Source organism: Petromyzon marinus, chromosome 12, assembly GCF_048934315.1.
Source record: "Petromyzon marinus isolate PM22_M1 ecotype Great Lakes invasive population chromosome 12, UKy_Petmar_22M1.pri1.0, whole genome shotgun sequence".
Lineage (NCBI taxonomy): Eukaryota > Metazoa > Chordata > Hyperoartia > Petromyzontiformes > Petromyzontidae > Petromyzon > Petromyzon marinus.
The window spans coordinates 14,047,810-14,151,336 of record NC_133678.1 but is presented as its reverse complement, the minus strand read 5'-3'; the positions used below and the strand labels follow the sequence as shown (position 1 = coordinate 14,151,336).

Sequence of the window (103,527 nt, the reverse complement as noted above, 5' to 3'; positions counted from 1 at the left end):
GGAATGTACACCTCTTGTTTGGGGCTGCCTATCCTTGTTTTAGGCAGTTAGACGCTTTGACGGATTTTACTGTGAATCTACATTTGGGCCACGGACATCGGAAATTATTGGTAAATAGTAAGCAGTCCAAGAACTGGTTGCACATTCATGCAAGTTGGAATCATTGGACGCATCTCAAAGTAGGCACGTTCATTGTTGCATTAATTTGCTCATGAACGTACCCCTCGAAGCTGTGTCATGACTGCGAGCGGGTCGACAGAAGGTAACCCTCACTATTATACGCTCTTACTCAGCAACGCCGATGCCTCTGCTATTGTAACGTTGTGAGACATGGTTCACGTGTACAGTACATTATATACAGCACTCGGCTGGGCCCAAGAATGATTTCTCTCTGTCCACCCCTCTTGCCTAGATTCCCAAGCACAAACGAAGAAACTCAACACATTTGTCAATAACCCTGCTCTTAAAAACAGAAATAATAATAGGCTACGTTTCAGGCAAATGACCCTTCTCATTGTATAGAGAGGCCAGAGAGGTAGTGGATAAGAGTTGGAGACAGCCCAAGCGGCTTGCTCAGGGAAAGTCGACAAGGAACTCGGGCCTACTTGAGCATATTTGTTCTTAAAATAAATATGCTGCTTTTACATAAATTAAAGCATTTCAATTAATATATACATTTTGTTATGTTGATGAAAATCAAATAGTAATTCCTGACATTTCCCGCATATAATTTCCACTTGAAACAAAATCTATTGTATTTTTTCACATGATGTGCTGTCCATAATACAATCAAACACATGGCACTCATGTCCAATCAGTGATACAGACGTTGCATATTTTAATTGAGGCCATTTATAAAACACCAAGCACGAAAACTTTTTTTCACAAATCGATGGAGGTCTCGTCTATATGAACGTTTTTGCAGACATTGTTTCTTAAAAATGCACATTTTAAAATGTCACCATAACTTGACAACCAACTGCGGCAACACATCGAACCATTTGGGGAAATGCTTGAGCATGTTGCTAATTATATTGTGCTATTATGATGAAGGCAGCAGGCCCAGATATAGGTTACTAAGCCATAAAACCGCCAACCCTCATGGAAGCGAGGCTTGCACAGTTGCACCCACCGCTCATGATTAAACATTGTGCAAGGCCAATTTATTATTTACAGGAAAAAAATCAGGTTGATTTACAGCCTTGAGAGGCGTTAACGTAGGGCGTTTAAGTTCAGATAGATTTTTTTTGCACAAGTATGAACGTGCCAGTTTTGTGGTGTTTTTCTCCCTAATAAAATTAAACCGTTTGCAGACGCGTTAACGTTACAAAACATTTCACATTAATGGGATTCTTTCTATCAGAATGGTCCATCTGCAGCTGTATCCCATTAGCTCCTTCATGATTGCTGCTCTTTGTGACTCAATTTTCTCAAAGCTACAAAAATTGTGGCCATGGATTTTCGTGTTTGCATGTTGGGCTCTGTAACTGGTTCACCCTAATTCACTCCTTGTGGCTGTCGGCAGCACACTTTGTTAATCAAATAAACCTCGAGTGACCAAAAGTCGTATGTCTTTATATTTCACTGTTTCCACTTTGTCTTTTGTATCTCACTCTCTGCTGCCATCGTTGTGCTGCACAAACTCAATAGTCCTTCCACCACGAACCGGACTAACCATCCCTGTTATCAGATAACCAAAGTCGGGTACATGTAATTACATATCCGTTACTTCGTTTGCACAGTGTTATCAGACTACTGTTGTAGTGTTTATAATGACGAATAAACTTCTTATGAGGCACACTCTGTTTATTGTAATGCTTATCTTTACACAGTCCTTAACACACAGAGGGGTATACGGTCCCCTCACCTGATACCCTAAGGAGGTACAGCCTCCGGACTTAGCGGGACCTACACACAGGTCTCTTCCTAACCTAAGGAGGTACAGCCTCCTATCTTGGCGGAACTTACTCACACGTCTACCGCTATCCTAGAGTCCTCCGGCTGGGACCTAGGGGAGGCTATCTGACCCACCGCTGGCCCGGTGGGTTTTGACCACTGGATACGCCGAGCCTTAGCCCTCAGAAGGGCTGGAAGGCCGGGTCCAGGGTCCTTTCTATCTTAATCCCGGGCTTCGGTCTTCGTGTAGGGAGAGAACTCCCTGCGCTCTGCGCGGTCACCCTTCTTATACCCGTTTGTGGCCAGGTGTAACCAATCCCACATTCCCACGTGGAACTGTCTGATTAGTTCTTACCAAACTGGCTACGATCCACTTCACCTCGTCTGATCCAAACCGTTATGTACACAGAGGTAACGCTGCACTGCCCCTTTGATACCTAGTGGCAATGCAGGTTACCGAACAGTGAGTAGTTAACACCTCTACACTGTTATTGTTCATTTTTCAACTAATTGCTTTCCAATATTCAACTTCAGCCATGTTGTATCCACTGGTGAATGAAGACCTCCCCACAGAGTCTTTTCAGCCTTCTTTATATCCTGTCGTTCATTATCATTGATTGTATAAATATCCGCGATTTTGAGATGGTTAATACTTTCACCACTTATTTTCATTCCTTCATATAAAATTTCAGAATGTCTTATAATTTTGTGAATACGCTTGATGAGAGCCTCTCTTTGCCCAATCTCTAATTTGTAGGTTGTTTATTTATGCAATCTAAGTGTAGCTGTTAATATTTAAAAACGTGTATTATCTTTTAAAATATGTATTTAAATTAAGACATTCGTTTGTGGTAGCATGGATGGCAGCACATTTTTCAAGAATCTGATTTCTTTTCACTGCTTCACAATCAACAATTGCATTTGGTAGGTATTTTATATCACTTTCATATATTTTAGTTTTTACTGAAAGAGCAATGTTTATAAGGAAGGAATTATGCAGTCTGCCACTTCGATTAAAGTGAAAACAGCAATGCATATAGATCATGGCACAGAGTCGATACAGTGCTGTTATATTATTTACGAGGTGAACTCGGCCTAATATATTAAACTAAACTCTTTCCACAGTTTTTTTTATTTTACTAGATAAGGCCTACTTCAGCTATATAGCTCTTTTTCAGAAGCGACCTGACCACAAATGACAGCTCATGTGGAAATGTATAGCAGCCAATTACTTTAAACTTGAAGGACATCTAACAAGTTGTCTTGTAAACATATTTTAAATGACCAAGTATGGGATACTTTGCATAACTTCCAATTTCTCGAGTAATTGGCATCAAAGGCTGATTACTCCCTCCCACCCATGTCCACAGCAGGTCCTGGCCACACCAACCCCTCGTGTGCAGCAGACAGCAGCTTCTTATTTTGTTCAGGCCCTCATGTAATCCCTGCTTCTACCTGCCGGAGACAAGGGAAATAGTGCACACCTGCCACGGTTGACCTGAGGGATGGTATGGACAAATATGAAGGTGCAGAACTGCAATTGATTGTGCACACCTCAATCGGAATAGCCTCCACTGGAGGGAGATGTAGAGAGCCCCTCCAGACAGTATTTTAGCCTACTCTCCATACTCTTCCACGCCGGCCCAACGTCTAAGTGGTGTGATTACCCACACTTTACCCCACCAGACACGACCTGCTGATCGACTGTGGTGCTGTATACCTATTTTGCTGGGTGGACAGAGTCGTGGGAGTTTACGAAAAGTTACACCCAAAGTACCCAGGTGAGAATTGAAATCGATGAATAAACATTCACTCATTAACGGTGAGAAATGGGATGAAAAATGAACATGCTTTGGCTGAGAAGAGAGGACATCCACCGTGGAGAGGATGATGACAGCTTCAAGATGAACGTTTACATTACGGGACCACGAGGGACGGTGGCGGCTTGGGGAGGCCTTCATCCCAGCAGTGGATGAATCATGGCTGATGATGATGATCATGTACTGTAACACTGACACTCCAACATGGGGGCACTGTATATAAGTGTGCTTAACCATCCTCTGTGGCAGAATGTGCTCTGTCAGGTCCACTTGACATTTGTTACGCGCGATATGACCTTCCCATGTTTCCCAAGGTTTGAACTGTCCCTTTGTTTGCACAATACAATGCAACTCTATTCTTATCATATGATGGCCATGGGAGTTGGCGCGCAACAGGGCTTTCATCAGATTCGAAGTAACGCATTCAAATCACCCGAGATGTTTCCGCTCTCCTGGAAGCCATGCAGGTGTGGGCTTGGATGACCAAGCAAAGACAAAGATCACCCAGTAAAGCCTTAACAGACTTTAATAATAGGGTTTTCCCCCTTTTTTCTGGCAACAAAACTGAAACCTTTTTACAAGGATTCATATCTGCATTAACCACAATACCTGCAGTCAAAATGCAAACAAAAAACAATATGATAATATATGCATTGTCCTTGAAACTGATTGGTCCACACCAAGGGACGGCTTTCTTTAACAGACTGTTGAGGCAAGTGCTGTTAGCGAGCACCTATGAAGTTCGGCACAGCACACGAGGAGATGGGTGGCCAGCACCACGCCCGGCCGTCTTTGTCTCCCCAGTGGCAAAGTTTACACACCGCACCAATTAGTAATTTGAGGCCGAGTCGACCTAGGGGAGGGCCCAGGACCGGTCCAGATAATCGTCACCGGCGTTGGCCGTGAGCGGGAATGGAACTCGGGTACCCGGGCTTGTAGTGCAGCGCGCTAACCGTTCCACCACAGTCCCCTCAACCGCTACACCACAGCTTGCTTGAATGACCAAGCGAGCACAACAACACAGGTGCAGTAGGCCTTGTGGGTGGGCAAGATGGCAGTCCAGCAGAGTGCAATGGTGATATTGGCACTTTCCATAATAATATGGAATTTCCATCACTGGCTCAGAGTCGCCAACAGAGATAAGCACAGCCTCATTTGAATTGGGAGAGACGTTCAGTTTGTTTAATTAGGAAGAGGGTCCACTTAGATCAATTGAAGAACTACAATGATGTTGATAATGATGATGTGATTATTTTCTGCAGGCATGTCTGCAATCCGTTGCTCCAGAGGCAGGGTTGGTGGATCACGCAGATTTCCTTTTTTGCTGCGAAACTGCTTCGATTGGGTGGGTTGGGTGGGTGGGTGCCCGAGGGGAATGCAGTACAGCAAGTGGATTCCTGACTTATCTGTGTAGATCTTTGGATTGATATTCTTCCTGTAAGTTGTGTCCATGTACTCCACTTTCTTCCTACAAGTGAACTACCCATTAAAAAATGATTTCCTTTACATCACAATGTATTTTGAGACGACTTCACTGGGTTCCCATTGAGAAGCTGGAGAAATAACTCGGCTCATTTGATTAAGAATCTGTTCATGTACGCTTAATAACTTTCAATTAAATCACAGATTCTACTTCACAGCCGCTACCAGTGGAATTTACCGATACATCTGTGCTGGTTTAATGTCAACACAGATAGGATATCTAACGTGATTGAAAACATGTTCCCGATTTACCTCTCTTACTCACTTGCCCTCTTGCTTTATCCGAGCTTTCAAATACGTATCATTTCCAATATTCCAATATACATCATCAACCATGTTAGATCCACTGCTGTGTTATTATTGTATTCTAATATTATGCTAGTTTATTCAGGCAAGCGTCGCTGAATCTCAAGACATTTTTTTTCAGGCGAGTCCTGCCAAGTTTTGTTTTCAGCAGGGGGCGATGTTGCTATGTATAATTCCAATTGAGTAATTTGGAGGTCAATGTGTGGCATTGGCATGTTTGTCCAACACCAGTTACATATTTTGTTTTAGCTATAGGAGAATACCGAGGAAACCCATTCAGAACAGGGGGTGACCATACAAACTCCACACAGAGAGGCGCAAGAGTTGGGAATTTAACCCAGGGACTTCTTGCACTGAGGCACGAGCGTTACCACTCCACTGCACCAGTGAAGGTCTTCCCAAGCTGCCATCATCTTAGACATGATAGTGCAAGGGTAGATGTAGGTGAAAGTGATTGTTCGGAACCATTGTGTAAGAGCAGACGCCTTCTTGATTTGACCGTTAAGAGATTTATATTACCGGTTGTGAATCACTAATTATAATTTTCAAATCAAGGCTATGGTGCACAACCAAAATGTGCACTTACCGATTCAGCAATGGGGAGACAAAGGTGGTTGGGTATGCACGGTCCTGGCCACACCAACACTTCGTGTGCAATCTCCAACATAATAATAAATGCGCATTAACAGCAACTTACCGTCCATGTTGTCTACTCGGGGTATGGAGCAGTGGCGCAATGGTTAGCAATGGTTAGCGTAATGCACTGTGAACCTGATTGCCCTGAGATGAATTCCCGGCCAAGGCTCACATCAGTGACCGGTTCACATCGCATTGATGCACTCTGCTACTCCTGACGCGGTTATCTGGCTTGACCACGTGAATGTGAAATTGTAGTTGTTGCTCTGCATTCACATCAGCCATACGACAGAAGAAGAATAAGTGACGGGTGACATCTGCACCGGTCTCGGGCACCCTCTTCACCAACCCGTACTGACCAGCATGGCGAAGTATGGTCCAACAAATCCCCATGTCTTACACAGGCGTGGGGAGGCCTTCAAGATGATTGTGACCCGAATAGACCCAGCCACTGGCTTTATGGTCACTGGGCGGGTGTGGCACCAATGGGCAACTACTGTGGAATCTATCGATCTCCATTCAGCATCTATTCATAGGTATGGCAGCTGCGGAATTTCACAATCAGACAGCACCTACGTGGTAAGAGGCACATAATGGCTGGAACGCAAACTTTATGTTCTATCGAAGAGCACCTGTAACCGATATGTGAGGCTCTGGGTTCGTGTGTCCGGCCTTCAGCTGTCGCGTTCTCACGGTGAAGTGGCCGGGCATGTAGACTCGCTAGTTCCGTTCAATTCCCTCACTTTTACCGGGCGGGCGTCATGGCAGGCGTTTGTATATCTGATGATTTGGAGGTGGAGTTGGTGGATCACACAGAGATCAGCACATGCTGCGAGATTCCCATTGTGCTAGGCTGCGAGGTGCCCGGTAAGTGGCAGTATGGCGAGTAGGTTGCGGATCTGTTTGGATTTTTCACATCAGCGTAACGATCGTGGCGAGCAATATCTGAACTGGTCTTGGTAACCACCCTGGTCCAACCACCAAACAACCCCACAACTTCATGCAACAGCGGATTTACAAAGGGCTGATTATTAGTAATAGTGTGTATCCAAACAATCATATTTCCAAATCTGCAATGTGCAAGTTCATAAATGTGTAGTGAGTCCAACTGAGTCGCAGACGTTAACTTGGGAGCAACACTTCATTTAACACAACAGCACCAACATAACATAACCTACGCTCGGGTCTCGAATGCCCATCTAGCCATGCTATAGCAGAACTAGACACGGTTCGCTATCCCAGTCCGGACCACAAGCTGGGTCCCTGACCGCGTGGCTAGAGGCTTCTTCTCCCCGACGTGGATCTTCGAACACCAACACTTGGAGAACCCTGAGCTCCTTACGGAGCTCTCGTTATATGCTCTCGGGCTGGCTCCGCCCTTAGCCCCGCCCACCTTCCAGGCTCCTCGGGCCCTTTCTCGAATGTTCCCAAGAGCTCTCCGGGACCACGTGACCGCCCCTCGTCCCCCGTCCACCGGTGGCCCCCCTCCAGTATCGTCCGGTCACGTGACAACAGGTCAGCCAGAGTATCATGTCCCAGCGTAACCCTGGCTGGCTGACACTCGCTCTCGCTCCCTCACTGGCAGCCGGCACCCCACACTGCTTGCTAACCAGCGCTCACCCAACCACCGCTAGTGTTGGTACTGCAGCCCGCAACCCGGGCTGCCCGCAATGACAACATCATCGGCCGTGACTTCGCAAGTCCCGGCACCATACAGTGACAAGTACAGTCACTACAAATGTGAATCCAAATTTCAAGTGACTGCACAAATGAGCACTGAGCAGTGCTCATCTCTGTTGGTTCTCCTGGCCTAGTGGTGGACATTCCACATTCTTATAGTGGAGACCAGTCTCTCCGTAAGATGACCACCGTTGACTTTCCACAAATCATGGTGAAGAGGTTATAACGGCCAAGGCCGTTTATGCAATTTCACCTTCACATCTCTTCCTTCTGCCAGGATTCCACAGATGTTGCAGAGTCAACAACGGGCACCAAGGTCACCTCTTACATCACCACATTCACTCATTACACAGTCGACACGGCCATCAAGGACCACTCGTACAGTCTCATATCCACCAATGTCAAGATTTAGGGCAACCCCATTAGTCACCAAACTCTCAGTGCCACTCCAATGCGTACCTCCACAACCTTTCCTTCTCCACTCTGCACACGTGCCCCACCCATCACAACCTCCTCTTCATGAGTACATTTCCAGATTTTTCCTGTTGCATTTATTTCAAACTTCCAGATTATTTACCCTGCCAACCATGAAGATTCCTAGCATCCTCCGCACATACATAAACTCGAAGGGAAAACGCTTCTTTTCTAATTGCTTGTCTTCCCATCAAGTAGTACAATTGCATCGACTCCAGTGGGATGATGGTGTTGGGCTGAGACAACAACGAGCCACGAGACACATCCCCCACCCAAACAGATATCATAACACTCCTTTGTGATTTACCCAGAATAGCCTCGCTGACTCTCGTTATTTTTCTAAAAGTAAATATTTTGGAATGTCTGTTGGTGCTGGCATGTGCCCAATGCATATGTTGCACAACTAGCACAGGAGGTGGTGTGTGGACATGCTGAAATTTGTGCTAAACATTTAATCAACGTTTAATTTGAGGTGTAATACTAGCCACAACACTAATGCTAAGCATCCATCCCGAAATGCACGCATGTACAGTGAGGGAAAAAGTATTTGATCCCCTGCTGATTTTGTACGTTTGCCCACTGACAAAGAAATGATCAGTCTATAATTTTAATGGTAGGTTTATTTGAACAGTGAGAGACAGAATAACAACAACAAAAATCCAGAAAAACGCATGTCAAAAATGTTATAAATTGATTTGCATTTTAATAAGGGAAATAAGTATTTGACCCCCTCTCAATCAGAAAGATTTCTGGCTCCCAGGTATCTTTTATACAGGTAACGAGCTGAGATTAGGAGCACACTCTTAAAGGGAGTGCTCCTAATCTCAGCTTGTTACCTATATAAAAGACACCTGTCCACAGAAGCAATCAATCAATCAGATTCCAAACTCTCCACCATGGCTAAGACCAAAGAGCTCTCCAAGGATGTCAGGGACAAGATTGTAGACCTACACAAGGCTGGAATGGGCTACAAGACCATTGTCAAGCAGCTTTGTGAGAAGCTGACAACAGTTGGTGCGATTATTCGCAAATGGAAGAAACACAAAAGAACTGTCAATCTCCCTTGGCCTGGGGCTCCATGCAAGATCTCACCTCGTGGAGTTGTAATGATCATGAGAACGGTGAGGAATCAGCCCAGAACTAAACGGGAGGATCTTGTCAATGATCTCAAGGCAGCTGGGACCACATTCACCAAGAAAACAATTGGTAACACGCTACACCGTGAAGGACTGAAATTCTGCAGCGCCTGCAAGGTCCCCCTCCTCAAGAAAGCACGTATACATGCCCGTCTGAAGTTTGCCAATGAGCATCTGAATGATTCAGAGGACAACTGGGTGAAAGTGTTGTGGTCAGATGAGACCAAAATGGAGCTCTGTGGCATCAACTCAGCTCGCCGTGTTTGGAAGAGGAGGAATGCTGCCTATGACCCCAAGAACACCATCCACACCGTCAAACATGGAGGTGGAAACATTATGCTTTGGGGGTGTTTTTCTGCTAAGGGGACAGGACAACTTCACCGCATCAAAGGGACGATGGACGAGGCCATGTACCGTCAAATCTTGGGTGAGAACCTCCTTCCCTCAGCCAGGGCATTGAAAATGGGTCGTGGATGGGTAGTCCAGCATGACAATGACCCAAAACACACGGCCAAGGCAACAAAGGAGTGGCTCAAGAAGAAGCACATTAAGGTCCTGGAGTGGCCTAGCCAGTCTCCAGACCTTAATCCCATAGAAAATCTTTGGAGGGAGCTGAAGGTTCGAGTTGCCAAACGTCAGCCTCGAAACCTTAATGACTTGGAGAAGATCTGCAAAGAGGAGTGGGACAAAATCCCTCTTGAGATACAGTGAGGGAAAAAAGTATTTGATCCCCTGCTGATTTTGTACGTTTTCCCACTGACAAAGAAATGATCAGTCTATAATTTTAATGGTAGGTTTATTTGAACAGTGAGAGACAGAATAACAACAAAAAAATCCAGAAAAACGCATGTCAAAAATGTTATGAAGTGATTTGCATTTCAATGAGGGAAATAAGTATTTGACCCTTCTTCAAAACATGACTTAGTACTTGGTGGCAAAACCCTTGTTGGCAATCACAGAGGTCAGACGTTTCTTGTAGTTGGCCACCAGGTTTGCACACATCACAGAAGGGATTTTGTCCCACTCCTCTTTGCAGATCTTCTCCAAGTCATTAAGGTTTCGACGCTGACGTTTGGCAACTCGAACCTTCAGCTCCCTCCACAGATTTTCTATGGAATTAAGGTCTGGAGACTGGCTAGGCCACTCCAGGACCTTAATGTGCTTCTTCTTGAGCCACTCCTTTGTTGCCTTGGCCATGTCTTTTGGGTCATTGTCATGCTGGAATACCCATCCAAGACCCATTTTCAATGCCCTGGCTGAGGGAAGGAGGTTCTCACCCAAGATTTGACGGTAATGGCCCGGTCCATCGTCCCTTTGATGCGGTGAAGTTGTCCTGTCCCCTTAGCAGAAAAACACCCCCAAAGCATAATGTTTCCACCTCCATGTTTTACGGTGGGGATGGTGTTCTTGGGGTCATAGGCAGCATTCCTCCTCCTCCAAACACGGCGAGATGAGTTGATGCCAAAGAGCTCCATTTTGGTCTCATCTGACCACAACACTTTCACCCAGTTGTCCTCTGAATCATTCAGATGTTCATTGGCAAACTTCAGACAGGCATGTTTATATGCTTTCTTGAGCAGGGGGACCTTGCGAGCGCTGCAGGATTTCAGTCCTTCACAGCGTAGTGTGTTACCAATTGTTTTCTTGGTGACTATGGTCCCAGCTGCCTTGAGATCACTGACAAGATCCTCCCGTGTAGTTCTGGGCTGATTCCTCACCGTTATCATGATCATTGCAACTCCACGAGGTGAGATCTTACATGGAGCCCAAGGCCGAGGGAGATTGACAGTTCTCTTGTATTTCTTCCATTTGCGAATAATAGCACCAACTGTTGTCAGCTTCTCACAAAGCTGCTTGACAATGGTCTTGTAGCCCATTCCAGCCTTGTGTAGGTCTACAATCTTGTCCCTGACATCCTTGGAGAGCTCTTTGGTCTTAGCCATGGTGGAGAGTTTGGAATCTGATTGATTGATTGCTTCTGTGGACAGGTGTCTTTTATACAGGTAACAAGCTGAGATTAGGAGCACTCCCTTTAAGAGTGTGCTCCTAATCTCAGCTCGTTACCTGTATAAAGACACCTGGGAGCCAGAAATCTTTCTGATTGAGAGGGGGTCAAATACTTATTTCCCTCATTAAAATGCAAATCAATTTATAACATTTTTGACATGCGTTTTTCTGTATTTTGTTGTTATTCTGTCTCTCACTGCTCAAATAAACATACCATCAAAATTATAGACTGATCATTTATTTGTCAGTGGGCAAACGTACAAAATCAACAGGGGATCAAATACTTTTTTCCATAACTGTATGTGTAAACCTGGTGGCCAACTACAAGAAACGTCTGACCTCTGTGATTACCAACAAGGGTTTTGCCACCAAGTACTAAGTCATGTTTTGCAGAGGGGTCAAATACTTATTTCCCTCATTAAAATGCAAATCAATTCATAACATTTTTGACATGCGTTTTTCTGGATTTTTTTGTTGTTATTCTGTCTCTCACTCTTCAAATAAACCTACCATTAAAATTATAGACTGATCATTTCTTTGTCAGTGGGCAAACGTACAAAATCAGCAGGGGATCAAATACGTTTTCCCCACTGTATGTGTGTGTGGGTCTCTGCTCGGTAGCATACGCCCTACGTATATAATGTTCACATTCACTTGATCTGAGTAATGATTAGAAGAGCCTGTGTCCTCACAAAGAAAGTCGTTAATTGCCTGAATTAAACTGTTATTTCTCTACACGGACCAACTGGAGTGGAGGGAATTTGGTCCATTGCCACCATCCTCTAATTTAAAAAATATGTGTGCTAAGGTGTGCTGCTCACAAACAGCAGGAAGACACAACTCCCATCATCGTTTACGTACATGTGATGCGATGACCACATTGCACATACAATGCTGTCAGCCTTGAACGTGTGTCAGTATTATTCTTAAGAACACTTGTTGGGATTACCACATTTTCCAACTTAAGTTGGTGGTCAAAACAACAATACTATACTATGTGTTCATAAAGAGCACATATGCAGTAACGTGTACATATAATGGATCAATTTGTATCATCAGATCTGGAAGAACGCTGGGGTACTAAGTGGAACAATGCGGACGTCCGGAATAAACACTTGATCCGACATCCAAAAATTGCTTTGACATTCTTCAAATATTCTTCTGAATCCTTGCAGTCACGAAAGCTTTAAATCGAAATTCTTCAAATACACTGGAAAAATCCTCAACCGCATCAAGACATCGACACGCCGATACACGCATCTCTTTCATTAATGACAATATAAAAAAAAACAAGCGACAGTAGTGCAACTGCTGCCATGAAACTCAAAATATGGACTACATTGTAAAACCCTTCCACGGAGGAAGAGGAACAGCAAAATACACAAACTCTCTCTCCTGAAGCCGTCTCGTCGTGGCTCGACATTGTTATCTCGCACCTGAACGTATTGCCATACGCAAGAATAGAATACGTATCTTATCAGAAGTCATTGTATTTCTGCTCAATTGAGCAATGGGGCATCAATCACCTTCATTGGTGGCTCTGAACCAGTGGTGGAAACTCCACATTCCCTTGGTAGGGGAGGACCACTCTATTTATAGCATGACCACTTTATTTCTATAAAGAAGTCAATACTAATTTTATTGACCCTGAAGGGGACATAGGTTGTCGATCTATAGAGTGTGACCTAATTGAGCCACTTTACTGTAAATGTGGATTTTTTACGTGAAGGTAGAGTTAAATTATTTAAGTTAGACGTGGCTGCATATTTGTTTAGGCTTTCGTCGAATAGCACTGATGCATGAATGTGCTCCTTTTACCAAACACACAACACACAAGTGCATGCATGCCTGCTAGAAAAAAAAGGTTGGTTTAAGTTTCAATACCGCTTTTATAAATAGGTGGCTAGACGTTATAATTAGTCTGAAAATGATATTTTGTTGCTGTACAGGAACAGGTATATTAAATGTTGAAGCAGTGGCGCCGTGGTGGTTAGCGCACTGCACGATGAACCGAGCGAGTTATGTTCCTAGCCACGAATAAGATCAGTAGCGAGTGATGTCTAAATTGGTCCTGGGCCCCCACTTCACGGGCCCACACAAGCCATGGTGAAGTATGGTGAAAAAAATCAACAAAGCATGGGAGGCCTTCATCTAGCAGTGGATTGACCCAGGTCTGATGATTATTACTACTATAGTAGAATGGAAATAAAATCATAGAAATGAAACATTATGTTTTATTTCACTGTGCTCATACCGGGTTAAAGACATGCCTCAACCAACGTGCAGCCCATCATCACTCCGGGGTCACTAAATTACTTCCACTTTCATATTCTTAGCTCTTTCGGTAAAGTCACGTTGAAGGGAAACAATAAAATAATAAAATATATATAAAACAATAAATACTTACACTTTGTGTAATTTCAGCAGTGGTTCTCTCGTGAAAAAACTGGGCACCCCGTTATAGAAATGTGGAATTTCCGATTGGTCATTTGGACCACCGATGGAGATGAGCAGCAACCAACCACCTATTTGGGTATATGGAGACATTTGACACTTACAATTGTACAAATATGCCATGCAGTATGCCTCTTGGCGTCCTCTGGTCTAACACCGCCATGCAGTACGCCTTTTGGCGTCCTCTGGTCTAACACCGTTTGAGACGAGGCTCAAAAGAAAGCTGTCTCTGGTGTGGACCAATCAGTTTCAAAGACAATCCATATATTATCAGAGTATGTTTTTGTTTGCATTCTGACCACAAGCATTGTGGTTAATGCAGACATGATTATTTGTAAAGATTTCAGTTTGGTGTTTTAACACCTGTTTTGTAGCCAGAAAAAAGGGTAAAAACCTATTATCATATTCATATGCCATGCATTATTATGTTCTAGTGAGTCAACGTGCATACTCGAATAAATGTGGGCTGTAAATAACATCGGTGTTATGAGCTTAAACGTTTACATTTTCCGCTGAGGTTCAGGGAGACATTGATGGCCATTTAAGGGACGGGAGTGAGGGGATAGGAGGCGGGGTGGGGCTGAAAAGGGATGTTTGTGCAAGAGATTGCAAATATTTGGCAGTGAAAAGGCACTCCCCTCAAATCTAACGAACCACTCTCTCGGCAGCAGCTTTGCCTCCGCCACAATCGCAGCTCGGACTTGCTGATGCACTTGAGCCGAGAGTGACTGCCATCTGCGCTGGTAAGCTCCTCGTGCGATTCATGATCCATTCATGATCCGTGATTCAGCAGCTGACAGACAATGCACTTTATTGGCCGTCAATGCATTATGGGCTGACACATGATGCATTTGTTTTGAAGTAAGGAGACGCATCTTATCGGGTCAGTTGGACGTTTATAATCAACATTTAGGCATCGAGGGCTGTTAAAGTATGTTGCATGGAAGCATAGCCTCATTTTCCTACTAGAATATTTCTGGAACGCTGCTCGGCTGACGTAGGATTATTATCAGCGTAAGGCACTACCACTAGACTATAATATTAATAATCATATATTATTGTGCCTAGTATTCCTATTATCCTATGAAGATAAAATAGGTTTAATGAGGACAAAATGAGGCGAGATGTATGTGGCGAATTAACAATTACCATGCAAACAGCGTTCTTGGACTGTTAAGGCTGAAAAAAAATAACGTTTGGTCATCATACGAAAAGGTCATTATACGAACACATAATTTGTCAGTGCAGGTTGTTACATTCACATATATTCATCATCTCGAGTCACACTGATGTGTTCAGTTTTATCCAGGTCAGGTACTTCACAGTAGATATGTTAACTACCTCGCCTGGTATACAGGAGGCCGTGGGTTTGATCCCGACCCTGACGCCTGTATATTTGGAGTTTGCATGTTCTCCCCGTGGTCGTGTGGATTTTTCTCCAGGTCCTCCGGTTTTTCGTCCACAGTTAGACTCAACATGCGTTAAGAGTATTTGGCTGCTATAAATGTCCGCATGATAAGCCACTTCGTTGAGCTATCATTTTGTAGCCCGGTTGCTTCTGAAAATAGCTCTATTGTCCAGTGGGTCTTTTTTTGTTTACGTGTGTGTATATCTCGTATTCACGGCATGTATCACACACGTGTGTATCTAATATTCACGGCATGTATCACACACGTATGTGTGTATCTAATATTCACGGAATGTATCACACACGTATGTGTGTATCTAATATTCACGGAATGTATCACACACGCATGTGTGTATCTAATATTCACGGCATGTATCACACACGTGTGTATCTAATATTCACGGCATGTATCACACACGTGTGTGTGTGTATCTAATATTCACGGCATGTATCACACACGTATGTGTGCATCTATATTCACGGCATGTATCACACACGCGTGTGTGTGTATCTAATATTCACGGCATGTATCACACACGTGTGTGTGTATCTAGTATTCACGACATGTATTACACACGTGTGTGTGTATCTAGTATTCACGGCATGTATCACACATGTGTGTATGTAATATCCACGGCATGTATCACACACGTATGTGTATCTAACATTCACGGCATGTATCAGAGATGTGTGTGTGTATCTAGCATTCACGGCATGTATCACACACGTGTGTATCTAATATTCACGGCATGTATCACACACGTGTGTGTATCTCGTATTCACAGCATTATAACACACGTGTGTATCTAACATTCACCGCATGAATCACACGTGTGTGTAACTAGTATTCACGGCATGTGTCACACACGTGTGTGTGTATCTAGTATTCACGACATGTATCACACACGTATGTGTGTATCTAGTATTCACGACATGTATCACACACGTATGTGTGTATCTAGTATTCACGGCATGTATCACACACGTGTGTGTGTGTGTATCTCGCATTCACGGCATGTATCACACACGTGTGTGTATCTAGTATTCACGACATGTATCACACACGTATGTGTGTATCTCGTATTCACGGCATGTATCACACACGTGTGTATCTAATATTCACGGCATGTATCACACACGTGTGTGTATCTCGTATTCACAGCATTATAACACACGTGTGTATCTAACATTCACCGCATGAATCACACGTGTGTGTAACTAGTATTCACGGCATGTGTCACACACGTGTGTGTGTATCTAGTATTCACGGCATGTATCACACATGTGTGTATGTAATATCCACGGCATGTATCACACACGTATGTGTATCTAACATTCACGGCATGTATCACAGATGTGTGTGTGTGTATCTAGCATTCACGGCATGTATCACACACGTGTGTGTATCTAATATTCACGGCATGTATCACACACGTGTGTGTATCTCGTATTCACGGCATTATAACACACGTGTGTGTGTATCTAACATTCACCGCATGTATCACACGTGTGTGTATCTAGCATTCACGGCATATATCACACACGTGTGTGTGTGTATCTAGTATTCACGACATGTATCACACACGTATGTGTGTATCTAGTATTCACGGCATGTATCACACACGTATGTGTGTATCTAGTATTCACGGCATGTATCACACACGTGTGTGTGTGTATCTCGTATTCACGGCATGTATCACACGTGTGTAGGCACCGAGGAAGTGGCTCCATGTACTTATTTTTGTACTGGCTGGTTCGTTGTATCTTAAATGTTACCCTTGGACATCCTTGCAAACGCGATGTGTCATCGCAAGTGATAATCCAGGTGATAAATAAGATTAACGTATGTTTGTGTTATCATGTATGTTTTTATTTTACAGTTTCATACGTGATTGGAATTTGATTTGTTACATCATAGCGAGACACAAGTACATAACTTACTGATCCTATGCATTATCAGTTTTTTAGTTTTTCTTTCAGACGGTTTCAATACAGAATAGGATCCAATTAGGATGGAATGCGCCTTGAAAATGTAAATTTTTACTACATAACTGCGTGCTGTACCTTATTCGGGAGATATGTGCAACTAAGTATTAATGAAGGGTAAATGTTCAGCCTTTGCAACCTACTTGCTCACACCACTGCTCCACAACGGGGAGCTCAAGAGAAAACAATAGACGGAAAATCTGTCTCCGCATGTCATACAAAGATTATTGTGGACCAATGTTTTTTTACGCATTATATGTTAAGCAGGCAAATGTTAGACGTACCCGTTGAACTCTTTGAGCTTCATCAGCTGTGAGGCATACTCAACTAAAACAAGTTTCTGTGCTGGGTTGCCAAAGATTCTGGGTGATGGCAAATATGCGTTATCCATGAGACATACTAAACTTTGACTTACAACTTTCGTGACTGCAGGAATTCATAGTCTTGGTTCTTTCGGCAAAGAAATGTAGATAGAATCTACGTGACTATCTACGTGACTTTACCGCAAGAACCAACAATATACATACTAAACCGTAAACCATATTTATTTAGAATTAAATATCGCCTCAACTCAAGGGCGTATCAAAACATTGTACCCTAAAATCAACTTCAAAGACAAAATAATGGTCAAGTAAAAGCCATGAGAAAATAATGAGCCTTGCACTCCCTTCTAAACACACTTAGGCTCGTCGCGTGCTGGATCACCGCGGACAAGGCATTTGAGATATTTGGGGCAACACTTGAGAAGCCCTCCCCCTACCCCCAGCATTGAGCGCAAGAGCCCAGGCTGGAAGAGTAGTAGTAATGTCCTGCTCTGAAGAGCCTAGCGTATAAACCCCAGTCGGTAAAGTCACGTAGGTAAAAAAAATAAAACAACTAATTTTTCATTTATTTTATTTTAATTATTATTTTACCCCACGTGACTTTTTACCGAAAAAACCAAAGAGTATGAATCCTTGCAGTCACGAAAGCTTCAAATCTAGAAGTATGGCAGATCAGTCGGGCCGGCACGTGCATGGGTCCAAGGCCATGCAGAGCTTTCTGGGGCCACAATGGCCAGCTTACACTGGATGCGAAAGCTTGCTGGACGCCAGTTGCAAATGAAGTGACATTCTATACCGCTGAAGCAAGTTGTTTGTGATATGCCAGTGTCGAGACCTTTAAGCAGTCACAACGGAAAGTTTGTCTTCCTATTGTCAACTATTTTTGGACGTTCCCCAAAGTACGTGAGCGTGCAGTCAAAAATGTCGAGCATTTCCTTTCGAGATTGAGATGAAGCCGCATGTATGTTGAATGTAAACGCATGCTTTATTGTACAGTATTGTATATCTCCAAGTGTCGCCGATCCAGAACAGCTGTATTTAAACTCCACATTTGTATGACGGGGACCATGACATTCTGAAGCAAAATTACGAGTTCAAATCCCTGTCCGAGACTGATTCATATCATCATGCCATATAGGTAGTTAAAGCGAGTACAACTTTGTGGAATGTAAACATTGGTAATTCTATGGATAGACTAGCCCCCGTCATGGGAATGTGGAATATATGTCATTGTCTCGGAAAACGAGTCCCTTACAATGCTTTGCCTTAAAAGGGTATCTGGGTGCGCGTCACAGACTGAACACTTTCCAGGAGGGTGCTGCTTCGGGATTTGAGTCCAATCTGTGGAATATTTCAAATGTGGGAGGAAACCGTGATATCCGGATAAAACAAACAACCCCACGCATACGAGGGGACAACCACTCAACATCCACTCGCTGTACACACGTGCCATACTGCCATCTCCCGGCCACCTCCAAGAATTTGACAGCACGCAATCTCTGCGTGTTCCGCCAACCCCGCCTCCAAAGCGCTTTCAAGAGCAAGACTTACCGTGTTCTCCGGATGATATGGCACGAAATACAGCAAAAGTTGCGTCCTGTGTCAGTACAATAAGATAAAGCTGCACACACATTTATTGGACGCACCCTCAACTTTCCATTTAAACATACGGTGGGGGGGGGGGGTAAATAATGAGTGTTATCGGGAGAATACGGTAATAACTCACACCAGTTCAGTGTTCACAAAGTGGGGTTCATTTCCCAATACGCGGATTATGTGGTGGCTGCTAATTCGGTACATAAGGTACATATATATACATGTATGGCTCTTTGTTAATCGACTGCTGGAGGAGGGCCTCCCTACTGCGTGCGGGGTCGTCTGTTCGTGGGTGATATTTTTCACCGCAATGGTCAGGACGGGTGGCTGAAGTTGGGGGTTTAATACAGAATCGTTTTTTTGTTCCACTGCCCTCTACTGCACCAACACGCATACAACACCCGTGTCCTAGCGCACTGTTCTATCCTTCCCAAGGGCACATTTCCCTTCCACGTCGCCTTAACAAACTGGTGGGGGCAACTATAGTGAACGAGCACCGGATGAAAGCCGGGAGGGCACACGAGGGGTGGGTGGCCAGCACCACGTCCGGCCGCTTTTGTGCGGTGTGTATTTTCACACCGCACCAGATATTCACTTATTTGAGGCTGAGTCGACCTAGGGGAGGCTCGGTACCGGTTCAGATGATTGTCGCTGATGTTGGCCATGAGAGGGAATCGAACCCGGGTCGCTGGGTTCATGGCGCATCGCGCTAACGGCTACACTCACGCACTAATAATTTGTTTTAAACAAAATAGTAGCTTTAAATAAAAAAATAGTATTGTTTATTTTTTAAGTTCATATTTGATCTATTATTGATATGTATACATTTTATTCAATCGCTTACAAAACTCGACCAAGATCCCTGCACTAATTGAGACGAAACATAACTGTTGAATGTTCAAAGATTACACCTGTAATCTTAAAAAAAAACATCCTAAATTTATTTTAAAAAAATTCATGTACGCTTTAATGTTAATGAAAAGACAGTTTGAACATTTCTTAAAATAAATTTAATAACCCTGTGATTTGTTAAAATAAATATAACCTTATGTGTCCTGACTGTTGGGGCCACCCTGCATATGCAAAATGTTTGCGATGTAGAAAATGTAGATTCTTCTATATCCACCGCAACACACTTCGTACATGAAGACAGCAGCAGTGCCACCTCTCCATTCCACGTGCACCCAGCGCTAGGACCCATGGGGGCGGGGGGGTCCACATTAATTTGTCCCCCCATCCACCCCACCCTCACCCCCCACCCACCATCCCCCCCACCCCTCACAACCTCCCCACACCTCTCACTCCTGCGCCGTAATTAGAATCGTGTCGTCGGCCTCGTCGTCGTCGTCGTGGGCGACGTCCCGGGCAGCGCGTGCGAGTCGGCATTAAAAGAACAAAAACGATCCCGAGAGAGCAGCAGCAGCGGCGTCCGTCCGCCCGCCTGCCGCGACTTTGCTCCTGCCGGCCGGGTAAGCGGTGGCAGGCGGAGGAGGGGGAGGAGGAGGGAGAAACGAATCGCCCAAGAATGGCCGAAAATGCGATGTCTCTCTTGCGCTAATTAATGGAATGGGATGAGTTTCGTCCGCTGTGCCGCGTGGTTTCTTGGTGACATTGCGGCTGTGTTGAACGCCCTTCGTTAGCAGGCTGCTGCGCCCTCTGTGAAGCCGAGCAGGCCTCGCCGGTGCGTGCGTGTGGTGATGGTGGTGGTGGTGATGGTGGCGGCGTGCATTGTGTGCGAGGCGACCTCGCTAATGTGCTCGCTAACAGCACGAGGTGTGTTCGTGGTTTTGCGATTCGGTGTGCGGCCCTATATCTTTCCTTAATCGACTGCCGACGAGGCCTGTTGCGCCCCCCTGCCACCCCCACGTGTTCCTCGTGGGGATGATTGACCTTGCTATACTGTACTACACGCGGTTTAGTGAAAGGTGGGGGTGTGGGTAGGGGAAGTGCCAGGAACCAATTAATATCACTCGCCACTGACGTTAGCCGTGAACTGCACTCGAACTTGGACGCCGCAGTGCGCTTATTGCTCAACGCCATTGCCCCTAGCCACGCGTTTCGCTGTTTTCGAGTTCACCTGTGCCGCAACAAGGGGCACTTGCCCCTCTTGTCTGCCCCGGCTCTCGCCTTGCCTGGGTTCGACTGGGGCCTCGATCATTTGCTGGTACGGTGGTGCACTGGGGGAGACAAAGGCGGCCGGGGCTTGGCTCCAGCCACGGTAAGCCCCGCGGCCCACTTCGTAAAGCGCTTTGCTCCGACAGTCCACGCACGGCACGAGGGTCCGCGTGTTAACCGCTGTCGCCCGGCCTTAATGGGTGCTCGCAAACAACCGCCACGCGTTTCCCTGCAGTCCGTGAGCGGCAGTCCACCCAACCTGCGTGCGTGGTTTATCGTCAAACTTTTGCAGACCGATGTCAATCCGCCGCTGTATGAACGGGTCGACTACTGTGAGTTTAGGCCCTGACGCGAATGCTTTGCTCTCCGTGCTCGTTAATTGCACAATTGTTGCGAGTCCTTTTGTCATTGCGCTGCTGCGGCTATACTTCACCACGCCCGTCGTTGCCTTTTGCTGAGGTTAGGGGCAGGGTTTAGGAACGGTTCCGATGCATCGTCCATCGCCCACTGACGTTAGCCGTGGTCCGGAATCGAACTCGGGAGATTTTTTTTTTTGGTGGAGGTTGTCGTGCGCTAACCACTACGCCACCGGTCCAGTTCCGTGAATGCGGCATGTTGCAGTGCTGTATTAAATCCTTGGGAAAGCGCATTAATGTTTAAGTGTATAATCATTCCTTCTGTTACATTCTGCCACGGTTGAATTTCTCGGTGCGTGCGACACGAAACACATCGTCATGTTCTGCGTGTGAATAGGAATTAAACCCATGGGCAACAACGACCCCCCCCCCCTTCCAATTTCGTTGGGAATTATGATTTTTTTGTATTAATTAAAAACCGATTCCGAACCTTTTAGTCCATCGGTTGCGCTGACAAATCACAACCCGACCGCTCTGTCCACATCTGAGCGAATAGTTGCGGTGGCCTAAGTCACTCCAGTGCCAATTTCTCGTGATGCACAATCATCCCCAGTGCACTCCCCCCTTGTCATTAACATCGCGGGGGACGACACAAAACTACACAAACTCTCTCCTGGAGTCCTCTCGTCGTGGCCAGCAGACCTCTCGGCATTGGTGCAGCCTGTTTTCCTATAACGCGGCGGTAGTTGCGTCCTTGAATTAACACCGCGTTATGGAAAAATCGCGTTGTAATAAACGACATGGGGATGAAGCGCAGTCCGCGATAAGGCGTGAGATGCGTACGCAGGCCGAACACACTGATGCGCGTGGGTAGCATCTAGAAGCATCCAGCAGCATCCCCAATGCCTTGTGCGATGCCAAGCCGAGGCAGCCGCACGACCGATTATTCCTACTCGCACGACGTAGTTCCGTTCACTCGATCGCGTTATATATAAAAAAATGTGTTTCCAAATACATTCGTCGCGTTATTTATCCAATTCGCGTTATGAAAACAACACGCAGCGTTACATGAGAACCGACTGGTATATAGCTCCTGAACATATTGTGCACACGCAAGAAAAGAATGTTCTTGCAGAGATTCTTGTGAATGCGCCACCTCTTTTACAACTAGGAAATTATACACTCTTTTCAGTAATTAATGGGTGTAACAACCAACAAAATGTGAACACGTTTGAATAAATACGTCGCCACAAATGTCTGAGCAGGTCGCTTGAAAGTCAAATAACAAAGCCATGTCAGACGCTGGTGACACTACACAGAATGGCCGCTTGCTACCTGTCCTGATTTGACCCAGGCAGTCCGCGAATTAGCGTCTTTTGTGTATATTGGGTGGCAGCAATTGTTTTGTACCGAGGCCTGATGTGTTGAACTTTATTGTAGTGTGTTGCATAGTTTTATGGTAGACTGACTGAGAAATGGTCCCGGTTTGATCCGTGGAAAAGGTGGCAACTCTAACTAAAGACCAAATGGTGGTGGCAGTGCAAAATATTGAATAGTCAAGGTCATTGGGAATACCTCAATACATTGGGGAGTGAAATATATTTATAAAGAATTAAGAATATTGGAATAGAATAGAACCAGATGCTGCTATTTAGAAACACTATCCAACAAAACCCAGACTCTGGATTTACAGTGTTTGAAAAAAACGCAAGTAAACTTAAGCACTGCAACACAGCGTAGTGATACTATGTGTGCTTAATAGTGATCAACGTTATAATGATCGTGCTGTCGAGAGCTCAAATTGATGCGTGTATCGTGAGGATAAACATTAACCTTGGTCGATATTTTGGTGCCTCATTATTTGCACCAATCCTACTATCTGCATGTCCACCTACATTCCACACTGTTTAAGAACAGAAGTGGGGGGAGGGGAGTGGTGGCTCAGGGGTTAGCACATTGCACTGTAAACCCAGACACAGATCGATTGCGGCTATGGTTAACGTCAGTGGCACGTGATATTTAAAGTCACCTTCACTTACTAGTTTCTGCTCCCACGACCCCTTAATCTCTCCGTCATAACCACCACCGTTACTGTTCCCCCATTCTCACTCATTCCCCAATCATCAATCCATTCATCATCATTTACTGTTATCAATTTCCCTTGCGCCGAATTCACGCATCACAGATTCGCCTATTGCTTCCTCTCTATTTCATTCACCTCATCTCCACCATTACATTAATATGTTTTACCATTGTTAATTCTTTGTAAAGCGCCTTTGTTTAAGGCGCGACATAAATTTCCTATAAGATAAGACCAATGAACAGTACAATTGGAAATGACCTTGGTAAGGTGACCCAGTGGCAGCCTTGTCTACAGCAGAGTAACAGGGGAACCTTAGCTTTTACTACAGTGCGGGATGATAGTTGTGTTGGTGTCCTGAGGTCACACTCTTGCGGACATGCCAAGGGCTGCGTTGTTTCCACTGTACGCCCGTCCTGCACGTCCACAGCCGCAGCGGGGCGATATTTAAGTCCAGCGCTTCCATACACACACAACAAATCCAGGATGTGGAGGGGGATGGGGGGCTTTCTGGTTAATTATCGTTAACGTTTCACCCATCGCAGCTGTTAAAGGAGCAATCTGGCCACGTGGTTGTACAGTGGGAAAATTGCAAGTTTATCCTAGTCGGGAGTCGACTCGACGAATCATCATCCATATGTAGGGGTTGATCAAATCAGTACCACTTTGTGGGATATCAACGGTGGTTGACTTGTGACAGACTGATCATGTCATATGAATGTGGCATTCAGAATGTTGTTCTAATGCTAGGCCACAATTTGGGTCCTGCCATAGAAATGTGGAATTTGCTCTGCGAGTTTAATGCAAGACTAGCATTAGGAAGGAGTGCCACCCAGTTGCTGTGAGAATCCCGAATATAAATGTCTTTATCTCATGATATGACAATGGCATGAACATTGCTCTCTCGTCTCTTTCGAAAGTCCACGTGGTTTCTTGCACAATTGAGCATGGGGTGGTGATAACATCCTGTTCATAGCGCCAGATCCAGTGGTTGAAATTGCTCTTTCCAATGGCCGGGGGCAAGTTTATCCCACAGGACTTTGCTGCACCACATGGGTTAATCAAAACATATTTGGGAGAGTAAATCTCTAACAAAAAACCCCAGCCACACACGTGCTCGCCTGTGAGGAAATGTGCAGTTCCTACTCGACCCCAGTTTTTTTTTAGTTCTACCCAGAATAACCCAGACCAGATCTGGATGGAATAGTTCACAATGTCTCTTAAATTTACAATAACTTCAACACAGGTCAAGTACACGTCACCCCGGCTTAAAAGAGTATTGGGGATGGTGCTCACCTCCATTGGCAGCCCCGAGCCAGCAGTGAAAATTTTACATTTCTGTGGTGGGGGACAGACCAGCCATAAGACACCCACGGTTGACTTTCAACCTCGGTGGCACTCGTTTTATTTACTCTGCAAGGGATGATGGGCTGAGTTGAGCCCCGAGCGAACTTTGAAGTTGACAGCTTGTAATTTAGAGTCTGCTACTGTAAGTACAGTGCTCCCCGCTTGGGTAACATCATTATTGGTGTCCTATGAAGTGTTGACAGCGCTTTGTAACGTCTTGCGAGTTGAGGTAAATTGAGGACTGTTTACTTAAAACGCTGTTCGCGAAATGTTGTACCCTAAACACAGTGGGGGGTCCTATATTAGAGCTCACTAACCGAGTGTGTCCGTCCTTCCAGAAGCTTCTACACTAATCCTCGTGCAAAGCTGTCGTGTGATTAGTATATGATCAATGGTGTTTGATTCGTTAAATTATATAGAGGTTTATTGTGTGTATGTATGTTGAACTTCTTTCGCACTGTACGCAGCCAACAGTGCTAATCGGAGGCTCATAATGTTTATCTGACACAAGCCAGCTCCGCTTAGACCTTGTGTTTGAATCTGGTTTTCCGTCACCAACCAGGTTCTCAAGTGCAGAGCGGATTATTTTTTCAGCCTGATAACCAATGACTGCAAGTGTGCTCAAAAATTGGTTTTAATTGCATGTCCGCATGAGGTAAAGCTTCGGAAGCAGACGCAGGCGTAAACCACTAGCTCAAATGCACAGTTGAAGGAGATGCAGTGGAGTTGTTGTGAGACAAACCTTTGAAGGACACTGGGCCAAGGCCAGGTATCCATTGCGAGTTGTTTCATGATAAGTGCTGCTCTGCACTCTCTACTGTATTAGGAACAGGAATGGATTGCAGTCATTTCCATGTTCGAGGCTTTAACAAAACATTTCATGGAAATAATCGCCATTTAGTTAAATAAAAGTAGTGCTTTGTGAATTGTATTCCAATCACAACTTGTATTGATAAGCTGGATCAAAAGTATATATCTTAATAAAAACATGTTCTATCTGTGTATTATGACCTTTATACAGTTAAACATGCATTTCAGATGCAACGTATCAGTAGTGATCATTACAGAGAAGCAAGCTTTTTGAAAGTGGAAATTAACTCAAGTTGTATGAATAGATTTTGATCGAAGCAAATTGAATTTTTCCTCCTTATGGGAGTACACAGTGACTGTGTGGATGCGATTGGTACGGTGGGAATCTACAGGGTGACTGCTTTTGTGAGCATCGGGGAGGCCCTCTGCTTACAGCCCTGAGCCAGTGGTGCAAATTGTACATCTCTATTGCCAGGGTGCCTTCTAGCAATAACCAGGGCTGAAAAGTACAATCATTAATGGAAATGAATTAATAGTAAATATTAATAAAAAATTTGATGCCCTTTATAAATCCTCTGCTTCTTGAAGGCCTATCCATTCTGTGCCGTTTTGCTTGACCAAAATGTATCACGCATCGGTCAGTGTGGTGTGGTGAAGTGAGTAGAATCCAGGATCCGTTCAGATATCACTCGCCACTCGTATTAGTGGCCAAGGCTGGAAATCCAACTCGACGCCGTGGGTTCATGCAGCAGTAGGGAATGCACCGTGCTCCTGCCGCACTCCCACTGATGGTGCCGGCATGGTGCATCATTTCATGCTTATGGTCATCTCAGCTTTGCAATAAATAGATCAGCAACAGTGTCCTATCGATCCAGTACAACTCCATACACGACTCGAGTTCTCACCGAACATCTCCTGGGTCCAGTGGGCTAACTATTACACACAGCAGCATCCCTTTTTCACCTTTACCCCTTTTTTTTGCCCGGTCACTTGAAGACTGGAGTGGGCAGCACGCGGCTAGTAGCCAGGAGAGGAAGACTGCCACCGTTGAGTCGCTAGGCGTACAGTGTATGTAGGTGGACACCTTGTGCCAATTGTAATCTCAATGTGATTCTCCAACTCTCGTGCTGAGTGACTCTGGTATCTCTCTCCCCTTGGCTGCGAAGGACTGACCGCGGCACGCAGGCACACACGCGCCGCCATGTGGGAACGATTCGCCTCTCAGCCCGGAGAGGACCATGACGACTCCTCTGACAAGTTCTCCGCTACTGAGTCCATAATCATGAATGGTACGTGCCGGGAGGGTTATTTTAGAGACAGAGTCCTCCTGTGATTGCTCATTGCGGATTACTCGGGCTTCTGTTAGCACGATAAAATAATGATGGAAAATTTTGATGTAAGTTGGGAGTGGGGGAGGGGGTGTAATCTAACCACGGGACAGCCACTGTTGATATCCCACAATTTGGTTCCTATTTTGTTGACACCTGAGAATGTGAGTTGAGCTCTCTAACCAGAGGTTTCAATCGTACTTATACAATATTAATGTGTTCTCTCTTTGCTCATTAATGAGTGCATATCAGCCGCTATGGCATGTGGATGAGAAACATCCACATTAACGAATGAATAAAAAATCAAAGAAGTATGGAGAGATTCATGTGATAGACAGAAATAGGAACATGTGGATTAGAAAACACAAGTAGATTAAAGACGTCTTGTTGTTAAGAAAAGTGAGTAGTCTTGGGTGCAGGACAGGTCACTGGGTGAGACTAACAGATCACTGGAAGCCAAGGAAGGAATCTCGCCTGAGAGGTCCATCCACTGCAGAGATGGAGCGAGGAAGTCGACTCGTGTGCAGTCGCTAGCATCACATTGTTACATCGCAGCACTGAGAGATGTTCTACGGTGTGGGGAAACCTTTATCCAGCAGTGGATTGATCATGGCTGATGATTGCAGGAGGATGTATTTGGTCTCCTCGTGAAGGCAGACGGAGCTCGTCTACATCCACAGAGGCGGCCGTCGCCGCTTTCCCAGTGACCTCGGGACACGTGGCTCTGTGTTTTGAGTGCACGAACAGGCGGTTCATTCACATTGCCCGTCCGCACTTTGTTTTAACTCTCCCAGGCGCATTTGATGTGCAGCCCAATTGCTCTACAACAAAAATAACTGGCACATGAAAACCCAGTATTATTGTTGAATTAATTAAATAAACGACCCAGCACGTACAAGGTTATTTTCCCACAAATCCGTGAGCGCTCTATTCGGTACTGGGTGCATCAAGCATACGTACGCGGGGGGGGGGGGGGGGTGTAAAAAGTACACGTGCATACAGGGAGGTGGGGAGGGGTCAAGTTTTGACAGGTTTTTGTGTACGTACTAAATGAATGGCCCCTTGGCACAGATGGCTACAAACAGTGTGAGAGAGGTTCCACATACATAGTGTGTGAACGTGTGTGTAATTGTATATGTAAAGCCTTATTCAAACTGAATAATATCTGGGTCGGTGGTAGACTGGAATAGGTGGCACGTGACTAGAAGCCACAGCCATAGCAAGAAGTATTCTTCACGTGAAAATATTTTCCGGGTGACCGGCTCGGACAGACCAAGTTCAAATTAAGGCCTATGCGTGCAGGGAGCATTGTATTGTTGTGATTAGTACAAACCCGGAAAGCCAAGTTCGATTCCCACTTGCAGCCAAAATATCTTAACCAGTCCAGGGCCAGCCCTAGGTTGACTCAGCCTCAAATTAGTACCTGGTGCAAATGTGTAAATATCGCCAATTTGGAAACTAAGGTGGCCGGGCGAAGCGCTGGCCACCCACTCCCTCGTGTGCCGTGTTGGCCTTGATAGGTGTCGGCTAACAGCACTTGCCCCAACAGTCTGTTAAGGCTATACAGGAGTTCCTTGTCCTATATCTGAATGTATGCCTGTGTGTGTGTGCATTGTGAAGGCTCCCAAGAGAGGTTGCAGCAGAAGCTGGTTGGAGGAAGCGAAAGATGCAGAAGACAGCGGTGCTGCTCGGGGATGGAGAGCCCACGCTGTCTCAAGTGGGCCGTGCTGCTGCTGTACCTCCTCTCCAGCGTGCAGTTCACACTCTGGTTCACCACCGGTATGACACACGTTCTCACACACACACACGGACAAATATCCCCCATATAGCCCTTAACAGGCTGTTGGGGCAAGTGCCGAGAACCTATGAAGGCTGGAACAGCACACCACGTGTGGCCGCCTTTGTCTCCCCAGTGCTGATGTTTACTACACACCGCACCAGGTACTGACTGAAGGCTGAGACAACTTCAGGGGAAGCCCAGGACCGGTTCCGATGTTCGCTATCAATGTTCGTCATGGCCGGGAATCGCACTCTGTTCGTTTGGTTCATAGAGCAGTGCATTGACCACCACGCCACCACTCCCCAATACTGTACATACTCCTACACACAGATCCCCCCTATAGCCTTAACAAGACTGTTGGGGTTCTGTTAGCAAGGACCTATGAAGGCCGGGCACACAGACATACACAGGCATGTGCAGTACATGCATACGTGCACTTGGACACACACATACACGCCCACACTAGGGGTATATATTAAACATTCACAGAAGATGAGTGTGTGCGTCTGTTGAGCGGCCAATTTCCACAAAGTTCTACCTGTGTCTCGACTCCAGAGGAAGAGTAAAATCTAGTTGTGAAAATTCCACATTACCAGTCTCTATAGGACGGCTTCTCTTGTGTTTTAAAAGAGTGGAAGATGATAATACTAATTTACAGCGCTTTTGCCAATCCACTACTGGATGAGGGTCTCTCTACATAGGGGATTATTTTACCATACTTGACCATGTTGGTCAATACAGGTTGGTGATAGTGAGGAGCATAGATGATAGATGACGGTTCAATGACTGATTTTGCTGATGACATAGTATGATGATTATTATTACCATCATATGATGACACTAAAAATAAGGATGTTGACAATAACACCAGTGGCAATAATTATAATATGATGATGATAAGTCAACCACCAACCCTGTTTTGAACTCTTGAACCAATCGGCTGCTCTGTAGGCGCTAGGTGGATTACTACACTGTAGGATCGCGAGGAATGGTGGCGCCTTGTGGAGGCCTTCATCCAGCAGTGTATTGATAATTGCCGATGATGGCACCATCACCTCCCCCCAACCCACTCGCTGTTATCTCCACCACCAGTCTCGCTGTCATCGCGTTACGCCATCGACGCTGGCAGTCGGGCACCGGCAGAGCAAGCGGCCGCCCTGGACGGCGGTGGCAGCGGCAGCGTGGTGCGCGCCGTCCATCTGCTCCGGCACGACGTGGCGCGCGTCTCTGAGCGCCTCGCCGGCGCCGAGAAGGCGGCGAGCACGCGTACGACGCGGCTGCAGCAGCTGGCGCTGCTCGCGCAGGCGACGGAGGAGCGGCTGGTGCGTGCTCGGGAGGAAGCCGCCGTCGCTGCCCGACGTTTCGACGCGGCGCTGGCGGAGCTGAGAGCCGAGGCACGAGACGGCGCGAGGGCCGCGCGGGACGGAGGCCGCGAGGAGGCGGCGGCGCTCGCGGCGCGCATCGCCAACCTCACAGCCGCCGTGTGGGACGTGCGACACGGGGTCGCGGAGCTGCGCGACGACGTGGAGGAGGTGCGCGCCGTCGACCGCTGGGGCGCCGCACTGGCTGGAGCGGTGAACTTGACCTTGGCGAGAGGTGAGGGAGATGTGCGTGCGTGCATCCGCGTGTAACGGCGTGCGTGCGTGCACACGCTTGCCTCTTTACATCTCCAGGTGATCCACAATGCCACTGCCAGACTTCTCACACGCACCTTTAAATGAAACTACATCAGCACAGAATACGGTCCCTCCTGGCTTCCTAATTTAATCCCTCACTCTCAACACTTGCACCCAGCACCCCCACAGCTTAACGAATGGATCTGTGCATCTTATGGTTTTGGCTGCAGGACCACCTGGGCCCAAAGGAGACAGAGGGGACCCTGGTCTCCCTGGCCAGAGGGGACTGCAGGGTTTCAAAGGGGATGCTGGAGAGAGAGGTACACTGCGTGTTTGTGCCTCGTATTTCACACCGCTTGGTTTGCCTGTCCGTATGTTCGAGGTAAATGACTGCTTTCGCGATAACGCGCGGCAGTGGGTGTAATGCACACTGCTGATCCAGCGCCGCCTCCACCGGATTTTTTATTTCCACGACTGGCTTCGGGTTGCTATTGGAGGTGAACACTGCCATTCACTTACTTGAACAGGGAGACGCTCCATCTGGGTACCGGCGTTTGCAAGATGTTATCTCCCTTGCCTAGAATGCAGGAGGTGGTGGGTTCGATCCCAACCCTGATGCGATAAGCCACTTTGATCAGCTATCATTTGTGGCCAGGTCGCCTTTGAAAAAGAGCTAATAGCTCAGTGGATTTTATCTGGTAAATAAACTGGTTTAGCTATTTTTTTTAGATTCTTGCGAAACCACTTTCAGCTGTGCTCTTTCGCAAGATAATTGTGGCCAGAATAGACTCACCCCACTGGCTTTGTGGTCACTGGGGGGCAGGTCTGGCAGCAATGAGCAACGACTGTGGAACTTGCTGACCTCCATCCCAGCACCGTGCATAGGTGTGGCAGCTGCAGTTTTTCACAATCAAACAGGGCGTACGTGTTAAGAAGCTCATAATGGCTGGCACCCGAACTTCATGTTCTATTGAAGAGCACCTGTAACCGATATGTGAGGTTCCGGGTTCGTGTGTCCGGCCTTCAGCTGTCGCATTCTCACGGTGAATTGGCTGCGTGTGTACATTTACCAGTTCCATTTAATATCAATGGCACAACTGATACAGCAGTGGATTGACGAGGGGCTGAGAATTATTATTTACTTGCATCGCTGTTTTATAAGATGTGCAATTCCACTGAATTCTTTAAACATCAAGATTTTTACATTATGCATGTAAGTCCACTGAATTCTTTAAACATCAAGATTTTAACATTATGCATGTCCTTGCTAAAGGCATAGTTATTGTTGAAGAGCAGGTGTGAAGTGTTTATTGTATTTATTTACTCTGTAAACAAACCAAGCACTTTGGTTTTGAACCAGTTTTGGTTGCATTCGTATCGTATCTTGTCTCCGATGACGACAATTGTTCTTTTGTATCTAACTATTCCAGGACCCCAGGGGTTCCCGGGCCCCCAGGGACAGATGGGACTCCGAGGCCCCATGGGTCCTCCAGGGATGGCGGGGCCGCCAGGTAAGGGAAAGGAATCGCTGATCCATATCTAACTGGGATCCTAGTCCATTGTAGCGACCACGAGAAGTGTAGCTCGGAGGCATGGGGAGTGGGGTTGGATTATATGTGGCTGGCGCTCTGCTAAGTGGGTGCAAGGCGACGTGGCATTGCGGTGAGAGTACCCGACTCGCAATTGGCAGATGGTCAGTTTATATCTCATTCAGAGACTGACTCATCCCAATCGTTGCCACCGCTCCAAGGGTGGTAAAATGAGTACCACTCTGTGGAAAGTAAATGGTGATCTTCCTGAAGATCTAGTGGATGCCACCTATGAGATGTAATATTTCCATCTCGAGCTGTGTGGTCAGTAAAATTATTACAAATTTGTGGAAAGCCAACAGTTGTCATCGTTTGGAATGGCTGATCCCCCCCCCCCCCCTCCATTATAGGAATGTGGAATTTCCACGACTGGCTCAGAATCATGAAGAGAAATGAACGCCATCCCACACTTAATTGAACAGGGAGACACTTTTAATGGGATTTGTCATCTGTGAAAGTAACATTTGCCGGATGTTGACTTTGTGTATTAATCTCCTTCAGATGATTCGATTCCCACTCACGCTCGCTCAGTAATGGCTTTGGATGCAGAGCACTAACACGACGAGAGCCGATGTGAGATTCGTTTTGGCGTTCGCGAAGTAACAAACGCAGAGCAGCGCTCTTACTAACAGGTTCAAGTAGTTGTGGAATATAACACACAGCTTATAAGTCGTCAGTTCCACACATCAATCGTACGTGGAAATATTTTAACTTAAGGAATTTAAACTCGATGTCCAACAGAATACGGTATATTCTAGATTTGAAGTTTTCGTGACTGCAAGGATCCATACTCTTTGGTTCTTTCGGTAAAGTCACGTAGGTAAAAAATAAAAATTATAATGAAAATAATGAAATAAAATAGAATTTTATTATTTTCATTTTATTATTTTCATTATTTTTATTTTTCATCTACGTGACTTTACCGAAAGAACCAAAAAGTGTCATACGGTATGTCATGCTTAAACTTTAGCATTTTTAGAGCTTTGTTCATAGACTACACTGCAGTATAGCCGTCAAGGTGTCTCTGCTTCAGCTGCAGATGCTCAATCAATCCTGTGCTGTGTTCAGTTGGCAAAGGCATGATTAGCTGAATATGCGATTACTCATGATGAATGAGTGGTGTTTATCACATTGTCGAAAGCCAATGTTTAGAAAATCAGGCAGGCCTCCACAAAGTCTAACTTTTAAGCGAATGCAAAAGGCCAAAAGCCCACAAAGGCTCTTGGGATTGTAGATAACAATCACATTTAAGTTTAACAAGCTGCCTTTGTAGGATCCCATAGTTTTCTCTTGCCAGGATAAATAACAACCACAATTCTCTTTCAGTAGGGTCCTGGGAAAGTGGGATTTTTGACCAATACCATTTGGATTTTTTTTGGGAGGAAACTGCAACGTACAAGAAACACTCGCATGTCACTCATGCATGGAAATAGGACTCAATCTCTTATTGCACACTTGCAGTTGGGTAATGCCCACGCTGTGGTGCTGATGATCACAATCAAAGATTAAAACTGTACACTACAGCTGTGACAGTTCTGTTGATGCCAATAGCAGCATAGAGTCACGATCCCGCTTGTAAAAAGGCGTTTGACTTTACAATGCCTCTCACTATATTCCTGGTTCTTTCGGTAGTCACGTCGATAGAAAATGAAAATAAAAGTAAAATTTTAAAATAAAAGCAAAAAACCACGATGTTTCGATCGCAACACAAGCGGTCTTTGTCATCGCTCCGCCTGACTTTGCCAAAAGAACCAAGAATATGAATTCCTGCAGTCACAAAAGTTTTAAGTCAAAATGCCTCTCACTGTTGGCATGCGCGGTTTGGATTGAAATATGCAATGATGCCTTATAGGCTTTCATATTCAGTGGGCAGCAGAGGGCAGTACAGCAAAATCCATTGTTTAACTGTACTATGCTCCCCCGCCTTTGCTAACCCCGCACTGAACAGCGGCGGAGTGTCACAGGGTCGTAAGTTCACATTATGTCATGGAGAATTAGGATCCAGCAGTGCCTTGCATAGTGCGCTGTTTAAATTTTTGGTACTGTTCTTTAAAAGAGAACCCACCATCTGTACTGCAGCAGCTTCCTGGAATGGATTGCCACCTGTCAGAATGGAGCCACCTAAGCAGGCGTCATGATAGCCCTTAAAAGTAATTGGGGTGAATTTACAGACCGACCCACGCACAGACAAACAAACATTAAACACGTGAATGCTCTGCCTGTTTACACAGCCCCGCTGTCAGAACAGGGGCTCGAACCGGTGACCGAAGAACATAGAGCCGAGTTTGTCGACATGCAAACCCAGATTGCGCCCATCCTCGCCAGCGTCACTCGTAAGGGGACCGAGCGTCGCACGTTGTACGCTTTGTCGAGGTGGCACTGCTACTTGCTTGATAGCTGCGGTGCAAATAAAACGATGGTTTGGGAGCTTGACGGTCGTTTTCCCCTGTGATTTAGAACGTATTCCACACACTTTCCCCCATCGTGTTCCATTAATCTCTGAAACGATTTAGGTTATATTTTGAAAGCGATGGGCAGAGTTTTAGGCAGATGAGCAACACCAAGACTGACTAATGAGAGAGAGCTTTACGTTGACTTCTGACCAATGGCGGCGTCCTATCATTTTTTTCCATTTGTGTTATTCATGGTTATAGTTAGCGTCAGGGTGAGAACTACAGTTTTAATGTTCATGCTGCAAATCCATGAATAAAGTATATTTAATTTAGCACTTTCAAAGCTGAACAGATGATACTAAGAACCTACATGAAGGATGTAAATGTTATTACATAATTACATCTTTGTAATTAAATCCACTAAATTATTATAATGGAAAACATTTTGGTGGGATACTTTCCGAAATACATGAAAACGGCTTTCAGTTCAAACCACAACTTTTTGCATCATTTGGCCCACTCATGGTGAGGATCAATGGGAGCTCCAGATCTTTGTGCTGCAAGTGGGTGGTTTTGTCAAATAAAAGTCAAAACAACCCCTACAATGCAGTGCAATGTCCCGTTACAAGAATGCCTACTTCAGTGTGTTTCCATTACCTTCTGGTTAAGCCCGTTGCTGTATAGGGGTATTTGTTAATTGATCTTATTTCCCTTCTCATCTTTGCCTCCCTCCACTCCCATATTCACATCGCGTAACTCAAGCTTCCCACTTTTGAGAGCATTTGAAGGCGTGGATGCAAATTGTCTTTGTGACGAGAAGCTATGGGTTTAAAAATAACAATGCATCCGAGTAGAGACATTGTTTGAGGATCTGACATTTATCGCAAGGTTTCAAATTTACAATTTTCCCCTGGTGGTCACGTGATCTGAATTCCATGGTTAGATGATGCCAATAGTACAGCCTTGGCCCTGGTGGTCAGAGTGCACTTGGAAGTTTATATGGAGTTGATGGTTCGATTCCCACTACCATTGTCTAGTAATTTATGCAAAGAATTACCAAAGCATGTTTGCCTTTTGATTTAAAGCTTTCGTGACTGCAGGGATTCATATTCTTGGTTATTTCGTTAAAGTCACGTTGAAGGGAAACAATAAAATAATAATTTTTATTGTTTTATATGTATTTTATTATTTTATTGTTTCCCTTCTGCGTGACTTTACCGAAAGAACCAAGAATATGATGTTTGCTGTGAGGTGAACTATTAAAGGCCACATAACCTCATCAGTCACAAGAGTAAGAAATTATGTTCAGAATCAGAAATGGATTTCCCCGAATGAAGCCCCATTGAGCTAAGAAGCTCTTTTAAAAGGGTGACTCAGCTAGAAAACAACATGAAAGCATTCCTGAGTCTCAACCCTAGTTACTTTACTCATAAAACAATGAAAATGGTCAACTTTGAAGATGCATTTAATCCATCCCTTGCGCAAGTGACACATCCCCTGATGTGTTTTCGACCACCGAAAGACAACATGTTTTGCTATACATAATTAAGGTTTCCCTGCTTCCAGCGCTGCCTGCTTTGTTTGCAGCACATTCCCCAACCGTGCCTCTCGCCAGATGCACCCCCTGACCCATTGGTTGCGCAGCAAAAAAACCCACTGCCTTCCTGTAAAACACAGTCCGTTTGCATCCGGGTGTTCATAGGCCTCAACTGCTGTTTCATGCACACGTTTGTTCGGCATGCTGGCTTCTTTCCCCGATCTTTACCGAATCCGTGCGAGCCCCTGGAGGGTACTAACCGTGTGAGTACAATTAATGCATGAAATGTGGACATTGATTTAAATTAAGCTTAATTGCTTTTGGCCTTCATTTCAGGGCCACCTGGGCTGAAGGGAGAAACAGGTGAGATGAAAAATGTGCTGATTCTGTATTGTGTGTGCGTGGTTTTATTTATGCCATCAGTGCCCTGAAGCCAGCAAGTGGTGAGATCTTAAAATTATCACAGCTTCGTGGGATGCCAACAGTAGTCTGACGGGAGTCACTTGTTACCTCAAAGGGAAAGTAGAATTTCCACCACTGGCCCAATAAACATGCTGCTTCTGTATCTCCATGTGTCCCTCATGTGTTCTATGTATCTCTTGTGTGTCCATCCCATGTATCCCACACAACCCAGCCGTGTCTCCCGTCACCAGATATCCCCAATGTTTCACTTTTTATCTCGTGTCTGAGGTGTGTCTGCTTCAGGTTTAACGTGTGTCCTATGTTTCCCCCACATCCTTCATGTCTCCGTGTATCCCCACATCGTTCGTATCCCAATGTCCCATGTACTCCCACATCACACACGCGTGTACATGCGTTCCCATCTCGACCATGTTCCATTCAACCTTGGTCCCCACGTGGCATCCTACTTGTCTCTCAAACGTTCTCTCTTCTCCCCCTTGTTCTCCACATCCCCCGTCACCCCGGCCTCCACTGTGTTCCTGTCACCCCCACACCTCGTTCGCCAGGCGGAGCGGAGTGCGGCGTTCGCCTGGTTGGGGGCGCAGGCCCCAACGAGGGCCGGCTGGAGGTGCTGCATAACGGGATCTGGGGCACCGTGTGCGACGACGAGTTCGACTTGGCCGACGCAGACGTAGCCTGCCGCTCGCTCGGCCACCGTGGTGCCATCAACTTCCATGACAGCGCTCGATACGGACAGGGTGAGCCGTGCGGCACGCGGGTTACGGGGGCGCAGGCACAGACGGTCAGGTGGGGTGGTCGCCTGGCCAGTTCGCTCGTGTTGGTTGCCTGTGAAGGTTTAATATAGAAATCTCTGCGAGTTTCCCGGGAGTTCTTGTAGCTGGCTGTCATTGAACTGTAGACTCAACTCGAAAAAAGTTCTGTAAAGCTTTGAATGCATAAGGCATCCCTTCTTCATGATGGTCTTCACGCTCTAGGGATGGTGTAAATACCGCATGTAGATATGCTGGCAACATGTAATCCTGCCACGGTTGCCAATCAGGTCATCAGTAACATCATGGCTGATGTACCTGCGCTGGTTAGGCACTGCCTCACCAACACTTACTTTACCTGGAATGGTACCTTCTATAAACAAAACGAGGGTACCCCTATGGGTTCCCCCTTGTCACCAGTGATAGCCAATGTTTTCATGGAGAAGTTTGAATCAGACGCCATCCAGACTTCCACCCTTCGTCCTTCCCTGTGGAAGAGATATGTGGATGACACTTTCGTCATTTGGCCACATGGCCTCCCAGCATTGAACCATTTCCTAGACCACATCAATTCCAGACACCCATCCATCAAATTCACCATGGAAATGGAGAAAGATGGCAATCTGCCATTCTTGGATGTTCTGTTTGAGAGGAGGCTTGATGGCTCTTTTGGGACATTCTGTTTACAGGAAGGCCACCCACACAGATTCCTACTTGAAACCTGATACCACCACCGCTCGGCTCAAAATAATTATCTCATCAAACACTATACCATTGGGCTCATTGCATTTCTGACCAACACCACCTGGCCAGTGAATTAAAACATGTACATCTGGCCCTCAAGATGAACGGATACTCTGACCGTACTATCCGCCAAGCTGTTTCTCCCACCGTACAGAAACAACCACCTGATACTCCGATCAAAATCATCACGTTGCCATACATAGAAGGCGTTACCAAAAAGATTTCCAAAATTCTAAACAAACACAAGATCCAGGTCCGGTTCAACACAGTACACAAAATTTGTGATCTGATCCCATCCGTAAAGGATGTCATTCTGGACTTGCAGTACCCCATTGTTTACAAATTGAGTTGTACCTGCGGTGACTGCTATATCGGGGAGATGAAACGACATATTTCTGACCGAATTCGCGAGCACAAATCAGATTAGAAACACGGCAGAATGAATTCTTCGGCCGTAGCTGATCACTGTTTCAACACAGCGGGTTCTCATGATATTGTTTTCTCCGATACCAAAGTACTCTGCAAACCTCCCGGATACTACCAAAGATTTGTCCATGAGCCATCCAGATAAACAAACATAGACACAACTTCAACCGAGAGGATGATTTTAAATTGAGCAATCATTGGAAAGATGTTATCAACCAAGTCAAATTTTAGCTGGCTTATAATTGTACAGCCATTGCCATTTCTTCCAGTTGGCTCCGCTTGCTTTCGATCACCGCACGCCATCGCCTCTCCGTCCTCCTCACCCCCCTGCAGAATAACAAAAGGCGGCTTAACTTAGCACCCCCCTCCCCTCCACGGCCCTTCCTGGCTCCTCCCCCCCCTTAACCTGTATATAATCTCGGGTATCTTAGAGCTCTCTTCACTTGATACAGCAATTTTGCTGTGACGGTTTCCACCTGAAGATGGAAGCTTGTGTTGCCTCCGAAACGTCGTGATTTAATTGAGTTGTTTTCATTTATTTGACCTACGTGACTTTACCGAAAAAAAACAAAGTGAATCCTTGCAGTCACGAAAGCTTCAAATCTAGAATCATGGCTGACGATCAGCGTTGCTGGCGATGTACACAGCTGCTGCAGCCACAGTTTCTCTGCATGACACTGCGTCATCTGCGCCGTGTGCCGCGTCGTAGGTGAGGGCCCCGTCTGGATGGACGCGCTGGAGTGTGACGGCTCAGAGCGCTCGCTGTCCGACTGCGCCTTCTCCGGCTGGGAGATCAGCGACTGCAATCACGACGAGGACGTGGGCGTCGTCTGCCAGGCCTAGGGGCAGCGGCAGTCGCCAGCTCGGTGGTGGTGGTAGCCCGGTGGTCATGGCTTTACCAATGCCGTGAGACCAACCATGACCCCTGACCCTGGCTTGTCTCCACGTTCCCTGACCTTTGTGCTGATGATTGTTCTCTAAATCCGACCCATCACCTTGAAAGTAAGTGACATCAGAGACCCAAACCTTGACGTTAACCACAGTTCTGTGGCCAGTTGCATAAATCAGAGTAAGTTAATCTCTTTTCTTGGCTTACTGCACTGGTTCACATTGCAAAATAAATTAAAATCACGACCTTAGGCTGTTTCATGCACCGTGACCAAACCTTATCTTCCAATTAGCCCTGAGCTTATTATGCATAATGTCATTGACTGTACCCTTGACTTAAACCTGCAGATGCAATTCCAATTAGCCCTGAGCTTATTATACATAATGTCATTGACCGTACCCTTGACTTAAAACTGCAGATGCAATTCCAATTAGCCCTGAGCTTATTATACATAATGTCATTGACCGTACCCTTGACTTAAAACTGCAGATGCAATTCCAATTAGCCCTGAGCTTATACATAATGTCCATTGACCATACCCTTGACTTAAAACTGCAGCTGCAATTACAATTAGCCCTGAGTTTATTATACATAATGTCATTGACCATACCCTTGACTGAAAACTGCAGCTGCAATTCCAATTAGGCCAGAGCCTTGACCTTAAACCTCAACATAAGACTGACATGGAGTTATACCATTGACACTCATACCTGTCAACTCATATGGTTTACCCCATATTCTTGTACAGGGAAATTTAGTTTTCAGGTCCATACAGCGTACAGCCGTTTCAATACGGGCAAAAAAAACATAATTTGTTTGGTTGTGTTTCTTCCTTGTGATGGGACTTTGTAGGATGAATGTTGAGATTTATTAGGGCACGGGGTGACCAATAAGGTTTGGAGTGGTCTACAATAAGGTTAGGCACTGATAAGGGGGGTTGACAGGTATGGACACTTGACCTGTACCTTAATCTGAACGTGATGAAACGAAGCAGCTGTTGCATTCAACATCCAGAAGCAACCACTCCTTAACTTAATATTCCTATTATGATTCTAATGGACCCTTGTAAGTTCAGTCAATTGTAGGCTCTCAAACCCACACTTCCTCCCCGAAAAGCCAACCGTATTCACAAGCAATCCCGCAGTCTCCACAATCGATGCAGAACGCCCAGCTCTGTAACCCCCCTGCTAGGCAAATCCCCTCTCCTAACCACCACCGGGAGACCTTGAGACACCAATGCACATATCCAAGGTGCAGATTTGGCGTCAGTATTATGGCAATGACAGATGACTAGAGAAAGCGAGGCAGTAGACTGGAGGAGGTGAGTGGTGCATGTTGTCATAAAGGCATCGGGGAACGTAGCACTTGTTAACTATTTGCTGGAGATAGGAGCTTACGATTTAAAGGTTTGTTAATTTATTGGTGCTAGCTTTTCCCTGCTGCAGCATAATGGTATAGGTTTAATCTCCTAAACCTTTGTTGTCATGGACTCTTACGAATTATTTAAGGCAGTCATTCCAATAGTTTCATATAAAAGCTTATTACTTCCCTCCCTCTCGGCTACCTGGCAATTAAAAATTATCATATCTAAAGGTGGCCAGGTGGCTTCGAGGTCAGAGCGCTGTGCTGGCAACGCTGAGGTCGTCGGTTAGAATCCTGGCGGCAACCTCTGACTGAGGCAGGTTCTCAAGTGTAATGAGTTGGTGGTCTCGGACTGGCCAACTTAATATGGAATTTCAGGTAAATTCTAACTTTTAAGAATTAAAAATATCGGTTGACTGCCAAGCACCGACAATTTTGCTCTGTAGTATTGTTTGCGCCCGAGTGTAGATTAGGGGTCACCTGAAGAGAGATTTCACCTGAAATAGTTCTGTGATATCTCCTTGCGCTGACCATTCTCTGAACACAGGGTAATGCAACTCTGTACAGCAGTTTCACACGGATTTGTTATCTCTTGACATGAAACGCAGTCCGGCAAAAATTCAGAGAAAAGACAACATTTCTATATTTTCAACAAATTATCCCATCTCTTCAACTATATATCTACCCTGGTGCTGATTGTGAAGCCGTAAGCAACCCCGGGTGCTCGCTGGGAGCCACAGCGCCAGCGAGCGTAAGTTTCTCGCTCTGCGCCGCTGCCTGCAACTTGAGTGGCAGCACCATGAGTTCGCTCGCGGTGGCCACGGTAAAAGTCGTGCGGGGGAATCGAGCCCCTGGGCTATGGTTTACTGTTGTCCCCCCCCCCCCCCCTTTCCCCGGTTGGGTCATCATGAGCAGGACGAGTGTATGCGGGTATTTGGGTGTACGCTGGTATTAATTGGCATCAGGCAATTGGACCCATGCTGTAGCAATTGTAAGAAGCGAAGAGCACAAGATAACTGGAGCTCTCCGGTGTGTTTTCGAGTCGTGCTGCATGCTGTCCGACACGGTGTCCAACATTTCGCTATATGTGCTGGGAGCTTTTTCAGTCTGTTCCTGAAGAAGCTGCCAGCCAGTGTAGCGAAACGTCGGACATCATAGGTTTACCATACACTGCAGCAAGAAGCTCCTCCGGCCACGCGGAGAGAAATGTCGTACGTGGTGCCGAACAGTGCACGGCACCACCCAAAAAACATGTTGGGAGAGCTCTATAACTGCGAACACCTGCGCGTTGTGAGTTGACTACGGGTTCCTTAGCTACCCTACCCCCGCCCCCGTTTGCCCACCCTAGCCATTATCACTCACGCAGTTGTTTTGATTGATTACCATTTATCCGGTGATGCTGTGTCGGTGCAGCAAGCGGTGGTTGGAACTCAGTGCCTTATTGATGGGGATGAGGTTCGGATGCTGTCTTGGCTTAGGCTGCCTCTTCAAATGGCTTAATTTCTTAGAAGTCAAATGCAGTGGCCCAGTAAAACCCCACTTGAGTTAAAATCCGGTGAAGTTTCTCCCACCCGGGTTGGTGCAGGTGTTTGTAGGAATTCAAAGTGTATCAGGTGGTAACCGTAGCATTTACGTACGGGGCACGGTGGTTCCCGGAGAATCGTAGCAGGATCTTTAAGCTATTGTTACATTAATTTACACCTCAAAATGTTGGGGGTGTTTGGGAGAATTCGGGGCGAGGGAAGAACACGTTGGGAAACGGGGATTATTGCGGATTAGCTGTGGGCGTTTAAAAAAAAAAGAATACATTACCACCCACGTTTAAACGAATCACACCCTGTCCACTGCATGAATCAGAGTGAACAAAGCGATGGACAACTTGCCCAAACGTGAAGTTGGGTAGCTTGCTTGGAAACCCCACGAGGTAGGGGTTAGTGGGGGTGTGATCCAACCTGTTTGATGAGATGATGGGGAATGAACGCAACTGACCGAGGGTTCCGCTGTGGAGGGATGGAGGCCACTGTCATCGTCCCAACAAGGAAGGGTGCCTTACTCGAGCTGGGTTAAGGAGAGAGGGTAGACGTGCTTGATGATTGGATGGCCCATGTTAACAAACGAAAAAAATCGATCTTAACACGTAGGCTTTCGCGACTAATATCCATAATAAATATAAATGTGTTATTGAACCCGCCACCACCCGACAGCCAATTAGTAAGGTTTCTCATGTAAACAAAACATGCCAATTCGTTACTAGTTCAGCCCACCTGTGGGGGCGTACTAACTAATTGGCATGTTTTGTTTATGTACCTTACTAATTGACCGTCGGGTGGTGGCGGGTTTAACAACACATTTACGCGATCTCACCCAAAAAACGTCAAACTAACAAAAAATCCTTGCTTTCTCTGCCAGTTGCGTGTTAAAAAAAATATCAATTGTGAGGTCCCCATGAGAGCAAGGTTCCCCCCCCCCACTAAAGTCTGTCATCACAGTGAATCACGTACTCTGCTGACATATCAGACAGGCACACAAGCCATACATACACACATGCACATACAACACACAGAGACATACAATACTCGCACATGTACAGTATACGTCAAATACAAACATTCTCAAACGTAAATGCACTTTCACACACAAAGATCTCTTGTTTAGCCTTGGGAGATCAAAGGGGCAAGTGCCGTTAGCGAGCACCTATAAACGCCAGCACAGCACTGACCCAGTGCTAGGTGGGGATGTTCAGCCACCACAAATCCATCCCCACATGTTTGGTCGTGTCCAATTGATGAGACCGTTACTTAGGGCCTGACCCAATCCTGTGTGCATCAGTGCTGCCCCGGAATCATCTGGGAAGCTTCACCACAGCTCGGACAAAGTGGCTCCTCCGCTCTGTGCGTCTGTGAGGGGGTTCGCTGGTTCGAACCCAGGCTCCCCGGCGATTGCCAAGGGCAGCTCTGGGTGCTGGCGGGCACCGTTACCTTCTCCTTGCGCATCCAGCCGTTATGAAACTCTCCGATGGAGGATGCACTGCTATACTTGGGGACGATCCTTTGCAGTGGCCCCCAATTCTCCGTGTGAACCCGCGAGATCGTTTGTTCCGTCCCGTTTATTAGCAACTGCCGGTATGCAGTGTGCGGCGGTCATTAATTTAGTTAGCTAAACACACCATTGCATATTTAGCGTGCTAGAATATAATAACCCGGTCTACACGTAGCGACTATATACAGAGCGATTTTTCATTTGACGGACTGCCTGTTCAAGCTAGCGATTGGCCCTGATTGTCGTTTGGTATTGGGCAACGAGGTAACGATGTGATGTCCCTTACTAGGGCAGTGTCGCTTCATGTGCCATCGTGTTCTGGTGTCATTGCCGCACGTCTGTGGCCAGGTAATCAAGCTGCGCACGCCTATTGCGTTGTAGCCCAGGACTGTAGCATTACATTGCCACCCAGATCGACGGCGACTCCCGTTTTTCGCCCTGTAACAGTGCCGCGTGTGGACCGGGCCCCCCGAATCTTCATTTAACCGTGAAACGTGTTTGTGTATCGACCTTGCCAATGGGCGTAAGTGCAATCGCGGTCGCGGCGTCAGTGTGCGAACGTCCCGACTTGCAACTGGTAGCCGTTGGCCGTCTGGAGTGCAGTGCCGGAAGCTCTTGTTTTTTTTTTTCCCCCAAGTGTTGAGGCTTGGACACTAAATATCTGTGATGGAGAGAAGCCCTCGGCAGCTGCCAGTTGGTGCCCTCGACGCAAAATGTTTGCATGCGGAGCGAAACAAAGCGAGGCATGGGTTGAGCCACCAGTAATGCACAATCGAGGGGTGCCACGTTGCGCGTGCCACTGACGAAGCCAATAGCACACGTGGGTGCTTTAAGTATTGGTAACGGTGGTAACGGCTATGGATTTAGCACAGTTGGCTTGAGTAATGGATTGACCTCACTTTGAATATCAACTTGAGATGGCTCGTTTTACGTTCCTATGTTACGTCTGGCAGTGAGCCACACGTTTCTTTTTAGGTTTAATTTTTAATGTGGCTGAGGTGGTCAGACGGCTCGTGATCAAACACCCCGTCTCAAGTGTAGAAAGTTTGGTGGTATTAACCAAGTCATCAATGAATACAAAAAACATCTTCCAGTGTATATGTTATTCCTTGTTTCGGCGTAGCCCTAATTTGTAGGCTGAAGTGGACCAATATCTTGGATGATTAGCATTCGACAGACCACTCTTTTGCAGAGCATTAACGAGTGCCATCTAGTGTTAGGTTTGAGGAGCTGTTGAAGTGACTAAAGTAGTTCTGCAGTGTCAACTTCCGGAGCCGTTCCATGACATGACATGAGGCTCTGCCGCCTGTAGGTGTTTTGGAAGATAAGATCTCCATCGGACAACATGACTAATACCACAGGTGCAAAATGTAGCCATATGTTTATAGATTCCCAAAATGACTGGGTGAAGTCCATGGAACGGCCTCGCATGCATAAAATTGCCAGAGGGCATCTTAGATACACTCTTGGACAGAACTGAATCCCTTAAACACACTTAGCCTGGGAGATGTTTTTTTAATAAGCTTCCCTTGGTGTTTGACGCAAGTTCATGGTACATTTTAAGACCATGTCGTTGAACACCTGTTGGTCAAAAGCAGACATTTTGTATCGTGAAAGTTGATGGCTGCCCCGGGGTATTTCTTGTGCCTTGTTTATGGTTCCTTTAAAATTAAAAATAAAAACTGAATGAGCCACGGTACTGCACATCCACAACTATTTATACAACATGTTCCGATATTTCTTAATTTAATTTTTTAAAATGTAGACTTTCAAAATAGGAGGCTGCTTACTGGAAGCCTCTAAACAGCCTTGGAATATTTTAAAGGCAAGAGTTGCAAAACACGACTAAAGTTTTGATGGCGAAGCTGTTTTGTGAATGGAAACATAATACTTCGACATATTTAGTATGAATCTTTTGGTAAATATAGCCAATGTCAAACATACACAATACATGTGTAAGTGGTATATTCAAGCCAGTATATCCTGGATGGCTGGGTGTCCCAGCAGTTAGAATGCTTACCAGAGCCAATTTGCATCGAAGGTTTGGTTCCTGATACAGCCCCACAGGATTTACCAAACGGCTCCATCTGCTTTGAAGTGGACACTAAAGGCCCAAATCTTATATTAACTGAGAGTAAATGTGCTCTGTTAACTTCAGTTCGGGTCGAATTGGGGTAAACTTAGCCGATCATTGGACTTCCAGGGTTGATTAAACCAGTGCCACTTCATTCAGGGACGTCAGCAGTGTGTCTGTCATTGAAATGACTCTACCCTGCCATAATAACATGGAATGTCATACCACTGGCTCATGAACAGCAGAGATGAGCACCGACTAATGCTCGGTTTTATCATGGAGACAATTTTACTCCATTATATGTACGTGTGTGATGCATACAATCTAGAATAAGAGGTGACAATGCATTAAATTTGAAACTTGATTGAACTAAAACTGCTTCGCTAATTTGTGATTAGCAGTGATTTCAACGAAAGATGATTCCGCCAAACAAAGCTGTTTTACAAAAATCGCGCTGCGTGAATTTGTTAAAGCTTTGCAACGCTTCCCTTGAAAATGTATTCCTTTTGCGTTGTTTTTGCAAGAATTGTGCGTTTTTTTTAATCTTTAGCATTGAGTGAGTAACAAGAAATGCACAAAGTGTGTGTGCGCACCAGGGAACGTCTGATAATCTCGTCGATCTGTACCGGTTGAAAGCGAAATGTGCTTTGTTGTGATAACGATGATGTTGGCGACGATGATGTTGGCGACCATTATGGTGATTCCGCTGATTTTAAAGGCAACGCTACTAATGTTTAGATCTGGTAGGTAAGATTGAGATTACGTGACGAATCGGCCAACTGAGCCTTACTTAAAACTCACTTGATTTTAATAACAGCAGCAAGTGTAACATCTGCACGGGAGCCTGAGGCGGTGTCCCGGATTCCGCTCTGCAGTCCTGTAGTTGTGGGCATCAGCTCACATCGTTTACATCTGATCAGTGAACTCTGCCAATTGAGCCAATGGCCAGCAACAGCTCTAACATCAGCTTTTGTAACTAAAACTATTTTATTCAGGCCTTTTTGACTCGCCCTCCCCCCAAGGACGTTGCGGTTTTCCCGTGATCTGTACGAACTGGGCTGTTTCTTAATCCCGGCTCTGCCGCCTGCCACCCTGGCTGAGGTTAATACTACTATGCCCTGGCTCCAGTAACAGTTCACTGTGGTTCTTACGTCTGCGAGTGCCACTGGCTGCCCACAAGGTTGTTTAAAGTGCGAGGGTTGCCGCGCAAGTTGCAAAAACGCGCGGCCTGCCCTCAGGAAGACGCAATGGCGCATGCGATGAATGGCTGAGCCTTGTTCTTTGACATCAGCGCCCCTCACTCATTGCTCGAGAAATAAAACTAAAAAAATATTGCACGACCACGGGCCACGTCTGTATTTATTTTGTGCGTCTTTGATTGTGAGTGGTGGCACACATCCCACTACATTCCAGAGCTTTGCGGGCAAGGGTGGGTTGATCGCATGACCTTGTGATATTTCCAAACCCACTGGACTGCGAGTTTCCCGGGAAATTGCAGTACAACAAGTGGACTTGTGAGCTTGTCTCTGCTGACCTTGTTTAGATCCTCGCATGTGTGGGTATTTCCTCGATAGATTACCATTTCACTGTACGATTACACATGGTTTGGCTATGACAGATGCGTGGGCCTTTAAACTTTATAAAGCCTCGGGTCAATTGACGTTCCCCAAGAAGCCCCAATTTCAGTTAAACTCCGGTAAAGATTCTCCCACCCAGATGTGTGCACGTTTCAGGCAACGGCCCTTTGTAGCAAATAAACGCATGTGGAATGAAGAAGGGACCTTTCCCGAAACGTCACATGTTTCCTTTTAAGGCCTGTGTTATTAACGTATGTGTTGAGTGTTTTTGGGTTTATGGTTGGGATGGATATCTGCAGGGGGACGAATTTTCTGCACGAGACTCGGCTTCTTTCCCCGGATCTGCAGGGAGAGCAGACGCCCCAAAGAATCAAAGCTGCTCAATTGCAGTCGCAGCCCTGACTGCGCCAGCCGTGTAAATTCCACGTTCCCGTGGCGGGGACTCATTTACACGTAGGACAACCGCAGTTGACTTCCGCAGAGTGGTGGTGCCGATTCTACCACTGATCGAGTTAAACTCGCAGCCTCCGATGGTGAGTCTCGCTTGGGGGCTTTGGGCACGGTGATGGTGGATGCTGCGGCGTCCTCGGGTTGCACATCATTTGTACAACACTGCCAATTTGGTCCCTCGGAGTTAATGTCCGGTTTATTTCATTGAAGCGGCCTCGGGATCTGACCTTTTGATTCCTGCGCTGTAATCTACAGTGTTTTCAAATCTGTTGCTAAAAATATATGGTACGTACAGTCGTGAACGGCTGTTGCTTGGTGACTACGTTAAAAAGCCTTAGGCTTGGTGCAACCATCGACTGCATTAGACCATAACCAGGCCGATGCACACATCTAAATGGAAAATTAAAGGCACGCACAGTCGTGCGATTGTGGCCATACACCCCAAACTATGAACCGCACAGTAAACCCATAGAGATTCATAGAGATAAATGAAGACCCATTTGAGATACATAACATGAAAGACAAGCCACAGTAGTGCAACTCTGGTCATGCAATCCAAACTATAAAACTGATCGATTAGGACGGTTGGCAAACGCACGGTGCGAAAAAAGTTCAACATAGACGTACAACCACCGCTGTAGTCTGTCTCATGACGCCCTCTCGTTGTGGCTCGCAAACCTCGACAGTGGCATTTAGCTCGTGAACTCTGCTGCCATCGGACGCAAGGAGAAAAGAGAGCAGTGGTTCTCAGTGTGGCCCGCGACGCTCCTCCAGGCAGTCCGCGGGGCTGTAATGCAAATGCAGGTTGCTCCGCAAATAATGACAATGTTTTCTAACATTTGTTTTGGACATTAATGCATATTTTACTCATGATATTTAATAACAAAAAATGAAGTTAGGCAGACTACCCTGGTTAATCTACCCAAACCCTAGGGGACCGTCCATAAATGACGTCACGCACCTGGGGGGGGGGGAGGGGTCAGACATTTTTGACGATGTGTGACGAGGGGGGGAGGTGGGGTTTGAGAAATGTGACGTCCCATCAAAATGCGCAACTTTAAATAAACATTAATTAAATCGAATTGTTATAACAACACTAATTTTGATACATTTTCATTATTAACTATTTGGTTATTTACATTTACTAAGGTCGCCTTATTAAACATTTACATTTTTATTCTAATGATTCTAACAGGGCTTTTATTTCTGTGAAATGAATGTGATTGTTATAATTGTACTCTCCATTTTGCTTCGTTCTACTGCAAAATTTCAAGTATTTTTTATAGTTATAATTTATTTTAATATTTTATAATTATAAGATAATTTCAATATAATATTCTGAATATCTGCAGTTTTAGTTAGACATTGAATATTTTTAAGTGAATTTTATGCTAAATTTCAGCTTTCCAACGCCTTTTTAATTAAATACGTGCTACAATGACAGCAGTGTAAAGTGATTTGAAGCATGTTTTATTTTAAAACATGCTTCAAATCACTTTGAAGCATGTTTCAAAGGGGAGCTTGTGACTTCATATTTGAGGGGGTCTGACTTTTTGTGACGCCGTGTGACGAGGGGGGTCAAAATCGGCCAAAATCGCGTGACGTTATTTATGGACGGCCCCTAGGATCTAAATATTCCCCATAAAAAAGCAAAAACACCTTATCGCTGCGTGTAAAAAAACATTTATGTTCCGGCAATATGAACCATTTATATGAGTGCTATTTAGAGAGGTAAGTGAATGTGTTTTGTCGCCAGGGGTGTGGGGCTGGGTGGTCCGCGGAAATGTTTCCATCGGCTGAGTGGTCCGCGAGTCAAAAAAGTGAGAAACACCGCAATAGAGGCAACAATGCCCCCTGCTGGTAACACGGTGTAACCGCTCTGGCATTTACACTGAATCTTAACGTTAAGCATGGCGTGGTGTTACTTAGGCGTCTTGGAGCAACCCACAATTCTTACAAACACTGAAGCTGCTCGACACGTATCGCGCTAATCGCTTATCACGTACTACCACTATGTGGCCCTCTCATTTCTTTTTATAACAAAGAGACTATTTTTACATCATAGGTTTGTAAAATCTACCCGTTGAGCGATTTCAAATTCCGCATGACGCTGCTAGGCGTTAAGTAGATTAATATACTGTACAGTAGATATATGTTTTACCAGGTAAAGTACACTGAGCTATTAGCTATTGTTCAGAGGCGACCTGGCCCCATATGATAGCTCGTCAAAGTGGTTTATATCACACGTGATAATTTATAGTAGCCGCTAAATAAACTGAACGCGTCCTTCTAAATGTGGAAAGGACAAACCCGGAGGACCCAGAGAATAAAATCCACGTGATCACCAAGTGGGAGAGAGATCACGCAAACTCCAAATATACAACAGGTATCGCCAGGGTCCGGGTTCGAATCCAGCTACTCGTGCATAGCTGGTGAGGGAGATAACATCTCGCCACTCGGCACACGTCACCGATCTGAAGACCTAAAGTCAGGTGGTTTCACGTTTCAAACGTATTTTGTTTAACCAGGAGATACTCCAAGAGAGCAGGATAAGAGTCTAATTTGCAATAGTGACCTGGGGCATTAATCTGGCAGTAGGGGGCGATGATTCCTGCAGTGTATAATCACAATTGGCACATTTGGACCCTGATATTGCACACAATGGCCTACTCTTCCGAATGACGCCAGGGTATCTTTAACTGATGTCCTGTTTCAAGGCCGTAATTCAAATATGCTCAAAATGTCCCCCCCAATATATTGCTATAAAACATAATTGCTATGCTATGTAAATAAAAACAGCAATTTGATAAACCTTGGCCACAATATCTGGACTTGTCTTCATTAATGAATGCATAGATTTCTGTTCACATTATTGTGGTTATGGTTGTTCTTTATGAATCCATAATCTCTGCCATTACATACAATGAAACAAGAAATGGTAAAAAAAAGTAAAAACAAAGCAATGTAATACAATACACTATTAGACATTATTGTAAAAAATAAATAAAAAGTCCATCCCATGTGTTAGTGAATTTTTTAATATTTTAGGCAGGAAATGAGTTTTCAAATTTTGATATTTTTCTGGGTTGGGACACCCTAGAAGATTTGGTCCCCCCCAATGTTGACTCCATGGCTACGGCCTTGTCCTGTTTGCTAAGGTGGCTGATTTTGGAAACATTTTGTTTGTTATTTGTTTTCTGAGAATCTACATCCGTCATTTTAGTTTGTTTATCACCCAGATCTGGCAACACTCATGAATGTTGATCTCACTGCATACAAATCTGAGAGATGATTATCGTATTAATATTAGCAATTTCCAGTGATTTAACCATAGCATCCCCGGTCATTAACAAATAAGATAAAAACAATAACCACAAGCCACGTCAAGCAGTTGAAAGCACATTGTAAAGTCAGTAAATACTGTGCTGAGCTTCAGTACATCGTTCCCGTGCGCTGTGTGAGGAAGACAAAACAACACCTCGTGGCACAGCTACGACGGGAGATTGCTTCACCAGATGGCTTCCTCGGTGAGGCGTTCCATGAGACCGATACCGAGCACCACCCAGGGCACACGCGGTCCCGTCTTCGCAGTCTTTTATTTCCCTTGCACTGTTGTTTCCTTCGCCTCCACTTCTAGCGGGTACCTCTGAGAATTTCAGAAAGGATCTCAAATGTCAGGCGCACGGCGAAGATGGCCCCTATAAATAAACGCACCACTGGCGGCGAAACTGAGATGACCCGACGGCGTCACATCCACTCCCAACCACGCGCTGGAAAAATAAACACTCGGTGTAAACACATGCCCGGACCAGTGTGGACGCGCATAACACAGACACGTGACGTGCCGCGATTGTGCGGTCCAGATTGCCCAGAAGGCAAGGGGTCCCGTGGTCCGTATATAACGACGCCGCATCAGACGGCGCCAGCAAACAAAGTAGCTGAGCACACAGCCACACACAGGACCAGAGAGCCCAGCGGAGGGCCAATCGTCTTTAAAGAAGCCCTTTTTCGCCTGCGTATCCCCCCGAGGTGCAAGCGTCGGAATCTTGACAAGTTTGCGGGGGAGCGAGGAGCCCGGGGTTTTTTTTCAAGATCAGGATGCGTGCCCTGCAATGAACTCCCAAGGTATGGCGGTGACCTACCTACGTTCGCCAAATGCTCAGTGGCAGCAAGTTGGGATGGATTTTGACTGTTCAGTGATGCTGCAGTGGTGTAATGGTTAGCATGCATGATTTGTAATCCAGAGGCCGTCGGTTTGATTTAATCTGCCACAGCCGTTGAAATTTGTCCAGACGACAGTATAAATGGGCACACCGAAGTTAGCCACGGTGGCGAGATGTTAACTCTCTCCAATGGTATACAGAAGGTCGTGGGTTCGATCCCGACCCTATATGTATAGTGTTTGCAGTCGCGTGGATTTTTCTCCGGGTCTTCCGGCTTTACCCTCCATATTTAGGAACATGTGTTTAGATTATTTGGCTGCTATTAATGTTAACATGATAAGCCACTTAGTTGAGCTATCGTTTGTGGGCAGGTCGCTTCTGAAAAAGAGTTCTACAGCTCAGTGGGCCTTACCTGGTACAATAAAAACGAGTTTAGTTGATTGGCACGTCGCATGTGGTGGGATAAAATGTGGGTACGTTCCACCATGGAAGAGCAGGTTAAACACCCTCTAGAGGGGGCTGTCGAGGATTCCCTCAAGTGGAGGCCCCTCTGGCGTGTGGCTTGAGAAGGAAATTGCAGGGCTGCGCATTTACCTTCGGCTGTTAGCTGTAACAAGCCGGTTGACTCGAGGGAGGGAGGGGGGGGCTCATAATGGTCGTATCGGGGTAGTGAGCCACCACCACTGAGAGTAGGGGTTTGAGTCCAGGTTTCAACCACCTGTGATTAAAACAAGTTATGAAGTTAGTGAAATGTTGGTGTGACTTAACATGGTCTAAAGCAACCTTTCGGTGATAAATGTATAGGATGATTGACATGTTTCAAGCACCGTTTTTAAAAGGGGGTTTGAAGTGTTATTGTCTCAGCCAGATCATCAATGGCTGCACAAAGTAAACAATTGAACGTATTTTGTTTACATCATCCGAACGTAAGCCTAAAATACAGAAAATAAACAGAAATCTGACGGCGCATGTGTGCCAAATCACTCTTCACACAGCGTGGAGAAGCACCATCTAGAGTTGGGATAATATGGCCAGAGTGCTCCTTGAAGGACACGTTGACTGCGTAACAATGGGAAGACCTGACTTTTAGTGGAGGTCGTGGTGATACTGTATGAGTGGGCCTCAAACACTGGGCATCAACTGCAGGATCTAGCAGAAGGAAGGACGCGATGGTGGTGGTGGTGATGATGATGACCTCTTGATGCGACTGTTGTGTAATAACGGATTGTATGTTGTTTTTTTACGGCCACAGATTAAAACAAAAATAGCAACAGGTCAATAACAGCTTCAGAGTCGCCAGCAACACGGCCAAACATGTCTCGCCTCGTCACATACGTGTCTCGGGGAGATTGGTCAAAACTTCAGCGCCCGTCCTATATTTAGGTAGACGGGCAGGCGGGCAGGGGTGATGTGACGGGAGACTCGGAGAGGGAACCAAAGTACATGATGCGGAGTGCCGTGGGTGTTTTTGGAGAGCACACCAACTGCTCTCCTTATCCCGCACCTATATGCAGAGTTTGACTTCTATATTTGGGGGAGGGGCAGAGGTTCGCTTTGGCCTTCACATTAGGAATCGCGGGCGCAAATAATAAATGTATTTGTTATTAATCTTAATTGTAAACGACTGAAAATTAATTAATGAAAGTGTCCAGTTAGTGGGGGGCCCTCCTGTGCCCCCCAAACTCCGCCCATGCTCGCATCTCAGTTGTGTTCCAACTCAAGGATTGTTTTTTCTTTTCTGGAAATTTCGCTGCTAATGTTGTGATATCGTAATTGCAAATAATGATCGATATTCACGAACGCTGTCTTCACATAGCCTAGGCTGACAACACCGAAATTTAGATTTAAAAATAATTTTAGAATGTTTTTGCAAACAGAATGTCAAGTCAAAAGTCAATGTGTTAATCCTGCTCAGTGATATAAATTCAACGTTCCTACGCCCTTAGGGCAACCACTGTTGACTTCCCCACAAAGTGGTATTTATTTTAACTACCCCGTAGGGAGATGGGTTCAGTCAACCTTCAACCAGGATTTTAAATCGCAATCTTCTGCTTGCAAGCCGCCCGCTCTACCACTCAGCCACCAGGACGAATATAAAATATAAAAAGTTTAAGAATAAATAATTCCGAAAATGATAGGTATTACACATTGAAAATGTAGTGTAATAGCATGTGATTAACGTTACCAGCCTCTGGTAATCTGATTACAGTAATGGCTTACTTGTAATCAGGGCTTCATTTCACCTGGGTCTGCCTGGTTTAAAATAGTACTTCACCCAGCAGACCACATGCAGTACACCTCTCGCTATCGGTGTGGCTAACAGTCACGTGCCACCTACTCGATCTAGTCTACCAGGAACGTGGACAATTGGATGAGAAATTATAATTATTTACTCCACAACACTGTCCATATCATGTCACTTGTCGAGTATTGGGTTAGCTCGTGCTCCGGTCCAGACAGGTGTCATGGTAATCTCTGTGACGTCACGCTGCACGTGTTGAAGGTCAGATGCGTTGAGGAATGCAGAGCACTCGGGTAAACACACACGTGAACTCGGGGAGAGGAGCGCAGTGACTTGGGTGTCCAAGTTAATATTTAGAATGGATTTATATTCGGTTATTTAATTATTTTGGCCATTCTTTGACTTCTAGGAAGTGGCTTGACAGGGAGATAATATTCTTAATCCTGCAACAACAGTAGAGCTGTGTTGCGGCTCTGGAATTACCCAGCTCCAGCAAAATGATTATAATGAACTCTGGTTCTATCACCAAAAGGGAATACAGATTTGGTGCACGGATTTATGATCGATTTTCTGTAATGGATGGAAGTAGCACTCCTTAAAACAACACGACCATTACCTCCATTCTTTCAAGAATGGTCATAGCCCAAGATTCCTACTATTTATTTTTATGTTATAAGGCAGCACAAACAGTGAGAATTGCGCTGTTTTATGTTTCATTCTAGATTTGAAGTTTTCGTGACTGCAAGGATCCATATTCTTTGGTTCTTTCGGTAAAGTCACGTACGTGACTTTACCGAAAGAACCAAAGAATATGTTTTATATTTGTTCAAACCGCATCTAAATGGACATGTTATTTTTGTATTTCACTTTCAGAGTTCACCAGCACCAGAGGAACTCTTCCCCGAGCGCCACATGACACAAGCAAGAACAGAACACGCATAGAAATAACACCATAAAGCCATTGAGTACAATTTTATTGTAGAATAAATACTCTTCACTTGGAACCCTTGGAGTGAGGAGTGTAACATTACCTCGTGTCAGAGAACGTTCCAGAAACATGACTTCACAGAACTACTTCTGAGGTCCCTTCGATAGACGTGTCGCCCAGACTACTTGGGACACTTTGGTGCACGGTAGTTTCCAGCAGTGAGTCAAGCCACCGTGAACGAGACAATGGAGGCACAGCCACCGCCTGCGTCTCCCACTCCCCCCGCGTCTATCATCACGGACATCTGTAGTGTCTCCACGGACGACTCGTGCCACGGGTGCCCGGAGACCTTCGTCTTCCGCTCGTCTTCCCCGGCCTTGGAGCTGCTGCCTCAGATGAACGAGTTCCGTCTGCAGGGCGTCCTCACCGATATCTCCTTGCGCTGCGGCGCTGCCGAATTCCGCTGCCACCGTGTCGTGCTGGCCGCCTGCTGCCCCTACTTCCGGGCGATGTTTGCCCACGGATTCCGCGAGGGGCTTGAGGACTCGGTGCGGCTGGGCTCCGTGTCGGCCCGCACCCTCGCCTCGCTCCTCGACTTCGCCTACACGGGCGAGGTGTCCATCTCGGAGGAGAATGTTGGCGAGCTGCTGCAGGCCGCGTCCATGCTGCACTTCAGGGAGGTGGAGGGGGCCTGCTGCTCGTTCCTCGAGCGCCGGCTCAGTCCCCAGAACTGCCTGAGCCTCATGGCGCTCGCCGACACTTTCGGCTGCCCGGGGCTGTGCGCCAGGGCGCGGGCGATGGCGCTGAGCCGCTTCAGGGAGGTGGCGGAGAGCGGCGCGGCACTGGCGCTCACGGGGGAGGAGCTCGCGCGCTACCTGGAGGACGACCAGCTGTGTGCGGACGAGGAGACCGTCTTCCAGACCATCGTGGCGTGGGTCCGGCATGACCCGGGCAGCCGGCTGCAGCACCTCGAGCGACTCTTCATGAAGGTTCGCTCGGTCAGTCGTTTATTTGTTCACGCCACGCTGGACGTGCAGGGGATGATCGAGCACAAGGAAAGATAACTTTTATAAAATGTGGAAAAGGGGGGGTGGGGGGGCAGTGACAGAGGTGGAGCTAGAGTTAGAGGTAGGGTCCAGGGGTAGGGCCAATGCTAGAATCTGGTTTGATAGAGCTCGGCTTACGGCTCGTGTTTGGTTAGCTTAATAGGTCTAGGTCAGTGGTTCTTAACCTTTACTGCAGCCTTGCACCCCTTGGGTTCTCAATCGTAAACATAATGTACGTTAATAAATACAGAGGTTTGATGAAACAAAGTAGTTGTACTTACGTGCCCGTGCTTAATTTGTGTTTCGATGATTTACCTTCTAAACAAATTTGGCAATGCCTCGCACCCCCAGAAAGGGCATCTCGCACCCCCAAGGTGTGCGTGCACCCCAGGTTAAGATCCACTGCTCGAGGTGAAGGTTGGCTGAGCGTTTTTTGTCCTAACGGTTTGCATCTCTCGCCCACCATTGCCATTATTGTGGTCTCTTTGCCATTTCACGTTGCTAAGTGTTTCCCAGTCCTTCCGAGTGTTGTTGTTGTTTGAAATGGTGGCCAACTTTTGGTTCGAAGGTGATGTGGGAATTTCACCGGGAGCAGCGCCACCGCAAAAACCTCAGCAGTCGCATCTTTAAATTGTTCTTGCTCTTCACTTCTCACGTTTACAGCAGACACCTGTAATCCGTTACCCTGAATGCAATTGCATGCAACCTCTTGAGCTATCATCAGGGTGTCCTGTATAAGGTTACAGCACAAAAAAATGGGTTCTGATTGCTAATGTGTCTGTACATGTTGTCTCATCATATTTGTGGGTTTTTTCTAGATATTCTCGTTTTCTCCCACGTAAAAAAACCCTTTATATATAACAATTTACCTTGGTCCAACATCCCAACGCTAGTTCTTCCTGAGAAGAGTTTTTAGATTCGGGACACTGAAAGGCGAACACTTAGTGTGAGATGTTCACCTACCAAGTCAAGTCAAAATGTTTCCCTAACCAAAGAGCGTTGGGCAGCACCCTCTCCATTTGTGGCCCTAAAACAGTGGAGAAGAGTTTCACTATGGGATGACCAGTGTTGACTTCCCATGAAGTGGTACTTTATCTGCCCCATAGGAGCTGTAGTTGCAGAACCAAATGTAATGGGGTGGTTGTTTTGTGCAATCATTGGTGACCAGTTTGTGACCAACAACTCACTATGCTTAAGAACCCGGTTTAATCACAGGCGGCTGCTTGGATCTAAGCTATGCCAAGTCAGCACCCTGATCTCGGAGCCACCCGGCCACCTCAATACCGCAGCGTTCTTAACTGATGCGCACACTCTCGCACGTGCATGCTGCGCAGGTCCGGCTCGAGTACGTGGACCCACAGTTCTTGGCCGTGTTCGTGGCCCGCGATCAGCTGGTGCGTGCATCTCCCCCGTGTCGCGCCCGCGCCGACAACGCCGTCGCCAAATTGACATCCCCGCAATACCACCAGCGCCACAACAACCGTCACAACTCCGAGGATGGTTCTTCCTCCTCCTCCTCTTCGCCGCCCGGCTGCTCCTCACCGCCTCCACGCCACTGCTTCCTGCGTGAGCACCTGGTGGTGCTGGGTGGCCGCGCGGACGGCGCCCGCACCACGCGCTCCGTGCTGCTGCTGGAGACCGCCATGCTCGAGGAGCGGCCACTCACCTCCTGGCTTAGCCTCCCCAAGCTGCCCGGGCGCTACCGCCAGCCGTCGGCCGCCACGTTGCACGGTGCCGTCTACGTTACGGGCGGGATCCGCGTGGGGCCGGGGGCCTCGCTGGGGGCGCCGTGCACCGACGTGCACCGCTACTCGCCACGCGCCGCCGCCTGGAAGCCCGCGCCACCGCTGCTCGCGCCGCGGTACGGGCACCAGAGCGTGGCGGTGGGAAGCCGCCTGTACGTGCTCGGCGGCGTTGGCGGTGGGGGCGGCGCCAGCGGGGAGGCGGCACTGCTGTCGGTGGAGCGGTACGAGTCGACCGAGGGCGAGTGGCGCTGGGCAGCGCCCATGCCCGTGGCCGTGGGGCAGCCGGCTGTGGCTGCGGTGCAAGGACGCGTCTACGTAATCGGCGGAGAGGAGCTGCGGTCCAAGACGCCCGCGCGTATCATCCAGGTATTTTGAAATTTTTGTTGTTGTTGTCGTTCCACCCCCCCCCCCCCCACAAGGATTTTAGGCTGATTGTGCGACCAATTAACAGCGACGCCTCCTGTTATGAGATGGATCCATTAGGATTTCTCGCAAAGTGGTGCGAGCCCACCCCCCCCGTGTTAGAGGATGGCCCGCAGAAGGCTACTAAAAGTGACCTCTGGAACACGCGGAAGGGGGCAGCATTTTAGTGCATGGCTGCCACATTAGAGTAACGAGTGCAGCGTTCATTGCACGGCACTCAAACCGATGTTTATAATTTTCAGAGCCGCAATTTTGCCAATTTAGATGTAGAACCAAATTTAATGTTGTGCACTTAATCAGGATATTTATCTTTGTGTGTGTGTGTGTGTTTATGTACGTGTGGATATGTTGCCTGCAGATCTATAACACAGAGTGCGACGCGTGGTTCAGACTGGAGACGCGGATGGTGAAGAACATCAGTGCCCCTGCTGTGGTCGTGGATGATAAGATCATCGTGATTGGCGGTGCGTGGCAACTCAGAGAGGAGTTCGAATCAATGTCAGAAGTGTCCTTTTGCTAAACTGAGAAACAGGGTGGCACTAAACCAGGGGTGGTATTGAACATTCCCACAGTGCATATGCCGTTCTTAGAATGCAAGGATATCATGAAGGAAAGCACTGTGATTCACGGAAACGGATATAGGCTCCCAGTACTGGTGATGTTGCTATGTAGTTATCCCAATTAGGTCATTGTAATACTAGAGGGGCTAGTATAAGTGACTAGTTGAATAGTTATTTAGCATCAGATGAAGAAATACTACTAGTGGCTGGATGGTTTGTGTTGGAGGTAGGGCGAGTATTCATGAATGGTTGGCTAGTTGGTTCATGTTAGAGGTATGGATAATATTGTTGAATGACTAGTTATTAATAGAGGGAAGGGCTAGTACTAGTGGCTGGTTAGCCAGTTGGTTAAAGTTAGGGGTAACGATAGTGTTCATTTGGCTTGTGTACTCTGCACCACAAGCACATTGCAACGCTTGGTCTTTTCCCGAGTTAACCAATTCGATGTATGATGCAGCACTGCATCACCTGGCCTGATAAACGTTCGACAGATCGCCCGTTTGATCGAACGCCCCTGACTGGCGCGCGTGGTGCAGGCTACACGCGGCGCGTGCTCTCCTACGACCCGGCGTCGAACCGCTTCTCGCGGCTGGCCGACCTGCGGGAACGCCGCGCGCATCACGCGGCGTGCGTCCTGGATGGCCGCGTCCTCGTGTCAGGCGGCAGGGCCATCACGCCCACGCCCAGCGTAGTGGACTCCGACTCGCTGGAGCTGTACGACCCAGCCGTGGACGCGTGGGCGCCCGCGGGAAGACTGCCGTACCGCCTCTTCCACCACTCGTGCGTCACCCTGCGCAGCCCCCTGCTCCTATTCGACGGCGCCACTTGAGAATGTGATCGCAGTGTCAGCCGTGGTGTAAAGTTACGACAATTCAAGCGCCTGGGAAGCTCAAGCAGGACGCACGGAGGGCTGGGAACGCCTCCCGCCGTTAGCCCCACCCACTCTTTAATAGCCACGCCCACTCAACCACGAGCCTGGCCCACACAGTGAGCAAGCCTCCTGCCCACTCTCTAACATTGGCCCTGCTCACTGCTCACAGGCCTCGCCTACTCCTCTGCCAGCCTTGCGCAGAAATCGGGCAGCCCCGCCCTTTGCTCATGTCATGAGTCGAGCGTGAGGCCAGGACATTTGAGATATCCCGATTTACGTATGTGCTTCGAGACACGAGGACATCCTTTCTAAAATAAGGGAATTCCTGGCAAAACCAGGATGTTCAGCTATTTTAATGCAGTGGCACAGGTCTGTGACATGACACTGCATTATGCAGATGCCATCGCTCGCTGTAAGACTCAAACTGATACAATGCATAATGGGCAGCATATTGCAGGACAGCAAGTGGGTTCCGGACCTGCCTGTATGCCATTTGAGAGTGTTTCTGTCGAAGAGGAATTTGCCAAACATCTGAATGTAGGACCTGCCTGGCAGCAATGTCTTGAGACTAAGTGAAGCTTTTCTAGATAATAAACATTTGTCTCCATGATTAATATAGGAGTTATATTGTACACGTGGCGTTATTGTTGTATCCAAAAATAATTCATCCATGATTGGAATCGTCACTTTAAGTTATGGCAATCAAATTGTAGTGTTTGTGGTGGTGGAGAATCTTGACATCACTGATTCATGTTAAACGAATGTGTACACAATAATATTGCTTACAAGTGGAGTATGATGATAAAGTGCAGTGTTGTACAGTACAAACGTGACAGTGCGGTACTATCGCATTCAATGTTACAAGCGGAGTCAACAGTATTTAGATTTTCAGATCAACAAACTATTATACTTTTGTCCATTACGCAAGCACTCAGGTATTGCTGATAAATAACGTATGAACGACGCGTCCATATACAGTTTTGTGTAATAATGGAATAGTTTGTACATAGGTTAGAATAGTTAACTCACAATTGAAAAGCTGGAAGTGAAAATCTGCCCATCATTTCTCCGTGAGTTAATGAGATACTTTGTACGAAGCCAAAAGTCAACAAACTTATTTGGGGATGACACCCAATGACCTGGGAATGTGGAATTTCCACCTCTGGGTCATGAACAGATCAATACAGGAGTTATACATGGCTCTGGGCCAATAACTACTGGACATCTGTGAAAAAGCGATTCATAGCTTATCGTTTTCCTTCACTATTAACAAAGATTCTGATTCTGAGATATGAGGACTGTCCCATGTGCCCGTTTGGGCAGGGAGACGATTTGACTTGGCTATGCACAATTATCCTAATGCTTTGGATTGGAACTCAACTTTCTGATTTTCGAGCACTCTGCCAGAGCGACACCCAGTGGCACAAGGTGAAACCTGGTGCGTCGATTATTAATTTTGACTTGAATCGCCACAGTCAGTAGAGTTTGAGTGATTCCAACAAACACACACGAGCATTTTTTTAATGTGTTGGTTTATTCCATATAAGTGTAGTACTTTGAAAGTATTACATTTTATTTGAATTTATGTACAGCATTGGTGGTGTTTGCTTAGTTTTCTCTTTTTTACATATTTGTATTGTGCATTGTTAATTGACGTGTTAGATGTAGAAGTAATGGACATTGCATTGGACGCGAAATTTTGTACAATGTGGACACACTGCCAGTTGTAAACCACACCGATCGCGAACATCCCCTCTTTAGGCTCTGTGGAGATTCCATTCTTGTCGCAGGGGTTTCCAATTAAGATGAGTAGTTCCCGACACTTGATTGACAGTTTAACACGTAGGCTTTCGCGACCAATATTCATAATAAATAACGCGATCTAATCCAAAAACCTTTATTATGGACTTGATTGACAACCGACACACTTTGACCTTTGGCATGACTTCAGTCTTACAGGCTGCCACTGCAAGTGCTATTAGGTGAGCAACAGTGCCGTATTATCCTAGTAGGAAGAGTAACATGCTACGGGCCCCGCGCTAAATGCTTTCAAGCTATGCTATCAATTCCAGTTCAGTGATTCTGCACTTGGTCTATTACTATTACTATCTTCTTTGGTTCTTTCGGTAAAGTCACGTAGAATGAGAATAAAATAATAAATTGATAAAATAAAATAACACAATAATATTCTCACGACGTTTCGGCCACAACACAAGCGGCCTTCATCAGGTGTCCTACCAGACAGTCTCGTCCCTTCACCTGATGAAGGCCGCTTGTGTTGTGGCCGAAACGTCGTGAGAATATTATTGTTTTATTTTATCAATTTATTATTTTATTCTCATTCTACGTGACTTTACCGAAAGAACCAAAGAAGATGAATCATTGCAGTCACGAAAGCTTTAAATACTATTACTATCTTTTTATATATAAAAGTCTCCGCGTGCGCGCGCTTGCGGGGGATTTGGCTCTCAAACGGTGGGGTTCAAGTCCGAAAAAAATTGCCGGGTGGCACGCCCCGAGCCCCCTGCTTGGTATAGGCTATTCCGTTTTCCCAGCCGTCAACTTTAAATTAGTTTAATTAGCGATTTAGTGCCATTCTTAGTTTAATTATTTACTTACTGCACGAGCTCGACCGTACCAACTGACGACAATTGCGTGGGGGGGCGGACCCTGTCACGTGAGGCGCGTTCAGTCGAGCTCACGGCCACACCACGGCACTCTGTCACGTGAGTACTTTGTGCTATAGAGTCACTAAATATACTGATATACAGTCAGCATGTACTCCTGTACAGTCCATAAATACTGCTATACAGTCAGCATGTACTCCTGTACAGTCTATAAATACTGCTATGGAGTCAGCATGTACTACTGTACCGTCGACTAATACTGCTATGGAGTCAGAATGTACTACTGTACAGTCCATATCTACTGCTATAGAGTCAGCATGTACTACTGTAGAGTCGATATCTACTGCTATACAGTCAGCATGTACTACTGTAGAGTCGATATCTACTGCTATACAGTCAGCATGTACTACTGTACCGTCGATTAATACTGCTATAGATTCAGCATGTACCACTATAGAGTCGATATCTACTGCTATAGAGTCAGCATGTACTACTGTACAGTCCATAAATACTGCTATGGAGTCAGAATGTACTACTGTACAGTCCATAAATACTGCTATACAGTAAGCATGTACTACTGTACAGTCCATGAATACTGCTATAGAGTCAGCATGTACTACTCTACTCATAGCAGGTACCACCACTGTCGCTTGCCCTGCTGTAATCATAGCTTACACCATAGTATGCATGCACTGCTATTAGGGAAAGCAGGTACCACCACTGTATGCACTGCGGTAATCATACCAGGTACCAGCACATTCAGCATGCACTGCTGTTGTTAAACCATGTACCACCACAGTATGCACTGCTGTTATCATAGCAGCTACCACCACAGTTATTATGCACTGCTTTTGTAATAGCCGATACCACCACTGTCAGTATGCACTGCCTTTGTGATAGCAGGTTCCACCACAGTCACTAGGCACTGCTGTAGTGATACCACAAACCACCACAGTCGGTTTGCACTGCTGTAGTGAAAGCAGGTACCACCACAGTCGGTATGCATTGCTGTAGTCATAGTGCATACCGTCGTGGTGTGTGTGCGTAAGTCCATTTATGTGTGTGCATAAGTCAATGTGTGTGCGTTGTGTGTGTGTGTAGAAAACTACTCTTTTTGAATTAAAGTTGCTTCTTTCACAGTAATAATGCCTGCGTCTAAGTCCATGTGTGTGTGTGTGTGGGTCGATGTGCATGTCTGTGGCCATGTGTGTGTGTGAGTCAATGTGTGTGTGTGCGTCGCTCCATGTCAGTCAGTGTAAGTACATTTCTTTCTATGTGTGTGTTTTTTGGTCCATGTGTGCGTGTGAGTCCATGTGTGTGTGTCTGTACGTACGTGTGTGTGTGTGTGCGTACGTCCATGTGTGTGCGTGTGAGTCCATGTGTGTGTCTCAGTCCAAGTTTGTGTGCCTCTATGTGCGTGTGTCAGTCCATGTATGTTTGTGTGGGAGTCTATGTGTGTCAGTCGATGTGTGTATGGCAATGTGTCTATGTGTGACAGTCCATGTGTGTGTGTGCGTCGATATGTATGTGTGTGTGTAAGTTCATGTCTGTGTGTGTGACTCTATGTATGTGTGAGTCGATGTGTGGCTGTCAGTCGATGTGTGTGCGTGGGTCCATGTGTGTGTGTGTGAGTCCCTGTTTGTGTGTCTGTAAGTCCATATGTGTGTGTAGGTCAATGTGTCTGTAAGTCTATGTATGTGTGTGTGTCACTCGATGTGTGTGTGTAAGTCAATGTGTGTGTGTGACTTGATATGTGTGTGTGTCAGTCCATGTGCAGTTGTGTTCGTCGCTGTGTGTGCGTGGCTCCATGTTAGTCAGTGTTAGTCCATTTCGTTGCGTGCCTGTAGGTGCATGTGTGCGTGTTAGTCCATATGTGTGCTTTATTCACTTGCTCAGGGCCTATGATACCATCATTAGGCCTGGGCTCTGGGTTGTTCCTCGTACTTTTCGAGTCCCTGACCCTGTGCTCACGATCCTTAAGGACCTTCATGATGGTGAGCGGCCCCACATCAAACTACGTGACCGTGAATCAGAGCCACTCCCTGTACATCTCGGGGTGCGACAGGGATGTCCACTGCCTCCCACATTCTTTTACATATATTTGGACCACGTACTTTGTTAAGCCTTCAATACCTCTACCGGAAGAATTCACATCTGGTACAGATACAATGGGAGGCTCATCGATGCCCGGGTGCGGTCAATCGATGGCTCCCTATTGGTCAACCACGTTATGTATGCCGATGATCTGGTAATTAATGCTCACTCAGAAGAGGAGTTGGACGCGCTGCTGCTCAACCTGGAGCTTGCCACTAAGAGGTGGGGCCTTACCATCAGCCCCACCAAAACTAAGCACCTGCCTGGGTATTTTGTACCATCGGACAATCCACCCCCATAACTCACAATTGGTGATGGGCCAGCTGTGGAGAGTGCAGAGTTTCCCATACCTGCCCAGTGTACTCATGACCGGCTCCAGTTTAACACCAGAGGTCTCACTCTGAATCAGTTGAGCGGCATTATCTTTTCATCAGCTGTGTAACACTGTGTTGAAGCTACCTAGTTTCTCACTCCGCACGAAGCTGCACGTCGTCTCGCCCACGGTCATTCCCTCCCTTCTCTACACTTGCGAAACTTGGACCCCCCTAATGCAACATTTTCGCCGGTTACAAACATTTAGGCTGGCCTGCCTACGATCCATCCTGGGTTTGACCAGGCTGGATTGTGTGATGAGCTCACAAATACTTGAAAGATCTGGACAAAGTCCTATTGGTGACCTCCTACGCCAGGCAAGGCTGCGTTGTCTGGGCCATGTAGCCTGCATGCCCAGCCACCGCATGCCTAAACACCTTTTGTTCCGCCGGATCGAGGTCTCTAAACGGGTGCGGCACAGGCTAGAGAAGAGATGGAGTGATGTGCTACAGGACGATGTGCAGCTGAGTGGACTTGTCGATGACTGATACCAGCGGTGTCAAGGCCGGTATCTGTGGAGGAGCCTCGTGAAGGACGCTACAGGCCAGTTGGAGGCAGTCGGCCTCCAACAACAATGGAGGGCGGAGGAGCGATGCTCACAAGAACGAGCGATGCACCGTGTGGCTAAAGCACAGCAAGTTAGCAGGGTACAGGGCACATGTGGTGCATCTGCCAGTCATCTCAGTCGACCTGTGCCATCTGGGTCTGCCCCGTGACCTCCTGCCAGCAGATGTTCGACACTTCACGTGGCCTCAAGATGCACATAGCCTGCCACAAGCATTGTGGTGACGTCACTGCCACTTAATGGAGAATGGCGGTTGTTGTTGTTGTTCAGTCTATGTATGTATGTGTGAGTCGATATGTGTGTGTAACTCTGTGTGTTTGAGTCGATTTGTGTAACTACATGTGTCTCTCAAGTCGATGTCTGTGTGTGTGAGTCCATATATGTTTGCGTGCGTGTAAGTCAGTGGGTTTCTATGTGTATGGGTCCATGTCTGTTTGTAAGTCCATGTGTGTGTCTGCCTTTTTCGCCCGGGCAACACCGGGTACTAACCGCTCGTAGTACTATACTACCTTCAACTTTTATGAACGACTGAGTGTTTAAGGTTAACGATTTGTCGTATTATCTTGCTGTATAGAAATTGAAAAAATACAATTACTTTACTATGCAAGTAAAAAATATGTGTTTTAATATTTTTGTGTGTGTGTTTTTTTTAATTTAGGGCCCCCTTTATAGCATGTGCTACAGGCCCCGCACTAAGTTATTCTGGTACTGATAAGCAGCACCTATTTAGGCTCAGACAATACCTGGAGGGGTGTGAGCAACAACACCACACACAGTCCATCCTTCTGCAACTCCGCATTGCTCATGATCATGTTGGTGGCCAGACCTCTGCTTATTTTAGGCTTAGGAGGCCCCCAGGTCAGGTTTCTACTCCAGTTCCCACAGTTGCTCTGCGTCACCAGGAATTGAACCCCCTGAACACCACTGCCACCACATAAAAACAAATCTCTGTTTTAAAAATAATTTCTAGTACTGTATATTCAGAATGCACTGCCATTTTACAATAACCTTGTGAAATATTAAACAAGGCATTGTAGATTCGGCATTGTTAATGTCAATGTCAAAACATGCATATACTGTATTTCTATACTGCTGTATTATTAATGGGTCGTTGAAAGTTAAACCCAGGACAAGCTCAGTGAGACAACTACCGGATATGATCAGCAGAAACTCATTGCGACTGCTAATGGCTGAGTTGTGCTCTTTCTGCCATATTGAATGTGGTATTGCAATTCGTGTAGTTGCAGCCCCTCAAACCGAAGTTTCACTTTGCAGTCATGGGTGCATAGCTGGCGAGTGTTCAGTGAGTCGTGAGAACGGGAGTCAGTAGCGTCTAGAAAGGGTGAGTGTGAAGTGAGCGATGCATGTCTGTTTCGTGTGTCGGGTGAGTTGCAGGTTAGTGGTGTCTGAAGGTCAGCCGAGTAGAGATGGTTAGGCGAGTCGTATGTACTGTATGTTGAACATGTTTCGCACCATACGTAGCCTAGCAGTGACTGGTGAATGAGTACTGTACCGTATCGAGTGAGTGCAAGATGAGTGGTGAGTAAATAGTGTTTGGTGAATCGTGACTTTTTGTTAGGTGTCTGGTGAATGTGCACTAACGTTCACTATAGTTGTTTACATAAACCATAATGTTGTTTGCATTTTTTCTTTTATTTTTCACCAATCAAAACTATACACCAGCAGATTAGAAATGTATCGAGCTTAATACAGTATGACGAATTCAGAAAACACATCAGATGCATGAATCATTTAAAAATACATTTTCTTTTCAATGCTGTATCACCCTGACTCGACTTTATTTCCACAATACAGAAGTATATCTCGTGATCCAATCCAAACTCAAGTGATATTGGAAGAAATTGCACAATTGCTACCTTTCCTTGACCTGTATATTAAAGCCTCAATGACATTAATTAAAAGTAATGTAAGTTCCTGGACATGTAGGGGCTGTACATGTGCAACAAAGAAACCATTTAATGGTGGTATAATAGTCCGGTAAGCTTTCAACTCCAACTGTTGCTTGGGAATATATAATTTGTAAACTGAATGGATGATGTTTAAATTTAGCATTTATTATCAGTCGAAGAATAGTGTATATGCAATATTATTGAACAATGTCTCCACAAAGGTAAAGGATTTTAACTTGGAATGCAAAGTGTCGTGTTATGATGGAACTTCAATTTTAAAGATGTTTTCAAATTGTATTTTCAGTACTGGATGTACAATATACATGTTGGTATTCCAAATAAATGTTTTGTTGTCAAAATAGAGAACTGTTCATCATCTGATCTAAATGCCATATTGTGACAGTGTCATTACCACTAATAACATGTCTGGCATGACCACACAAATTCACTGAATAGAACCACCCATCCTATGCTCACAGGCCCAGTTCCACATTAAACAGGCCATACCCATAGCAAGGAACTGTAATGATCGGGTTAGTGGTAGCATTGATATAAAGAGCGTGATGCTTTAAGCCTGTGGCTTCTTGAATGCGGCAATTGTGGCATTAACTCCGCTGTTGACGCTCTGCTCTCCTTCGGCGAGCTTCGGGGCTTCACGATACACGCTCATGACCTGCGGGAGAAATGGGGAATGGGTGGTGTTTGAACGTCAGTGCCTACAGATAAACGAACATGATAGCAATTATACCTGGCCGAGACCAGCCACACCGAGCCTACATGCCACCTTTGCATTGTCATCGATAAAGATAAATAGGTAATTACACTGAGCCATCGCTTCTTCTATTGTAGTCAACACCTGACTCATCTTGTGGTTAAATTTTCCATTTGGTTTTTGACCACTGGGTTCCACTTTCAATGCTTGTCATGGTAACATGTCCATTTCAATCCTCCACACATGCCCCATCCATACAACCTTTCCCTGACTATGCACCTACATTGATATTTACAACAATATAAACATTGACAATGATATTGCCATTGAGAAGAGCAATAACAATAATGATATTGATAGTGACGAGCTATTGAAAATGTTTTTGACTGTATCATTTTACTACAATATTGATGTTGACATTGACAGCCTCGGCACTCACAGCGCTGATCCAGCTGTTGTAGGCTGACACGCGGGTGAACACGGTGGGCTTGCGGATCGTGTTGCAGCCCAGAGATGAGACGTAGCTGGCGATTCCCTGCACCACCCAGGCATTGTCCCACCGCTGGCAATTCAGTGGGCCACCTCCATCACCCTGCGATGCAAAGCAGAGGATAGACATGCATCCACGTTAACTCTGGGTAAAGCAGCAACTTGATATGGTGGCAGGTGCTGGCAAGGGTAAGTTCAAGAGCCTTGGGGCTCTTGTATCGGCATCTGGATGAGAAAATTTAGCAAGTGTGCTTTCGGACCGTGTTGCTAAGTAACGGAGTAATATCGCACAATCCCAAGGCCTGATCCCTCTCAAAACACCTTGTTGTGTCTTGCCCCGCACTACTCTGGTAGCTATACACACGTGACAGGGTCTGGAACAGTAAAAATATGACAAGTGATAACTCAATACGTACCCTATTGGTTCTGGCGTTAATTTGGTCATCATTTATATTTTCTTGTTTGTTATTTATTGATTTAATGCAGTCATGCCTTCACTTTGTCAAATTTTAGTCAAATCTTAGTATCCGTGGGTTTCATTTAGTAATTCTCTTAGACGAGGCGATTAAAGCAGTCACACTACTTGTCGACTCCAGTTATTAAATGGGTTGAATGTGCGCCCCTTTCGCTCCCACAACATTACCAGGTCAGCTAATCAGTGATGTCAGTGGTCACAGCCATCGCCACGCTTGGTGATTGTTGTCCACTCACAGTTACTGTTGACTAAATGAAGATTTAAAAGAAACATTTTGCTGACAACTATTCTCATGAGGAATTGACGCGGGTTGGCTCGCGTTGCGCTCCGTACGCACATAGCACGCAGAGCGGGTGCTGCCCCCCGCGCAGATCACGCTGCTCCTCAGGCTGCTCCCCCACCAGCTGGGTTGGCTGCACGTCGCGTAGTCCACCACGGGCAGGCTGGCCTGCTGCAGGGCGCTGGGGAAGGGGCCGCTGGCTGCTCACGCGCACAGACAACGTGGAGACGGAGAGCGTTGGTGAGAAGGCATCGGGGTTAAGTGACGTTAACAGGCGCTCCCCAGCGAACTGTCCGACTCTCAGTGCTCAAAGGAGAAAAGCAACGTAGCAACACCACCACGCTGTTGGCATCATTACATCCACGTGTAGGTGGGTGCTGCATTCACCTTCTGGTGGACAGGGACAGCTGCCAATGGGGTCCCCTTTGGCGAGGTTGCCGCATGGGTGCCTCAATATACATGGAATTTGATGCAAAGTGTCCATAGCTCTGCCCCCTCTTGTGTTTAATGCACACCGAGTGAACGGTACTCACTGTCGAGGGATCCCCAGCCCGTAGCGTAGCACGGGTAGTTGTTGGGCAGGATCTGGTTGGCGCTGGGCAGGCAGGCGAGGCGCACCTTGCTGGAGAGAGCCACGGGCGATGCAATCTTGAACATGGCGATGTCGTACCTGTGGTGGATTGAGACCAGGGGCAGCCGTGATGCGACGCTCAACAAGGAACATAACAACAAGCATTGGGGGTTCAGCGCTGGGAGATCAATATTGCAGATCCTATTATCTGCTATTATACTCCAATGATTTATGGGGGGAAATGACGGATAATAGGAAGAATTGGACCACATATAATAGGAGATTGTGTGGACGCCACATCTCCCACAGATAAGTATGCCGGTCATCAATATGAGGATTTCTGTATATTCCAGTTATTGGATTATCAGAAGCATTGTATGAGATGAAGCAATAGCATTGTGTAGCATCTGTCTGTCTCTTTGTCAAACAAAGAATGGGCATGTGCTGGAAACAGTGTACGAGTACAAATCAAGACAACTCATCGCCTTGCCATTAACACTGCCTTCTATAATATAATACAATTCTACTGTTTACAAATGATCCTTAACTGACATATGATATTCAAATTATGCGTTCTTTCGTTTTACGGCAGTGTCCATGATAATGTTTGTTTGTTTAAAAATAATCTGTCTTTTGTCTGTTGGAATGTCTCTATGAATGTTTGTCTGCATGTATGTTTATCTGTCGATTGCAACTCTGAATGTCACGGTGTCACTTAACTAGCGCGTCCGTGTGCGTTCTCACCCGTTCGCCGGCATGCTGGGATTCCAGTAGCTATGCCAGACGGCCAGGCTCAATGGAGGGGTGACCTCCCCGAACTCGGATGTGGACACACTGTGCTTTCCCAGCACCACCCTGTAGCTGTAGCCACTCCTGCACGTTGTGGTGGATGTGGGGAGACAACAGAGCGACGGGCGGTCGAAATCACTTACACCTGTAAACATTGCAGTGAGAAATTACTAAACAGAAATGGTGCGAGTAACTGCATGGTATTTTCACTGCCACACTGCGGCATCGTGTAAAGGTCATTTATACAAGCTGCCTCCTTGCTCCCAAGATACACTGTTCCACCCTTGGTGGCCACAATGTGGTACAAAAAATACTGTACAACACCTGGGCCCCGGTGCAGTTGCACCGCCTGCACACACACTAGCGACTCCACTTGTGCCATGACTCACGTGAAGCAGCTCGCAGAGGTGAGCACCCATTGACTATCAATGAGGGTTCCTCCACAGTAGTTGACCCATCTTCCTCCAGAGTACCTCTGCACGAGCGCCTGCAATGCACACAAAGCGAGGCGGTGGTGATTACGGTGTTTTTTTCGGAATCTGTGCAATTTTAATATCGAATAATACAGTATAACTTTGCCCTTTTGTCAATCGACTGCCTCACAAATGCTTGCCAGAGCTGGTTGTGAAGAAAATTTTACCTGGGACTAGTTAGGATTTCACTCACAACTAACGTTAGCAGTCGCTGGGAATGTAACCCATGCAGCCTGGTTCGTCGTGCAGTGCGTAAAACACTGCGCTTCCACTCTCCCATTATACAGTGACTCATTCAATGTCTTTGGGAAGAATGGAAGATCTGAACATGTCATGTTGCACACATGCAGCCCTTTTGTCAATCCACTGCTGGATGAGGGCCTCCACGTGGCGTGTACAAAAATGGATGCTGCTGCACTGTGATCAACTGACAATGCAGCGTGTGGCTGTGATGGCTGTTATTCAGCCTCTCCCGTTACCTGCCAAGGCCAGGAGTTGGCACGAGCCTCCACGCCGTTCACCACGCGGATCTGGGGATACGCTGCGATCCCACAGCTCTGAGCAGACACCTCAGCTGTAAGGGACAATAGCATACACGCACAATACTATACACAATAGCACACACACACAATAGCACAAACATAATACCATACGAATCTCCCTGATGTGTTTTTGGTTTGTACCCTGTACTGTTCTGCATGATGTCCGATGTTTCACTCCACGTTACAAGAGCTTATTTTACATATAGTGTATTGTTTTAGGAATAGGTTTTACCCTTTTAACTGGCACAAAAACTGACACCTTTATTCAAGGCATCATGTTTGCAATAACCACAACACAAGCAGTCAAAATGCAAACAAAAAAGACAACTCTGATAATAATATGCACTGTCCTTGAATTTGATTGGTCCACACCCGAGACAGCTTTTCTTAGAGCCGAGTCTCCATTGGTGTTGGACCAGAAGACGCCAAAAGGCGTACAACTCGAAAACAGCGCACTATCAGAGTATTGAGGGCTCGGGGTGAGCATTAACATTATGAGACCTCCTTTGCCAGAAACAAGATATAGGAATAGGTTTTACCCTTTTAACTGGCACAAAAACTGTTTTATTTAAAACCCGAAACAGCGATTGTGACAGAGGGTATTTCAACGTACATGCAACGTTTGCATATCCAGGTTTTGTGCCCTCGGGTTATTTTTTTCTCCTCCACCAGGAGTTATTGAGGGTATATCGGGATCCTTTTATAACCCATGTGGTATAACCAAAATAACGAGTGACGTGAAAAAGGAGATCAATTGGAGCCCAGATCCGCCCATTCCCCTCCTAGGAATTACTCTCATTCAGAGCATATTGAAAATAATGTGAGGCCTGTGGCATGCTCCCCCACCTCCTCACCATTTCCCCTGGTTCCCCTGTTCGGGTTCATGATCGTCTTGCCATCAGGTGATCCGTGTTATTTAGGATTATAATCTAAGGTGCTCCATTGCGACTATAGTGTATGATGATCGACTCCAATGTCTCCAGGAAGGGAGTTTGGGGTCCTTCCAATTATCTAAGATAGTTTTCCTCGCCATGGTATTAAAGGCTTGGGGTCACGTTTTCTGATGTTTGGATATTACTGCAAGTTTCAGGCCCCACAGGGGGGAATCCATGGAGGGCCCAACATTCGTGCCACAGATAATATTAAAGTATTTGGCAATGTGCTGGAAGAATTTAGCGATATCCGGGCACAGTCAAAAGGCATGTAGGTATGTCTGGTGCCAGGAGCTTCTTCTAGAACTCAGTCCAGTTCCTGAAGAAAATGGAATGGTTGCTACACTTAATCAATGCGTGCATTCCAATCACTCAGCAGCTCAAGGTGTCAGAAAGAGAAGCACTCACCTCCAACCAGCAGGGCAGCGCAGACAAGAAAGGCGAGCATGGTTGATCGATGGCTCTCCAATTTGCTGGAGATTGAGCTTCTCGATCACGAGTGAATCCTCTCCACTGCCGTGTCTCACAGTTGGGATCTCTTGGCTTTTATACAGAATATGCTGCACACGTGAGACCTCTAAAGGCAAACAGAATAGGGAAGTCCAACTAGCGAACACATCCGTATGCAAATGTAAGGTTGATTTATTCCAAATAAAGACGTTGCAGTATCTCTACTGTCAGTTGGTGGGAAGTGGTGAACTATTCATGTTTTATTTTTCGAGGGCTTTCAACGTTGTGTTGGAAACGTGCACATGTATCCAATGTTGTGTCATTATGCAAACACAGATTACATCCTGGTTGGTATTTGACTGCGCCTATTATTTCCAACTGGTTAATAAAATGAGTAATGTACCTCTTTGTGATAATTTAATGGTGGTAGTTGTACAGGGATACTGTCTCCCACCATAAGTATGGGCAATCATCACCACTGGCTTCTGGCCACCACCGAAGTGAACACTGCCCAACACTGCTTGAACAGGGAGACACTTACCTGGCTTTCAATTTTAAATGTCATTCTGTTCACCTAATTTGAACGGGTACAAAATGTAGTTATGTTAAAGTGTTTTAAAAGAGAACAGAGAAGATGCGTTTATTAGACTAAATATTGTCTTTGGGATATACCTGGACCTTTTTAACCTTTTTGTTTGCCTTTTAAGCTTGACGTTCTCCAGTGGAATGTGTGTGGACCTGTAGATGTTTGAGAATCTTCCACACGTGATGCGATCCAAAGTGGCCAGGAGATGTCCATTAGTGGAGAGCATCGAGCGTTGTCCCACATTCCTACGTGCTGCTTTACTTCTGGTTCTCGGGTTTCCTTCCAACACACCAAGCACTCATTAAAGGATTTGGTGAAACATCCCAATCGAACGTTTTCCACTTCTTCGCTCAAGAAAAGTCGCTGCAAGCAGATGTTGCTCTGCATATTCCAAAGAACTGAAATTCGACTGTGTGCAGCGCACACAGCCGTGACCCCGTGACCTCATGTGGTATACCGGCATTGGGTTTCTCCAAGCGGAGCGGTGCGCAAACAAGCCACACGCTCTCCACCTCTTCATTCCCCACACCGCACGAGTCTGCCAGGAGTTGTGCTCAACATTTGTGCGCCAATTCCAGAATGATGTAAAGGGAGTCCCTGGGTTACGGAAGGTTTAGGTTCCTGAGAACGATCCGTCCGCTGAATGTTCCATATGTCAGAAACTGAACAATTTCCCCCCAAAATCAGGATTAAATCCCATAACCGGATATAGTTGTGCCTCCCCTACCCGATTACTAGGTTCGTTTTCTCTCAGTATTTCACTTGGGTGTGGAAATAGTTAAAGGATTTTAATTGTACTGTGATGCGTGCATGTATATAACATTTGCTATACATGCAAGATAAGAAATGTGCTATTATATTCAAAAGTAGAACATATGGCACGGTTTCATGACAAAAAATGCAAATAGATATATATTAATTGTGCGTAGTGTATTATCACGACTAATTGGCTGTGTTGGGTGGTGGCGGGTTTAACGGCACATTTATATTTACACGATCTAAACCAATAAAACCTCTTTTACGGATAATATTGGTCACCAAAGCCGACGTGTTAAAGATAATGTGTATAAACCTGTAAAAGCAACAGGCCAGGAATGCAAACATTCGCTAAATAATGCACGAACAATGATAATAACGTGCTAAATTAGGATATTGGCTCCTGGATTAACAGAAGAATGCTGTCATGTGATTACCCCATAAAAGGTAGTACAACATACATCGGTTTGTTCATGCGTGAGACTCATATAGAGAGATTAACTAAGGCAACTTAAATATTCTCGGGATTCACTATCCATGCCTGAGTCACAAAGGCAGTGGGAAAGCCTTGGGGAACAGCTGTTAAAATACGGCGCAAGCTGTAATCGTGTTGCCGCCAGAGGGCAGCACAGACAAACGGCTGTGGCTAAACAGCCACGTGGTTGCGATTTAAAGGCAAAAATCCCCATCTAATTAATATGTATTTAATTTGGCTCAAATCGCGAGAGCACATTGCTAATATATACCTTACACCCTTCTCCACCCGAAACAATTTGAAAAAGTTAAATCAGGTGAACAACCACGCAGATGTTTATTACTGCAGCACACCGGTATGCTGAAGAGCAATGCACAACATTTAACAATTATATTCGACGTTTTCGCTTTTAATCACATCCAGCATCACCGGGTGATCCTCAGAGTTTAACTCCTGCAGGAGATGATGATTGCCAGAGTTTAACTATTTGTTTCCAGCCTGCTTTCAAGTTTCTGTGGTGTTGCGATTTCTCGTCATTTGCAGGATTTAACTATTAAAGTTTGTTTGTCCACGTTACCATGTAAGGAGTTGGAAACGATGAGGAGTAATGTTGATAAGTTTACTCCTGAGAGCGAGATTTACACGTTGTGTAGGCACATAATGGCCCGGCTGGATCACACGGAGCTTTGGTCGTACAGAATTTGTCAAAAGAGCGGTATTTGTATTCAAAGGTGCAGGAAATAAAATGAGTGCACAAATAACGAAGGAAGAATTAGACACAGACACATGCCCTTTTTATTTGCGCAAGACGTACGCGAGTTGACAGTTTGTCATGACATTCGCAAGATAATACGTCATTCATTCATCATGCATAGTCAGCGAAGGACCGTTGTGCCAAACGTGTGACCCGTTGCGACAACATTCACATTAACTGCTCTTGCTAAAACTCACTGGCGTCTCAAGTGATTTGTTTGATCCACGTATCACGGGGGCGACCACGGGGGTGGCGCCATGCGTTTGAGGGTCGCAATCCATTTCGAATGTCGATCGCCAACCGCCAACCGCCAACTTAAGTGCGCTATTTGCTCGAGATTGCGTGTTAAGACGGGGCGACGTGTCCATAAAGTAACATCCGTCTCCATCGAACGAAGCTCGCGATCGATAGGAGACCAGTCGCAGATACAATGGTGACATTTTTGACAAAGCCGAACCATCGGGTGCCAAGAAGGCATCTTTGGCATCGCATACGGAAGGACTACAACCGATCCAAATCAGCTTGCACCTGCACAAAGAAAAAAAAGCGTATATTTAAGATCATGACAACATAATGGCCACCTTTAAAGCTAAATACAATTGTTGTCGTGTAATATCCTTTGAATAAAAAACAATATAGAGGTTTAAAAAGCAAATGTTAAATTTTCAATTGCAATTAATTTGAATGGTAATTTATTTAAAATATTCACAACTCTTCTTTATGATCTGCCCAAGTGTAAGTCACAATGTTACGGCTAATTCTGCTCCCTCATATACCCACACTGGTTTTCCCCTTAAATGAACATCTATCTGTTTAACATATTCAGAGAGCGAAGACAACTCGGTGGCTACCACGGTAACTACATTTCAAGTGCTTGTCGAGCACATGAAAGCACATTGCGTACAGAACACACAGTTCCTGACAGCAGGGCAGCGAGTGTGTTCAATGGCATTTGATACGCCATGTAGACTCATTCAATTTAGATAGGCAAACGCCAATACACACCAGGACATACCAGCATCTCAGAGAAATGCTTCCTGCATGCAAACTATCCTTGGAAATATAAAAAAAAATTCCTCCAGCCCTAGCAATGTCAATGGTTTATACACGGAACTTGAAGCAATTGGCAATGTTTGCATCGCTCATATAGTTTCTGCTACGAATAATAAATAACTCAGATGTGCGAGCAAATAGATTTGTATTCACTTTTATAATTTGATCATTTGCATGATGCAGGTCAGTGAGTCTTATCTGAGTTTCCGAGTTGATGTGGCGGGTGGGGGAAGGGATACTATCATCCTCGTTTTTACCACTCACGTTATTTTATTTTACTTAACACAGGATAAAGGATGCACTCATGCTTTTGGTCATCACTGCATCCACACATAAATGCATCTTCTGGAATAGGTTGGATTTGGTTCTAGTTTGACATATTGTTAATGTGTCATATAACCTATTGACACTCGGACAAACTCTAGTCTAACCAGTCGTTAAGCTCATTAAGCCATGTCCACGAGAATGGCATTTTGAAAGGGACTTGTCGATACAGTAATGCTGATATAATTAGCAATAAATTGTGTTAACTTTAAAGGTGCTTTATGTCATCCTTGTGCACAAGCCTTGAGTATTGGCAACAATAAACACTGCATAGATACCCAATGCAGAGTCGGACACGAGTACTCATGGGGCTCTCAGAGTTCCAGTTTCTGAATTCAAAACTCCACAGATAACCATTTGTTGAGCGAACTGTCTGCGGGACCACCCACGCAGGTACCTTCATAGCGAGCGCTGTACACACATACAGCATTTCAGAGCACTTCATTGTTTAAAAAAAGGTTAAAAAAAGTTTTTCAATGCACACACTTTTATTGGCACTCTAAAGTAATAAAATATATTTTCACCAGGGAAAGTAATACAATTTGACGTGCTAAAAAAAAGTGGGTGGCTTGCATAAAGAAAATTGTGGTAATCAACGTACATTATACATGCACCTTATGCATGCACATTGCTCTTGTACACCCTTTCGTTTGCGCACACTAATATAGCAGTACCTGTCTGCTCAGATGTAATCCCCATCAACGTATGGTAACCTGAATAGGCATGCATTTAAACAATGTATTATTTAATGATTCGCTTCCAAGCAGCACTACGTCTGTAGCTATCCGAACGGTTAAAACACAAATTTCACTCAATTTCGATACATTCTCCAATTATTCTTAGCCAGTAGTAACTAATTTGGCACAGAACTTTAACATTTACACTATGAGATATCCTTTGCCAGTAGCAAGATATAGTAATAGGTTTTTACTATTTTATCTGGCACCAAAACTGACACCTTTATACAAGGGATCATTTTTTGCAATAACCACAACACAAGCAGTCAAAATGCAAACAAAAAGAGACAACTCTGATAATGATATGCACTGTCCTTGAAATTGATTGGTCCACACCCGAGACGGCTTTTCTTAGAGCCTAGTCTCCACTGGTGTTGGACCAAATGACGCCAAAATGCATACAACTCAAAAACAGCGCACTATCAGAGTATTGAGAGCTCGGGGTAAGCATTTACACTATGAGACCTCCTTTGCCAGTAGCAAGATATAGTAATAGGTTTTTACCCTTTTTTCTGGCACCAAAACTGACACCTTTGTATAAAGGTGAGTTGTACGCCTTTTGGCGTCATCTGGTCCAACACCAGTGGGGACTAGGCTCTAAGAATGGCCGTCTCGGGTGTGGACCAATCAATTTCAAGGACAGTGCATATCATTATCAGAGTTGTCTCTTTTTGTTTGCATTTTGACTGCTTGTGTTGTGGTTATTGCAAACATGATCCCTTGTATAAAAGTGTCAGTTTTGGTGCTAGATAAAAGGGTAAAAACCTATTACTATAACTTTAACATTATCAAAATCAATTGAGTGTCCTTGTTGGCACGCGTGTTCTGCCAATACCGACAGTTTTATTTGAGAGTATTTAATATTCCTTTGCTGTTATTTTAGTCTCGTGGTGATAATTCGTCCTGTCTGCCCAACATAGCATTTGACACAAGTGCAATTAATCCGGTACATACCTTCTGTTGATAGCTTTGGTTATACAGCTTTAGGACCAGATATTATTTTCTATATTTTATGTCCCATGTCAAATCTGACTCGGATGTTTTGTTTTTCCCAAAATCTGGCTAGTTTATGAGTTACTCCTGCAGGGCATGGTTGGTGTATTTAATTTAGGTCAGTAATGTTTGTATAAACAATAATTATGATGTCCAAATCCTGTAGCTCGACTTTGGCTCATTGGGACAACTAGCGGGTGATATTATCAGCAGAAACTCATTGCGACTGCTAATAGCTGAGTAGTACTCTTCCTGCCATATTCCACATAGTATTTCTCTTCAAGTAGTGACGCTTTGAGTAACTATTCGACTACAGCCCTTAAAACTGGCATTTTATTTGCATTCATGGGTGCATAAGTAGTGACTGGTGAGTGTTCAGTGAGTGGTGAGAGCAAGAGTTAGCAGCGTCTAGTAAGTGGCGAGTGTGAATGATGTATGTCGGTTTAGTGTGTAAGATGAGTTTCAGGTGAGTGGCGATTCATACTTTTTTGTTCTATTCGGTAAAGTCACGTAGGTAAAAAATAAAATAAAATAACAAAAATCACGACGTTTCGGCCACAACACAAGTGGTTTTCATCAAGTGAAGGGACCGTGCTGTCATGAGGACAGCGTTGGAGTGAAAACAGCCAAGCCCAGGTCGCGTCCTTTAAGCTGTGTGGTAGGAAGCAAAACGCTTTGACAAAGGAATTAGCATAAAAATGAGCATGATCTACGTAGGAGGTGCATGGGCCATGATGGACCAGGAGCGGGTGGGGACCATGACGGACCAGCAACGGGGAGGGGGGGGGGGGGGTGGAGTGAGTGAGTGGAGTGAGTAAGTGGAGTGAGTGATGTGAGTGAGTGAGTGGAGTGAGTGAGTGGAGTGAGTGAGTGGAGTGAGTGAGTGGAGTGAGTGAGTGGAGTGATTGGGTGGAGTGAGTGAGTGGAGTGAGTGAGTGGAGTGAGTGGAGTGAATGAGTGGAGTGAGTGGAGTGAGTGAGTGGAGTGAGTGAGTGGAGAGAAATAAGCAACTGTGAAAGTTTGGGATACCACTATTTGAAAAAAAAAATACTGTACCATTGAAAATTAGTTTAATGTTTGGTTTGATTTAGAACATCTTTCCAATAATTGCTTAATTTGAAACCATCCTCTCGGTTGAAATTGTGTCTGTGTTTGTAAATCTGAATTGCATCGTGGACAAATCTCTGATAAAAACCCGTGGGTTTGCAAAGAGGATGGATCCTTGCAGTCACGAAAGCTTCAAATCTAGAATTGAGTGGCGATTGTCTGGTGAGGTTCAGCTGAATAGTGATGGTCAGGCGTGTCGTAAGTGTTTAGCAGCGTGGTGAATGTAAGTATTGGTTGAGCGCAAGATGAGTGGTGAGTGGTGTTAGGTGTCTGGAGATACGTCCACTTGTCATTTAATTAAATCTGCATTTTTATTTTGCACCAATACAAAATATACACCATGAGACTAGAAATATATGGAGCTCACTGGAGTAAGAGTGAATTCAGAAAACACATCAGATATATTAGTGATTGCCTGCACCACCCAATCATTGTCCCACCGCTTGCAGTTTAGTGGGCCACCTCCATCACCCTGTGATGCAAAACAGAGGACAAACATGCATCCACGTTAACTCTGGGTAAAACAGAAAAATTAAAATGGTGGCAGGTGCTTGCAAGGGTAAGTACAAGAGCTTGGAGCTCTTGTATCGGTATCTGGATGAGAACATTTAGCAAGTGTGCTTTTGGACCGTGTTGCTGTGTATTGCCCCACACTACTCTGGTAGCTCGGCACACGTCGCAGGGTCTGGAAACGTCAAAATATGACAAGTGGTAAACTCATACGCACTCTGTTGGCTCTGGGATTAATTTAATCAATATTTTAATTTTTTCGTTTGTTCTTTATGGATTGAATGTAGTCATGCATAAACTTATTTTAGTGAAATCTTAGTGTCGGTGGATTTCATTCAGTCATTCTCTTAGTCTAGGCAACTAAAGCAGTCAGACTATTTGTCCAGTCTAAGTTATTAATTATTGGGGTGGGATGTGCGCCGCCCCCCTCCGCTCCCCCAACATTACCAGGTCAGACAATCAGTGATGCCAGTGGTCACAGTCATCACCATGCTTGGGGATTGGGGTACTATCGCAGTCATTGTTGACTAAGATTTCAAAGGAACATTTTGTTAACAACTATTCTCATTAGTCATTTCGTTAAGGAATTGACGCGGGCTGGCTCGCGTTGCGCTCCGTACGCACATAGCACGCAGAGCGGGTGCTGCCCCCCGTGTAGATCACGCTGCTCCTCAGGCTGCTCCCCCACCAGCTGGGCTGGCTGCACGTCGCCTAGTCCACCACGGGCAGGCTGGCCTGCTGCAGCGCCCTGGGGAAGGGGCCGCTGGCTGTTCACGCGCACAGACAACGTGGAAATGGAGAGCGTGGGTGAAAGTATCGGAGTTAAAGAGGGACAAAATCCCTCCTGAGATGTGTGCAAACTTGGTGGCCAACTACAAGAAATGTCTGACCTCTGTGATTGCCACCAAGGGTCAAATACTTATTTCCCTCATTAAATGCAAATAGATTTTTAACATTTTTGACATTCGTTTTTCTGGATTTTCTTGTTGTTATTCTGTCTCTCACTGTTCAAATAAACCTACCATTAAAATTATAGACTGATCATTTCTTTGTCAGTGGGCAAACGTACAAAATCAGCAGGGGATCAAATACTTTTTTCCCTCACTGTATGCACCTTTTGAAACTAGTCATGCTAATCGGAGGTGCGGGGGAAGGACAACAAACACAAAAAGCAGTTCTATAGAAAATAAGCTATTCTAAATAGACCACAGCAAGGTAAGGTAAAAACAACGAGCCTACCTTTACCCTACCTTTTACCTTAGCACAATACAATCACTCTACCCTTACCTTTTACCCTTCAGCAAGGTAAGGTAAAATGTAAAAGCAACGAGCCTACCTTTACCCTACCTTTTACCCTTACCCCATGCAAATTACACGATTACAGGGTAATTACTGGGGTACTACACATGACAATGGTTTATAACTGGTAAATGCTAGGTAGAACGCTTTATTCATATAGAATACTCTCGAATCTGGCGTTGAGGCTGTCGATGACACCATCCTCCATAGCCTCCTCGTCCCAGTCATCTTGGTCAATGACGATCTCATCAACAACCTAACAAGATCGTCATTGCCGTCGTCCTGGGACGAACGATGGGCAGTAAGATCCTGCACCGCTCCGGCCCAGTTAGACGGGACCTGCAGGCAGCTGGCCGCGATCCACGAGTGCAAGCACATGGACTGGATGAAGAGCGTCGAGGACAGTGACTGGCGAACGCATGTGAACTCCCGCCCGGCTCTGCTATTCGCACGTTCGCAGGGAGTTGATGTTGCTGGCGCTCCAAATTAGTCGCAGGCCATCTTGCAGTGGGCAGGGAGCAACTCTTTGCGGAGATACCACCACTGCATTACGTCAACGAAGGCGCTGGCGGTCGTGATGCCCATGCTCAGAAAATGATCGACTTCATCGCCGTTGTCGATGGAGCTGCCGACGTTGCTGAATTGGGTGCTGAACGGCGACCCCTCCTCCATATGGGCAGCGACTGCCATCGGCGGGATCGTGAGAACATCTCAGTAGTGATGCTGCAGGACAGAGCGGATCGTGGCCTTCAGTGTAGCCAGCTCGTCTTGGTCTGCTGTTTTCGGCAGCTGTGGATTAACGTAGGATGTCACAATGGCGGGTTCCTGAACCAGGAAGTCGTGGTACCGCACCAGCTTGGCCTTCATCCCCGTCGTGGTCAAGGTCTCATCGATCGCTCTAAGAGCGACTTCACCGCGATCGCAATGACGGATCAGGTGCTCCATTGCCACCGGCACGAGATCCAATGTCGACTTCCGGTCCGCCGCCAACGAGGTCATGACTTGGCGCGGCATTCGCATGAATGCTGTCACACCCTCGATGTTTGCCCACTGCAGTTCAGAGAAAGCACTGACGTCGATCACATCCTGGAAGCGCGCCATGATAATGTCCAATGGGAGATGCTTTTTGATGGCGTCGTCACTCATGCCAAACGTCGAATTCCACATGGTCGGCGAGTCCTGGTGCGTCGGCTCCTTGATGGCGAGCTTGGCGATCTCGGCCTCACGGTGGAATGACTGCCGGACGATCTTGCTGCACCTGATATTGACGGGCGTTGGTCGTCTTTATCAGTTTGAGAACTTGGACGAAGCCGATCTGGACCGAATGATCCGTGCAGCGAATATGGTGGCAAGACCGCAACTGCTCATATCTGGTGTTCGCGTTGACCAGGGCAAACAACGTCTTGACAACACTGATTGCATCGGAGCCATTGCCACTGGTGACAGCGAGCAGCTTGGTCGAGACATTGTGCCTAAGGCTTTGGAGGTGCTCAAACAGAGTGGTGCCATTGCGCTTGCCGACACCCCTTCCGGACTGCACATCGAGGATCGTCAGCAGCATGGATTTTAACGCACCAGATTTGGTGTCGATTCAGTGCACCGTGACCATCCAAAATCCCGTCAGGTTGTGGTTCGACCACCTGTCGATGGTGAGCGAGATTGCGACGTCCAGGTTGGAGAAGAACACCCCGACGATGGGCAGCATGATGGCATGATGCTCGACAATCCTGCGAATGATGGTGCGGGTCGACGGGCCCTCGTATCCCTGCATCAATGTGTGGACCAAGGTCTTGAACAAAATCAACCACCGCATTCTCAAACTTTACCAGGAGGCGATCCGGGATTGCTGGCCGGCTCAGCGTTTGCTGCATTAGGCGGCTCGCCGACGCCGACGTCCGACCTCGCTGCCTGGGGCGAGCACGTTGTGCTTCTTGAGGTGGGCTTTCCACCCTGACACGTTCGTGTGGGAGGGAAACCACTTGCAGCAGTGCACACACTGCCGCATTCCTTGCTGCACTTGGGGATTACCCTCCATCCCATCGTGCGTGTGCTCCCACGGGAACGCATGCAGCTGCCTCTTTCGATTGCTGGCATCCTCGACCTCATCCTCTACCTCAAGAATGTGGTCCGTCTCCATCTGGTCCGACATCAATGATTACAATTTAAAATGGAGGCCACAGACTGCGCCACGGAGCTTTTAGCGAGCGGTAAACAGGGTAATACTTCGCACTACCTTTACCCTACCGGGTAATTCTTCCATGCTACCTTTACCCTACCCTTTATCTTACCCCTTGGCATGGTTGACACCTTTACCCTTTAACCCGGTTAAAACGGTAAATTACCTTACCTTGCTGAGGCCTAGTTCTAAAAAATAAAACCGACACGGAATATTAGTTAATAAGAATAAATGTTATATTGTGGGTATACTGGAACTTTTTGATCTTTTTTTGTCTTTGTAGCCGAGCACAGTGGCGCACGCATGTGTAGTGGCATAGAATAAGTAATGTAGCAGCATAGCATTGGCTGCTGGTGGGGAAGCGGATATAGGGCTTACAGTAGCTCTGACGTCAGCAGGCCAGGTTATACACCAGAGGGGGGTCTAGGGCAAAGGTCACAGAAGGGTCACTACAAGAAACCGGCTGGTAGGTTCTAGAAAAGGGGCGTGGCCGGGGGCGGAGCCAGGCCATGCTGACAGTATAAGAAGGGCCCCTGTGGGGGACCTCGTGGCTGTCGTATGGAGTGGGATCCCTGTCGTGCTGCTCAAGTCCTCACCATTCTTCTCGTCATTTTTCTCGTCATCTTCACCATCCATCTTGTCATCGTCTCTGTCTTCACCATCTCGGGGCGTCACCAGTCAGGTAGCCTACCAACTCTCTTGACTGAGTAATGTCGCCGACCATAGACGAACAGTTAACCCTGATGGTGCTTGTTAATAAAGAAGTGCCTCCACCTCTTAGTGTCTCCGAGTTAGTCACTACACATGTAATCCAGCGTTCTGGAGTCGACAGTTGGTGGACCACAAAGATATTTGAGAGTATTCTACACCTGATGCCATACAATGTGGCGAGGATATATCAGTACCATACAAGAATATGATTCAACGGTCCATTAGTGCAGATCATCGATTGTTTACCCACATGCCTACTAGGGAGTTTTCTTCTGGTTCTCTGGTTTCCTACCAACACACCATGTGCTACAGGCCCCGCACTAGGTTAATCAGGCACTGATGAGCAGCACCTATTTAGGTTCAGACAATACCTGGAGGGGTGTGGGCAACAACACCACACACAGTCCATCCTTCTGCAACTCCGCATTGCTCATGATCATGTTGGTGGCCAGACCTCTGCTTATTTTAGGCTTAGGAGGCTCCCAGGTCAGGTTTATACTCCAATTCCCACAGTTGCTCTGCGTCACCAGGAATTGAACCCCCTGAACACCACTGCCACCACATAAAAACAAATCTCCGTTTTATGAATAATTTCTAGTACTGTATATTCAGAATGCACTGCTATTTTACGATAACCTTGTGAAATATTAAACAAGGCATTGTAGATTCAGCATTGTTAATGTCAATGTCAAAACACGCATATACTGTATTTGTATACTGTTGTATTATTATTACTGGATCGTTGAAAGTTCAACCCAGGACAAGCTCAGTGAGACAACTACCGGATATGATCAGCAGAAACTCATTGCGACTGGCTGAGTTGTGCTCTTCCTGCCATATTGAATGTGGTATTGCAATTCGTGTAGTTGCAGCCCCTCAAACCGAAGTTTCACTTTGCAGTCATGGGTGCATAGCTAATGTGGTGCCGCCGCAGCAGAGCTGCTCCAGGGGAACCATGCCCACCACCGCGACGCCGTTACCGATGCTCAGATTTCCCGCCAATCTCCCGGGGCCGGTGCCTCCTCAGACGTCCACGTTTTGCCCACTGCACAGTCGTGAGGCCGCCGCAGCAGAGCCGCTCTGCCGAGGTCGTGCCCACCGTCGCGAAGCCGCCACCGGGAGATGCCGACGGCGATGCGGTGCACCCTCGCCACCCCCCCCCCCCCGCGCGAACGCACACACGCCCCACGTAGAGCCAGCAGGGGAGGTCACCCGGCCAATAGGTTTTTGTCCAGAAGTCCCTAGTGGGATCGAACTTCATGGTTTCCTGCGGCCGGGAAATTGTGCAATCTTCCCCCTGTAGCTGACATGCACTGCGGCGGCGCGACCTAATATTAAAGTTGCATTGTCACGGCAAGGGCCATCGAGCCACCGCGAGTGGAACCACACACGCACAAGCACGGGTCAGTGGACTGGTAGCGGGAGAACAGAGAGTGGACGTCGGTGAGATCACTTCGGCAACGTCACCCGAGCTGGGATCCGGGTATCGAAAGGGCGGGAAAATCCGAGCCCCTGATTGGACGGGAGGCCAAGAGACCGAAACGGCGAAATTCCTTTGTTGTAGGTAGGATAAAGGGAGGGGGATTCAGGTAGCAAGTCACTTCTTCTTCAAGATCATTGCGGTTCCAGGAGCAGCAGAGTCAGCCGTCCGAGACGTCCATGAGATGTACTCCAGCACCGCCAGGCTCGCCCCTCTACAGAGACAACTCGCCGCCTCGTCCCCTTACAGCGGTCAGCACAGCAGGGTGGAAATAAGTGCGAGGGAGAGAGGCATAAGTTTAAGCGTTTTGAATCCAGGGTAGAGAGCGGGGCGACCGGTAGGAGAAATTGAATCGAAGACCTTCGAGGGATAGACTAGCGTCCACTGACCCATACCATCACACGTACATAAAATTGGTTATTCGAGGTAAATAAAATTCGCTAGTGGGGGGATAAAACTGTGTTGTGTGGTCTTTTGGGAGCGTGAAGTGGAGGGCAGAGTGTGCTGGGTGTCTACGTGTATGCGCGGCTGTTCACCTCGAGACGAAGTGTGCGGTGTTTACGTACCCGCACGATTGTTTACAATAGCGCGTAGCGCTCGCATACTGGTGTGACGGTGTTGCGATCGCGCACCCGTGCAATTGTGTACAGTACTGTGTGGCGCGTACGGGCATACGTGGCGACTTTCGGTCGTGCCCAGTGCTCGTGTACCTGTGATATCGCTCACAATAGTGCTTAGCGATCGCATACCTGTGTGGCTGTGTTGTGGTCACGCACCCGCACAATTGTCTAATCGCGAAGTAGCGAGTTAAAGCGCCGAGCGCACGCGTATTCGCGCAACTGTTTGAGCGGGCCCGTCCACTCAGAGCTGAGCGACCCTCCCCAATCAGCGGCGCGCGCACGGCAAACGTCCCGCCCGCCCATCCCTCGGCTCCAACCCCGTTGCGTGCGATTGGTGTACGGGGCTGGGCAGAGGGTAGGGGCGTATTTGTTATTATCGGAACACGTGGAGCGCGGGTGGGAGGGAAACACGCTCTGCACCTGTTTGTTTACGGGCGGGACGGATATTTTACTGGCGAGTGCGCTTACAGCGGCACGCCACCTCAGAACGGCAAAGCGCACCGCGAGCGTAAAAACAGACCACTGCGTCAATCGAAACATGGTGACGTGGGCAGCCGCCAAGTCGGGGATGCAAGGGGGCGAGGAATTGGGGGTCGGTAGCCCGGACCCCACAGACCAGCCGGGGGGTAGTGGGACGAGTTGTATGGGGGAGTCGGAGAGCAATGGTTCCGACAATACGGTGATGGCGGGGGACGTTAGCCCCCACAGTTTTGCGTCAGGAGCGGTACGAACCCCCCGGTATTCCACACGAAAATAAGATATGTGTTTGCAGGCACAGGGACCCCTTCGTGGAAAGCGTTTTGCTCACAACATCACAGGGGCTAAAGAGCTTAATGGTTGGATGGACGCGCAGGTGTTACGACAACTCACTATTAATCTAGACGGGCGGGCGGCGGATTTTGTGGAGGCACTACCCGCAAGCACCCAAACCCAGTTGGGAGAGTTGATGCACCAACTCGACCTACGCTTCGGCATGCGTAATGTGAGACAAGCAAAGACGACCTTAGAGGCGCGCCGCCGCAACCCGGCGAGGATTTTCGCGATTATGCTGAAGTCGTGCGATCGCTAACACGGATCGCCCGCCCAGAGTTCGCAACAGAGGTGATTGACGAGCTGGCCGCCAACAAAATCCTCCGATATTTAGCCCGCACCGCGTGGTGGCAGCCTAAGGTAGGTGGTGCGAGCCTCCTCTTTAATACCCTCGTCGAGCGCGCACTCGAGTGTGAGGAGCTGGCCAGTGACGAGAGCGCGCCATCGCGAGCCTGGGCCCAGGGGAGGAGGAAGAGGAGGAGGGACTTGCCCGCACAGTAAGGGGTCGAGCAAGAGAGTCTCCGAGGCCCCGCAAGACAACCCCGAGCTGGGTAGCGGGGATACAGATGGGCATAAAGGATGTAGCCGGCCAGGTGACCCAAGTAGGTGATAGGGTGACCCATGTACGCGAGGAAGCGAATACAAATATGAAAACCATCCAGTACGAGATGGGGGAGCTACGCTCCACAGTAGGGGGGCTGGCCAGGCGGGTGTCCCAGTTAGAATCCGACCTTGGGCAACTGCGTGCGGGAAGGGGGAGAAGGGATGGGCAGGGGACCTCCTATGGGACCACCCCCCGGGCATGCTACCTGTGCGACCAGCGAGGGCATCTCATGAGGGACTGTCCCCAGATCGCCCGCGCTAGAAAGGCGCAAGGGTTAAACGCCAACGCACCTTAGAGAGTGGACCACCTAGGGGTGCAATCAACGAGGTCCCGAAACAAAACGGCGATAATAATAATGATGAGCAAGTGACCCCCACACAGGTCCCGACCACAACACCCAAGGACGCGGTGAGGACGGGCGACTGGCTACAGGGAGCTGGTGGCAGGAATCACGGGGGCCACGTCGCTGGTGGAAGGACAGGTGAACGGGCAGCGCACCCGGATCCTACTGAACACGGGGGCCGTAGCCTCACTCGTGAGCGCCGCGCACTGCAGCGTGCTCGGGGTTGACGTGAGCCGCCTGCAGGTCACGGATCGCGCGCTGCACACAGCGAGCGGGGCTGGGATGGGGTTGCTGGGAAGGATCTCCCTCGAGGTCCGTCTCGTACACCAGGTGTGCACACAGGAATTCTACGTCTCGAGTTTGTTGTGCCATGAGTGTATTGCAGGGACGGACCTCCTTGAGAAACTGTGGCTCAACGTACAGCCCTGCCAGCGATGCGCCACGGTGGAAGGCAGCGGGGAGCGGATCCCGTTCCTGGGACAGGAGCAGGATCGCCCTCGCTTCACACCCGTAACCGCTACGCTGGTGTCGGCCGTCACCATCGGGCCACTCGCCGAGATGCTGGTGCCAGTGGCAACCCCCTCCGCCGACCCCACACACCGACCATCGGGCGAGGTAATGCTAACCCCTCACCCGGAGTTGGCAGCGCGGTACGGAGTCGTAGGGTCAGCCACGCTGGTAAACGCAGATGGGGGGCGACTGTTCATGCGGGTGTTTAACCCACACAGTACCCCAGCGATGCTATGACGATGCACCACAGTAGCCACCATACACCCCCTGCACGCGCGCCACTCTAACGACTCGGTGTTTGCACTCTGGGCGGAAGACCCTGGCCACCCCGAGGACAACCAGGATCTGGCCTGGCGGGTCGGCCCGACCCCCCGGGCCGAGATCGCTCCCCTGCATGATGCGTTACATGTGCCTTGGGCAGATTTACGTAAGGGGGAGGCCGATCAGCTGCGCGGGTTGTTACGGGAGTACGCCGACGTGTTCAGTGAGCACGATTCAGATGTAGGCCGAACAGACCTTGTTAAGCACCAAATTGACACAGGTGCATCCCGACCGATCAAACTCCCCGCATACCGGGTGGGCACGCCCGAACGGACCCAGATCAAGGAGGCAGTCGCAGACATGCTACGTGATAACATAATTCAGCCGTCGACGAGCCCCTAGTCTGCCCCGGTGGTGCTAGTGACGAAAAAGGATGGGTCGACCCGGTTCTGCCGAAAATTGAACGCAGTCACCCTCGACGACACCTTTCGCATACCGCGCATCGACGACACCTTTGACAGCCTCGCAGGAGCACGGTATTTTTACACCCTCGATCTGGCGTCCGGGTATTGGCAGGTGGAGATGGCAGAGGAGGATCGGCCGAAAACCGCATTTATCACCCCGATGGGTCTGTTCGAGTTTCGAGTGCTTCCGTTCGGACTCACTAACGCGCCCGCGACGTTCCAGCGGTTGATGGAGTTGGTGATGCGGGGCTTACAGTGGGAACAGTGCCTGATTTACCTGGACGACGTAATAGTGTTCTGCAGATCTCTGTCCGAGCACTGGTCCAGGTTGCGAGAGGTGTTCCAGCGACTGCGAGCAGCCCATCTCAAGCTCAAGCCGCATAAGTGCTACATTGCGCAGCGCGAGGTAGGGTACCTCGGACACCGAGTTAGCGAGGCGGGGGTGCGCACCGATCCGGAAAAGGTGCGCTCCATAGTGGAATGGCCACGGCCCAGGAATCTGACGGAGAAAAGGTCATTCTTGGGACTCGCCACCTATTATCGTCGATTTGTTAAGGGATTCAGCGAGATTGCACACCACCTCACCCGACTCACCTCCCCTAAGAACCCCTATCGATGGATGGAGGCCTGCCAAACGGCCTTCACCACCCTCAAAGACCACCTCACCCACACCCCTACCCTAGCTTTCCCCGACTTCACCACGGATTTTATCTTGGACACCAACGCCTGCAGCAGTGGGCTGGGCGCGGTGCTGTCACAGGTACAGGGTGGGATGGAGCGGGTCATCACCTACGCCAGTCGGACCCTGAGTGGGCCCGAGCTGAATTATTGCGTGACCCGTTAAGAACTGTATGCTGTGGTATTCGTGTGTAAACAGTTCTGACCGTATTTGTACGGCAGGAAATGTCGGGTGCGCACCGACCATTATGCCCTGCAGTTCCTCCTTACATTCAAGGAACCGCGGGGGCAGATGGCCCGATGGCTAGCGCAGCTGCAGGAGTACAACCTGCAAATAGAGTACCGAGCTGGGTGTACGCACACAAACGCGGACGCCTTATCGAGGCGGCCCGCGGTGGGCACCAAGACAAGGGCGGAGGAAGCTTGCCTGTGCTTCACGGGGGGGCGTTGCCGGCAGGTGGTGGAACCCCAGGAGTGCACCGAGACTAACCCTCCCCCGGTGAGAGGCAGCGCAGTATGTACCACAGAGACCCCGGTAGGAGGAACCAGGGACCCGGGGGACCACTTGGCGGGCACGGAGCCCACATCCCAGGGCCCGACGGGTTGCTCAACCCCACCCGATCAGATCCAGGAGGACGTCGGCTGCGCCTTCCCGACCCTAGACGATGAGCAGCTGCGGGATCCAGATCTGGCGGCGGTGGAGGCGGCCCTACGGGAGAAAGAGGACACCCTACCAGGGCCCTGGAGTGGTTTGTATGCCCGATTGTGCGTGTAGAACAGGGTGGTGTGGGAGCTAACCGAAGCCGGCCAGCCGGGATGCATCTGCGTGCCCGCCCAGGTGCGACCCGAGCTGCTGAGACTAGTGCACGACCACCCGCTCGGGGGCCATGACGGAGAACGGCGCACTCGTGAAACCCTGCGCCGCCAGTATCTCTGGCCCAAGTTGGCACAAGACATGGCCGCCTGGGTGCAGGGCTGCCGCGCGTGTCAGCAATGCGGACCGAAACCGGCGCGATACCAGGTACCCCTGAGGCCGTTCCGCGTCAGCCGGACGAACCAGTTGGTCGGGATCGACCTGCAGTGGCCATTCCCACGATCCCACCGGGGCAACTGATATATTCTCATAGCGGTGGAGTACTTCACACGCTATCCCATAGCGGTAGCCATCCCCGATAAGACAGCCCTCGTAGTGGCCCGAGCGTTCGTGGAACACTACGTACTTAAGCACGGGATCCCCGAACGAGTCATTACTGACCATGGTAGTGAGTTCGAGGCAGAGCTATTCTAGGCACTGTGCCGGGAGTTCGGGATCCAGAAGGACCGAACTACGGCGTATTACCCCCAGGCAAATGGGATGGTAGAGAGAATGAACCAGACTCTAGCCGGGAAGCTTAAACGCATGGCGGCCGCGAATCAACGGGACTGAGATGAACACCTCCCCTATGCTCTGTTCGCCTACGCCACCACAGTAGACACATCCATGGGACAGACCCCGTTCCTAATGATGTTTGGTCGCGGGTCTCGCCTGCCTACAGATCTGTTGTTCGGTGTCCCTCCGCCGCAACGGGAGGACGGGAGCCGCCCCGTGGAGCACTTGATGGGGACCCTGCGAGAAGCTAGGGTCCATGCCTACACGCAAGGCGAGACCGCACACCGGTGGCAGGAGCGGGGCGCCCGACGCTGGATGGAGCCCCCCTTCTACTCAGCGGGCTCTAAGGTGTGGCTGCACACCCCTCGCGTCGGGGCCGGGCAGGTGGGGAAATTAACCACCTACTGGCGGGGACCCTGGACGGTGGGGCGACAGATCTCCCCCTGGACGGTACTGATTCAGGGGGGAGAGAGGGGCCGGGAGATGGTAGTTAATGTTCGGCGACTAAAACCATGGAGGGCGGCCCCAGCGGGGGAGAACCCCGCCGTTCGAGGACCCCGAAACCCCGGGGTCCCCACACCCCCGATACCCGGGGGCCTCGCAGAGTATATGGGCCCCACGGGGTCCCGAGCCCCAGGGGGTCCCAGCCCAAGCCAGGAGAGATGGGGACGGCGCCCCCTGAACCCTACCGCCCCCGAGTTTGTCTCCCAGCCCGCAGGTACCCAGGGCCGGAGGGAACCATTGGAGTGGAGAAGGAGACCGCCGCCAGAACCCCGAGAGATGGAGCCACCACCGCCGAGACCAGCCACGAGAGCCGGGCGAGTCCCGCGGACCCCGCGGTGCTACCTTGTAGGGGCAACCCAGGCGAGGTGCTCTAGTCAACCAGGGACGGGGACTGGCACCTCGGGGGGCTGTGTGGTGCCGCCGCAGCGGAGCCGCTCCAGCGGAACCGTGCCCACCACCGCGACACCGTCACCGATACCTCGGATTTCCCGCCACTCTCCCGGGGCCGGTGCCTTCTTAGACGTCCGCGTTGTGCCCACTGCACAGTCGTGAGGCCGCCGCAGCAGAGCCGCTCTGCCGAGGTCGTGCCCACCGCCGCGAGGCCACCACCGGGGGATGCCGACGGCGATGCGGTGCACCCTCGCCACCCCCCCCCACCCCCCCCCCCCCGCACGAACGCACACACGCCCCACGTAGAGCCGGGAGGGGAGGTCACCCGGCCGATAGGTTTTTGTCCAGAAGTCCCTAGTGGGATCGAACTTCATGGTTTCCTGCGGCCGGGAAATTGGGCGATCTTCCCCCTGTAGCTGACATGCACTGCGGCACCACGACCTAATATTAAAGTTGCATGGTCACAGCAAGAGCCATCGAGCCACCGCGAGTGGAACCACACACGCACAAGCACGGGTCAGTGGACTGGTAGCGGGAAAACAGAGAGCGGACGTCGGTGAGATCACTGTGGCGACGTCACCTGAGCTGGGATCCGGGTATCGAAAGGGCGGGAAAATCTGAGCCCCTGATTGGACGGGAGGCCAAGAGACCGAAACGGCGAAATTCCTTTGTTGTAGGTAGGATAAGGGGAGGGGGATTCAAGTAGCAAGTCAGTTCTTCTTCAAGATCATCGCGGTTCCAGGAGCAGCAGAGTCAGCCGTCTGAGACGTCTGTGAGACGTACTCCAGCACCGCCAGGCTCGCCCCTCTACAGAGACAACTCGCCGCCTCGTCCCCTTACAGCGGTGAGCACAGCAGGGTGGAAGTAAGTGCGAGGGAGAGAGGCGTAAGTTTAAGCGTTTTAAATCCAGGGTAGAGAGCGGGGCGATCGGTAGGAGAAATTGAATCGAAGACCTCCGAGGGATAGACTAGCGTCCACTGACCCATACCATCACAAGTAGATAAAATTGGTTACTCGAGGTAAATAAAATTCGCTAGTGGGGGGATAAAACTGTGTTGTGTGGTCTTTTGGGAGCGTGAAGTGGAGGGCAGAGTGTGCTGGGTGTCTACGTGTATGCGCGGCTGTTCACCTCGAGACGAAACGTGCGGTGTTTACGTACCCGCACGATTGTTTACAGTAGCGCGTAGCGCTCGCATACCGGTGTGACGGTGTTGCGATCGCGCACCCGTGCAATTGTGTACTTGACTGTGCGGCGCGTACGGGCATACGTGGCGACTTTCGGTGGTGCCCAGTGCTCGTTTACCCGTGATATCGCTCACAATAGTGCTTAGCGATCGCTTACCTGGGTGGCTGTGTTGTGGTCACGCACCCGCACAATTGTCTAATCGCGAAGTAGCGAGTTAAAGCGCCGAGCGCACGCGTATTCGCGCAACTGTTTGAGCGGGCCCGTCCACTCAGAGCTGAGCGACCCTCCCCAATCAGCAGCGCGCGCACGGCAAACGTCCCGCCCGCCCATCCCTCGGCTCCAACCCCGTTGCGTGCGATTGGTGTACGGGGCTGGGCAGAGGGTAGGGGCGTGTTTGTTATTATCGGAACACGTGGAGCGCTGGTGGGAGGGAAACACGCGCCGCGCCTGTTTGTTTACGGGCGGGACGGAGATTTTACTGGCGAGTGCGCTTACAGCGGCATGCCGCCTCTGAACGGCAAAGCGCACCGCGAGCGTAAAAACAGACCACTGTGTCAATCGAAACATGGTGACGCGGGCAGCCGCCAAGTCGGGGGTGCAAGGGGGCGAGGAATTGGGGGTCGGTATCCCGGACCCCACAGACCAGCCGGGGGGTAGTGGGACGAGTGTTATGGGGGAGTCGGAGAGCAATGGTCCCGACAATATGGTGATGGCGGGGGACGGTAGCCCACACAATAGTGACTGGCGAGTGTTCAGTGAGTCGTGAGAACGGGAGTCAGTAGCGTCTAGAAAGTGGTGAGTGTGAAGTGAGTGATGCATGTCTGTTTCTTGTGTCGGGTGAGTTGCAGGTTAGTGGTGTCTGAAGGTCAGTCGAGTAGAGATGGTTATGCGAGTCGCATGTACTGTATGTTGAACTTTTTTTGCACCATACATAGCCTAGCAGTGCCCGGTGAATGAGTACTGTACCGTGTCGAGTGAGTGCAAGATGAATGGTGAGTAAAGAGTGTTTGGTGAATCGTTGCTTTTTGTTAGGTGTCTGGTGAATGTGCACTAACGTTCACTATAGTAGTTTACATAAACCATAATGTTGTTTGCATTTTTTCTTTTATTTTTCACCAACCAAAACTATACACCAGCAGATTAGAAATGTATCGAGCTTAATGCAGTATGACGAATTCAGAAAACACGTCAGATGCATGAATCATTGAAAAATAAATTTTCTTTACAATGCTGTATCACCCTGACTCGACTTTCTTTCCCCAATACAGAAGTATATCTCGTGATCCAATCCAAACTCAATTGATATTGGAAGAAATTGCACAATTGCTACCTTTCTTTGACCTGTATATTAAAGCCTCAATGACATTAATTAAAAGTAATGTAAGTTCCTGGATATGTAGGGGCTGTACATGTGCAACAAAGAAAACATTTAATGGTGGTCTAATAGTCCGGTGAGCTTGCAACTCCAACTGTTGCTTGGGAATATATAATTTGTAAACTGAATGGATGATGTTTAAATTTAGCATTTTTCATCAGGCGAAGAGTTAGTGTATATGCAATATTGTTGAACAATGTCTTCACAAAAGTAAAGGATTTTAACTTGGTATGCAAAGTGTAATGTGATGATGGATCTTCAATTTAAAAGATGTTTTAAAATTGTATTTTCAGTACTGGATGTACAATATACATGTTGGTATTCCAAAAAAATATTTTGTCGTCAAAATAGAGAACTGTTCATCATCTGATCTAAATGCCATATTGTGACAGTGTCATTACCACTAATAACATGTCTGGCATGACCACACAAACTCACTGAATAGATCCACCCATCCTATGCCCATAGGCCCAATTCCACAGTAAACAGGCCATACCCATAGCAAGCAACTGTAATTCTCGGGTTAGTGGAAGCATTGATATAAAGAGCGTAATGCTAAGCCTGTGGCTTCTTGAATGCGGCAATTGTGGCATTGACTCCGCTGTTGACGCTCTGCTCTCCTTCGGCGAGCTTCGGGGCTTCACGGTACACGCTCATGACCTGCGAGAGAAATGGGGAATGGGTGGTGTTTGAACGTCAGTACCTACAGATAAACGAACATGATAGCAATTATACCTGGCCGATACCAGCCACACCGAGTCTACATGCCACCTTTGCATTGTCATCGATAAAGATAAATAGGTCATCACACTGAGCCATCGCATCTTCTATTGTAGTCAACACCTGACTCATCTTGTGGTTAAATTTTCCATTTGGTTTTTGACCACTAGATTCCACTGTCAATGCTTGTCATGGTAACATGTCCATTTCAATCCTCCACACATGCCCCATCCATACAACCTCTCCCTGACTATGCACCTACATTGATATTTACAACAATATAAACATTGACAATGATATTGCCATTGAGAAGAGCAATAACAATAATGATATTGATAGTGACGAGCTATTGAAAATGTTTTTGACTGTATAAATTTACTACAATATTGATGTTGACATTGACAGCCTCGGCACTCACAGCGCTGATCCAGCTGTTGTAGGCTGACACGCGGGTGAACACGGTGGGCTTGCGGATCGTGTTGCAGCCCAGAGATGAGACGTAGCTGGCGATTCCCTGCACCACCCAGGCATTGTCCCACCGCTGGCAATTCAGTGGGCCACCTCCATCACCCTGCGATGCAAAGCAGAGGACAGACATGCATCCACGTTAACTCTGGGTAAAGCAGAAACTTGATATGGTGGCAGGTGCTGGCAAGGGTAAGTACTAGAGCTTGGGGCTCTTGTATCGGTATCAGGATGAGAAAATTTAGCAAGTGTGCTTTCGGACCGTGTTGCTAAGTAACAGAGTAATATCGCACAATCCCAAGGCCTGATCCCTCTCAAAACACCTTGTTGTGTCTTGCCCCGCACTACTCTGGTAGCTATACACAGGTTGCAGGGTCTGGAACAGTAAAAATATGACAAGTGATATCTCAATACGTACCCTATTGGTGCTGGCGTTAATTTGGTCATTTATATTTTCTTGTTTGTTATTTATTGATTTAATGCAGTCATGCATTCACTTTGTGAAATTTTAGTCAAATCTTAGTATCCGTGGGTTTAATTTAGTAATTCTCTTAGACGAGGCGATTAAAGCAGTCACACAACTTGTTGATTCGAGTTATTAAATGGGTTGAATGTGCGCCCCTTTCGCTCCCCCAACATTAATAGGTGAGCCAGTCAGTAATGTCAGTGGTGAAAGTCATCACCATGCTTGGTGATTGTTGTCCAATCACAGTCACTGCTGACTAAATGAAGATTTAAAAGAAACATTTTGTTGACAACTATTCTCATGAGCAATTGACGCGGGCTGGCTCGCGTTGCGCTCCGTACGCACATAGCACGCAGAGCGGGTGCTGCCCCCCGCGCAGATCACGCTGCTCCTCAGGCTGCTCCCCCACCAGCTGGGCTGGCTGCACGTCGCGTAGTCCACCACGGGCAGGCTGGCCTGCTGCAGGGCGCTGGGGAAGGGGCCGCTGGCTGCTCACGCGCACAGACAACGTGGAGACGGAGAGCGTTGGTGAGAAGGCATCGGGGTTAAGTGACGTTAAGAGGCGCTCCCCAGCGAACTGTCCGACTCTTAGTGCTCAAAGGAGAAAAGCAACGCAGCAACACCGCCACGCTGTTGGCATCATTATGTCCACGTGTAGGTGGGTGCTCCATTCACCTTCTGGCGGACAGGGACAGCTGCCAATGGGGTCCCCTTTGGCGAGGTTGCCGTAGGGTGCCTCAATATACATGGAATTTGATGCAAAGTGTCCATAGCTCTGCCTCCTCTTGTGTTTAATGGACACTGAGTGAACCGTACTCACTGTCGAGGGATCCCCAGCCCGTGGCGTAGCACGGGTAGTTGTTGGGCAGGATCTGGTTGGCGCTGGGCAGGCAGGCGAGGCGCACCTTGCTGGAGAGAGCCACGGGCGATGCAATCTTGAACATGGCGATGTCGTACCTGTGGGGGATTGAGACCAGGGGCAGCCGTGATGCGACGCTCAACAACGAACATAACACCAAGCATTGGGGGTTCAGCGCTGTGCACCTTGGTGATGTGGGATATCAATATCGCAGATCCTATTATCTGCTATTATACTCCACTGATTTATGGGGGGAAATGACGGATAATAGGAAGAATTGGACCATGGATAATAGGAGATTGTGTGGACGCCACATCTCCCACAGATAAGTATGCCGGTTATCAATATGAGGATTTCTGTATATTCCAGTTATTGGATTATCAGAGGCATTGTATGTGTAGCATCTGTCTGTCTCTTTGTCAAACAAAGAATAGGCATGTGCTGGAAACAGTGTACGAGTACAAATCAAGACAACTAATCGCCTTGCCATTAACACTGCTTTCTATAATATAATACAATTCTACTGTTTACAAATGATTCTTAACTGAAATATGATATTCAAATTATGCGTTCTTTCGTTTTACGGCAGTGTCCATGATAATGTTTAAAAATCATCTGTCTTTTGTCTGTTGGAACGTCTCTATGAATGTTTGTCTGCATGTTTGTTTATCTGTCGATTGCAACTCTGAATGTCACGTTGTCACTTAACCAGCGCGCCGGTGTGCGTTCTCACCCGTTCGCCGGCATGCTGGGATTCCAGTAGCTATGCCAGACGGCCAGGCTCAATGGAGGGGTGACCTCCCCGAACTCGGATGTGGACACACTGTGCTTTCCCAGCACCACCCTGTAGCTGTAGCCGCTCCTGCACGTTGTGGTGGATGTGGGGAGATAACAGAGCGACGGGCGGTCGTAATCACTTACACCTGTAAACATTGCAGTGAGAAATTACTAAACAGAAATGGTGCGAGTTACTGCATGGTATTCTCACTGCCACATTGCGGCATCGTGTAAAGGTCATTTATACAAGCTGCCTCCTTGCTCCCAAGATACACTGTTCCACCCTTGAGGCCACCATGTGGTACAGGAAAATACTGTACAATACCTGGGCCCCGGTGCAGTTGCACCGCCTGCACACACACTAGCGACTCCACTGGTGCCATGACTCACGTGAAGCAGCTCGCAGAGGTGAGCACCCATTGACTATCAATGAGGGTTCCTCCACAGTAGTTGACCCATCTTCCTCCAGAGTACCTCTGCACGAGCGCCTGCAATGCACACAAAGCGAGGCGGTGGTGATTATGGTGGTTTTTTCGGAATCTGTCCCATTTTAATATCGAATAATACAGTACTAACTTTGCCCTTTTGTCAATCGACTGCCTCACAAATGCTTGCCAGAGCTGGTTGTGAAGAAATTTTACCTGGGACTAGTTAGGTTTTCACTCACAACTGACGTTAGCAGTCGCTGGGAATGTAACCCATGCAGCCTGGTTCGTCGTGCATTGCGTAAAACACTGCGCTTCCACTCTCCCATTATACAGTGACTCATTCAATGTCTTTGGGAAGAATGGAAGATCTGAACATGTCATGTTGCACACATGCAGCCCTTTTGTCAATCCACTGCTGGATGAGGGCCTCCACGTGGCGTGTACAACAATGGATGCTGCTGCACTGTGATCGACTGACAATGCAGTGTGTGGCTGTGATGGCTGTTATTCAACCTCTGCCGTTACCTGCCAAGGCCAGGAGTTGGCACGAGCCTCCACGCCGTTCACCACGCGGATCTGGGGATACGCTGCGATCCCACAGCTCTGAGCAGACACCTCAGCTGTAAGGGACAATAGCATACACGCACAATACTATACACAATAGCACACACGCATACAATAGCACAAACACAATACCACACGCATCTCCCTGATGTGTTTTTGGTTTGTACCTTGTACTGTTCTGCATGATGTCCGATCTTTCACTACACGTTACAAGAGCTTATTTTACATATGCTGTATTGTTTTATTTAAAACCCGAAACCGCGATCATGACAGAGGGTATTTCAACGTACATGCAACGTTTGCATATCCAGGTTTTGTGCCCTCCGGTTATTTTTTTCTCCTCCAACAGGAGTTATTGAGGGAATATCGGGATCCTTTTATAACCCATGTGATATAAGCAAAATAACGAGTGACGTGAAAAAAGAGATCAATTGGAGCCCAGATCCGCCCATTCCCCTCCTAGGAATTACTCTCATTCAGAGCATATTGAAAATAATGTGAGGCCTGTGGCATGCTCCCCCACCTCCTCACCATTTCCCCTGGTTCCCCTGTTCGGGTTCATGATCGTCTTGCCATCAGGTGATCCGTGTTATTTAGGATTATAAACTAAGGTGCTCCATTGCGACTATAGTGTATGATGATCGACTCCAATGTCTCCAGGAAGGGAGTTTGGGGTCCTTCCAATTATCTAAGATAGTTTTCCTCGCCATGGTATTAAAGGCTTGGGGTCACGTTTTCTGATGTTTGGATATTACTGCAAGTTTCAGGCCCCACAGGGGGGAATCCATGGAGGGCCCAACATTCGTGCCACAGATAATATTAAAGTATTTGGCAATGTCCTGGAAGAATTTAGCGATATCCGGGCACAGTCAAAAGGCATGTAGGTATGTCTGGTGCCTGGAGCTTCTTCTAGAACTCAGTCCAGTTCTTGAAGAAAATGGAATGGTTGCTACGCTTAATCAATGCGTGCATTCCAATCACTCAGCAGCTCAAGGTGTCAGAAAGAGGAGCACTCACCTCCAACCAGCAGGGCAGCGCAGACAAGAAAGGCGAGCATGGTTGATCGATGGCTCTCCAATTTGCTGGAGATTGAGCTTCTCGATCACGAGTGAATCCTCTCCACTGCCGTGTCTCACAGTTGGGATCTCTTGGCTTTTATACAGAATATGCTGCACACGTGAGACCTCTAAAGGCAAACAGAATAGGGAAGTCCAACTAGCGAACACATCCGTATGCAAATGTAAGTTTGATTTATTCCAAATAAAGACGTTGCAGTATCTCTACTGTCAGTTGGTGGGAAGTGGTGGACTATTCATGTTTTATTTTTCGAGGCCTTTCAACGTTGTGTTGGAAACGTGCACATGTATCCAATGTTTTGTCGTTATGCAAACACAGATTACATCCTGGTTGGTATTTGACTGCGCCTATTATTTCCAACTGGTTAATAAAATGAGTAATGTATCTCTTTGTGATCATTTATGGTGGTAGTTGTACAGGGATACTGTCTCCCACCATAAGTATGGGCAATCATCACCACTAGCTTCTTGCCACCACCGAAGTGAACACTGCCCAACAGTGCTTGAACAGGGAGACACTTACCTGGCTTTCAATTTTAAATGTCATTCTGTTCACCTTATTTGAACGGGTACAAAATGTAGTTGTTATGTTAAAGTGTTTTAACAGAGAACAGAGAAGATGCGTTTATTAGACTAAATATTGTCTTAGAGGTATACCTGGACCTTTTTAACCTTTTTGTTTGCCTTTTAAGCTTGACGTTCTCCAGTGGAATGTGTGTGGACCTGTAGATATTTGAGAATCTGCCACACGTGATGCGATCCCAAGTGGCCAGGAGATGTCCATTAGTGGAGAGCATCGACCGTTGTCCCACATTCCTACGTGCTGCTTTACTTCTGGTTCTCGGGTTTCCTTCCACCACACCAAGCACTCATTAAAGGATTTGGTGAAACATCCCAATCGAGCGTTTTCCACTTCTTCGCTCAAGAAAAGTCGCTGCAAGCAGATGTTGCTCTGCATATTCCAAAGAACTGAAATTCGACTGTGTGCAGCGCACACAGCCGTGACCCCGTGACCTCATGTGGTATACCGGCATTGGGTTTCTCCAAGCGGAGCGGTGCACAAACAAGCCACACGCTCTACACCTCTTCATTCCCCACACCGCACGAGTCTGCCAGGAGTTGTGCTCAACATGTGTGCGCCAATTCCAGAATGATGTAAAGGGAGTCCCTGGGTTACGGAAGGTTTAGGTTCCTGAGAACGATCCGTCCGCTGAATGTTCCATATGTCAGAAACTGAACAACTTCCCCCCAAAATCAGGATTAAATCCCATAAACAGAAATAGTTGTGCCTCCCCTATCCGATTACTAGGTTCGTTTTGTCTCAGTATTTCACTTGGGTGTGGAAATAGTTACAGGATTTTAATTGTACTGTGATGCGTGCATGTATATAGCATTTGCTATACATGCAAGATAAGAAATGTACTATTATATTCAAAAGTAGAACATATGGCACGGTTTCATGACAAAAAATGCAAATAGATATATATTAATTGTGCGTAGTGTATTATCACGACTAATTGGCTGTGTTGGGTGGTGGTGGGTTTAACAGCACATTTATATTTACGCGATCTAAACCAATAAAACCTCTTTTACGGATAATATTGGTGGACAAAGCCTACATCTTAAAGATAATGTGTATAATCCTGTAAAAGAAACAGGCCAGGAATGCACACATTCGCTAAATAATGCACGAACAATGATAATAACGTGCTAAATTTGGATATTGGCTCCTGGATTAAAGGAAGAATACTGTCATGTGATTACCCCATAAAAGGTAGTACAACATACTTTGGTTTGTTCATGCGTGAGACTCATATAGAGAGATAAACTAAGGCAACTTAAATATTCTCGGGATTCACTATCCATGCCTGAGTCACAAAGGCAGTGGGAAAGCCTTGGGGAACAGCTGTTAAAATACGGCGCAAGCTGTAATCGTGTTGCCGCCAGAGGGCAGCACAGACAAACGGCTGTGGCTAAACAGCCACGTGGTTGCGATTTAAAGGCAAAAATCCCCATCTAATTAATATGTATTTAATTTGGCTCAAATCGCGAGAGCACATTGCTAATATATACCTTACACCCTTCTCCACCCGAAACAATTCGAAAAAGTTAAATCAGGTGAACAAGCACGCAGATGTTTATTACTGCAGCACACCGGTATGCTGAAGAGCAATGCACAACATTTAACAATTATATTCGACGTTTTCGCTTTTAATCACATCCAGCATCACCGGGTGATCCTCAGAGTTTAACTCCTGCAGGAGATGAGGATTGCCAGAGTTTAACTATTTGTTTCCAGCCTGCTTTCAAGTTTCTGTGGTGTTGCGATTTCTTGTCATTTGCAGGATTTAACTATTAAAGTTTGTTTGTCCACGTTACCATGTAAGGAGTTGGAAACGATGAGGAGTAATGTTGATAAGTTTACTCCTGAGAGCGAGATTTACACGTTGTGTAGGCACATAATGGCCCGGCTGGATCACACGGAGCTTTGGTGGTACAGAATTTGTCAAAAGAGCGGTATTTGTATTCAAAGGTGCAGGAAATAAAATGAGTGCACAAATAACGAAGGAAGAATTAGACACAGACACATGCCCTTTTTATCTGCGCAAGATGTATGCGAGTTGACAGTTTGTCATGACATTCGCAAGATAATACGTCATTCATTCATCATGCATAGTCAGCGAAGGACCGTTGTGCCAAACGTGTGACCCGTTGCGACAACATTCACATAAACTGCTCTTGCTAAAACACACTGGCGTCTCAAGTGATTTGTTTGATCCACGTATCACGGGGGCGACCACGGGGGTGGCGCCATGCGTTTGAGGGTCGCAATCCATTTCGAATGTCGACCGCCAACCGCCAACTTAAGTGCGCTATTTGCTCGAGATTGCGTGTTAAGACGGGGCGACGTGTCCATGAAGTAACATCCGTCTCCATCGAACGAAGCTCG

At 47.2% G+C, this 103,527-nt stretch overlaps 4 protein-coding genes and 1 long non-coding RNA gene across 10 annotated transcripts; 2 read left to right on the top strand and 3 right to left on the bottom strand.

Moving 5' to 3' along the window:
- The first annotated feature begins 14,503 nt into the window (after window positions 1–14,503).
- LOC116941516 (uncharacterized) lies at window positions 14,504–47,201 on the top strand. Of its 6 annotated transcripts, XM_032952660.2 has the most exons (11): window positions 14,531–14,634; window positions 20,524–20,673; window positions 27,079–27,201; window positions 28,861–29,019; window positions 30,113–30,616; window positions 30,867–30,956; window positions 32,067–32,147; window positions 34,457–34,558; window positions 36,492–36,518; window positions 37,124–37,315; window positions 39,207–47,201. In XM_032952660.2, the coding sequence occupies exons 3-11, from the start codon at window positions 27,114–27,116 to the stop codon at window positions 39,338–39,340; spliced, it is 1,377 nt and encodes a 458-aa protein (XP_032808551.1). In that variant the 5' UTR covers window positions 14,531–14,634; window positions 20,524–20,673; window positions 27,079–27,113; the 3' UTR covers window positions 39,341–47,201. The 6 variants fall into 6 exon arrangements, with proteins under 6 accessions (XP_032808548.1, XP_032808551.1, XP_032808550.1 ...); XM_032952657.2 differs by lacking the exon at window positions 20,524–20,673 and having other exon boundaries at window positions 14,504–14,634; XM_032952659.2 differs by lacking the exon at window positions 14,531–14,634 and having other exon boundaries at window positions 20,459–20,673.
- Window positions 47,202–49,180: 1,979 nt separating this feature from the next.
- KLHL38 (kelch like family member 38) lies at window positions 49,181–63,639 on the top strand. Its single transcript, XM_032952664.2, has 5 exons — window positions 49,181–52,013; window positions 55,167–56,210; window positions 57,602–58,378; window positions 58,794–58,899; window positions 59,532–63,639. Exons 2-5 carry the CDS (start codon window positions 55,467–55,469, stop codon window positions 59,822–59,824), a joined length of 1,920 nt encoding a protein of 639 aa, XP_032808555.2. The 5' UTR covers window positions 49,181–52,013; window positions 55,167–55,466; the 3' UTR covers window positions 59,825–63,639.
- A 3,523-nt stretch (window positions 63,640–67,162) lies between these two features.
- Window positions 67,163–73,313, bottom strand: LOC116941519 (chymotrypsin-like elastase family member 2A). The gene is made up of 6 exons (XM_032952666.2): window positions 73,106–73,313; window positions 71,703–71,797; window positions 71,140–71,237; window positions 70,706–70,834; window positions 69,448–70,060; window positions 67,163–68,738 (listed from the first exon to the last, which is right to left on the bottom strand). The coding sequence occupies exons 1-5, from the start codon at window positions 73,143–73,145 to the stop codon at window positions 69,895–69,897; spliced, it is 528 nt and encodes a 175-aa protein (XP_032808557.2). The 5' UTR covers window positions 73,146–73,313; the 3' UTR covers window positions 67,163–68,738; window positions 69,448–69,894.
- Window positions 73,314–94,935: 21,622 nt separating this feature from the next.
- On the bottom strand, window positions 94,936–96,543 carry LOC116941768 (uncharacterized). The gene is made up of 2 exons (XR_012941592.1): window positions 96,361–96,543; window positions 94,936–95,882 (listed from the first exon to the last, which is right to left on the bottom strand). It is a non-coding gene; the product is annotated as an uncharacterized LOC116941768 (long non-coding RNA).
- A 576-nt stretch (window positions 96,544–97,119) lies between these two features.
- LOC142924360 (chymotrypsin-like elastase family member 2A) lies at window positions 97,120–100,681 on the bottom strand. Its single transcript, XM_076066705.1, has 5 exons — window positions 100,519–100,681; window positions 99,463–99,557; window positions 98,466–98,997; window positions 97,694–97,830; window positions 97,120–97,361 (listed from the first exon to the last, which is right to left on the bottom strand). The coding sequence occupies exons 3-5, from the start codon at window positions 98,663–98,665 to the stop codon at window positions 97,120–97,122; spliced, it is 579 nt and encodes a 192-aa protein (XP_075922820.1). The 5' UTR covers window positions 98,666–98,997; window positions 99,463–99,557; window positions 100,519–100,681.
- Between the last annotated feature and the right edge of the window lie 2,846 nt (window positions 100,682–103,527).

What these genes read in the sequence shown, in the direction of transcription:
- LOC116941516 (XM_032952657.2), top strand. Translation starts at nt 27,114, where the DNA reads ATGTGGGAACGATTCGCCTCTCAGCCCGGAGAGGACCATGACGACTCC. An exon ending in AGGGGATGCTGGAGAGAGAG is followed by an intron (nt 30,957 to 32,066) that starts GTACACTGCGTG and finishes TAACTATTCCAG; the next exon opens with GACCCCAGGGGTTCCCGGGC. An exon ending in CATCCTCGCCAGCGTCACTC is followed by an intron (nt 34,559 to 36,491) that starts GTAAGGGGACCG and finishes CCTTCATTTCAG; the next exon opens with GGCCACCTGGGCTGAAGGGA.
- LOC142924360 (XM_076066705.1), bottom strand. Translation starts at nt 98,665, where the DNA reads ATGTTTACAGGTGTAAGTGATTACGACCGCCCGTCGCTCTGTTATCTC. An exon ending in CCCAGCATGCCGGCGAACGG is followed by an intron (nt 97,831 to 98,465) that starts GTGAGAACGCAC and finishes AATCCCCCACAG; the next exon opens with GTACGACATCGCCATGTTCA. An exon ending in GGGCTGGGGATCCCTCGACA is followed by an intron (nt 97,362 to 97,693) that starts GTGAGTACGGTT and finishes GCGCGTGAGCAG; the next exon opens with CCAGCGGCCCCTTCCCCAGC.
- LOC116941519 (XM_032952666.2), bottom strand. Translation starts at nt 73,145, where the DNA reads ATGCTCGCCTTTCTTGTCTGCGCTGCCCTGCTGGTTGGAG. An exon ending in CCAACTCCTGGCCTTGGCAG is followed by an intron (nt 71,238 to 71,702) that starts GTAACGGGAGAG and finishes TGTGCATTGCAG; the next exon opens with GCGCTCGTGCAGAGGTACTC. An exon ending in CCCAGCATGCCGGCGAACGG is followed by an intron (nt 70,061 to 70,705) that starts GTGAGAACGCAC and finishes AATCCACCACAG; the next exon opens with GTACGACATCGCCATGTTCA.
- KLHL38 (XM_032952664.2), top strand. Translation starts at nt 55,467, where the DNA reads ATGGAGGCACAGCCACCGCCTGCGTCTCCCACTCCCCCCGCGTCTATC. An exon ending in CGCCCGCGCGTATCATCCAG is followed by an intron (nt 58,379 to 58,793) that starts GTATTTTGAAAT and finishes TGTTGCCTGCAG; the next exon opens with ATCTATAACACAGAGTGCGA. An exon ending in TAAGATCATCGTGATTGGCG is followed by an intron (nt 58,900 to 59,531) that starts GTGCGTGGCAAC and finishes CGCGTGGTGCAG; the next exon opens with GCTACACGCGGCGCGTGCTC.